General features: G+C 38.7%; 11 protein-coding genes across 23 annotated transcripts in view; 4 read left to right on the top strand and 7 right to left on the bottom strand.

The window, feature by feature from the left end:
- The window catches only part of morn3 (MORN repeat containing 3), a 6,214-nt gene extending 3,007 nt beyond the window's left edge, over positions 1-3,207 (top strand). For both annotated transcript variants that reach the window (XM_017488865.3, XM_047160619.2), the window contains exons 3-5: positions 1,047-1,206; positions 2,201-2,385; positions 2,709-3,207. In XM_017488865.3, coding sequence (XP_017344354.1) covers positions 1,047-1,206; positions 2,201-2,385; positions 2,709-2,780 — 417 coding nt within the window. In that variant the 3' untranslated portion in view covers positions 2,781-3,207. The remainder of the gene's footprint in view (positions 1-1,046; positions 1,207-2,200; positions 2,386-2,708) is intronic.
- Positions 3,208-3,628: 421 nt separating this feature from the next.
- Positions 3,629-10,189, bottom strand: orai1b (ORAI calcium release-activated calcium modulator 1b). Its single transcript, XM_017488866.3, has 3 exons — positions 9,849-10,189; positions 6,885-7,482; positions 3,629-6,516 (listed from the first exon to the last, which is right to left on the bottom strand). Exons 1-2 carry the CDS (start codon positions 9,969-9,971, stop codon positions 6,931-6,933), a joined length of 675 nt encoding a protein of 224 aa, XP_017344355.1. The 5' UTR covers positions 9,972-10,189; the 3' UTR covers positions 3,629-6,516; positions 6,885-6,930.
- Positions 10,190-11,254: 1,065 nt separating this feature from the next.
- On the bottom strand, positions 11,255-21,545 carry dgcr2 (DiGeorge syndrome critical region gene 2). Of its 3 annotated transcripts, none has more exons than XR_001814992.3 (12): positions 21,111-21,544; positions 19,773-19,805; positions 19,140-19,262; positions 18,546-18,632; positions 17,759-17,957; positions 17,257-17,333; positions 16,547-16,729; positions 15,940-16,143; positions 15,434-15,586; positions 14,313-14,549; positions 13,533-14,180; positions 11,255-13,440 (listed from the first exon to the last, which is right to left on the bottom strand). XR_001814992.3 is itself a non-coding variant. In XM_017488863.3 (12 exons), exons 1-12 carry the CDS (start codon positions 21,193-21,195, stop codon positions 13,822-13,824), a joined length of 1,581 nt encoding a protein of 526 aa, XP_017344352.1. In that variant the 5' UTR covers positions 21,196-21,545; the 3' UTR covers positions 11,255-13,821. The 3 variants fall into 3 exon arrangements, 2 of the variants coding, with proteins under 2 accessions (XP_017344352.1, XP_017344351.1); XM_017488863.3 differs by having other exon boundaries at positions 11,255-13,826; positions 13,986-14,180; positions 21,111-21,545; XM_017488862.3 differs by having other exon boundaries at positions 11,255-14,180.
- A 2,753-nt stretch (positions 21,546-24,298) lies between these two features.
- On the bottom strand, positions 24,299-32,129 carry ess2 (ess-2 splicing factor homolog). Its single transcript, XM_017488867.3, has 10 exons — positions 31,678-32,129; positions 28,843-29,011; positions 28,519-28,614; positions 27,208-27,377; positions 26,992-27,109; positions 26,640-26,770; positions 26,345-26,447; positions 26,150-26,259; positions 25,918-26,033; positions 24,299-25,396 (listed from the first exon to the last, which is right to left on the bottom strand). The coding sequence occupies exons 1-10, from the start codon at positions 31,789-31,791 to the stop codon at positions 25,117-25,119; spliced, it is 1,407 nt and encodes a 468-aa protein (XP_017344356.1). The 5' UTR covers positions 31,792-32,129; the 3' UTR covers positions 24,299-25,116.
- Positions 32,130-33,407: 1,278 nt separating this feature from the next.
- dusp11 (dual specificity phosphatase 11 (RNA/RNP complex 1-interacting)) lies at positions 33,408-41,427 on the bottom strand. The gene is made up of 9 exons (XM_017489993.3): positions 40,896-41,427; positions 40,737-40,812; positions 40,523-40,654; positions 39,652-39,775; positions 38,382-38,442; positions 37,534-37,580; positions 36,305-36,380; positions 36,051-36,164; positions 33,408-35,947 (listed from the first exon to the last, which is right to left on the bottom strand). The coding sequence occupies exons 1-9, from the start codon at positions 40,928-40,930 to the stop codon at positions 35,629-35,631; spliced, it is 984 nt and encodes a 327-aa protein (XP_017345482.1). The 5' UTR covers positions 40,931-41,427; the 3' UTR covers positions 33,408-35,628.
- A 2,645-nt stretch (positions 41,428-44,072) lies between these two features.
- Positions 44,073-47,895, top strand: LOC108276553 (caspase-3). The gene is made up of 4 exons (XM_017488315.3): positions 44,073-44,444; positions 45,644-45,807; positions 45,965-46,094; positions 46,334-47,895. Exons 1-4 carry the CDS (start codon positions 44,222-44,224, stop codon positions 46,618-46,620), a joined length of 804 nt encoding a protein of 267 aa, XP_017343804.2. The 5' UTR covers positions 44,073-44,221; the 3' UTR covers positions 46,621-47,895.
- Positions 47,896-55,407: 7,512 nt separating this feature from the next.
- Positions 55,408-70,946, top strand: carm1l (coactivator-associated arginine methyltransferase 1, like). 5 transcript variants are annotated; one of them, XR_001814921.3, is made up of 14 exons: positions 55,408-55,695; positions 58,804-58,929; positions 59,367-59,473; positions 60,569-60,652; positions 60,737-60,847; positions 61,798-61,975; positions 62,737-62,827; positions 65,848-65,929; positions 66,022-66,107; positions 66,182-66,271; positions 67,166-67,303; positions 67,402-67,491; positions 68,538-68,654; positions 70,725-70,946. XR_001814921.3 is itself a non-coding variant. In NM_001257113.1 (13 exons), exons 1-13 carry the CDS (start codon positions 55,533-55,535, stop codon positions 70,732-70,734), a joined length of 1,377 nt encoding a protein of 458 aa, NP_001244042.1. In that variant the 3' UTR covers positions 70,735-70,946. The 5 variants fall into 5 exon arrangements, 2 of the variants coding, with proteins under 2 accessions (XP_017343750.1, NP_001244042.1); XR_006983832.2 differs by having other exon boundaries at positions 60,548-60,652; positions 62,785-62,827; XR_001814920.3 differs by having other exon boundaries at positions 55,409-55,695; positions 60,548-60,652.
- A 1,638-nt stretch (positions 70,947-72,584) lies between these two features.
- On the top strand, positions 72,585-85,094 carry pum3 (pumilio RNA-binding family member 3). The gene is made up of 18 exons (XM_047160659.2): positions 72,585-72,713; positions 73,046-73,129; positions 73,395-73,577; positions 73,683-73,821; positions 76,059-76,134; positions 76,413-76,506; positions 76,610-76,676; positions 77,775-77,949; positions 78,060-78,163; positions 79,367-79,445; positions 79,567-79,665; positions 79,789-79,842; positions 80,190-80,270; positions 80,560-80,702; positions 81,280-81,505; positions 82,042-82,129; positions 82,315-82,405; positions 84,618-85,094. The coding sequence occupies exons 1-18, from the start codon at positions 72,710-72,712 to the stop codon at positions 84,742-84,744; spliced, it is 1,914 nt and encodes a 637-aa protein (XP_047016615.1). The 5' UTR covers positions 72,585-72,709; the 3' UTR covers positions 84,745-85,094.
- Positions 85,095-85,890: 796 nt separating this feature from the next.
- On the bottom strand, positions 85,891-88,865 carry kcnv2a (potassium channel, subfamily V, member 2a). The gene is made up of 2 exons (XM_017489564.3): positions 86,976-88,865; positions 85,891-86,588 (listed from the first exon to the last, which is right to left on the bottom strand). Exons 1-2 carry the CDS (start codon positions 88,296-88,298, stop codon positions 86,337-86,339), a joined length of 1,575 nt encoding a protein of 524 aa, XP_017345053.1. The 5' UTR covers positions 88,299-88,865; the 3' UTR covers positions 85,891-86,336.
- A 145-nt stretch (positions 88,866-89,010) lies between these two features.
- Positions 89,011-112,148, bottom strand: vldlr (very low density lipoprotein receptor). 3 transcript variants are annotated; one of them, XM_017489559.3, is made up of 20 exons: positions 111,804-112,147; positions 105,861-105,980; positions 103,838-103,960; positions 102,094-102,216; positions 101,048-101,419; positions 100,542-100,664; positions 100,065-100,187; positions 97,355-97,474; positions 97,045-97,170; positions 96,587-96,758; positions 96,245-96,466; positions 95,045-95,163; positions 94,805-94,944; positions 93,967-94,108; positions 93,686-93,835; positions 92,091-92,153; positions 91,560-91,601; positions 91,079-91,156; positions 90,811-90,980; positions 89,011-89,865 (listed from the first exon to the last, which is right to left on the bottom strand). In XM_017489559.3, the coding sequence occupies exons 1-20, from the start codon at positions 111,868-111,870 to the stop codon at positions 89,830-89,832; spliced, it is 2,631 nt and encodes an 876-aa protein (XP_017345048.1). In that variant the 5' UTR covers positions 111,871-112,147; the 3' UTR covers positions 89,011-89,829. The 3 variants fall into 3 exon arrangements, with proteins under 3 accessions (XP_017345048.1, XP_017345049.1, XP_017345052.1); XM_017489560.3 differs by lacking the exon at positions 91,560-91,601; XM_017489563.3 differs by lacking the exons at positions 89,011-89,865; positions 90,811-90,980; positions 91,079-91,156 and having other exon boundaries at positions 91,560-91,718; positions 111,804-112,148.
- Positions 112,149-115,781: 3,633 nt separating this feature from the next.
- sh3bp2 (SH3-domain binding protein 2) lies at positions 115,782-130,806 on the bottom strand. 4 transcript variants are annotated; one of them, XM_017489852.3, is made up of 13 exons: positions 130,732-130,806; positions 123,045-123,184; positions 122,704-122,806; positions 121,317-121,434; positions 121,086-121,153; positions 119,918-120,000; positions 119,755-119,817; positions 119,128-119,662; positions 118,641-118,752; positions 118,216-118,271; positions 117,897-117,972; positions 117,634-117,693; positions 115,782-116,753 (listed from the first exon to the last, which is right to left on the bottom strand). In XM_017489852.3, the coding sequence occupies exons 1-13, from the start codon at positions 130,764-130,766 to the stop codon at positions 116,616-116,618; spliced, it is 1,587 nt and encodes a 528-aa protein (XP_017345341.1). In that variant the 5' UTR covers positions 130,767-130,806; the 3' UTR covers positions 115,782-116,615. The 4 variants fall into 4 exon arrangements, with proteins under 4 accessions (XP_017345341.1, XP_017345340.1, XP_017345339.1 ...); XM_017489851.3 differs by lacking the exon at positions 130,732-130,806 and adding an exon at positions 128,407-128,671; XM_017489850.3 differs by lacking the exon at positions 130,732-130,806 and adding an exon at positions 123,675-124,332 and having other exon boundaries at positions 118,641-118,749.
- Between the last annotated feature and the right edge of the window lie 12,497 nt (positions 130,807-143,303).

Below are 143,303 nucleotides of genomic sequence, written 5' to 3'. Positions count from 1 at the left end.
GAAAATGACAACTGGTCAAAATAACACAAATTTGGTGGAATAACCCTGATTTTCAATCCTAGCTTTCATGCGTCTTGGCATGTTCTCCACCAGTCTTTCACACTGACGTTGGGTGATATTATGCCACGGTCGGCTTTGTTTGATGGCTTGTGACCATCCATATTCCTCCTGATCACGTTCCAGAGATTTTCAATGGGGTTCAGGTCTGGAGATTGGGCCGGCCATGACAGGGTCTTGATTTGGTGGTCTTACATCCATACCTTGATTGACCTGGCTGTGTAGAATGGCGCATTGTCCTAAGCCAGAACTGAACCCTTCTTTTCCTCACTCAAAACGTTCCTTTTCCACACTTTTGGAATGGTCAATAGATGTATTTTTATTCCAATTACTTTTGAGGTCTTTACCATCCAGCTGGTCCTATATTGCAAGAGGATAGTGATGACCACAGCAGTGGTTTTTATACTTCTCCTTGTTAAATAAGATTTGGTTCAGGTGATCACCTGATCAGTGCCTGTGTTGGATTCAACAGACACTGGAATGGAATGACTGCCATACATGTAGAGATGCTGATGTAAGAAAAATTTGCAGTGGTCTCTTAATTTTTTTTGAGCTATAAACAAACAAATATATATATTATTTATATATATGTATATTATATAAATAAAATATATATACACACACACACACACAGTATCTCACAAAAGTGAGTACACCCCTCACATTTTTGTAAATATTTGATTATATCTTTTCATGTGACAACATTGAAGAAATGACACTTTGTTACAATGTAAAGTAGTGAGTGTACAGCTTGTGTAACAGTGTAAATTTGCTGTCCCCTCAAAATAACTCAACACACAGCCATTCATGTCTAAACAGAATGGTGTGTATAAATAGAATAGAATATAATGTATAAATAGAATGGTGTTTAAGATGGACAAGGCGACTTAACCAAAGGGAAAAGCCTACAGTATTGGGATACAGGTCAGAGGAAGATAGAGGTAAAGTAAATTTTACCTTTATATGTATGTGTGTGTGTTTGTGTGCAGGGCTTTGGGACATATTTCTACAGCTCATCAGCACGATATGAGGGGGAATGGGTGGAGAATAAGAGGAGCGGATGGGGGAGGATGAATTATGAGAATGGAGAGGTGTATGAAGGAGAGTGGCTGAAGGATAAACGCCATGGTCAGGGTGTGCTGTGGCTTGGTATGATATTATTATTATTATTATTATTATTATTATTATTATTATTATTATTATTTATTTATTTATTTATTTATTTTTACAAAACACTGTTATTGATCAGGAAGTAAGTGATGTGCACAGGAAGCTTGAAAGGATTCAAGAAAAAAGAAAAAGCTTGTGTGTAATTATGATGAGTGTTCACTTCCACTCAGTAACAACAAAGCTACTGATTGGTCAGCTGCTGTAACGGCCACTATGACATCTTCAGCTGTTAGCTGTCAGGGATTTCCAGTGGAAAGCTTTCACACTTAAACTAAAATATTTTATAAAATGTCTATGAATTTCTATAAAATTTATAACGCCCACCCCACCCTCACCCCTCTTAAAATAAATAAATAAATAAACCAGAAAAGCACAGAGTGACATCAAGGACTAGTTGAATTTGGGGAAACCACTTGAAGCATTCGTTGTGTTGAAGTATTCCAATTGCTTTTGTTTGAGTTGTTCATTGCAAACAGCTGAAAGTCTGTAAATTTTGACAATAAACATGATTTGCAATGTGGGTCGAAAAATTTTGATTGCGACTGTATATATTTCAACCAGTCAGGTCACAAATAAAACAAGAAACAGAAACATGGAGGACAAAGTGCCAGGGAACAAAATACAACATGTTGAATTGAAACGTCATAAAAAAATAACAGTTTGTCTATTTTTGGGATATTCACCGTTAAGCAATGAGCCGTTCCACCTTAACTGCAGACAGTCAAGTCGCACGAGCAGCTAAAATTCTCTTGATTTTCTGCCTCCAGAGTTACAGTAGAGCTCTAAGGTCTGAAAGGTTGTCACATGGCCAATACACAACACACTGTATAATGCGTTAAATACATTCACTTAAAAAAACACAGCTTGCCTTCTGATTAATAATAATACTTTAATAGTATAAGTTGCCAAAATACACACCACGATGGTGAATCAGGGATAAATAAAGAGTAAACCTCCCCTGTATGTGTTTAAGTGAATGAAAACAGGTATGAGGGCAGCTGGAAGGAAGGGAAGAAACATGGACATGGATGCTTCTTCTACGCCAACAGGGGTCAGCTATATGAGGGCTTCTGGGTAGACGATGTCCCGAGGTGCGGGACAGTGTGTGATTATGACTGGAAGCATGCACACACACCACCGCTGTACCCGATCCCCCCGGTAATACAACACCTTTAACCTTGTGTGTGTGTGTGTGTGTGTGTGTGTGTGTGTGTGTGTGCGCGCGCGTGTGTGTGGGAAGGACTAGGTTTTAGAAACTTGACAGATTGCACACACACACAAATAGACTACAATATTCTGGTAAATAACACTTTCATTCACAATATAGATCATACTGAATTCATAACAAAGCATGTAAATGTACTTTTAATCAGATAGATAGTCAACCTTACTAACACCTTATTTTGAATAAATCTGTGTCAATTAATTCCGTCTGTCAGTAAGTTCTTCTGTCTCACTCACTGTCTCTATCTGCTCTGTAGGTGATGCTGCAGGATGTTCAGTCAGTACTGGTGGAGGGACGCGGCCGTTTCTGTGCCAGCAGAGAGGATTAAAAAAAAATCAACTGATGAATCCTGCTGTCTGTCTGTCTGTCTGTGCAAATTCCACACTATCAAATCTGATGTGTGCAGTTTGGCATGTGTTTCAGCCATGAGAACTGGACCATGCTTCTTTACATGTTCATATATTTGTCTGAGAGTTATTACACCAATAACGGACCGTTTGTGTGCCTCAAAATGTAGCTTCTGTAAATTTAGCAAATGTCACATTGGCAGATTTAATACCTAACATTTGCTAAATTTACAGTCGCTACATTTTCATGGACACAAATGGTCCGTTAGTAGGGTAGTGACTAAATTCATCAAACGTTTTAATACAAGACAAAGAAGGAACTGTAATTTTGCATGACACAAGAACAGGAAATCACGGATATGGTTTGTGCGCCTAATAAAGTGGACGGTGAGCGTGTATATATATTAATTTAAATATTCCTGGAGCTCTGATCTTTCTCATCAACAAGGTGTTTCAGCCTCTGCAGCCAGGATGTTTTACTGTATGTACTGTTCTGTGTAAACCCTAGAGACTGTTGTATGTGTGAAAAGATCAACAGTTGAACAGATCAACAGTTTCTGAAATCCTCAAACAGCCTTTCTGGTACCAATATCCATGCCACAGATAAAGCCGGAGAGATCATACTTTTTCCCCCATTCTGATGTTTGATGTGAACATTAACTAAAGCTCTTGACCTGTTTATCTGCATGATTTTATGCATTGTGCTGCTACCCCATGATTGGCTTATTAGATAACTGCAGGAATGTGTAGGTTTTCTTAATAAAGTGGACGGTGAGTGTAAACTCCAAATATATAATATACAGCAGTATAAAATGAGAGCTCAGTAATGTATGTTTTGGTAAATTTCATTTTATTTCATTCAGACTTTTAAAGATCTTCCAACCATACAAAACTCACTACAAACACTGTTTCTGTAAACCAATTAGACACTGGGTGTGCTTGGCAATAGTTATAAAAAAATCACAAAGCTTCAAGGCCACGCCACTTGGCTAATGGTTTCCCATCCAAAATGAGACCCACATGTGGTTAAAGCAGTCATTTTGAAGTTGTGTAAGATTCTCGTCACCAACAAAATGCACGTTCAACCTGTGCTAGATGTTCTGATATTGTTATATACCACATGACACCAGATGAGGAATGTTTGTAGCCTAAAATTTAAGACAGTTGATTCCTTCAGACTTTTAATTCATAAAATGTATGAAAATTTTTATTAAGGACAAGTCGACACTCTGCTCAGCAGCAATAAAAATGTACGTGGTCAATTTGCTAAATAGATCCTACTAAATAGCTGCCTTGGTGCCTTTAAGAATTAGGGGAAAAGAAGACAAGGGAAGTGTTTTAAGTAGTATTAAAATGCCCAGATAACTTCAGACAGAGATAATGTGAGTAATTACCGTTCAAACGAAATACATTACAAAACAAAAGCAAACTGAGTACATACAAAGTTTTTATTGTTTTTAATTTTTTTTATTGAAGCAAAGAAAGTTATCAAACACCTACCACCAATGTGAAAAACTAATTGCCCCCTTAACTTAAAATCTGGTCGAACATTCTCCCAAAAGGTTTGAGGATCATCAAGGTGTGTCTTGGCAAATTTCAGATGAGTCTTAATGTTCTTCTGGGTTAGCAGTGGTGTTCACCTCACCATTCTTCCATGGATGCCATTTTTGCCCAGTGTCTTTCTGATAGTGGAGTCATGAACAGTGACCTTTATTGATGTTAGAGAGGCCTGTAGGTCCTTTGATGTTGTCCTTGGCTCTTTTGTGACTTGTTGGATGAATCTGCTGTGCTCACGGAGGAATTTTGGAAAGTTGGCCACATCTGGGAAGGTTCACTACTGTGACAAGTTTTTCCATTTGGAGATAATGGCACTCACTGTGGTTCTTTGGAGTTCCAGAGTCTTTGAAATAGCTTTGTAACCCTTCCCAGACTGATGTATTTCAATCACCTTCTTCCTCATCATTTCTGGAATTTCTTTCAATTTTGGCATAGTGTGTTACTGGGTAAGACCTTTTAACCAACTTCATGCTGTTGAAAAAGTTCTATTTAATTGCTGATTTGATTGAACAGGGTTTGCAGTAATCAGGCCTGCTTGTGTCCAGTCCAGCTAAACCCCATTATGAATGCAGTTTCATAGATTTGGGGAATTGGTAACGATGGGGGCAAATACATTTTCACACTGGCCCAGCTGGTATTGGATAAACTTTTTTCCTTCAATAAATAACTATCATTTAAAAACTGTATTTTGTGTTTACTCAGGATGCCTTTGTTTTATCTTATATTGTGTTTAAATTTCTGAAACAATTTCATACGCGATGTACACAAGAACAGAAGAAATCAAGATGGGGCAAATACTTTTTCACAGCACTGTGTGTGTGTGTGTGTGTATATAAATAATATATATATACACACACACACACATGGCAGCACTTTTCTAACAACACCGGCTCCACTGTTCATTACATTTCATCTGAGTGTACTTTAAGATCTAATTGTATACAATTTCCTTTCTTCAACAATTTGGTTTTTTTATACTGCAACATTGTTGACACTTGATCAAAACTAAACACTCCTCATTACATAGTGAAAAAATGTCATGTACCATGATATATATTTTTCCGTACTAACCGCCAGTGATGATATGATATGGGAATTTAATATCAGCACATACCTAACAGTAGTCTTTTGGGTCTGACATTCATAATTACAGAATACTGAGGGCATCAGTAAAAAGAATTTCAACAAGAGAGCTATGGCATTAAAAATTACAGCAGTTAGTAAAATTAATTTATCATTGACCTCTAAAATGCTTTCAGTGATTAAATTCAAAGATGATGAGCAAAAATGATGTACATCCGTCAGCTTCGTACTCTGCTTGCCTTGCGTTCATGCTATGGCAGTTCACATACCATAAATAGTTATACGTTGCTTGATATACTTAGTCTGGTAGTCAGTAATGTTTTCACAGATAGATAGTTCACTGGACCATCATCAGTTGTGTGATAATTTTTGCACTTAGATGTTAGTTATATGTTTACACATCAGCACTCAACAATTGATTATTGATCCCTGTATGATTCATGGAATAATTAAATAAATTTGAATGACACTATTGTGAATTACAGGTGACTCAGTAGTGACACATGTACCAACAGTTTTTAGACACTCATTTAAACTAGCTAAACTTTACGTTGTTCCAGGCTGTTGATGTGCTAATCACAGTACGAGAACCTTCCAGTCCTAACAATGCTGCATCATCAAGGAGACCGAGATCAGTAAAACACGCATAAGGTTTCCCAGTGAGGAAAATAAAGTGTCTGGATTGTCCCAAGTCCAGCCCTCTCTCACATGCACTGGTTAGCATCAACTGCTCACTATGGGTTCCAACATACCCAAAAATATTGTTCCACTTTTGTGAATGCTACGGGATTCTTTTATAGCCTTTTGACAGCTTTCCAACAGTGTGAATGCAAGGTTATAGTATCGTTCTTAGAAATGTCATTATCAAACAAAGATCACAGACCAAAGAAAGCATGAGTTCATATATGTACGTCTTCAAGTAAGAAGAAAGGGGACTGACATTATATATGCTCGTGTAATTGAACATATTTTGCTGTTCTTCTAGTTACCATGCATGCTAGATATTTGAGGAACTGCAGTTCGATGAACACCAGATAACCTCCAAAGCCCTGGATTTACGTCAGGGCTGTAAAAAATCTGAAAAACAAATGTCAAGCTGATGGATTTCAGTATGTCACGGTACTTCCTAATAGTTTAATTATCTTGGTAAAGTATAATGTCGATGTCTTCATTGTGATATACTGTCACACTGATATATTGTCACACTCCTAATTCACATTCAATAACAGACACAGTATTAGAAACAGGATTAGTATTTTTCTGACTTTTGTCATAAAAGGTAGCCTCCACAATTTAAAAATGCAAAAACAAGCACATACGTGTATGTAAAAAATAAAAAATAAAAATTCACGCTCAGGATGGTGGCCCCTAAACGGAGGCTGGTGAAGCCAAAGTTTTAGATTTCATCAATACCTTTAAATCCACATGCAGAAACCATGACATACCGACACAGTAGTTTAAAAAGCAGGCTCAGGATGGTCAAGACGTCCTCTATTGGGAGGTTGGAGAGTGCAGAGCTGACGTTTCTCCTCTTTGGTCCAGCTCATTCTGAAGCCGTGTCAGATCCTCCAGCTCCTCTAGCTCCCGGAACTGACGGTCGGTTTTGTGACTGACAAGCGAGCGGTAAAAATGGACAGCGAAGACTATAAAGATGAGGCCAAATGGCACCATGATAGAGGTGGAGGTGATGGCGGCGGCCACCCCAGCTGAGATGGTGCCGTTTTTCTGATTCTTGGGCCTGATGGGTAAAAACTTCACCCAGCAGAGCAGGACGACCTCGGCAAGGAAGAGCAGTGTACCAATGACAGTCGAGAAGGCCCAGGCCAGCTCGACATGGCGATGCATACGTTCGTGTGGAGACTCACGCAACGAGTTCAGGTTGTGCACATTGCTGACGGCCTCGATGTTGGGCAGGATGCAGGTGCTGATCATCAGAGCAAAGAGATGAACCGCCACCAACACTGTGGTGCATGCACTGAATGCGATTAACAGACCAGGGGGGTAATCGTGACTTGTATCCAGCTGAACCTCCACCATTGCGACCTACACACACACACACACACTAGGGGTTAGGCTTTAGGACAGGGGCAAAAGAGTACTTGAAAAAGAACTGTAGAAGAGTCACTAAACAAATGTTTTTTTTTTTTTTTTTTTTTAAATGCTCATTTTTCAGTGACTCTCTAGTTTTATACACAATGAACCAATGAATTCTGTAGGAGATCCACTTTGGCAGTTTTTGGATATTTGGACTGAGAAGTATGTCCTCATTCCCCCGCATCAATTCAAAACAGACGTCCATCTGTTCATAGTTGATGGCACTAATCAAAAGTGGTAATGTGAAGCACCACTAAAAACCAAAACATAATACAACCATTAACTAAGCAATGCTTAAATATTAAAAGGTAATTGTCACCATTTGGTCATTAGCTGCTTATCTGGACATTTGTAAGCAAGGAATTTTATGCAACTGGACCTTTAAAAAATTTTAGTTGAAGACTCATAGTTTGGGGTAAAATTCTTGTTTTTTTTGTATGATTTGAATCACCCACCAACCAGTTTATTAGAAACACCATACCAATACTGGGTAGGATGCCTCTTGTGCTCTCAGAATATAATCAATTCTTCCTGACATGGATTTCAAGGTGTTGGAAACATTCCTTTGAGATTCTGGTCAATGTTGACATGATTTTATAACAGAATTGCTGTAAATTGCTGCATGAGCTGCATTTTCATGCTGTGAATCTTCTATTTTACAAAGTCACAATGGTGCTCTACTGGATTCGGATCCGGTGACCAGGGACACCAGTGACATAATCTGAACTCATTGCCATTTTCATGGAACCCGTTTGAGATGACTTGTGCTGCGTGAAATGGTGCATTATCCTGCTGGAATTAACCAATATAATGTTGGTAAATTGCGGCTATAAAGGGACGTGCATGGTCTGCCATAATACTCAGTCTGTAGTTTTCAAACGATGCACCCCAGTGTGTCCAAGAAAATATTCCCCACACCATTACACTACCATCACCAGCCTGAAGTGTTGACAAGGCAGACTTGGTCCATGCTTGACAGATTGGATTCATGCTGTTGATGCCAAATTCTGACCGTACTGTCTGCAAATTGCAGCAGAAGTTTATCAGATGGCGTCCTTGAGTAGTTCAAGGGAAAAGCATTTCGCCTATTGCCTGGAAATCGCGAGTTCGAATCTCGGTGTGATGGCACAGGATACATGGCCAAGTGAGTCCAAGAGAGCAAAAACTGGCCATACTCTCAGGGAGATAGGGGTGGCATACGCTCTTGAGCATACGTTTCCCTGTTAAATTACAGCAACACTAGCCAATCATAGGCGTCTGTGAGCTCAAGCATGCAGAAGTGAGCACTTTCCTCCAAGTGTGTTATTCCACCCTCTGACGTTGTATGAGCAGCAGTTCAAAAAATTGTGGTCGGCTGACTTCTTGTGCCTCACAGGAAGCATGTTTTAGCCTTTGACCCTACCTAGTCAGTAGCTGTTATGTGATAAGGGACACCTGACTGGAGGGTGGGAATTGGCCAAAACTAAATCAGGCAGAAAAAAAGAGAAACTTTTCAGACCAGGTGACATTTTCCCTGTCTTCAGCTGCCAAGTTTGGCCCACTGTAGCCTCAAATTATTATTCCTGGCTGACTGGCGAGGAACTAAATGTGGTCTCCTGCTGTTGTAGCCCACTCACTGGAGATGCTTTTCAGCTTAACATGCTTGTAAAGAGTGACCATTTGAGTTACCATCGCTTTCCTGTCAGATTGAACAAGTCATTTTCCTCTAAAATCTCTCAACAAGAAGGCGTTTCCGCCCACAGAACAGCAACTCACTGGATCTCCTTCGCACCGTCCTGTGTCACGGTGTGTGTGAAAACCCCAGGTGACCAGCTGTTTCTCAAATACTCAAACAGCCTGCCTGGCATCGACCACCATGATTAAAGTCACCGATAACAGATTATTTGATTTCAGTGTGCGTGATTAACGGAAACTCGACCTGCATTTGCATGATTTTTGCATTGCACTGCTGTCACATGATGACTGACTTGATAACAGGTGTTCCTAATAAAGTGGCCAGTGACTGTATGTTCTTGATCTGTTCGAGTTCTTTGAGTAAAATACGTTTTTAGAAGGTTTTGTCACTGCAGCACTGATCCGATCACGAACACATGATGTTTATGATTATTATTGGGATTGTGGGACAGTCATATGCAAATATTTGGCATAAACAGACGTGTCCAGCGTTTTAAAAGGAACATACGATGTTAAATATTATTTATGGCCGTCTGCCTGATGTGCGGTGTGCAGATGTTTATGTTTAACACAATACTGAGTTGAGAAAATGAAGTGCTGTGTAGTGGGATGCTGCTCTGGAAGGGAGCGGAGTTACTCACCATGGCGAAGCCGGACAGCAGAGCTGAAGTGCGGCTTGTGGCTTTGAGCTTTGCCCGGCTCAGATAGAGCTTCCGCCAGGACAGAGCCTGCAGAGACAGCTCACTTCCGCTCATCGCGCGCATAACCAAACAAAAACACCACGGAATGAATCCCTGCTCTGGTTTTAGAGGTAGATCATTCAAAACAACGCGTCTCAAATTCACCCGAGTCAAACCTCCACATTTCTTTGGCTCATCGCCTGCCTGCCTGTAGCATTACCCATAATCCTCCGCGCTCCTTTCGACTCTAACCTGTCACTGCCAGAGAGGGACTTGGAGAGTTCTCACTACAGATGAAAGAGTCTGTGGTAAAATAAATAAATATTTAAAAGTAATGCTATTCTTAATTACATTTTAAACATTTATTTTACCTTTCCGTTGACTTTATATAAGCTTTTTGTTATTTACATTTAAAATTCAGTCCCAACACGTTCATGTTTTTTCTTCTTCTCCATTTTGTATTTCTACAATGTTATGACTTAACGACATACTCCTACTACTATAAAATATCAAATATATTGTCAAAACCACTTCTCTGATTTAATACATTTATTATATTCACTTTTTCTTTTCTTTTTTATAGAAGCAGCTCGTGGCTTAATAAACTATGCGGTCGTGTATTGTACGGCGCATGCGCAAACTGTCACCCAGCATACATGAATAAATGTATACCTTCTCTAGAATATGATCCTTAATTTAGTTTAGGCTCTAATTGTAACGGAAGGTGTGAGATCTAAATATTTTGAGTTAAAATCCGTATGGTCTTATAGTCTAGAAGGAAGTTTAATTAATTGGTTCCATTTCTTAGTTTTTCCAGTTTTAATAATAATAATAATAATAATCCAGAAATGCTTAGGTTAAAACAATCTAACAAAGGCTGTAACATAATCCAATAATGGCTTTTTTGTTTCCAGATCTTACATAATTCTTGTAATAATGCCTTTTTGTGTGCGCGCATGTGGTCACCTACAAATTTAGAAGCATTTATTTGTCACATATATATTACAGCAAAATTCTTTTCTTTGCATATCCAAGCTTGTTAGGAAGCTGTGGTCAACCATGATAAAGCACCGGTGGAGCAGACAGTTAATGGCCTTAACCATTAAGCCACCACTTCCCCAATAAACTGCCTGCAGGTTCCTCCGAGTTTTGAACTCAGATCACAGGATTCAGGTCCCAGAGTGCTAACCATTGAACAAGCTATATATTTAATGAGTGACCTTTCCAGTTAAATGGAATGCAGCACAGCAGTTTAGTCCATACAAACTATAAAGGCAGCGTGTTGTTTCAGTTTTGGCATCTTGCTGTTCTTTTCCTTCAATCATTCACAAGTGTGTTCAGAATTAAAATTCACGGTACACATCTGCTCTTATCCTTCAGTGAAGTTTATTTGGTGCCTGATGATGATGATGAGCTATACATCGACATCAGAGTACAACACAAAACCCTGCAACTAAACCTAACACAGGAAATTACATTAAAAACCTGAAATTAAACATTAAAATGTAACAGTTGTAGCATTTTACACAAAATATCTGACTTTAGTGTTTTCTTGTTAAAACTCCTCACGCCACGAAGAAAAACATGCAGAGCGGCGACGACAAACGCAGAAATCAAATCGAGCTGTGACGAGACACTTGGTATCGTCAGAGTCCATCAGCACTACACACTCTGCTCATTACATTATCAAGACTAGGCAGTAAAATTGCCATTTGACTGAGGATTGTCTGTGCCAGTCAACCAGAGGGTCAAAGATTAAAAGGGGTTGGTTAAATAGTGTCTGAGAGTCGTCCAAGTCCATGAACAAAATTTTTTTTGTACAAAATGAGAGAATTTAAAACTGGAAATAAAAACAGTTGATTTTTTTTTATGAATAACCATTTCAGAGTTAATGTCAATCACTGATCATTCAACATATCACACCATAGTGTTATTGAGGAGCTTCAAATTGTGATCAAATGCTGCTAAATATTGGCACATACCTAACTAGACTACCAGGCTGAACTGTGATACCAGAGTGTGTCTGTCTCTGTCTCTCTCTCACACACACACACACACACACACACACACGGATGATACAGTAGTTAACGATTTGCTTCCATATGCATTGTGGGAAATCTGACCTATTTCAGACAGGAATGGAAAAAAACATGCTGCAGTTCAGCCCAGCTGAAGCATTTTCTTTCTGGCTTGCACTGTGTGTGTAGTTCCTTCACTTATTTGGCATTTAAAATACATCCATCCATTTTCTAAACCACTTATCCTACTGGGTCGAGCCTATCCCAGGGAGCATGGGACACAAGGCAGGGGTAGACCCTGGACAGGTGCCAATCCATCACAGGGCACAATCACAAATACATTCACACACCCATACACTTTGGACTGGGGAAAACCAGAGTATCCGGAGGAAATCGAACCCTTGACCCTGGGGGTGCAAGTTGATGGTGCTAACCATTAAGCCACCGTGCACCCATTTAAAATACAGTGATTGTTTTTGATCATTTGTTTGTTTGTGTTTTTTTTTGTATATCAGTTGTCTGAATATCCACATCGCAGCGTCTGGTTTAAATACGGTTCCATTCACCGTCCTGTCCGAAACGGGGCTGACACTCAGCAGCCTGTGTCTCTCACTCACACACACACACACACACACACACACACACACACACACACACACACACACACACACACACACACACACACACACACACACACACACACACACACACACACACACACACACACAGTATTACAGTCCAAAGACAGACTGGGTGACTCGGAGCTCCCCTTGTAAACGCTGTATCCTCTATAAAGCGGCGTGTTCCCTTATAAGAGCTTCCGTTCCCCACTGTGGCTGTCTCCTGTCAGGGCTCCCCCATGGAGGCTGAATCCCTCTATAAGGATTATGTGCGCTATAAGGGCTGTGTCCGATTAGAGAAAAACTGAGTTGGGAGCTGGTGAGAACAGCTGTTCAACTGTACATCCGAGGACAATTTCTCACAACCCCATTTAGAGAGTCATTTCCTGTATGTGCGTAAACAAAAACATCTGAAAGCAAAGGATCTGAACTTTACACTGTACCTAACCAGCCTGACCAGATTTTAAATGACTTAATTTTTAATTTGCTGGAAAAAAAAAATTGTGCAAACTTTTGTTACTTAAAAAAAAAAAAGAAAGAAAGAAAAAAAAATTACGATCAGGGTAGCTACCACGTACATTATTTAAAAGTTAACGACACAATTGTTACACGCACAATACCTTTACCCAAGAGCTGGTGTACACCTAGTTAAAGCCCTGTAAATGTCAATGCAGGTTAAAAAAATACATTTTCATTACTTCAGTACATGAATATTACATTTAGAAAATGGCATAGAATTGTTTATAGGAGATTTTCCCAATCAAATCGAGTTCAAACAAAACACTGTGCAGAGCTTCAGCTTAAAACAATGCAGAGAGAATGAAGTGTCGTATGATAGCTAGGACTAAAATACGGCATCCATGTTTTTTAGGAAGCATGGGAGTGGCCCAACGGCTTGCCGGTGCACCTGGTCATCTACAATGAAAATAAAAAGACTACTGGTTATGTGCTGTAGGTGCGAAACTAGACATCATTACCATGGCTGCATGCTGCCATCGGTCACGTACCGTAACTGTATACACCAATTCAGTGATGAGGCATACAGTAGAGCGCATAAACGCAGCATTACGGACACAGCCCCTGAAAGGGACAAGGCTCTTATAGTGGGATGAGGGAGGCAATGGGTTAGAAAGGTGAAAGGTCAGGGGTCATTCAGGATCTAACGACATGAAACCCATCCATGTGCAGGACTGAACTCTGAAGCTTCAGCTGTGCGGGTCATGAAGACGGGGGGTCGGGAGCGTCAACACGCGACAGAAGACGGAAAGACAGCTGAAGCTCTGCCCGTTGTCATTATCAGTCTGTGGAGAAGAAGGAGGTAAAACGGAGCAGCCATATTTACACTTAACAACTGCATTGAAGCTCAAAACACTCAGTCAGTTCATTGTAGAAACCCATCCTCTTTCTCCTGAGGCCCCGCCCATAACAATCGAAACACCCGTTTCCTCAAACCACCGTACTGAGTGAGGTGGTGTTAGTGGAATCAAGAGCGGAGCTAAGGTCGAGGTCGTCGGTCTCTGTGGGTGTGTCTGGGGTCACCAACATTGTGCTGCTGTCAATAGATTCTGCCCTCTCCTCAAGGGGAGGGGGTGGGGCCTGAAGAGGGGTTCGGCAGAGAGCTCCACCTCCTCCACTGTCCTGTGTACCATTCAGTCCTACACACACACACACACACACACACACACACACACACACACACACACACACACACACACAATAATCATGAAGATTACTGTTATATTCATCATCTGTGTCTCAATCTATGGTGCATATTTACATATATTTACCAAGTCCCATGTAGAGAAGAGAGTTGGGATTGATGGAAGCCTCATAAGGGGGTGGCGGCTCATCTGGTGGGCGGAGCTCAGGGTATTTATATGCTGCGTATGGGGGCGGTGGTTCCTGAAAGTGGAAAGCCCCGCCCTCTCCATCATCAGACAGGTGTAGCGGCGTGAGACCGGTCCCAAACACGTCAGAGCCATAATCGAAGGCGGGAACACGTCGGCCCAAGTTAAAGTGATGCACTGAGAGAGATTGAGAGAGAGAGACACACAACGACAAACAAGAGGAAAAACAAAATAAGCAACAACCCACTGATGTACTCCTTGTTACACTCTGACATACAGAGCGTTACTAATGTGGAACACCCAAAAGTTACCACTCCAAAAAAAACAACAACAAAAAACAACAACAAAAAACAACAACCATGAAGGTGCAATGATGGATCTAAACTACACGGCCAAAAGTTTGTGGACACCTGACCCTCACACCTATACATGATTCTTCCACCAAACTGTTGCCACAAAGTTGGAAGCACGCAACTGCATTGCATGTCCTTGTATGCTATAGCATTACAGTTTCCCTTCTCTGGAACAAAGAGGTCCCAACCCTGTTCCAGCATGACAACACCTTAGTGCATAAAACAAGCTCCATGAAGACATGGTTTACAATGGTGGGATTGGAAGATCCTGAGTGGCCTGCACAGAGCCCTGACCTCAACCCCACCGAACACTTGAACTAGAACTGGAACACATCAGTAGCCGACCTCACTAGCTGCTCTTGTGGCTGAATGAGCACAACTTCCCACAGCTGGCTCCTGATATCTAGTGGAAAGACTTCCAGGCACGTAATGCTCAGGTGTCCACACATTTTTGGCCATATAGTGTATTTAATGCTGTGACAACCAAAGTCGTCCGTTTAAAAAATAAATAAATAAATAAATAAATAAATAAAATGTTAGTTTTCTAATGAAATAAATGAATATGATGTCACAATTATGTTTTTGTCTACAACACCGATTTCAAAGTTTTAATCACACACCTTCAGATCAAAAGGTTTTTAACATCATGAGAAACGTTGAGTGTCTCCAAACTTTTGACCGGTAGTGTGTATACACGTATATACTCACAGTTCCCTCCAATTAGTGTGTCGATGCGCTCTCTGCGTCTCTGCCTTAAGCGATGTACCATAAAGAGCAGCAAAGACAACACCAGGAACGACGAGATACAGCTGATGATTAGACGCATACCGCTCGCCATGGAGTCGAACAGACTGCTACCGTCTGAGACGCATAGAATTATCATACAGATTAGTAGTATAATATTAATAGGATAATAAAAGTAAACAGAAATGTAAAACATGGTATAGAATCCCCATTTAAGAGCAAATTATTACATATAGTTATTACATGAATTTATAAAATGCATGCAGAATAGTGTACTGACAAAAACAACTGCAGCCAATAACCAATTTTACTACTCATTAACAGTGAAACCCCAATAAAAATTTTAACACACACACACACACACACACACACACACACACACACACACACACACACACACACAGTGAAATGCTTTTCAAGCCTGTTTGGTGACGTAACGATCAGTGATCGTAGGTGTGTGTTTTGGTTACCTGGATCGAGGCAGGTGAATTTGCAGCACTCTTTAGGGTCCTTTGTGAAGTGCGTACATCCCTGCGGCCTCTCGCACAGCGCTGCCACACACATCTCGGCCTCGCCGTCGTGACACGTGCAGCTCAGACATGGGTCATCCCCCTTGGGCGTGAAATACAGACCCTCGCTGACCACGTTATCCCGGATATCCACGCACGTCTGTCCTACACGCGCAAATAATATATACGCATTATCCCCTGCGCAGAACACTCAATCAGCCTCCACAAACAAATCGGGTATGGTGAGTTCTGATTGGTCGAGAGCAGTACAGTGCGTTCGGAATGGCTGAGAGCAATCAGGCAAATGCAGTACAGATAAACAGGTAGAGAGAGAGAGAGAGAGAGAGAGAGAGAGAGAGAGAGAGAGAGAGAGAGAGAGAGAGAGACCCATGATGACTTTGGACTAATACAGACCCAACAGAGCCCAGGAGCTGTATAATATTATAGACTTTTGAACCTGAATGCTTAGGGTTAGTGTGTGTGTGTGTGTGTGTGTGTGTGTGTGTGTGTGTGTGTGTGTGTGTATATGCGTTAGTGTGTTTGTGTGCGCACGCGTGTGCACACGTACGTCTTTTGCAGAGAAAAGGGAAGGGTTTGTAGCAGTTCTCAGTGTGCCAGCTGTGTAAGCCACGTTCGTTCATATTCCTGTTGTGAAAGCGCTGCAGCTGTGCGCAGTATACACTCTCCTGCTTCGCACTCGCCTCTGACACACTCGACAATCCCTCAGGGGGGAGAAACACCTGCACAGAGCCTACACACACACACACACACACACACACACACACACACACACACACACACACACACACACACACCATATTCACCAACATTAGAACACTGCTGAACCCACATGACACACGAGTGGGCAGAGAATATAGCGATATCCAACACACCCACACAATACTGCTACAGTGGATAGTAGTGCTGAGAAAAGTATTCAATTCGTCGATGCTTCACAATTCTCTCTTGAAGAACAACAATGTAATAAATTAAATATCAAATCGGACTTTTAAAATATCAATAATTCTTGATAAAATAATTTTAAAAAACCATGTCAAATTCTTTAAAATCACATTAAAATATATATCATTACTAAAAAGATAAACCTATATTAGCCTGTAAGCATATAATGTTATCCTACCTCAGCCAAACACCAAATTTTTATCATAATCGTGAACGTTTCAGATTTTATTTTTATTTATTTCACCACAGAATTAAATGATAAATTACATAACACATTACTTTGCCCAATAAGAGGAGATCATGTGTGTTACTGACCTTTATAGGACACCTCCCATCGGCCCTCAAACGATCGACTCTGATTGGTGATGACATACTGATAGCCAACCCAGAAACTGCAAAACACACACACAAAATGCAGTCATTTAACACATTGCGGATTATATAAAATATAAAAATGTGTGTCTGTAGTAATAATCTGGAACGACTTAAATAAGATTGTATTTATGAATGAACTCTAATGTAGATTTCATTTTTTAAAATGCATTTTTTTTTTAGTCGTTGCCAATCGACACTGTTCTCCTAGTCTCCCTTGGCACATGACGGCTACCAATTTGCGAGGGTCATGTCCAACTGCTTCCTGCCTGCATCTAGAAAATGATGCTTGTATAACTTCACGCACGGTGTTTAAATATGGTCGTGTTTATAAGAAGGGTCCTGAACGTCGATGGAAATAATAACAGCATTGTATTTGCAAGCCAGGTTAATATTGGTGATGGTTTTTTTTTGGCATGCGCACAAAATGCACTGAAACACTGACCTGCACTGGTCTCTGCGCTCACACACTCTCTGGTCGATTTTGAGGATGAACTGCAGCTCTTCGTTGGTGCTGAAGGTGGCGAGCGAGCCGTTCACTCTCTGACACGTCTCACCGGCCTGCCAGTAATTCTCCCCTTGCTCGTACACCTTGTAACAGCTTGACGTCTTCTCATAGTGGTGCCATCCAGTCGGACATTTTTCTACACACACACACACACACACACACACACACAGAGCTTTCAATAGTCTGCTGTTATACCTCACTGCATCACACAGGAACGTGTACCATCTGGGATGTGTTCGGACACTGTTTTATACAATTCCTCTTGCCTAATTTCCCTTGGTTGAGTCCCCTTGACTACCTTGTTATTAATTCAGTGCCATAAGATCTTTTTTTTCTTTAATAATACTGCTACTAGATGAATCCTACTGATGTCCTGGGGACTCTGACACGACATTCCAAGCATTGTTGCTGGCCCCACACTTACTGGTGTGTTCTCAATACACATTCCTCCACTTGGGTTGCGAGTGCACATTTGCACGTCTACGAATGCACATGTTGACCATAAACATCATACGATCGCCAGAATTATCACTATTGTAACTACTAATTAGTTAGTTACATTTATATAGTGCTTTTCTAGACACTCAAAGCACTTTACATAGTATAGGGGGGGACCTCAACCACCACTAGTGTGTAGCATCCACCTGGTGCTGTTTTTAAAGTATAGCATCCCTGTTAGGGAAAGAGGGCGAAGACACAAGATAAGTGACAACGAAAGGCTTACTGTTAAAGCGCACAGGCTGAGCCACGCCCATCACGTCCTCCATCTGATCAAAGCCGCTGCCATAGCGATAGCGCTCCTCCTTCATCGCTGTGGGAAATACAACACAGTTAGAACGAGACAGGAAGCATGGTTTTGTCCATGTACGTGTGTGTTACTTTTATCCAGGATTACGAATAGACTTGAGTTAATATTAAATATACACATCACAATAAACGGCACACCTTTTTAAAAAATCTCATAATTTCAAAATATAATCCCATTTCAGAAAGTATAGACAATTCAAAATAATCTTGACTTTTTTTTAAATGCCAAGAGATGATTATATCTTTACAGTCATTAAACATGCCAGAATCTACAAATATGCAAATCAGAAGCACTCCCCTATCCTCCTGCCCTCCCTAATAGCTAGCCTGCTAGTTAACACCATCCAGGTGTGTGAAACTATAATGTTACCGTAACAACCTAACTTCGTTCAACTTATTCAAGAACAAGTCCTACCTGAAGTGCTCGTGATGTGTCTAGACAGGATGCTAATATAGTTATAGTTATTTAAGAAAAAAGAAAACGACATTTTGTATTTGTGCTTGGACATACGTGGACAGTCCATCTCGTCACTCTTGTCCTCGCAGGCGGTCCAGCCATCACACCTCCAGTCCAGGGGGATACACTGCATCCTCCCACTGAGACATGCGAACTGGTCTTGAGCGCAACGTGGCTCTGCACACACCATGTTCCCATTTGCTTTACTGTAATCATTCTAGAAATGACACAACACTAGCCTGATGCTAGAATTTGAACACAGCTGGTCAGACACTAGGAGACCCTGAGCAGTTAAATGTAGATACTTGACTTTTTGTGCTTGGCTGTTGCAGACTCCTCTGCATATCGGGAAAAGCTGTTTAAGTTCGGATTGGAGACCAAAATAATAACAACAAAAAGTGCATTTTGAAATGAATCTGAATTAGTGCAGGCAGGATCTGAGATACCAAAGAGAATTTATAGCTTTAGTACCAATTACATCAGTTTTTCAAGACTTTATAAACCTGGAATCCACTATCTGAATGGTTGACTCATATCATGTGCTTCATCATCACTACAATGGCTGGGTTTGATTGACATGAACAATTAAACTCCTTTAACTGGTGTACAAATCTTTAACAGAGGGTCTGATTGGCTGTGTTCCAACATAAAGTGTTAGTAGCAAGTGGTAAATGCAGCAGATCTCACCTGACAGTGGCGTGGCCAGTGCTAACTGCGGCCCTGTAGAAAGAGAGAGAAAGAGCGAAAGAGACACACAGATTAGAGGTCAGAGCAGATTAATCAGTTCCTCTCGGTCGCTCACCCTACTTTCCCCAATATGCACTTTTCCACTTCCCCTAGTCACTCTGAAGTATTCATCACCTATTCATGGATGTGGAATTCACAGGTAATCAATAAAGCGCTAATTTAGACTCCATCTGTTCCTTAAAAGATAAAGTCTGTCCAGACATCAGTCCTCCTGTCTCTCCATTATAGGGTCAAAAGTCTGGTGGTCTCTCCTCCGTTCAGGATCAATAAAGATCTATAACTCTGTCTGCCACATCTGTGTAAAAGGGTTTGTGTATATTTATATAATATTTGAACCCCTTCTATATTTTATTATACAATCTCATGTTGTGCTTGTGTAATTTTTTTTAACAGTATGTCTGAATTATAAATCTGTGCTAGTGCTTGCTAGACATATTAAATTCGAAAGCACGTATACGAAGTTGATGTGGAGCGTCGCTGTGAATTGGTTGTTAATACAGAAATAAATCAGAACAAAGACTTTATTATAAACCTCTGGTTTGTCGCATTCAGCACAACTGCCCCAGATGCTATTATAGAAAATCAATCAATCAATCAACCATCATCATCTCCTGGCCAATCAGAATCGAGAATCCAAAGCACCGTTGTATACACGGCAAATAAAAGCACACTGAAACAAAAAGAAAGGAAAACTCCTTGCTCAAGGTTTATCAGGGACAAAACTGAAAATCTATATTTCTAAGTTGTTTTGAAACTTCACGCACGGGCTAAAATAATTAATAAAAACAACAGAAAGCTGAAAGCAAAACCGACACCTGATATCGATGATATCGGTTTTATACATAATTTACGGTTATCATACCGGAAAGTGCTTGTATCGCAGCTTCAGCACTATTGACAGCGCTCTAATATGGAACATCGGTGTGTCAGTAATTAATATATCTATCTATGTTAAATGTCTAGTCTGTATAATAATATCCCAATGCTTGCTTTAATTACAAATATAAATGTAGAGTAAAACGTCCTTAAAATACATCACACAGTAAGTAATGTTGCAGGCCGCTTTAGCAGTTAGCTTGCTAACTAAATTAGCTTTATAATACACAATGTATTTTAATTAGCACGATACGTGCGGTGTTGAAACAGTGCTGGCTATTTAGCACTGAGTGGTGAATGCTACACGTAACGTAAATACGGTAAATAAACAGCTAGCCCTGTGTAAAAGCTAGCCCGCGTCCCCAGCGGTTAGTGCTAATCAACAGAAACAGTGTTGTTTACCGGTCAGCAGCGGATCCGTTAGCGTCAGGACGGAGAGAAGCGCGAGGAGGAGCCGGGAAGAGCTGCGGGCAGATGTCGCCACCATTTATTATAATTAGTAATATTATTTATCCTCCAGTCATAACAGCGACCCCGTGGAGAAAATGTCCCGGACAAAAAAGGGACCTCCGTCAGCACTGAAACGCTGCCTGTGAAGCACGTTCACATCTACTCCCAGCACGAGTCTGCTCGCTCCTCCACAACTCACACACACACACGCATGGGTCCGACTCCTACTGTAATCACGGATATTATTTAAAATAAAGATCATCTGACATCACATAATGTCAGCATTTGTTTCTCTTCGCCTTATTAACAAATTTACAGCCGAACTAACTAACAAAATGGCCGCACTCTCTCTTCACAGACAAGGTAACACTCCATCAAAACAATCCCTGCGAGGTGCTCAGCCAATCAGAAATAAGAAGTGGAGCTCGCTCTTACCCGACAACCAATCATCTCAGAGAAGAGGAGGCAGGGTTCGGCTGTGTGGCACCGCCAATCAGCGTAGAGCTCTCTGTCAGCGGTTTAAATGAACGGACTCTATTTAAGGCTCAGGGTTAATTGAATAATAGTAATAATAATAATAATAACCAAGACAATTTTTTTTTAAAACTTCGAGCTAATGACGAATTATAACACCTATTAATCCAAGTACAATAAAATGTATACTACTAATCCTCACTATTATCATCATTACTATCAACTGTTAGCCCACGTGTGATACAATGTCAAGCAGCTTAAACTAAAAACCATTACTATCATAAGAGGATGTTCACCCAAAACCCAAGACTATCAAACTAAACAGAACACTTTAAAATATTAGTGATAAATAATTGGCATATGGAACACTTAACCCTAATCCTAACCATTAAAACTATAACATACCCGAGGGCCTATTAAACCTAACCTTCAGTATTTAGGTTGTTATGTACTTGGGGCAGCAGAAAACAGGAACTCAACAGTCACCATGTGCCTGTGGCTCCACCTGTGGGTTTTTTGTTTGTTTGTTTTTAGACTCTCTCTCTCTCTCTCTCTCTCTCTCTCTCTCTCTCTCTCTCTCTCTCTCTCTCTCTATATATATATATATATATATATATATATATATAACTTGCACTCAAAATAAAAATTAAAGCCTATTAATTAAAAAAAAATGTTTGGAATATTGCTCTCTCCCCACTGAATTGATAAGAATTAATAATTAGAATCAGACTATACATGTTTTTTGGTATTTAAGGGCCATATATGTACAGAATGTACACCATGTTTTATGATGAGAGCTGAATGCCAAAAATAAATATGTAAACAGATTATGTAATTAAAAATGACCTGGTATTTTACCTGGTAACAAAGAAATATAATACGCTGCACTGAATGGCACACTCCATGTGCATGTTACATATTACATTGTAAAAATGACAGAATCTTAATTGATGAAAAAGGCTTTTGTATGCAACTGCATTCAAACAGCAGTGAATTAGACTAAGTATTTTAGCTAAATCACCTATGATTAATTTTATCTGTTGAAAATCTAAAGATAATACATCTTACGATGGATCTTACGATGGATAATACAGCTTACGATGGTGGGTAAATTTATAAACATTTTTATAAGCTTATTCTGCACGCATCATCTGTCTGACTATTTTCTTTACTCTTGCATTGCCCATGTGACTTCATTGTGGTAAAAAGAACAAAAGCTAACACTTTACTATAAAGTCCCAAAATAATCATATATTAAATCATTCCTAATGCTTTGTAATGATAAATTAATCAATGATAATTATTTATTAATTAATCAATAGTATATAATGAAATTATGAAGCAAATTATGATTAATACCTAAATGATGAACATGAACAACCGAGTCATATATGAAAAACCATTAATAATAATTAAGTATGAACCTCACAGTACCTTATTCTGTTAATTAACAGTGATTTGCAGTATTAATAAATATTATTTAAATGATGTATTTTTTTTTAACACATTGTGCCCAGTGATGTGTCCTATTCAGTCACAAATGAGATCAAAATTGGTAGTGATCGAAAAGCATTTATTGAAATGTTCATTAAATTATAGGTTGTCTCTGTTTCCTCCCACCTTCCAAAAACATGTCAGGGATTAGTGTCACATCAAGGCTATATTTCTGCCTAGTGCTCCCAGGATAGACTGGATCCTCCTGGACCCTGACAAGGGTAAAGCCGGTACTGAAAGTGAGTGACTGAGGTTAGTACGTTTGCTTTGCATCTCTGGGGTTGAGCGCTCGAATCCCATCTCTGCTCTATGTGCATGTTCTCCCATCGCCTATGGGGTTTCCTCCCTCGGTCTAAAGACATGCGTTATAGGTTGATTTCCAAATTGTTCGTAGTGTGTGATCACACTAATCAGGCCCAACAAATAATATTAAAATCCATATTCTAAACTAAAATCATATTGTTGACTTTAAATTTAAAAAAAAAAGTTCAGTGCAGGGAAAAAAAAGTCTGTTGTTCCACTAGGGGGCATAATAGAGTATCGAACGTTTTAAACATTTTCTAAACATTGTATCTTATTAGCAAGCTGAAAAATTGATGCTGTAATCTGGTCTCTATGGAAGCCCTAAGCCGCAATGCATTATTCATTTTTCCTTTTTCCTTTGTTGTTTCCTCATGATTACAACTTAATTTTCTCGTGATCTCGACATAACAAAAGCTATTTTCTCACGACGAAATTTTATCCCGAGTAAATCTCAAAATAATATAAAAAATATAACTGCAGCAGCAATGCTTGTGAAATTGACAGTGAAGAATTTCCTGGCGTTGTCACTGAAGCGTCAGCGGGTCTTATCATGTATAGCACTATAGATTTACCTAAGCGATCGTCTTTATATTTGAATAGGATTGCACTGCCAAAATGAATATACACAGGGTTTAAACCCAGATCACTTTTTTAACTCAATTATGTTATCTGTCTGTTTCTAAAAGTGTTTGACTCTTAGTAAACAGAATGGAGAAGTTAAAACTGATAAAATTTCAGTATCACAGATCCCGTGTGATTGTAAAAAATAAAAAAATAAAAAAATAAAATACCTTTGAAGATGCTGCACATGCCATTCATCTGTGGCTCTCAATTATAATGCATGAAGAACCATGTCATAAAAACCCAAGAACAGTCCAATGATCAAATGTATGTGAATAATTAATAAAGAGGTTAATTACACAACTCACAATGATTCAAGTACAATCAACTTGAGTCAATAGAAATGCCACAGTTCCCCATAATTTAGCTCATATTACACTACAATTAAACTTGAAAAATTGTCATTTTGGTTCCAATCAATTCAACTGCAACTTTCTGTGACAACTTTGTTCTTCATATTAATCTTATTCCGATACTATTCCAATCTTTACTATCTAGTGGATAAACAAATCTCAGAAATTGCTTCCCCATCAATCAAAGCATGTTCATTCATTAGGAGAGAATTTAGTGCATCATTAGACGTCTAATTTCAACACGTTTCAAATCAAACAACCTTGAATTACTGCAATCACTAAAATGAAAAAAATTTCAATACAGTTGATTTAGTAGGATTTCTTATTATTAAAAAAAAAACCAAAACAAAACAACGCACTAATACACAGACGTGGTATACAGTCAACAAAATAATCTGTTTATGTTTGAAAAGAGCCAGGGAGAATTTACACCATCCGTAAAAGACTGCAGACCTTACACGAATATTGTTCTAACTCATTCCAAAAATCTATTCATATTTACACCCCTAGTTAACCACCACTTTAAAAACATCAAAAATAAAACTTGTACGGTTGATAAATTGTACAAAAAAATGTCATGATTATTACACCTTTAACTGATGAAGTAGTCAGGACGTTTTAAAGGCTATAAATCTTTGCAAACAAAGACCAGAAATCCAAAGCAGGAGAAAGTTTGTGTGTGTTTGATGTCCTTTGTGTCCTCAGTGGTGTCCTCAGAAGAAGTCGGACGCTGTTCTCCTCTTTGGAAGCTGCAGCAGATTGTCCGTGATGGAGGCGGGGTCATGTGAGGCGGGTGTGCGGGTTTTGCCTGGTGTGGGGGTGTGTAAGGAGTGTGAAGGGCTGAGAGGAGTTTTCGAGCCTGATGCTCTGTGAGAGGGTGACGGGGTATAGCTGGCACGTAGGGCTTTATCGGTGTACTTCCTGGATGAACGGTTCACAAGGCGCTGCAGAGCTGGAGACAGAGCAGCGGGACTCATACCTTTTGGGGTCAAACTGAGAAAAAAACAAAAAAAAATGAAAACACACACACATGGAGGAGTCACGATCTTTGAGCATTAGTTTTACTCATATTAGCAGAAGTGTTAGAACTTTGTAATCCAGCAGAGGGTACAGGTGGTGAGTTAGAAGCACACAATGCTACACCCTCAACAGTCAGTATATGATATATGGCATGAGGTCACAAAAAAGTTCATCACATTTTATAAAATGTGTTTTTCATGATTACATTGCTTTAGAAGAAATTCAAGTATTGCATCATCAGCTATAAGAGCCAATCACAATTCAATATGCAAATACACAAACACTGGTGAATAACTACAAGAGGCCAAGATATGTAAGACTGGTGGCATTTCTGATTTGGATATATATTTCTATCTTTGGGATCTTATAAAGTTGTTATAGAAATACCATTTTATTATGGAGGTGTAATTTCTTGGTCTGATGGATATGAGGAAATGTGTGTGTGTGTGTGTGTGTGTGTGTGTGTGTGTGTGTGTGTTGTATGCGTGTCATACCTGGCGAGATTTTCCGTGACTTTACGAAGAGCTTCCTGTTTCTTTGCTCGGTTCTTGGCTGCCAATTCGTTGGCCATTTTTAGCCCGAGCCTCTCTCTGCGTCCTGGCTCGGGAATCTAAACACATACCGCGACACGCAAAGAGTAAGTATGGCAATGTTTTAAACACAAATATTGCTTAGTGCTCTTACAGCTGCAAATCAACATAACATCATTTTGTGTTGCTCGAGCACCTTAAACGCTGGGCCGTGGCTCCTCTCTATGAGCGGAGTGTCTGAGCCGTCCAGTCTGAAGGGCGTGTCTTCAATCTCTCCCCATGTCATCAAGGGAGACTCACACACTCCTGCCACACCAAACAAAACACAATACATCAACAACATTTCCCATAACAGCATTAATTACCTGATGCAGGTGAGCGTGTTAGTTACCTGGTGCAGGCGACGGCGCTCCTTCAAAGCCATAGCCGTTGACTTTAGGAGACTCGTGTGGCAGCAGCTCTTTCCCATCCGGTCCCACCTTTCCTAATTTAAACTGAACACACCACATACACACAAATCTGCACACTTTGAGATTGCTCAGGAGTTTAACGTTGAGTGTGGGTGTAAGCGAGTGGGCAGAGTTACATTTAACAGTATGAGTATGGTGTGGTGTGTGTTTAGAGTTACTGATAAGCATGAGTATATGTAACAGTGGGCAGGGTTACTGATAGGTGGGTGGAGCTACCTGTGCATTGAGAGCAGCAGCCTGTTGGATCTGTGATTTATTGAGAGCTTTACAGAATGGGTCCACGTCAAAGCGTGTGTTTTGGTACAAAACCTCTCTCGGCTTCTTAAACATCGTGTCGTCTTTCACACCTGTTTGGGAATCGACAAGCAAAATGTACATCAAGTAAATATATACCCCATACAGAACTTGTGCGATGATGAAAAGATTCGCAAAATACACCTAATTCTTTAACTGAAGCTTGAGGGAATATTGTATAAGTGAGAGAGTGGACAGAGAAACTGATTAAAGTATGTGTGAGTCATATGAAGGATATGTTAGCACGTGTGTGTGTGTTGCATGCACTTCTTGCCTTCAGGATAGTACATGAGTGCGTTTTTGGCCGTGTACTCCCACGTCTCTACTCCGGCCTTCACACACTCCAGAGCCTGGGTCTCGGATGATGGCAGAGCCAGATTTTGCTCTCGCCGCTGCAACACACAATAATAACTTTATTTATAAAACACCATCTATCCAGATAACGCGCACACAAACACACATGAAGTAAATGAAGGCAGTGCTTGACTACCTCTTTGTACTCGCTCTCAGCCTCGTACAGCCAGGAGTTCTTCAGCTTCTCCTTATCCTGGGCCAAAGCCATGATCTGCTCAAATGACGCATTATCCTCACTCGTGTTCTTTGACAAGAAACGGTCCAGAGACGGCAGCTCCTTCTCCACTTTCCCGCCATCTTTACCTCCTGAGGAATAGAGCAGAATTGAGGGACACCGTCCTGCACCAACGAAACACGGCGCACCAATTTAAAAGCGCACTAATGTCTGGAAAATTGACTGAGTGAGTAGTGTCCTTTACATGCGGATCAGTCAGAACACGTATACTGTATAGTAGATGATATGTGGCTTGAAATAATAGCTTTCACATCATTTATAGTGCAGTACACAACTTTAAGATTAATCATATACACCGATCAGCCCGAACATTAAAACCAGCTGCGTAATATTGTGTAGGTCCCCCTTGTGCTGCCAAACCAGCTCCGACCAGTCGAGGCATGGACTCCACAAGACCTCCGAAGGTGTGCTGCGATATCTGACACCAAGACATTACCAGCAGATCCTTTAATTCCTGTTAGTTGCTGTAAGAGGTGGGGCCTCCATGCATCGGACTCGTTTGTCTGGCACATCCCACAGACGCTCGATCGGATTGGGATCTGGGGAATTTGGAGGCAACACAATGACATCCACATGAATGCCAGGACCCAAGGTTTCCCAGGAGAACTTTCCTCAGAGCATCACACTGCCTCTGCCAGCTGGCCTTCTTCCCATAGTTCATCCTGGTTCCATCTCTTCCCCAGGTAAACGACGCACATGCTCCACGCACATCCACTACAGTCCAGGCTATCTTCTTCCAATGCTCCAACATCCTTCCTTGTTCCACTTTTGTTAGGTACTAACCACTGCATACCGGGAACACCCCACAAGACCTGCCATTTTGGAGATGCTCCGACCCAGTCTTCTAGCCATCACAATTGGGGCCTTGTCAAAGTCGCGCAGATCCTTACGCTTGCCCACTTTTCCTGCTTTCAACACATCAACTTTAAGAACTGACTGTTCACCTGCTGCCTAATACTGTATATCCCACCCCTTCACTTTGTAAGCAGATAATCAATGTTATTCACGTCACCTGTCAGTGGTTTTAATGTTACGGCTGATCGGTGTACGTTTGTAGGGTTCAGTTTACGTCTGTTGCCCGGTGGCAGAGAAGACCAATTGATTTGGCCAAGTTTTTCCATATTGTCTAATGTAGCAGAGAAGCATGCGGCGGCATGGAGAAGCTACAAGTACACATGCAGCTTAAAGCGATTCTGGGGTGTCGAGTCATACCAAGCCCTGTGTCTCTGCCTGTAATGGATCTACTGCGTGAAGAAGATGGAGAAGTGGCGTGACCATCAGGAGTCTCAAATGATGATGGTGTCACATCTGAAAACACACAAAATAATCTTTTATAAGCTTTGAACATCAACCAACATATAATATTCACTTTCATTATTAAAACAACTGTCATTACTTCAACATACAGTTTGCCATAACTGAGCCAAGCTAACCGAATGTGTGTTTTTAAAAAAAATATATATATTTTGAATAATGAATGACTTAATTAATTGGCTCTTAAAATTCACGATGCAGTAATACTCTGATGTAACTCACAGGGGACGTAAGTGCGTGGGGTGTATTTGGCCATGGCTGAGCCGTATTTGATGGCGATCTCCCTCATTCTCTGCAGGTCTCCGTTCTCCTCAGCCTCCAGGTAATCCATCTGTGCTCGCAGCTTACTGACATCCGGGAAGAAGTCCCTCTGAACGATCTGCTCCAGACTCTGCACATGGGGATCACGCGTTTAACATGGTTTTGTACAGAAGCCGAATCACAGACCAAACAACAAAGACAAAGCAATCTTGATGACGGACTAACACAGGGGCGTCCAATCTTATCTGTAAAGGGCCGGTGTGGGTGCAGGTTTTCATTCCAACCAAGCAGGAGCCACACCTGATTCCACCTGTTTAATCAGTTGATCTTGGCTTTCAATAGATACTGTGGATTCTGCTTGTTTGGAATGAAAACCTGCACCCATACCGGCACTTTCCGGATAAGACTGGACACCCCTGGACTAACATATGACGTGCTGACACTTTTGGAGACAGCTGTTTTCAAACCTGCAAATGCGTCTGCGTTAACTTAAAATGATGCACAGCGGAACGACAACAGGAAAACAAACAAACAAACAGAAGAGCTGTCTGGAAAGTGGAGTGATTCAGAAATTAAGCAGCAACTGGTTCATTGTGCCGAGGTTGGAAATCTTTGTGAGATAAATGATACTCATCATAAACAAGCTCAAGGATTTAACATCGAAATTCAAACCACGTGACCTGGGGTCACAGGATTCGTCTGTGTGAATCCCAGGAAAGTACAATTTGGAGGCAGCATGTTGGAATGACACGAAACATAAACGTTACTTGCAAAAGGTTTCCCGATTAAGCCTGGGTTTGTGAAGTAACATCTTAATGAGGAGTAAGGAATACATTTCTGAGAAGACTGTGCTTCCTGTAATTAAACAGTGATGAGTTTCCACTGTTTCTCCAGAAACATTAGACTGGTGTAAATCCTGAATGTCAGCGTATATACATAAATATATACACATACACACACCTCAGGGATTCAGAAGCTGCTGATACTGAAATGCGGAAGCAGTGATTATTTTCACCACATAGACAGTAAAATGTGTCGCTACAGTGCAATTTTATTTCCTTTTACTCCAGTACTCACTCCCTACATTTTACTTCAGATATCTATCACCTCACAGCTCCAGAGTCCCTGGTACAATATTAAACTTGGGTTACTGTATGTGTGAGTTTTAATATCCGCTTGGGCTTTCATGCTTTACAAAAACACGCTGGTGGATGGGTTAGCTAACCTAAAATTGCCCCTAGGCGTCAGTGTGCGTGTGTGTGTACATGATGCTCTGCGATCATGCACTGGAGTAACATCCAGAGTGTGTTCTTCACCAAGTGTTCCCAGAATGCACCACAAATCTGACTAGGATAAAGCTGCTACTGAAAATGAATAAATATCTATTTATCTACAGGTGCATGTCAAAAAAAAATTGAAGATAGCGGTAAAATTATTATTTTTTCCATAATTTAATTAAAAAAGAGGAACTTTCATATATTGTACATTCATTACACATAAAATGAAATATTTCAGGCCTTTTTTTTTTATTTTATCTTGATGATTACAGCTTACAGCTCATGGAAATCAAAAATCCAGTATCCCAAAATATTCTAATAAAGAATCTATAATACAGAAATGTCGACCTTCTGAAAAGTATGTTAATTTATGTACTCGATACTGTCAGGGCTTTAATCCTCTTGCATGAATTACTGCATGAATGCGGCGTAGCATGGAGGCAATCAGCCTGAGGCACTGCTGAGGTGTTCTGGAAGCCCAGGTCGCTTTGATAGCGGCCTTCAGCTCGTCTGTATTGTCGGGTCTGGTCTCTCTTGAAGATTCTCTATGGGGTTCGGATCAGGCGAGTTGTCTGGCCAATCAAGCACAGTAATACCACGGCCAGCAAACCAGTTACTATTAGTTTTGACACTGTGGGCAGGTGTCAAGTCCTGCTGGAAAAGGAAATCAGCATCTCCATAAAGCTCCAGCAAATGGAAGCATGAAGTTCTCTAAAATCTCCTGGTAGACGCTGCATTGACTCTAGACTTGAGAAAACACAATGGACCAACACCAGCAGATGACCTGGCCCCCCAAATCATCACTGACTGGAAACTTCACACTGGACTTCAAGCAACTTGGATTCTGTTAGACCCTTAACCCTCTCTGCTCCAGGGGTGCCGTATCATGGCTGACCCTGTTCTCTGGCCCCAACTTCCTGGCTGTGATGTCTATGTGACAAAGGCTTCATCTTCTTCTGTAAGCTGTAATCCTCAAGATTAAAGCAAAAAAAATAAAAAATAAAAAAAAATAAAAAAATAAAAAATGCTTGAAATATTTCACTTTATGTGTAATGAATCTAGAATATATGAAAGCTCCACTTTTTGAATTAATTTACAGGAAAAAACCCGAACTTTTCCACAATATTCAAATTTTTTGAGATGCACCTGTGTATATATAATGTGTGTGTGTCCAGAATAATAGAAATAAGAACTAATAGTGCTAATTATTTCCGGTTCAGAAGTCCAACACTAGCTCTCTGGCGTTGCTCACAACCTTCTGGACACTAAAACATAATCATCGTTAGGTATGTGCCAAAGCTTCAACTTTCTATTATGTTCTACAAGATGAAACTAATACTTAAAATGATTTGAAGTGCCTTATCCAGTGCCCTGGATAAGTTAATGATGTCTTTGACTTCTCCTGTGTTAAAACGTCAATTTTGCCCATTACTTAATCACGAGTCGCTCTCCTATACCGTGTCATGTTTGCTGAACAGCTTTTCTAAACAGGAAGACCAGCGTGGACTGTAAAAATCACCTCAATATATTCATCTTCGTCCAAGATCTTTTTCTTCGGCTTGCTCGGCTCCTCCTGTGGTTTCCTCACAGCCACAGCGTTGTCGGCCTTCACACACACCTCAGTCTCCTCCATCCTCACACAACTTACACCAATATATAAACCTTCAAGCTGCTTATTAATTTATATATATGTGTGTGTGTGTGTGTGTATCCGAGTACCAATGCTAAAGCTAGTCGTGTAGCTATCCGTGAATCCTGATTAGGAAGCTCAAACGTTTAAATACTTATCTGTACTTACAGCTCAAACGTTTAAATACTTATCTGTTCTACAAGCTATATTTTAACACAGGGACCGATCCTGAACTCAAACCACAAAAGACTAAACAATAAAAACAAAATACTGGCCTCAACCGAGAGTAAACAAACTACTGTTACGCAAAACGTAACGACTTCCGATTCGACTCCCCGTTTTCCCGAGTACTTCCGGTGTTCCGCGGTTATACTGCCCTCTACTGGAAGCACCTCACATCACAACAATGGCAGCCAAGAATACATTCACTCGTGAAAACTGTTCTGTTGTAGACAAGATAGTACATCACACAATTGTAAAATGTGTACATATAATATATGGTACATTATATATCCCTTATAAAAACAAACAATAGAAAAAGCATTTGTAATGATTTGAATGGTTATAATGGGAATTGCATTGGTTTTAAAGGAAACTGTAATGGTCCCTGTGGGTCTCTATTGGTAATCTGTTGCCTTCTGTTGGTGGCATGTTATGTCTAGTGGATACCATTAAGGGCCAATAATGGTAAAGGTTTTAATGGTTAATAGCTGATGGGTTCTAGTGGTATTTGTAGTGGAAGCCATTAGAATTTCTGTGATGGTTTCTACTATTATTTTGAAGTTTTTTTTTCCAGCAGGGATGTGCACTATTAAGTCTATTATGTTCTGCCATGTTATGTATGGTTGTTGCATGAACACTATAAGGCCAAAGGTTTTTGGACACCCATATGTGGTTCTTTCTTAAACTGTTGCCTCATAGTTGGAAGCACACAATTGTATGCAATGTCTTTGTATGCTGTAGCATTAAAGTTTCCCTTCAGTGGAACTAAGAGGCCCAAGCCTGTTCCAGCATGACAGTGCACCTGTGCACAAAACAAATTCCATGAAGACATGGCTTGCCAAGGTTGGAATGGAAGACCTTGAGTGGTTTGCACAGAGTCCTGACCTCAACCCCACTGATCACCTTTGGGATGAACTGGAACACCGACTGCACCCCAGACCTCCTCACCACGCATCGGCGTCTGTCCTGTCGTAGCTAAATGAGCACAAATCTAGTGGAAAGCCTTCCCAGAAGAGTGGAGGTTATTATAGCAGCAAAGAAGGACTAAATCTGGAATGGGATGTTCAACAAATACATGCATGTGTGATAGAAATGCTATATGTGGACACCTGTCCATCTTGTGTTTTAATAATTGCACAGATATGGATCCTGAAAGCAAAATAATAATTTAAAAAATCCTGTAAGTATTACAAACTGTAAAGCTCTTTGTACATGATAAAACAGTAAATATTTAACTTTGGCCTAATAGAATATGGTCAAGAAAGAGAATATGACCAAACATCATAGGGGAACAGCCACATTATTTAGCTGTAATTGTATCATATCTCAATCTCTCTCTCTTTCACATACACACAATCTCTCTGAGTGCTGATGCCCAGCAAATATCTGAACAGATGTGCAAGAAGCTTCCAGCTTTTAATCAATATGGTCTCACAACAGAAGCAGAAACCCTCAGACACATTGTGACAGTTATAAATACATTCACTACAATAAGTGACTCAATGTGAACAAAAAATAGAAAAATAAGCTGAGTAAAATGCACATCTAACGATGTCCTTCAGATAAAAGTTTAGCAACAGTTAATAAAAGCATCTGAGGTACTGATTTGCCACATGACCAGTCACATGACACAGATAAAGGCAGTATCAGAAGGCAACTTATACCTATTGTTCTTCTCTAAGACAAGAGCTGTGTCTCAAATTACACACTATGCAAGATTATCTTGATTGTTTAGCACATGGACATGTAGCGCAGAAACATGTACTCTGTGTAAATAACAGCCACCTCATTAACTACCCAATTTATAGCCCAAAAATGGCTGCCTTAAAATTTTCTCTCAAAATGTTTTATATTTCTGTTAGTTTTCCATCCTTAAAATCATCCATTTATCATTATAATTGTTGTCTGGTTACTAAAGCTAGGTATATTATGTTAACCTGCCATTAAACAAACTAGCTTTCTAGTTATGTTTAGCTGACAAACTCTAATGGCAGCACATCATAACACTAGTTAGCTTATTTAAGGCAACTTATGACAAGCTAGCTGTAACCAGTTTGCTAGTAGCACTTTAAAATAATGTAGAGATGGTCATTTCAGTAGTTAAACATAAAGAGCTTAATAGTTTCTCTCTTTTAAACCACACATACACATTTTCTGACCATCTAGCCAGAGTGTGTTAACTTGCCACTAAGCAAACTAGCTAGCTTATTTATAGGCATGTTAACAAAAACTAGCTACTCAGTGATTAGGACGTTAAATATAGCTAGGTAGTTAGGAATACACTGATGGTTATCGGTGTCGTTAAACATAAATAGAGAAATTTCTAGCTAGTTTGTCATGTTTAACTACTCCAGTAACCATATCCCATTAACCAGCTAGAAATACACTTGAAAGTCACTTTAATATTAACACCTGGGTATACTTGCTCATTCATGCAGTTATCCAATCAGCCAATCATGTGTCAGCCGGACAATGCATAAAATCGTGGAAATGCAGGTCAGGAGCTTCAGTTAATGTACACCTTAAACATTAGAATGGGGGGAAAAGTGTCATCTCTGTCACTTTAACCGTGGTATGGTCATTGGTGCCAAATGGGCTGGATTGAGTATTTCAGTGTCTCCTTAGACAGTCTCTAGAGTTTGCACAGAATGGTGCGAAAAACAGAAAACATCCTGTGTGTGGAGGGTCTGCAGGCTGAAACGCCTTGTTGATAATTGAGATCAGTGGAGAATAACCAGACTGGTTTGACAGGAAGTCTATAGTAACTCAAATAATCACTCTATACAACCACGCTGAGCAGAAAAGCATCTCAACATGCACAAAACATGAAACCTTGAGGTGGATGAGCTATAGCAGCAGATGATCACATTACGTTCCACTCCTGAGAGCGAAAAATAGGTATATAAGGCCATCATGGGTACAGGCTCACCCAAACTGTACAGTTGAAGATTAGTTGGCCGATTAGAAAATGGCATGAATGTGCCGGTGTAAAGGTGTTCCTATTAAAGTGAACAGTGAGTATATTTAATACATTATTGTAAGGGGCTGCTAGCTTGTTACCTAGGCATTATCACAGTGCAGTATTGAATTTAAAAGTATTTAATAAGGTGAAATTGCATGAACAGACTCTCCTTACATTAGGTACACTTTACCTACATTACCTAAACTACACGAACCTGGGTGGAGTTCTCAAGTGTTCTTTTTATTTCTTTTTTAAGGGTAATATCAGGACGAAGCCCATGGCCACGCCCAACACAGCAGCCTCTAGCTCTCTGGCTTCATCCCTTCAATGTGTAAATAAGGTCGAGAGCAGCAAAAAAATATAACTCCACACCTCATTTCTTGGAGGTTCTAGCAGAGCATGGATAAGATTACTCAAGCAGACAGGCTAGTGCACTACAGAAAGATGATTTAAGAGATCTGTCCAAGAGTAACAGTCTGCTCCTCCATACTGAGTTTTAAAAATTTCAATAAAACAATTGTATAGTTTTCCTACCTGTTAAATAAATTTTAAAGCTAAAATGATAAAGATCAATAAAATGATACTAATCTGTAACCCCTCTGATAGTGTGAACACTGTTAACGCTGTAGAGAACGCAGTGTTAACAGTCAGTGCGATTATGGAGAATTCGTGCTGTATTTATGAGCACTTCTGCGTTTTTTTCGATGTGTGTGTTGAGGCTGTTCTCCAAAGGTGTAGCGAGGCATGAAGGCGGGGTCTGGAGGAGGTGCGGGATAACGGCCCTGTCTAAAAGCAGACCATGCATCCAGAGGAGGTGGTGTGGGCAGGAGAGGAGGTGGTGTGGGCAGGAGAGGAGGTGGGCCCCTGAAAGGAGGTGTAAATAGTAAAGGAGGAGGATCCCTGTGAGGGTGTGTGTGAAATAGAGGAGGTGGACAGGGTCTCTTTTGGTTGTTTCGCCAGCTCTGGTTGAAAGGTCTGGTGAGGAGAAATGCACTGTTTAAACAGTCAAAGTGAAGCCATCAAAAGGTCACATGACCTTTTTTTTGGATTTTTAATGAGTATGAAAGAGCACACATACTCAAAGTGATCCTGATGATCGTCTCTCCTCCAGAAAGAAGTCATCGAATCATGCTTTCTGTTTGTGGCTCCGCCCCGGACAGGTTCCTGCTCTGGTTCGTCCATTCCATCATTACTACAGAACCAAGTTTATTACAGTATAAATCAATATACCACAGTATTGTACTCTAGTGTGATTAAATAAATAAATAAAAAGTTTGTAAAATGTACATGTTCTAAATAAACCTGTATAAAATTTTTTAAATATCCCAATACCTGCGTTTTGGTCCCGATTTTAGATCCTTCAGGTAATTCTGTCTCTCGATAGAGTGACCACGTGACTTGTTGAACACTGAGAAAAAGTGGATAGAATTGAATAGGTTTTAAATAATAAAAGTTAAAAGCAAACAATAACAGTAGGCAAATTTTGGCAAAAAAAAAAAAAGATAAACATTAGTCATCAACTAACCCCTAAACAAACATATGCATTATCAATATAGCCTTATTAAATGGAATAATTAAATAAATAACTCGATAAGCACATAGTCGTATTTTGTCACAGCTAGCTTACAGAATTTTAAATAGATAACATGTTAAAGTAAAGTAAAGAGAGAAAAAAAGTAAAGTGCATAGTAGCGGTCGACCGATAGTGGATTTTACCGATAACTAAGTTGGGCAGCACCTGCCGATAACTGATTAATCAACTGATAGTTTTTAAAATTGATACTGAATGAAAACAAAACACTCAAAGTACTGACTGTACTATGAAAATGTACTGTACTTAAAAAAGAAAAATAAATTTATATATACATATACACACACATATATATATATATATGTGTGTGTGTGTGTGTGTGTGTGTGTGTGTGTGTGTGTGTGTATATATATATATATATTAAAGTTACTAAAAGATATACATTCAAGCAGAATCAAAAAGTAGCACTCCAAATAACAATAGACACCCAAAACACTTAAAACAAAAAACACTTCAAATAACAACTAAATTTGTCAGCAATTTAGTTATATTTCGCCTCTAGAGGCCACTCTCATACTGTATAATGACAGTGGACCCTTCTCAGCCACTCCCGCAACGGACGCAACCGGGAAAACTATCGGTGTGGATTTTTGCCGATAACCGATAGCAACCGGTTCTTGGTGGTGATTAAACGGTCGACCTCTTAATTGTAGTAAAGTTTTTCTTCTGCAGAATCTTTTTCTTCAAGAACCAAAGGAATGCTAAACTTGCCAAATGTGAAATGGAACTAAAAATAGTTTCAATGTAGCATTAACTTATCCAAGAAGCAATAACACTGACTAAATAACATTAAGTAAGCAAAGCCAACAAGATGCTTATACAGTACATGCTGAATGAAAATGTTTTATCTAGTATTTAAAAATGTTAGAATGGACTGTTAGGAGTTTGTGTTGCTGCTCTACCACTAGATCGCACTCGCTTATTTGTTAAAGTTAGCTGATAAAATTCTTTAAAGACAGTAATTACTTACAGTCGATGGCATCATGAGGTTCAACACCGTCTACATCGATCATGTATCTACAATCAGAAACACACACGCACACACACAGAAGTATTGAGCTCATACCTGTTCCTAATAAACAAACACGGCACTGTGTAAGCAAAGCATCTTTTTACATTTACGGCATTTGGCAGATCCAGAGTGACATTTATCTAATATTTATACAACTGAGCAGTTGAGGGTTAAGGGCCTTGCTTAAGGGCCCATTGGTGGCAGCTTGGTGATGCTGGGATTTGAATCAGATGTCCAATGTCTTAACCACTGAGCTACCACCACCACCTTTCCATATAAAACTACTTTTTAATCTGCAAATGTATAGTTTTGTCTGTTGCTTTTTGTTTTAAACCTGTCTGGTGAATGGTATGAGGTCTCCTTGGGAAAAGAAACACGATCCTTAACGTTCAACCAAAAGACAGCGGTCTTTCAGCAGTTGGAAAAAGATTCAGCAGCTGCAACATATCTGAGAAGCAGCACATGTCTGCCTTCACACTCAGTCTGGTGGCTATTGGGTACATTCTGGTCTTTCAGACAACTGGTAGATTCATTTTCATATCATTAAGTTATGGGTAAGCATGATATACAAACCCTCCATGTGCTCAACATGGGTAAGTAACATTGGTATAAGCGAGATAATGCCACTGAAACGTCTCAGTATTAAAATATAAACGTGGCCAAGGAGATTCTGCTCCTCGTTACGGTAACACTCAAGACACTTTGTCAGTTTTCTCTTATATACTGCAACTGATCATCGTCACATGACTACTGCGGGGTATAAACCTCGTCTGCATGCATAACGACACATAAATACACACACGTACCTGCACACGAGGTATCCGGATCGGTTTAGGCCGTGGGTGCAGTGCACACCAATCAGCTTATCTGTGAACACAATAACATCGCTAATAAGGACACATCATACATCATTTATAACCCTGTAATTTCCATAGTTTGGTTAAAATTGAAAATTAAAAACAACATGATTCAGTCACACTATAATCTATAAAAGATAGTTAAACCTTTTTTTGAATTAATATAAACATTTTTAACCTGCGGCCAAAAAATTGAGTTGCCACCTGTTTTGGGGGTGCCCGTGTTCAGCTTTATTTATTTGTGATGTCACACTCCAGAGCAGTGATTAACACAGCTCATATGAAAGTAGACACTCTGGGCTTTAAGAATTCAGTTTTTTCATTTCTTTTTTTTTTTTTTAACCTAGTCTACTAGGATTAAATATTATAATTTTATTGTGGCAGTTGTGCACAGTGTTTTGCCATTTAAAAATAAAACCTTCAGTAGTTGTGCTGTCTGTTTTATGTTTGTACCAATGTTATTATGGAGAGGTGTGAATTGTTTGCCCTGCAGCAGGCTCACACCCCTCTCCCTTTCCCATCGCCTTGCTCACCAGCAACTAAACACAGAGTCATGACACTCTACGCACAGAAACCCAACAGTGTCCTGACTAATCTCATAACAGACTTGCAGTGATAAAATAATTCATTTGTTTGTATTGATTGATAAGTCAATTTCCATTCGGAACGGAAAGCCAGTGTACTGCGAGAAATATATGTAACTGCTTCATTTTTAGCAGAAACACTACTAAAAAATTTTTTTATCACTGAGTGACTCATGTAAGGCCCAGAATTTTTCCATTTACCAGTTGGCGGAATTATTAACAAAATTTTATTTTTTGCGACAATTGGATTATAATGTATACGTAAGTGACATAGAGAAACGTCTCCGATAGCTCTTCTCTACTGAACACGACTCGCTACAGAAATGAATCTGAACCCAGGACTTTCTGTGTCCCGGATGAGTGTGTGTTTTTCTTTCTTTTCAGACACCACTTCCCGTGAAAGTAGGAGGAGTTTCAACAGGGAAGATGTAACTATTGGTAATGTTCAGAGGGAATTATCGGCATAAATGTGCTTGTGTGAATGATGCGAGTGACCAATCACAGTATTCTAAAGAATAGCTCTGTGCTAGTGACCGAAACGTTGTGGTTTGTATGTTTAAATCCCAGCCACTGATGAACCTTTTATTATTATTATTATTATTATTATTATTATTATTATTATTATTTGGATGTACCATTGTTCTGATTATCATGCAGAAATCTTCTCACTGCCTTTTTAAAACTCAGGATGGTGGAGTCACTTGGCACCTCGTGTCCTGCTGTAAATATCTTCAGGTAGTGCAGTGTGTCTGGTAAATCCTGCCACACACACACACACACACACACAAATTCAAAACAGCAGTGATGAGAATTCATGTGACTATACTGTGATATTTAGATTTACAGTTGTTTCACTTGTATTACTTTATAGAGCCTTATAAAGTTCGGTATTCTTAGGTGGCATCTGCTACAGGAATTTTAAAGCTGTGTAAATAAGAGAACATGGTGATACACCACTGAAAGCTCAGTGTTATCCTTTAACAAATCTTGTTTGCATTGTAATAATATAGTAGTATCTTGTCATCAAATATGCAACACTCATTAGCTCATTATCTTTCCTCCACTGTCTGAGTGGAACAATCCGATGTTTCATTCCAAGCATGCCAGGGAGAAGTGTATGAATGTGTAAAATGTTACCTGGCTAATGTTTTATATTAACTTAAATGGAGGCTTGTAGAGTTCATTTTAACGACAAACATTCTTATCAGATTGACCTGCGTCCTCAAACCGGTTTTTGTCACTCAGGCTTGCTTATGAGTTTTCTGACACTGTCCGACATACACATCTAACAAGATAGTCAAAAAGATTTAGCAGAATTAAAAACGGTAGTACCGCACACCTTGAAGATGAACCACTTTCTCGCTCAGCACATAGTACATAACAATTCTGGGATCGTATCCAATTACAAACTATCCCTAAATGACAAATTCAATAATCCTGATACAAAGAATGAACCCAGGAACAGTCCGCTTCTGCTCGTGCAGTTGTGGACGTGGTGTCGGTCACCTGGGGTTGGTAGTAGCGCGTGGTGAAGGTGAGATCAATGATGAGGCCAAGTTCTTCACCCTCCTTCTTCAACACATCCATCAGCTCAAAAGGTCCAAACACTTCTGATTCGCTCAGATGCCTTCTCAAAGCCTGGAAGAGAGAAATGAGGGGCACTAGGTCAGCACAAAACGAGTGTGAGATGAGTGCAGGTCTGTGTGAGCAGGTCTGTTACCTGTTTTAAGGGTACTTTAAATGCGACGAAGCGCGTGCCAGGGATCCGTTTGCCCACTGCCTTATAATCAGTCCATCTGTGGATATACACTGGTTTATACGACCAGGAATATTTAACAGTTCGTCACTGGAAGGTGCAATAGGTGACATGATAACGTACCTGTCAGGGATGCCATTTTTCTTTTTTGGACCCATATTCTTCCCTATATTTTACAAAATCGCATGTAAAATACTAGAGCTAATCAATGAGACGGTGAAACAAAAGCGAAACTATTAACGTTTAAGTTTCTTTTTCCAATAAACATATGAGATTAAAACGTTATAAAATCACCCCGGCTCGTTAATTCACCTAAAATAATGATCTACCTAAACTAGCTAGCAGAAAAGTACACTTAAAGTAAACAATCCAGCTGCCTGGAACATAACGCCATGATCCAGCCGGTGCACGCATGCGCCCAAATGGTACGCATGCGCAGAGCAAAACGCAAGTCGTAGCTAGCTAGATTTTAATATAACTATATAGCGTTACAGTTTTACCACAAACAAATAAGTATTACTAATATTTTTATTTTAGTTCCTAACCCAAAGACACAAAGCGTTCATGTAATACTCAAATTAAATCAATGTAATGTGATATAAACATACGGTGAAACACTGTATTAGCTAAAAAGCTAGCGTAACGTCGCAGCCGGAACCTACAGACATACGTAACACCGTGACGTCATTCGTTCAGTGCTCTGGCGCCGCCTGTCGGTTGGATCCTGACAATCAGTACAACAATATTCCGATATTAACCCGATTAAGACAATACTCTGATAACGAAACTACCACGTAAACTCCGGTTTCTGGTTACCTGAATCCGACTACAGTCATACTGGAAGTAAACACTAATCGAATTAAGACATGTGGAGTATTGTCTTAGAATATTGTGTGGAGTATTGTCAACTGTATGTTGATACGTGAAATTCTGGAGGGATCGTTCTGGACAGCGCGGCGTGGGGACGTAATGACGTGTGCCATTAATCGATCTATGTTCTATAACATGTAAAATGGGAACATGGAAGGAATATTCTGAAAGTAACTCATTTAAACACCTTAATCACAATACTGTCTTATTCAATAAGGTCAGTAATTAGATTATTGCTATCCATGTAAACGTAGTGTCGCTTTTCCGGATAAAGTGGTCATTTCTGAAATCCTGTGTTGATATGCGAAGGAAAATGTTTACATCATATTCGAAAGAAGCATGGCTTACTTTTTTTGTCCAATACAAAGGATTAACCACATAAATTTTGACTTTCACTTAACAGGCCAGGAAAAATGCTCCTAACCTAAACCTGTCTCAACAGACCCGATGTGCCAATTAGAGATGCACCGAAGAATCTGCCAATAATACACACACACACACACACACACACACACACACACACACACACACACACACACACACATATATATATATATATATATATATATATATATATATATATATATATATATATATATATTTACCCTTGGTAAATATCCATATCCATGAGAGCGGAGTATTTTTGTGATTTTTTTCAAACAAAAAAACAAAAGGTTAAACAATTAAAGACTTCTTTGCTGATATTTTCCAAGGGTGCTAATATTAGTGGAGGTCACTATAACTATCGTAAGAGTTACTGTTATAGAAAATTAATCAACACCTTCTGACCAATCAGATTTTAGAATTCAGCAGCACTGTGGAATAATTAAACATAAACAGCACTTGGACAAAATGAAACTCCATCCATTTTCCATACAGCTTATTCTACAAAGGGTCACCTGGAGCCTATCCCAGGGGACTCGGGGCACAAGGTGGGGGACACTGTAGACGGGGTGCCAACCCATTGCAGGGCACAATCATACAAACTTTCGCACACTACGGACAATTCGGAAATGCCAAGCCCCAAAGCACGGGGAGAACATGCCAGCTCTGTGCACATAGTGCGGAGGTGGGATTCGAACCCCCAACGCCATAGGTGCAGCACAGGCGTGCTAGCCTCTAACCCCCCCAAAAGGAAACAGCCCATTAATATTTAAGTAAAGAACGATTATTGTCAGGACACCAGGAGTTAAATTTCCTGGTGTCTTTGTGTCTGGCTGTGATAAGGTGATTAGGTAATATGATGATTAACACAGTTGACTCTGTGTGCAGTAAAAAAAAAAAGCATGTGTCAGTTTCTGATAAACGGTGTGACAGAGCATAAGCTAAAGCCGGACGTGGCTATAAAAGTTGGTGCAATGTTCTTTCACTTTGATTGAGGATGAGCACAAAGGTCACTTATAGTGTTATAGTGTGTCATATTAGTATTTGCTGTCTGCAATGTCTTGTCTTATGTCTGTAATTGTCTGCTGCTGTGACAAAACAATTCTAGTAGGGACCAATAAAGTACTCATCTATCTATCTGTCTATCTATCTGTCTGTCTATCTATCTATCTATACATGCATCCATCAATCAATCCATCCAGTGGAAAATATACACTATACATCAAGGGAAAATGCCAGAAAATAAGCTAAATGAATGAATGAGAAACTGGAAATGAAAGAAATGACTTGTGATAATTATTTGTGTAGGAACCACAAAACTTACAGTTTTAGTACTGCTCTAAGTTAAATTAAAAATTTTTTTTTACATTTACATTTATTCATTTAGCAGACGCTTTTATCCAAAGAGACTTATAAATGAGAGAATACAAGCAAAATGACACACTAAATCCTGCTGGTCAGTAATACTACAGGGTGTCCCAAAAGTCTCCATACATAGGGGAAATGAACTATTTTTAGCAAAATGTAACTTTATTTACAAAACTCCTCTACATGATTGCCATTTCTTTGGAAACACACATGGAGTCTATATATCTTTATTTTATGTATGTATATATCTATATATTCTACATATATCTGCATAAAGATGATCTAAGACATGATCAGATTTTCTAAACGTCCTTTTATGTTGGTACAATTCCTTTATGAATGAAAGGGAAAAATGTTTCATAGTGATAAATTTCTACTTGTAGCCTTAGTGTGGTACCTGAGGAGCAGAAATGGGGTTGTAAGAAAATCTACATTTGATTAAAGCCTATAGTATAGTATGGCTAAATAAGTTTAAAAGTATGAGAAAAAGATATAAAAATTCAGGTTTTAATCAAAGATCAAAGCAGAATTTCTTTATGACTTCAGACATAAAATGCATAAAGCTAATCATTACACAAAATGTACTTTTCTCACCTGGACAAAGGGCGGGGCAAATAGGATATGCAAATATGTCTCTTCCATTCCTCATTTATGAGATTCAGGTAATGTACAAATCTGAGAGCAGAACACACACACACACGCACGCACGCACACACACACACACACACACACCTGCTCTGTACAGACGTTGGTGTTCTTCAGCCTTAATTAATTTGAGTTTATTTAGGCTGCATTTGCCGATTTAAACCCTAGCTCTTTAGAGAGAAATGTCGGTTCCCATTCTCAGTAAGAGCAGTAAGAGCACCGCTCGTCACAACCGGGCGCTCATCGTGTCGGTGGAGAAGTTCAGCGCACGTGCAGAACTCGAAAAGCGACCCGGGACAAAAAGGGACACGAAGCGCCTGCACGCGGCTCTGAGCCGCAGGGGCTTCCTCGTGAAAATCCTGATGGACCCGGACGCGGATGAGATCATCGAGGCATTTAAAGCAGGTACACATTTGAGCATTTATTATTAATTTAAAGAGTTCATAAAACATTCAACAAAATAAAAGAGAGAGAGAGAGAGAGAGAGAGAGAGAGAGATCAAGGTGTTCGGATGGCCCAGTCAATCACCTGACTTGAATCCAATTGAACAAGATTTAAAGACAATATGTTTAGAAGAATGGACCAAAATCACACCTGAATACTGCGGCCGATTAATGTTTTCATATGGAAGTGTCTTGAAGCTGTCATTACAAACAAAGGCTTCTCCACTAAGTATTAAATACATTTCAGTTAGCGTGTTCAATACTTTTTTCCTGTGTCATTCCGCTTTATTACACATAACTTCATTTATGGACCTTAATGTTTGGATTTCTTTATATGTCCGGATTTGCTGAGTTAAAACCAAAGTCTGGTGAAAACCTCATGTGAATAGCTTCATCGGAAATATATTTACTGAAAAAAATGTTGACGCTCATAAGTTGAACACTTATGTTCCCCCACTGTGTGTGTGTGTGTGTATATATATATATATATATATATATATATATATATATATATATATATATATATATATATATATATATATATATATACTGTAAAACCGGATAAGTTCATTTAATTAAAAAAAAATTGAGGAAACTAATTACCTCAAAATTTTTTAAGCTGATAAATCAATTTCTTTAAGTCAAATACACTTAAGTATAACAAAAATTTAACTCAAACTGTTGTAATTTAAAATGAATTTTTGTTATATTTAAGTGTATTTGGCTTAAATAAATTGATTTATATATACTGTTTAATATCTTGTATAGTAATTTGCAATAAAACGTTCATTGATAAAATATAATTATCTCTAATGATTTCATCAGTAAAAGAAGGACGTGCTGAGTATAAAGCCATCACATGATCCCTGTTTTAAGTCTCTTGTTTTTATAAAGTCTTGTGGTTTCCCTTTGTCTGTTACGTAATGTGTAGGGTGTGTTTAATAGTGTGTGTTCAGTTATGTGTAATTGATTTATAGGAGCTGAAGTGTCTGTTTGTGCAAGGAGCAGCGTAACCTGATTTACTAACTTTGAACTTTAAGGCAGTTCAGATATTCATATGAAACAACAACAACAACAACAATAATAACAATAACAATGACAATAATAATAATAATAATAATAATAATAATAATAATAATAATAATAATAATAATGTTGCAGAGAGTGAGCAGTCAGTGCACAGCTGTTTTGTGGGTGTGTTATCGAGTCATGGAGACAACGGAGTGATATTTGGATCAGATGGACGCCCTGTAAAACTTGCACAAATATACTCACAATTTGGAGGACCAAACATGGCTGCCAAAAACAAACTGTTCCTGGTCCAGGTCAGACTCAACACACTCCATGTTTACTTGTGTATGCATGTATGTGTGTGTTTATATTATACAAATGACATGCATTATTATTAGCATTATCATGGCGTGTGTCATCATTGCTCCAGTGTACTGTGTGTCTATTTCATCTGTGTACGTGTGTGTGCAGGCTTGTCGGGGCAGCGAGCTGGATGATGGTGTTGAGACAGACACATCAGAAGACTGTGGACAGTGTGAATATCAGTGTGAATATCAGTCAATCCCATGTGACACAGTTGTTGCTTATGCTACAGTTCCAGGTATTTTATTATTTGTTGGGTTTTCCATTAATTTAAAAAATAAAATTAATTTATTACTAGCATCACAATGTTAATCAATTTGTAGCTATTTCATAAGTAGCTGACTTAATCGGAGAAAGAAGATCAAATGGGTTTGATTTATTTAATGTGAGACTGACAGCCATGCTTGCCAAAAGAAAATCTTAACCAGTAAAATAATGACATGTTGAAATTCTGTGTTTTGATGCGTGTGTGTGCAGGTTACAGTGCCTTCATGCACCCGAGCGGCTCGGTGTTTATACAGACGTTCTGTGATCTGGTGGAGGAGTGTGAGGGGTGGGAGATCACACAATTTCTGACTCGGCTGAATCGGCGTGTAGCCTTTAAGTTTGAGGCGAGAGGAAATGAGCTCAAGGGCAAAAAGGAGATGCCGTGTTTCATCAGCCGCCTTACTTCTGACTGTTATCCATTCACCAACACGCTCACAGTTTCAGCCACAGAGCTGCTCCAAGGCACACACACTACTCGCAAAAACTCTATCAGCTGAACTTATACTTGAGCTAAACATTTTGTTCAGTAGATCTTTATGAGGAAATTAAATTTCATGTTGGTGCTGAACAATGATGAAAAATGTAATTTTATGTTGGTTACTGTGACTACAGGAACACCAGTATGGTGAATTATAGGGTTATAGATGCAATATTAGAGGGCATATAGATTTGTGGCTTATTGCCTGCATGAGCATAGCATTGGTCAGACAGTGTGTTTGCACATATTTAAGAAATGCTGTACATTTTACAGAAAATGTTATACATATGATACTTGAATGAACTTAGTACAGTTCAGTCCAAACCTTCCTTAAGAAAATTGTTGTTATGCATTGTTATGGATGTGAAGTCATATTTTGTTAATAGAAAAAATTGTCACTGTTAATCTGAGTAGCTCATTCATATCTACATTACAAAAGACATTGGTTTACCTCATCTTACCTTCCCATTCATAGACATGTTCATTTTAAATTGTCAACTGCTGGTACAGGCAATGAGTGCTGACATTAGCTAGCTAGCTAAGTGGTTCAATCTTGTACCCTAAAACGCCTACTGTTATCAGAGCTAAAAACGTAGAGTCTTTACAATGATTTGAATAATTTGAGTCCATTCACCGATTGAGTCCTTCACTGATTCGTTCAGTTGAATAGTCTGCCCAAATGTGAAGACTGATCCTGCTGCCATCTGACATATACAACCACCGATTTAAACAATGTTAAAATAGCTAATTATTGTTGTTGTTTTGTAATGTACGTGTACATCCATGTTTAGAATTTCTTTTTCACACTCAGCTTAGCATTGCTATGGCATTCACAGAAAATGTCCATCTTAGGTTGAATGAATTTGAGTTCCATACTCATTGAACTTGCTCAACTGGCTATAAGACAAGTGAATTTTGTTCATGAGCAAAAGAGAAGCAAATCCTACTCATGACTGAAAGGATTTACTGACTCAAGGGGCATGGATCAGGTTCAGGACACATGCAATTGCAAATAAGATTTTAAAATTCATATATGTTAACAAACACACACATTAATGACTTATTAAAAAGGTAATTACCAAGTTATTCACAAACTAAGTATATCTAAGTGTTGCTAGTTGTTCTTGTTACAGTGTGAGCTGGAGCTTGCATTAGGTTAATGAAATCACTCCAAAGATTTTTTTTTTATTTTTATGTCAGATCAATTGAAGTTTTGTTAAGTGGGCATGCAAAAAGATAGAAATTGTAGAACAAGTTTGTCATTATTACAAAAATAAAACAATGTTACTTCAAATGACTCTTTCTGGTTTTATTTTTTTACAGCTATCATGTTGTATTAATTTTTTATGGACATTCAATATATTTTTTGTCTGGAATCCAGGCATACCTGTTTTCCAAATTTCTCACAACTTGGTGCCGTGACCTGGATGACACACGAACACCTGCTGGTCATTAAAACTACATGGTGTCCCAAAAGTCTACATACATAGGGGAAATTAATTATTTTTTAGCAAAAAGCAATTTTATTTACAAAAATCCTCTACATGATTGCCATTTTTTTGTAAACATACATGGCGTCTATACATCTATATTTTAAATATGTATATATCTATATATTATATATATATCTGCATAAATATGGTCTAAGACATCATCAGCGTTTCAGATTTTTTTTTTTGGAAAATTTTTTATGGATGGATAAGACCAAAATAGAACATTTTGGTTTAAATGAGAAGTGTTATTCTTGGAAAAAGAGAAACACTGTATTCCAGCATAAGAACCTTATCCCATCTGTGAAACATGGTGGTGGCAGTATGATGGTTTGGGCCTCTTTTACTGCAGCTTAGCATCATTGATGGAACAATGAATTTTGAATTATACCAGCGAATTCTAAAGGAAAATATCAGGACATCTGTCTGTGAACTGAACCTTAAGAGAAAATGAGTCATGCAGCAGCATGATAATGGCCCAAAGTACACATGTTGTTCTACCAAAGAATGCTTAAAGAAGAATAAAGTTAATGTTTTGGAAAGTCCAAGTCCTGACCTTAATCCAATAGCAATGCTGTGGAAGGACCTGAAGCAAGCAGTTCATGTGAGGAAACCCACCAACATCACAGAACAGGCTAAAATTCCTCCAAGCCGATGTGCAGGACTGATCAACAGTTACTGGAAACGTTTAGTTGCAGTTATTGCTGCACAAGTGTGTCACACCAGATACTGAAAGCAAAGATTCACATACTTTTGCCACTCACAGATATGTAATATTGGAACATTTTCCCCAATAAATAAATTACCAAGTATAATATTTTTCTCTCATTTGTTTAAATGCATTCTCTTTATCTACTTTTAGGACTTGTGTGAAAATCTGATGACATTTTAATTCTTATTTACGCAGAAGTATAGAAAATTCTAAAGGGGTCACAAACAATATTAAAAGTAATATTGCAATCTTAAACCTACATGGCTTTTTATGATTTGGAAAATCTAAATGTAAAAAACTGAAGGTAAAGTCAGTGTAAGTGTGACAACTGTATAAGATATCATTTCATCCCTGGATGGGACACTAGTTCATCACAGGGCATCATAGGTGCAGTTTAACAAAACAGACAATCCAATTACTGGTATGCTTTTAAGAGGTGGTAGGAAACCAGAAAACACAGAAGAAGCCCACACAGACACTAACCACAGCTCAGGATTGAATTGCGGGCTCTTGGACTGTGAGGTCATTGTTTTTTTCAGTCGTTGTGTCACCTTGCCCCCTTATTTTAATTGTTATTCTTATTTAATTGTATTTATTTAATTATTCTCTTGTTCCCACCTACTAACTAGTTTCTCTGTTGTATGCAAATGAGGGAAATGGCTTATGTGTTTACTCAAGACATGTAAATCTAAATATCAATCTGTTGACATAGAACAGCTGAACAAGCGTTGAGGAAATTTGAAGAACTTCCCTAATCCACCCAAGTTCACGGATACACCTAATTGGCTTGGCAAAACAGGAAGTTATGTACTGTACATATTTGTTATGCAGAACAATTGCATGGTCTGTCTGAATTCTATCTAGATTCAGATAGAATGAGATAAAGTCAGAACTTTTTTGGGGATTAGTACAACAGCCAGATACCAACCATGTCAAGACTAATGGATTGGTTAATTAATTAATAAATGACCTCCCTAATGCATGGGCAACAATATTATCTTTACATTAAATAACAATCCTACAAAAAGGGGCTTTATGTTGCCTGTTGTTCAGTCAAGTATCGATATGTTCAATTAGACAGCTGGGCAACAACTAGGATTTAAAATCTTAAGCTTTTTAATAATGATACTATTTTACTGGCCAAACAGTGGAGATAACTGATAATTGCATTTTCATATTCTGCATATTATTTCATAGGCTACGTAGAATATTTCATATTCTACACTTCTACATGTTGTTGAACTGACAGATGAACACAGAAAATAAAATTTAGTAGTAGTAGTATTTATCTCCACTATTCAGCCTGTAAAATAGTTTAACAAAATAATTAATGTTTATTGGAAGGAAAACCAAATCCGCAACGCTAAAGTGCATATAAAAAGTCTACACACCCCAGTTAAAATTGCAAGTTTATGATATAAAAAAAATGAAACCAAAATAAATGATGTTAGATAAATTTCCACATTAAACGTGATACAGCAACCAATAAAATTCAGTTGAAAAACAAATAGAAACTTTGTAGGGGAAAAAAGAAAGTATGTGCACCCTTTTATAATGGGGCATGTGACAGAATGAATCAGTCACATTAAAATTCCTGTTCAAATGTAATTATCATACACCTGTCACCAACGAAGTGATTCTGATAAACCCTGAAGCTTCATTCAACAAAAATGACAAAAATGAGATGCCATGGAACATGTGGAGAAAATGGGGCATCACAGTGACATTAGCAAGAACATGACATATCTCTAAAACTGATGAAAGGACAAAAGACTTACCAGGCAGGCTGCCAATTGTAACATTAAAGGAGCTGTTACAGTACAGCTATTAAAGTACTGGTTACTCCCTGCATGTCACCACGATCTCTCGTATTTTTCACATGTCTGGGCTATTATGGGTGTCTAGATGGAAGCCCTTTCTCACAATAAATAAATAAATAAATAAATAAATAAATAAATAAATACCCTAACCAAGCCCACATAAATCACCTCAATCCATGTGGCAAAACATGTTATAGTCTGATGAGACCTAGACCAAACCTTTTGGCCAAAATTCTAAAGGATATGCTTAGTACAAAACCAAGACAGCTTATAACCCAAAGAACAACATAACCACATGAAGCATGGTGGTGTCAGCATCATGCTAAGGACGCTGATTCTCTCCAGCTGGGGCTGGGGTTCTAATCAAGATGAATCATGGTGAGCTCCCAATAGATGACAAACCAGAGCAAAAATACAAGTCAGATACAAAAATACAAAACAAACAAACAAAAGGAGTCATTTGAAAATCCCATTCACCCTGTACTAAATTGAAAACACATCATTAACATATTATTTGATGTTTTACTTTGTGAATTTAATTTATTTTTGAAAATCTACACTCATTTCAAATCTGATGACTCACCTGTTTTATATCACTATCTTATTTCAACATGTCACATTGCTATTAGTCCTAAATTTCCCCGTCCCAACTTTTTTTTTGGAACTTATTGCATGCATCAATTTCAAAATAAACGTTTATCTTCAAAAGTATACAGTCGATTACGTAAAACCTCAAATACCTTGTCCGTATGCATTTTTTGCTTAAATATAAGTCAAAGTATGTTTCCATACTGTCCCAACTTTTTCGGAATTGGGGTCATACAAAGTTCTTGATTTATGAAGGGTTTGAGGATATCAAACTGCTGTGCTTTATCTAATTTATTTATTTTTTTTAAAAAACTTATTTATGAATGAATACAATTTGAAAAGATATTATTAAATGTAGAGGAAAAGTTTATATTTCATTGAATTACTTATTGAATTATTTAACTATTTATATAATAAGAAAATAGGATCTCACTTGAGGAAATAGCACAAAAAACAGTGCGACTAAAACCTCCCCAAACTTTCCCTTTGTTTATCGCCCTACAGGACTGAATGTTCTTGATGACTGAATGTTCTCCCAAATCTCACGTACATGTATTACATATACACCTTATCACACACATATGCACACCCACACACAACTGTATATCACTCACATCAGCATTTCCTCCATATCAGACAGACATCAGCCATCAATGTGCAGCTACTACATTTGGTCCATTCATAAGTTTATTTGAATATCAGGCAAAGCTCTTAATTATAACAGACAAAACATATGTAAAGTGTAAAACATTACTGGTATAATACTACCATGATGATAGATTGACTGGGTGTAAGGCAGTTTTCCACCACTTTGTGCTCAGTTTCGTTTTTCATGGTCAGACACGAACGTGACTCATCTGACGTGCATGAAGCTGAGTACACATTACGCATTAACCCTGACTGCATTTCTGAAGCAGGTATTAAGTTGTATAATATATAAGATTCAGTTCCATTTTAACCTGTGTGCTCCCATTGTAACCATTTATGTGAAACTTGCACATAAAAATTCCATAAAAATATATGCATAATGTAAAAAGTAAAGACATACAAAGAGAGGGACTGAGTTACAGAAGGTTTATAGGGTTAGTAGAAAGTAATATATTCATTCAAACAACCAATTTATTATTATTTTTTTTACAATTGCATTTTATTTTATTTTTACCATGTCAATACCTGTAAATACAGATAATATAGCAGGTTTTATATAATACACAGTCATGTGAAAAAATAAGCACACAATGGAAATTGTTGGCTTTTTTGACATATTTGGACAAACAAATATTTGATCATCTTTGAAACACTGCCTATAAATGAAGTTGATATACTTGAACAAAGCTACAAGGAAAAATATCCTTTTCAACCATTTATTAAACAGAAATATCAATAGATGTGATATTCTTCTGTGGGAAAAAGTAAGTACACCCTTGACCTCAGAAGTTAGTATTGCCTTCTTTAGCAGAAATAACTTCTTGTAGGCGTTTTGCATAATTGTACACCTGGCTTGCTGGAATTTTTGACCACTCTTCCATGCAACATTCTTTCAATTGGAAGATCTTTGAGGGTTTTCTTGCATGTGCTGCTCATTTAAAATCTCCCCACAACATTTCAATGGGATTCAAATCCAGGCTTTGACTAGGCCATTCCATAACCCTCCATTTTCTTCTTTCTGAGCCATTCCTTGGTGGATTTGCTAGTGTGCTTAGGATCATTATCCTGTTGAAAGGTCCACTTTTGGTTCAATTCAACTTTTGGATAGATGACCTCACATTATCTTCAACCATTCTTCGATATGATGAAGAATTCATAGTTGAATCAATGAATGCAAGCTGTCCTTTCCCTGAGGTAGTGAAGCAACCCCAAACCATAACATTTCCACCACCGTGCTTCACAGTTGGTATGAGGTGCTTCTCCTGAAAAGCTGTCTTTGGTCAGAGCCAAACATGTCCACTGTTACTGTGGCCAAACACTCTATCTTTGATTTGTCTGTCCAGAGCACATTATGCCAAAAGGCCTGGTCTTTGCCTATATGCTCATTGGCAAACTGTAGTCTTGCAAAGGCTTTTTCCTGTCACGCCACAAATTTGTGCAATCTCTTTCTGATTGTAGAAGCATGCACTTTGACACCAGCAGCTGCAAGACTTACTAGCAGATCCTATGATGAAATTTTGGGGCTCTTGGGGACTTCTTTTTGCATCAGATGGTCTGCTCTTGTGCTGAGTTTGCTGGGACAGCCAGTTCTGGACAAATTGGCAGTCAATTGAAATCTGTGCTATTTGTAGATGATTTTCCTTACAGTGGAATGATGTATTTCAAATAATTTGGAGATCTTTTCAAATCTCTTGCCAGACTCACAGGCATCCACAACCTTTTATTCTGAAGGCCTTACAGAACTCTTTAGATCTTGGCATGATGACACCACACACCTCAATAACAAAGGGAACACCAGTCACTAGATATTAGTAGGGTATAAATAAGACAGGTTCCACCTGCACTCCATAAGCACATTCTGATCACTGTACTTACTTTTTCACATGACTATATAAGGAATATAGAATATTTTATGAAATAAATAAATAAATATTTATTCGCATCTCAAAAAAGTTGGGACGGGGGCTATAAAATGCTGGAAATGTAAGTGAGATGTGTTACAGCCATAAATTTCAAAATTACCTCATTATACACTCACCAGCCACTTTATTTGGAACACTCACCCGAAACTGCTCTTTGCTCTCAGAACAGCCTCAATTTTCCATGGCATGGATTCCACAATGTGTTATAAACAATCCCTTTAAATTATGATCCATTTTGAGATGGATCCATCATGTACAGTAATTGCTGCAGATTTGTCATTTGCACATTCATGCTGGGAATCCCCCATTCTACCACATCCCAAATGTGCTCTATTGGATTCAGATGTGCTGACTGAAGAGACCACCGAAGCACAGTGAACTCATTGTCATATTCATGGACCAAACTTGTGTGATATAGTAAGCAGGTTATGTCTTCCCATCAGATTTGCAGCACTCTTTTGCAGCATTTGAGGTAATTTGAGGTAATGAGGTAATTTTCCATTTTCCATGCCGCTTATCCTACGTGGGGGTCGTGGGGAGCCTAGAGCCCATCCCAGGGAATTCAAGGCAGGGGACACCCTGCACAATCGCACACACATTCAAACACCCACTCACACACTATGGACAATATGGAAATGACAATCAGCCTACAGTGCATGTCTTTTGGACTGGAGGAGTAAACCAGAGTACCCAGAGGAAACCCCTGAAGCTAGGGAAGAACATGCAATCTCTGCGGTGGTGGGATTCGAGCCCCAAACCCTGGAGGTGTGAGGCAATCATGCTAACCACTAAGCCCCATACCCCCCATTTGCTGAATATATTCATATTTAATATAGTTAGAATACTTATGGCTTTGTAAAACATTGCACTCTGGCGACATCTATTGGTCAAATATTTGTTACTGCACTTTCATCTATATTAATACAACGGCAGCCAGTAATCCCACGAACTAATGTTTCTGGCTTTCATGCATAAGCAGTTCTTTAAATGGCTATATATTAATCATTTTACTGTAATGTAATTTGTGTATAAATAAAGTATGTGTTCACTTGAACAGGCTAAGCAAAATGGTATATATCAGATATTTTCTCTAACAGTGAGTCAGCAGACCAGAGTATAGGACTGAAAACTTTTAGGACCAAAACTTTTTACTGAAGCCTCAGTTTACAGAATTAAACCAAGTTGGGCAAGAGTTTATGTATTTTTTAGAGAAATAATTGTCCAACTTTCACTTTATTTGGAGTATTAGTACAGTAATACGAGTCTGAAACATTGGCATTGGCAATCAGTATTAATGATTAATGCATTATTCATTTTTTTTTATTAATACAGTGTTATAGTGAATTATTTTCTAAAATGGCAAATATTGTGGCAACAAGTGGTGAAAAAAGTGACTATTTGGTTTTCTGCCGAGTCCTCAAGAAATCAATTTTTGTGAATGCTGTGATCATATAAAATTTGCATTAATATATTTGGCCAAATAATAAAAGGATATTATGCATCTAGTGCTATTTAATTTATGTATATAGCTTGATCCAGAGTCTTAGGGAGTTTACAGTCACACCCATTGCTGTTGGACTGACTTCTCTCTCCGCCCTCTATTTTGACTCTGAACTTCCTCTGAACTTCAAGACGTCCATTTCATTTCAGCTTGTCCCAGTCAACATCACAGCAGTGCAGTTTTTCAGCACAAGATTATGTAGGTGCGTGACTGCATTAGTATGCTAGTGAGTGTGTGTAGGTTATAAGAGATGGGCAGCAGTGAGGAGCAAAGCTGCTTCTGTGTCGCTCTGAGCTTTCTGAAGGACGCAGAGGAAGACACTGAGCTGCAAGTGTCCAAACAGATACAGCATCAGGATCTCACACTGAAGGTCAACAGAGAGACAGAGGATGTCACCCTTACAGTAGAGGACGGTAAACATGGAACCCAGACTTTTTTGATATTCAGAAATTGTACCATGAAATGATTTGTTCATAGTCTATTAGTGATTCAAAATGTAAAACAGATTACTTCAGGAATTTCCACTTCCATTACTGCTTAATTTGTGTTACACAAAACTCTACATGTGTGTATTTAAGGATTAACATCCTATTAGTATTGCAATATCGAGTTAAAAATTAGTAAAACTTTGATTGTGCAGCTTTTATTGTTAATGACTGAAAAGGAACAGGATGTAATTTTTTTCAGCTACAATCACGTCCTATTTGCCATGTGATATGTTTAATAATAACGATTTTTAATGTTTTAAAGTAATTTTCTATAGAATTCAGTTTAGTTTTGCTCATTATTATTGTATATCATTATTATTAGGGAGAACTTTTATATTAATTTATTTATTACTGTGATTATTATTATTATTATTATTATTATTATTATTATTGTTATTATTATTATAATAAACATTTAGCATACACCATCTCTTAGCCTATTTGTATGAAGCTGAGCATTTTTTCCTCACCAGCACAAACTATCACTTCCAGACCTAATGCTTATAATTACCATTCCTAACTTAAGTATAACTAAAGTCTATTAAATTCTGTATATATTATAATATTTATATATAATATAAATTCAAAATTACACTTTGCTGTTACACTACACACTTATTATAGAGACAAATGTGAGCAAAGATCTGGTTTTATTGGGCATCGGAGCATTATGGCAAAGCAACAAAATGAAATAAAACAAAAAAACAACATTATTTACTCATTCTTTATTCTTTTTTTGTTATTGTTTTGTGATATCCCATGTGAGATCATGTGATGATGCGAGGCGATGAGAAAGTGAGAATGCTCCACTGAGCTACGATGCCCATGTTGGTAACAAAAAAATCTTTCCTCTGAAAAAAAAAGAGAAAAAAAAAGTCTCATATCTGAAGAGATAAACAAGATGTTTAGAACTTAAGGACTTTAGAACTTGGAAGAAAAGTGGATGTAAGTGAAGCGGTGCTTTTAAATTGGATCAGTGTAACCTGACTATGACTGAAATCAGGTAGTTCCACAGGCTTGCTGGAAGCTTGTGAGATTTATGGAATAATTTTATTATCATTTATTTTCAAAAAAGTAGAAACAGACTCATTTAATGATGCTTATATCAAATGTGGAGTTTCATCTCTCAGCTGTTTTTACATGCTCTGATTTACTAACATACACTCTTAGGAACGAGGGTAATAACTTTTCCTTGTCACTGGGGCAGCACCCTCTAAAGTACCTTTTGTACCTTTAAAGAATCTTTTTCCTGGGACAGTGCATGTAATGTACTTTAAAGTATTAGTCTGAAAGCTAATTAAAGGTACAAGACTGGACGTTTCGATTATGTACATAAAATCTGCTGCATTCACATTACCATGTAACAGATACACAATTAAGTACAAAATATTTGCCCTTGAAGTACCACATCAGTGACAAGGAAAGCTACCGTTTAGTACTGTTTACTGAGAATGTTCCTTTGAAGAAATAGGCTTAACTGTTTTGCATAAATTGTCTTCTTTCCTTTGTAATTGCGCATAAAATACAGATACAGTGGATAGAGACTGAGTAGAAAAATGCTGGTATATTTTCTTAATGTTATCTTTTTTTTACTATAGTAATTGTGTTAGCCTAGGCACATGGGGATAAACAGGGACATGGACAGGTAGAGATGTGTCTGCTTCATTCACTGCTCTCTTTACTCAGCTGGCCTGCACAACCCTGTGTGTGTGGGCATGTTTTTATGGGAGTATCTAACAGTTTTGACCTCGTGGGGATATTTAGTTGATCCCCACAAGGAAAACTTCAGATTTTACTAAAAGAGCCAAAAGGTTAGATTTGGGTGTCGGCATAATATTAATTAGCTGTGTGTGGTCCAGCTGTTGTGTGCGCTGACAGCTCTAGCAGGATTTACGACACTGTTGTGGAAGCTCAGAGGCCGCATGCGGGTTCTGCTCGGTGAGCTCCAGTCTCGCGTGCACTACTAGACTGTTTTCCTTTGCTACGGTACACTGCTCTGCTCCTGGCGCACAGGATCAGATAGTGTGGCCATGTTCAGCACACAACAAATCCCATACTGAGGCCTAGTGTGTAAGTGATTGTGCACATCAGGTGTTCAGCTGGTGACCCCCCGCCATCTCCCCTGCACTGTTTCTCAGCTAAACCCAGCTTATTAAGTTAAGCAGTGAGCTGGTGTGAACGACGTACATCCCCGATTCCAAAAAAGTTGGGACGCTGTATGAAATGTAAATAGAAACAGAATGCAATGATTTGCAAATCTCATAAACCCATATGTTATTCACAATAGAATATAGAAAACATATCAAATGTTTAAAGTGAGTAAATGTACAATTTTATGAAACATTTTGAATTTGATGGCCGCAACACGTCTCAGAAAAGTTGGGACGGGAGCATCAAAATGCTGGAAAAGTAAGTGACAGCTAGAGGAACATTCTGCAACCAGCTAGGTTAATTGGCAACAGGTCAGTAACATGACTGGGTATAAAAAGAGTATCTTAGAGAGGCAGAGTCTTTCAGAAGTAAATGGGATGGAATCTGGATGGAAGCATATGTTACTCTAAAACCTGTATATATACTAACAGAAAGTATATTAGTAGGTGTATTTCATAATTACTCACAGCTCCAGGGTCCCTGGTTTGATCCCGAACTCAGAATGCTGACTGTCTGGAGTTTCACACTTTCTCATTGTGTATGCGTGGGTTTCTTGCATGTGCATGGTGCCATCCAGGGTGTAGTCCTGCCTCTTCCAGGATAGACTACAGGTCCACCGCTACTTTGACCAGGATATGAGCGAATCTCACACTGAACACGTCATCACAGCACAGAAATCATCTTTGATAGACTCCAGTCAAACACGCCATGAGTTGGGCTTCACTACACTCACAATATAGATATTATAGTTATAACTGATCACTGGTTTAGTCTCTACTAGGATAAGAAGTCCAAGCTAAGATGTTAAAAATTTCTAGATTTTAAGCTAAGGCGTAACCGATAACTGATGATTTTGTGATCTTTCCCTTTGATTTGTTTCAGGTGATGGAGTGTGTGTTTTTAAGTTCTCCATTATGAGGGAGACAGAGTGCTGTCGAGTGGGGACTCAGTGCTTCCTTGTAACTGCGGGTTGTGTGAGCATCCTGTTGAGGTTCAAGACGCGGACAGGTGAAAGTTCAGTTTATTTCTAATTGCAATATTTTAATATATCCTTCTACATTGCGCAGTGTTAACAGTGCAAGATCAAAATGGGTCAGTTTGTCAGTTTCGTACCTTGCTGGTGTACTTGAGTTAAAATGATATTAGCCCATGAGCATTTGTGCTTGACTTAGGCTGAATCAACTGTATAATCACTAGAACAACGTCCTATTTTCATTCAAAAAGAATTAACTAGCTGTAAGTCCCTGTTTAAAAGTTCTGTACCTCAGTATTCTTCATTCACAGTAGTTTCTCTTTGAACCTGATGGATGAACTGTGCTTTAACATGCCTGAGAAATCTTACACCATCCGGGTGTTTGGCGTGTATTCTGAATACAACATTACTCATGCTGTAGAAGTGTGATATTTCATGCTGTTCAAAGCATCAATTATTCCCCCAAATCTAGAATTTCAGACCTTCCACAGAACAATAAGGGCATGCACTGACAGCAGGAGAGAGCTGTCAGCATTCGACCAGAGGACAGAGAGCTCGTCTGCCCTCCAATACTTCCAGGTAATATCCAGCTTACAGATACAACAGTGTTTAAGAAATCACTACGCAGCAAATGAGGGTCCAAAGACCTAATTTTAACCCCAAAAAATAAATAAATAAAAATTTTACACAATTTCCTCTTTACCCTGAATGTAGCTGATCAACCAAGATGTGAGATGTAGTTCACTTTTCGACTGGCGCTACAAGGCTAAAGTAGCTATTAAATAAAGATTGTAGCTACCAGTTTAGCATTGCTTCATGCCTAAAATCACCACACAGAAAATATAGCAATCACACGTTTATTAATAAATATACAATAATAAAATCTAAACTATATTAGCATAGCTATATTAAGATATATATAGAAACTAATGTATATAAATATTTTTTTTACCCAAATCACTTCTAGCACAATTTTGCCTGCAAAGTTTTGGAAATCAAAGTGCCTCATGGAGTTATACCATAGATGGTATGGAGCAAACTTTTAATTAACTTTACATTTTTTATTCAAGTTTTAAAGTACAAAGAGACACATTTTTTTCTCAATGGAAGAAAGTAATAGTAGAAGAAAGAATCAAAAGGAGAAAGAAACCTACAGTATACACAATTTTGGTTACTGGCAGTAACTTAGTGTGTCTTCGGCCCAAGAATGTAGGCAAACATTAGCTATAGCTAACTAATGACAGGTATAACAAGTGCTATACAAGGTATAACTGTATAATGCTAATCTCTCAAACATTAGCTAGTTTGACGAGGATGGAGTAAAGTAGTATGGGCATGTTATAGTAAAATGACCAATGACAGGGTGGAGTGATGTGATGTGAAGCAGACTTACTGTTACCACCCTAAAGGTAATTATTTTCCTCTTATATCACAGCAATTTGTCAAGATTTAAGTTATTAAAGAATGACACATCATACCATTAATCATTTATACTATTTGGTGTTAGTATATGAAAATGGGGAAAATTGCGTAAATTCAATTTTTGTCTAAATTCAAGGTCTTTCTGTAATTTAAAATGGATTACATCTCAAACTCGAATATAACATACACAATATATAATCTAATTGTTCTATTTCTATATACCTTTCACAGTTTTATGGCTGTCTTTCGCAGCAGCAGAACATGCTTCAGGATTACCTGAGAACAGCCACATACCAAAAAGCCATTTTACTGAATGACGTTGACTTCAGAGATAAAGTTAGTTGGTTAGCAAAGCCCTTCTGATCATTGTGACATTTTATAGATTGTTTAGATATTTATTCACCGTCTCTGTTTGTGCAGGTGGTGCTCGATGTTGGATGTGGAACAGGGATTTTGTCCTTTTTTGCCATCCAGGCTGGAGCTAGGAAAGTGTACGCAGTGGAGGCCAGTTCCGTGGCCACATATGCAGAAGTACTTACACTGCGTTCGCAGTATTTGTCTCCCTGATTTCACTCCACCTCCAATGGAAAGCTCATAAACTAAATGTGTTCATTAATGATGTGTCATTCCTCATCTAAACCATCAATATCTCTGAAAAACAAAATGATGCCAAAACCTTTCATCATGTAGTGAGATCATGAGTGTTCTGGGCAAATTGGGTCATGTTCGCACATAATAAATCACTCAGCACTGTGAAAATAACTTGTCATACATAGTTCCCGTTTGAGGTCAAGGTGATCGATTTGAGGGAAAGCATCTAATGAGGCTCACGTGTACAGGGCTCACAGGGCTACTTTGCACATGACGTGAATGCATGACTTTCTGAGTACTTAATAGCTTATGGACAGATCTGGCATTTGGTTATGGAGCTGTGTTTGAGTGTGTGTGTGTGTGTGTGTGTGTGTGTGTGTGTGTGTGTGTGTGTTTATGTGTGAGTGTGATGGAGGGGTAGTAGGAGGAAATGAAAGGAAGAATATTTTCATGGATGGGAGGATGCTTTACAGCTCTACATTCAAGCCTAGTTTAAAGTCAGTTTTTGCTAAATTTTCATTGGTAACAGTTTTAAAATACAACCAGATGTGTTTCGTGTCATTTCCAGCGCACTGCTAGAAAACCTGCCAAGTACAGCATCTAAGCTTAAGCATAATTTTCATCTTTGTTTAGAAATTGCATTAAAGGTACGCAGCGCTATCTTGGGTTCTTGGGTGATCATTATCAGCATGGCTTACATTTTTTCCCGTGTTGCTGCACGCACCCTAAATGATCTGTGACTGTATGTGTGTGTGTGTGTGTGTGTGTGTGTGTGTGTGTTTTGATGGAGGGAAGATTGTAAAAAAAAATACTTGGTTAAACAGAAACTAATGCCAGTAAATAATAATGTAAACGACAGTAATTGACTGAGATATCTCTCTGACTATCAGGTGCTGGTGAGGAGTAACGGCTTGGCGGACAGGATCGTTGTGCTTGCTGGGAAGATCGAGGAGGTGTCCTGCCCTGAGAAAGTGGACATCATCATCTCAGAACCCATTGGCTACATGCTTCTTAATGAGAGGATGCTGGAGAGCTATTTACACTCCAAAAAATGGTTGAAGCCTAAAGGTTTGTGGTGGTGTAGAATAACCGACACCAAATGAGTAACTGCTGCCGAATGGATTTCAGCTGCACTCCACTACTATTTAATTCACTGTACTTTTTGCTTCTACTATTATACACTCACTGACCACTTTTATACATTCATGCAATTATCCAATCAGCCAAGCATGTGGCAGCAGTTCAGTGCATAAAATCAGGCAGATGCAATCCAAGAGCTTTAGGTAATGTTCAGATCAAATATCAGAATGATGTAAAATGGGATCTCAGTGACTTTGACAGTGGCATGGTGCCAGACACGCTGGTTTGGGTATTTCAGAAAGTGTGAGGTGCGGAAAACAAAAAACATTCAGTGAGTGTCGTTTGTGCGGGCTGAAAAGCTTTGTTGTTGAGAGAGATTCAAGGAGAATGGCTAGAATGGCTCAACTAACATTTCTTTACAACCATGGTGAGCAGAAAAGCATCTCAGAATGCACAACATTTCAAACCTCGAAGCAGATGGGCTACAACAGGAGAAGATCAAACACTCCTGTCAGCCCAGAACAGGCATCTGAGACTACAGTGTGTGCAGGCTCTTTAAAACTGGACAGTCCCTGATTATAAAAAAGCATGATCTGAAGTGCGTGACTTGTATCTGCATGTTTTTATGCATTGTGCTGCGGCCACATGATTGGCTAATTGGATAGTTACATGAATGAGCAGGTTTATAGTGAGTGTGCTATATCACTGCCACTGGTTGAACCAAATATATATATATTTTTTTTGGTAAGGCATGATGTTCCCCACCTTCAGTGACATCCATCTGGCCCCATTTACAGATGAGCAGCTTTACTTGGAGCACCATGCACGCTCCAACTTCTGGTAACTAATCTCATCACTTTAGTCTTTATAGGCTTTATAGTCTTCAGAAGATAAAAAGAGGTGGGAAAATATAAAAAGTGTGCAGCGCAAGGGACAATTTTATACAAGCCATACTATATGTGTTGGCTTTTGTTAGCAGTGATGGGTGGTATTTCTAACACATTTACATGAAGTTGTATAAAATGGTATCTGTAACAAAATACATTCTTGTTTATTTCTGTGAAGAGAAAATACTTTACTGGGAAAGTCCAGATAATCTTAATTTATAGATGTGTTTTTATGTATTTTTGCACAAAAGCCTGCTCTTGGAAACCATGAAGATAACCTGGATGAGCTCATACTCCTACTCATATGTTCCTCTCCTCCATGGATGATGGGTCGAGGAGAAATACCAGCATCTTAATAGACCATACCTGACCCCTCCTTGCCCTCACAGTCGCTCTTACCATGGCTCCAGCACAGATTCATGCTTTACTCTGAATGTTTATAGTCTCGTCCATGGTTTATTTGATGTCTCCCAAGGGCTTGGAGTTGGCCGTCACAGAGAAACGGCAGTCAGCCCACCACCCACAGCTCACGTTCTGCTCGCATGGTGCTGTGACCCATACCACGCGGGCTTCCTGCTGCTGTATGCTCCAGTGGAGTCCAATCCTGACTCATAGAAAAGAGACAGGATATCCACCGCATCTCTATTTCTATCACCTCTGCTCCAACGATGGAGTTAAACCATCCAAGTGCCAGGAGGGTGGTTCTGGTTGCCCAATCAGAAATAGTCTTCAAAAAACATATTTTTGAAACCTGGCTTCTTAAAGTGATGATCTGAATGCAGCCATAAACTAGTTTTATCATGTTTTTTTTCTTCAAATTATTCAGCTGATATCAATGACACCCAGCATTTTATCTTGTTTAATGGATGACATATTATTATGGATGACATATCAGCGCTTCCCTCAGTATGCACATGCTGGCAGCTTGTTTTGACCTGTAATCAGATATTAGAGAAGGCTGCCCAAGCAAGCCACCACCTCAACACTGTGGAAAAATTATATCTTACAAGTAAAACTGCTTTGAATAAAACAAATTTGTGTAATTAAAAAATTATTATATGATGATGATAAAACATATATAACTGTGCTTATTTTTAGACCTTTTGTATTCATTTCAAGCTTGAAATTTGTAATTTTGTTCTATTGGCAGAAGATTCTTTTTGTTTATTTCAAGAATTTATTGCTAGAACAAAAGAAAATATTTGATAGAACAAGACAATTTCAACTGAGAAAAATGTCCTAAAATAGACATAATAGTCATACATGTCTTTTGTCATAATATCATGACTAGTTGGGCAAATTGGGCAACTATTATATAAAGTGGACTAAATTGGGCAAGAAATTATATGAAGTCGAATAATTTGGGCAAATATTATATAAACTTGACTATGTTTAAGATATTTTTACTTGATATTATAACTTACTGGTCTTGAACATTTTAAAACAACAAACAAATGTATTATGAGTTAGTGTGTGTGCAGTGGTATGAGTGTTACTGGGTTAGTGTGTGCAGTGGTATGAGTCTTACTGGGTTAGTGTGTGTGCAGTGGTATGAGTGTTACTGGGTTAGTGTGTGTGCAGTGGTATGAGTGTTACTGGGTTAGTGTGTGTGCAGTGGTATGAGTGTTACTGGGTTAGTGTGTGTGCAGTGGTATGAGTGTTACTGGGTTAGTGTGTGTGCAGTGGTATGAGTGTTACTGGGTTAGTGTGTGTGCAGTGGTATGAGTGTTACTGGGTTAGTGTGTGTGCAGTGGTATGAGTGTTACTGGGTTAGTGTGTGTGCAGTGGTATGAGTGTTACTGGGTTAGTGTGTGTAGTGGTATGAGTGTTACTGGGTTAGTGTGTGTAGTGGTATGAGTGTTACTGGGTTAGTGTGTGCAGTGGTATGAGTCTTACTGGGTTAGTGTGTGCAGTGGTATGAGTCTTACTGGGTTGAGGGGGGTTGTCCGCAATACCGGTGGCTTTGTGGATGCAGCGGTTGTTGAAGGAGGTGTCGATGGTGTGAAGAGAGGTGAGGATGGGTGGGGGATGTTTGACTCTCTTCAGCCTTTGCAGGAGACTTTAGCACAGACTGTGATTGAGACCGTTGTCCAGTTTTTGTGAATTTGCTTCATGAAGATAATATAGTAATGAAGGCAAAAAGTGATATTATGTCAACAACCAGTTTGACAAGTTTAATAAATATGACTGAGTCTGTTTCTCATCAGAGGTTTCCTTTGCTTCACTGATTCTTTGACTTGTTATAAATGTGACCAGATCTGAATGTGGAACAAGGGGTGAAAGACAAGTCATCAGATCGTTTTATTATTTTTTCCATTGCTTCCAGGTCTGGGGTTTTGGGCTGCTTTAACTAAGTTGTATGTCTTTCAGTCCTGTTATTTCAGCCCTGCTATTTCAGCCCTGCTATTTCCTGTCAATTTCCAGCTTCACAATGAGCAGCTTTTGCCATTGGGCTACAGAGATACTGGATTTAATTTATGAATATTTTGAGAACATACTTTTGTGATGTTTACAACCATCAGGCTGTCTGTCTGTTTTGATGAGTTATACCTTGTGACTGCAGTTTCTCTTTGTAGTCTCTTTTTCTAGAATGTCATACAATTTTAGACTGTTCCCTTTTAGTGAAATAATGTATTATTAAACCACTATATTAATTATTCACTGCATAATTCAGCAGTTTTTAAATGATTTTGAGACCAAATCACCTTAAATTCAGGTCTTGGTTTTGTGCCTCAGTTGACCTGTCTTTATTTTCAGACCTCAATTGATCTAATGTGTAGCTGCATTATAATAATAATAATAATAATAATAATAATAATAATAATAATAATAATAATAATAATAATAATAATTATTATTATTATTATTATTATTATTATTATTATTATTATTATTGTTTTCATTTACACTTACCTCTATATGGACATTATGTATTCATTATTATCATAAACACTGAAATAAATGTGTCTGCAGGCTCCAGACCTCTTTCTACGGGGTAAACCTGAGTGGACTCCATCCTGCAGCCATGGACGAGTTCTTCAGACAGCCGATTGTGGTTTGTCTCCACATTCCACATACTTACTTCACTTTTTTCCATTTAAAAAGTTTGTCCATAAAAATTATTTTGATGTTCTTATCCTTTTCCAGGATACGTTTGAAGCTCAGATTCTAATGGCCAGGTCTGTAAAACACAGCATTAACTTTATGGGAGCAAAAGAAGAGGACTTGCACAGGTACAGAATTATAGAATAATTGCTACAGCATGCTTACTAATAAAATGTTAACGTGTGGCGCCCTGGTTCTGCAGGATGGAAATTCCCTTTGTCTTCAAACTCATGCAGTCAGGACTGATTCATGGACTTGCGTTCTGGTTTGATGTGGCATTTGTAGGATCAAGGTGAGAATTAAGACACTCAACTGACTATGTCCTGAGGTATACAGTGTTATTTACATTTGTTTACATTTATTCATTTAGCACACGCTTTTATCCTAAGCGACTTACAAATGAGGAAATACAAGCAAAGCGATATATCAAGTGGAGATCAATACAAGTAGTGCTACCATGCAAGATCTTTTAATTGAGTTCTAGAAAAGCAAAGTGCGCAACGTAGAGGTGGAAGTGCCAGAGTAAGTTTTTATTTTTTGTTTTAATTTTTAAAAAGGATAATATGGGGTTGGCATTTTAGGGGTTAGTTAGGTGTTCACGGTTGAGATGGGTCTTTAGCTGTTTTTTGAAGCTACTGACGGATTTTGCGGTCCGGATTGAGGTTGGAATTTCATTCCAGGGGCAGTGTTGGCTTGGAGGTTAAGGCTCTGGGTTACTGATGGGAAGGTTAGGGGTTCAAGCCCCAGCACTGCCAAGCTGCCACTGTTGGGCCTTTGAGCAACCCTTAACCCTCTCTGCTCCAGGGGCACTCTGTGCTCTGACCCCAGTTTCCTGAAATTGTATGCGAAGAAAACAATTTCACTGTGCTCTACTGTATATGTGTCCAATAAAGACTCATTATTCCAGCATTGAGAGACGGTCATTGTGAAGGTTCTGGAAAGGGACCTTGAGCCACGCTGAGTAGGCTACTACGAAAGCGTCGGTCATTAACCGATCACAGATTGCATGAGGGAACGTAAGCCTTCAGGAAAGTGTTGAGGTAGGGGGGTGCAGTTCCAGACAAAGTCTTGTACGTGAGCATCAACGCCATGAATTTGGTACGGACGGCTCCAGTGGAGGTCCATAGGTCCTTTTGGGTGTTATACGTGTTATCTAATGAACTGGTCATTATGCTTTACTCTAAAGGACAACAGTGTGGCTATCCACTGCACCGCATGAGCCACTGTCTCACTGGTACCAGGTCCGATGTCTCCTACAGACGCCTCTGTTTGCAAAAATAGGCCAGACCCTATCTGGACAGGTTCTACTGATTGCCAACAAGAGGTATTATATACTAAATATACACTGGTGTAGTAACAAGATGTGATGTTTTTCTCTGCTCATTCTGAACTGTACAATTTACCATGTTTTTTATTTGACAGACAGAGCTATGATATTCATATCACAGCCGTAATTGATGAGTCTGGCTTTAAATCTGGCAACACATTGGACCTTAAAAACCCTTTCTTCCGGTAGGCATCACACTAACTCTTCATTAGGAGCTATCATTGGCACAAGCTCTGTTTGGCTCAAAATGACTAATTTCCAATTTCATACTAGAAGCAGACCAGTACTAAAAAGCATTAACCATGATTTTCTTCTTCTTTTTTTAATTTATTTTTATTTATTTTATTTTATTTTTACATGAGGGGAACATGATGAAACAGAAACTGAGCTGGTAAATTAGGAAACAAAAAGATTTTCAGTGATATGATGTGTCTTCCGTTTTTTATTTACACACATATAATCAGAAGGATCTCCAAGCATAGTTTTGTGTCCGTAAATATTCTTAGTATTGATAATAATAGACATGACATATTAGATATATTGGATATTTTTCAAATTCATTTTATAATTGTCTTGCTATGAAATGGAAAGATGATCTAAGTCAGTGGTGTAACCATTGCTAATTTAGGCAAAGGAACCATTAGGAAGTTAAAGGAAGTTTTAAAAGCAATTGTTGCAGTTATTATTATTATTATTATTATTATTATTATTATTATTATTATTATTATTAGTTTTTTAAATAAACACATATTTTCTGACTTTTGGGAAATAATGACCTAAAGATGATAAATAGTTCCAGCAAAATAGTTCCAAACTGCATTAATGGTATATTAAACTTCTAAGTCTAAATTGATCTTATCTTTATAAATTTATTTAGAAAGTGTATATTTACCAAGCATGAAAACCATAGCACTGTTAAACAAACAGAAAATATACTTATACAGAAAATAATAGCCATCTAAAATGTCCTACTTGTGTGTAGGTATGCTGCCTAGCAGATACAGTACCTTTACTGCCATCTAGTGGTGGTGTCTTGAAGTTTGTCGTGAGAAGCCTCATACAGATTTTTTTCTTCTTCTGATAAACACATTGTCTTTCTTTGATTAGGAATAATAGTGACTTAAGACTAATGTATTACGTACTTTTCAAAATAATAAATCAATTTCTTAGTATTATACAACAGCAAACAATCCTGTTTATTACCTACGTGTGTATGTGTCTGCCTGTTTAGGATGCCACGGTGGCTGCAGATGTAAAGAGCCCACAGCAGTAAAGAGCATTAAGTGAGGATTGGCAGAGTAGTCAGTGCCACAGTGGCTGGAAAAGCGGCATCCGTGGAGTAGGCTGGGTAAAGTAAAGTCATATGAAGCTGCAGTGGTAGTGAAAATAAAGCCTATAATAATTTAAATGGTTGAGCTGACAGCTTTTTTTAATTAAAATGAATTTTATAATAATATAATTAAACTGCTGAAGAACATACAGTACATGTCGGCCTGGGAAAACCCTTTCTGTAGTCATTTTATTTTATTTTTTTACATTTTCTACAATATATACAGGGTGTCCCAAAAGTCTCTATATATAGGGGACTACGCATGACCAGCAACACCTCGTTTGTGCCTTTGTCATTGGATGTTCGTGGACGTCCACTTCTCAGTCGGTCTGCAACACTTCCAGTCTTTTTGAATGTGTCAATAAGTTTGGCAACAGTGTCGTGTGTGATGTGCTCGTCATGTTTCCTGTTAAAGTCCATCGCAACTTTGCGACAGCTTCCCGATCCAGCCATGAGAATGATTTCAGTACGTTATTCTTTTGGAAGACATTTTGCTAAGTGTTAATTTCCCCTATGTATGGAGACTTTTTGAACAACCTGTAGTTCTAAAAACTGCAGACTTTAATGAACTGAATATGTTTCAGATATTGTACAGTTGTGCCAAAAAGTTTGCATACCCCTTACAGAATCTGCTAAATATTAATACTGTTAACAAAATTAGAGGGATCATAAAAATCCCATGTTGTTTTTCAGTTTTACATCCCCCTGGCTCTTAATATATGGTGTTACCTTCTTGAGCATCAGTGAATGTTTTCACCTTTTGTAATAGTTGTGTACGAGTCCCTCAGTTGTCCTCAGTGTGAAAAGATAGATCTCATCATCAATAGCCGCTGTTGGAAAGGGGTCGAATATGCAGAATATGATGGAAAAGCAAAGAATGTGCAGGACCTGGAGGATTTTTCTGAAGAATAGTGGACAGTTTAACTCCTCAGGACAAACAAGGGACTCATGAACAACTATCACAAAACAAAAAAAACAGTCATGGATCATCCAGGTAACAAACCACAGTATTAATAATCAAGGGTATGTAAACTTTTGAACAGGATTTTTTTTTTTTCTTAAAATAAATTCAGCTATTATCTTGTCTTGTGGACTATATGTAAAGCTCTGTTATGTGAAATAGCTTATTCAGGACAGTACTCAATAAAAAACAACATGGGATTTTTTTTATTATTCCTCTTATTTTGTTAACTGTATTAAGATTTAGCAGATTCTGTAAGGGGTATGCAAACTTTTGGGCACAACTGTTTGTTGTAACGTTAAAGTATTTAAAATCTGTTTACTTACCAACAGTAAAAAATGAAAGGCGAAAATCATATTGACTTCAGTGCCACTGAAATGGCTTTCCGATAGCACTGAAAGACAGCCCACCTACTGGACTTCCACATTTCTAACCAAATCTACTTACGGAAAAACAACATTAGAATCAAATTGTTAACAATTCTAGTTTTACCACAGGAAATGAGTTGATTATCAGCATCATCCATATTAGTTTCTGTCACATCACCTGAGATAAAAGTCACTTGTGGCATTTAAACGTGAGCCTCATTGTCATCTATTTACTCAAATCCAGAATTCAGTCACAGTTCCATCTAATGGGTTTTCACAAGTGGCCACACATACATGCTTGACCTTATATAGAGTTTCTTACCCAAGCTACAGGATATCTTTGAAACGTAATCACTGAAACAATTCAAATGACAAAAGTGCAGAAGCATACACGATATAGTCTATTCTCTCATAGAGGCAACTGAAATTATAGACCTCTTTTATACATATTTTGAATTGAAGCTTAGCTAAATAGCTCCTATTATGTATATACTATTTGCTCCTTAAAGATGTTTATTTATTTTGGCAGATTATTTTAGCAACAACAACAACAACAACAACAATAAGCTTAAAAATAGACTCAAATCAAAAGCCTGAGTAGGTTGAGAGTTGAGGGTCGTGCTTTAAGACTCTCTGACAGTTTGAAGTCGTCATGTTCATGAAAATTTTAGATCAGTTATTGCAATGATGGTCTGGGATCTTGTTAAAAGTCCCCCCCCACTCTCTCTCTCTCTCTCTCTCTCTCTCTCTCTCTCTCAGGTATGCTTGACCGACCATTTGTTGCTGGGATCGTCAATCTGCTTTGAAATCCTGATTCAGATACAAGAAATACCCCATACAAGCTCAGATAATCAGTTATAAATCACATGCTTTATTTCTATAAGAGCTGTGTTGCATACGTGTGTGTTGTGAAGTCTGTATCCTGCAACATTGTTTTGGTGCAACTTGAAGACAAATAAAATACAATTATTTGCAATACAGGACTAGTGAGTGGCATTGTTTTTTATGACTCTGATATTACTCTTTGTTGTATTATTAGATAGCAAACAGATAGTTTGGAGTACACACCTCTGAAGACCTGACCTGGAATCATCAAATCCAATCTCAGGTGAACAAAGCCAGATTATGCTTGTACCATCTGAGACTGCTGAGGAAATTCAGGGTCTCCCCAGCAAGCCTGAAAATGTTCTATACTGGGGCTATAGAAAGTTTACTGACTCAGTGCATCTCAGCATGGTACGGAAACCGTGGTAGTCTGATAGCTAACACTGAGAGGCTCAGGAGGAGCTTCTTCCCTCAGGCCATCAGACATCTCAACACCGATATGTCCACTATACAGATCCCTTAGGACTCATTAAAAACTCTCTTATCACTTTTGTATCGTTCCTACACGTAACATACCTGCGTATTTCGTACATTCCTTTTTTTTGGCACATTCCTGTAGATATGCCTTGCACACTGTTTAGTTTTAGCTTCAGTTCTACTGTACACAGTCTTATTTTCTACTTATTATTTTTACTTATTTCCTATTCATTTCTTATTTTCTGGCCAGGTTTTCATTTCAGTACAAGTTATATACTGTATACTGTATAACTGTGTATGTGACAAATCTTGAATCATGCAAGTATCACTTTTATTTTATTATTAAACCTCAAACAAATACCGTAAGTACAAAATTTCTATTCACGTGAAAGTAATTTTATATAACTGTAACATTTGTAAAAACTTATATAACACTAATGAATACCTACGTGTATTGTCCTTGCCATGCTATTTCTGATTAAGGATGGGCAAATGTATATTTTTATCGCTCTCTTCTATGTATCACTATCTAATTAAGACTCATTTTTCAAATAAAACTCCAAAAAGTATAAAATCTTTCTGTATCATCCAAAATATAGGTAACATAATTCATGTTGTACGATTGTCACAACTGATTACACAAAATAAAAGATTATAAATAAGACAAAATAAGACTGGAACATATATTTGTTCTTTACAGTTGAAGAAAATGACGGTCTTCCTCAAAATTACAAAAATTATGGAAGAATTAATTACTTTAAAGGGGAGTCATCATCAAAGTCACAAGTTTTTTTTGGCAGTAAATGTGGGGAGATACCTTTTAATAATAATGATAATCATAGTAACAACAACAACAACAACAACAACAACAACAACAATAATAATAATAATAATAATAACGATTGAACTATTCTATTATCCATAGAGTTTTATTAATTTCTATTTCTATAAGTCTGGATGAACATCCTTTGTGGACATTGAAAATGGCTTGATTACCACGCAATGAATGTATATGACTCTTATCTCATTAAAACTGTACTTTATTACAGGAAATATATTATACCTAATAACATATTTAAAGGTTTTAAACACTTTAATAAATCTTCTGACCTATTAGGAAAAATGACCCTGTTTAAGAATACGCAAAGCATGCTGGGACTTCGAATCAGTACAGATGACTAGCAGAAATTTCCACAGCCCTATGCTATAGTTTTCTGATAGTTATAATTTTACAGTACAACTGTATGTTTTATGAATTTCTCCAAGAGTAACATGCAAATCTAGTGTAGAATTTAATACATAGTTTAAATACAATAAATCATTAAATGGCAGTCAGAAACGGAAATTATTATCGCAAAGCGATTGTTGTGTCGCGAAAAGAACGTCTTGCTTTTTCACGACAACCGGAGCAGAGAGTGCCGTAAAGCGTTTCTCCTCAACACATGGGTAAGTTGTTAAACGTGTCTGTTAGAATTGAGTGAAAATAACAATTATCTTTACATGGACATGGTTCAGACTGTTATATCGCATTTGTTGTATTTTCAACCAGTGTTTTTTTTTTCATCTGCTGAAGTGAAAGTATAAAACAGTTATCCAGCGGTTATTAATAAAGTTTACATGTAGCATGGTGTGAGCTTTCAGCTAACGATAGCTGGTCTGCTGAAACAATTATGTGGATATTTACAAATCAGCGCTTTTGACAAATATTACTCAATGTTTATAAGAAACATTACTCAGCGAGACTTCTTGATGTTTATTATTATTATTATTTTTTATAGTTTGGTTGGACAGCATGGAGTCCAAACCAAGAAAGAAGTCTTTCAACCCCAAAGATGGAAAGAAACCTGGATTTAAAGGGAAGGGTAAGAACAGTTTAAACTCCCAGTCTGTGTTTTGAGAGACACATTATTATTTGGCCGAGGTAGCATCTAGCGTTTTTGTTTATTATTCTATCTAGTATATCATTTTTGAATAAGACTAATGGCTACTTATATCTGATGGAAATGGCTATACAGATTCCCTATTGTGATTTGTTAAAGCTGTTGATGCACAACAGGTTAAAAAAATGATCAATAAAAGACTTCTCTTAATGTTTTATTGTACATGTTGTTATGCGAAAACCTTTAGGCAAACCTGAGGGAAAACCTGCTGGTAAACGTCCGTTTAAACCTCACAACTCGGACAAAAAGAAAACTTTTACAAAACCAGGAGGGAAAGGAGGACCAAAGAAATTCTTTAAGCAAAAGCCAATAGAAGGAAAGACGACAAAGAAGAGAAAATTATCAGAAGACAATAAAAACTCAGACGACGGTATGTAATGTTATTTTATTTTTAAAAAATTTGAAACAGTGCAGTTCAGACGGTTAAGCTGTATGGTCATTGTGGATGTGTATATGGTTATTTTGAACTGTGCAGGTTCAGAGGAAAAGAAACCCAAATGGAGTGAGTTTAAACAACAGAAGAAAGAGTTAAAACAGACCCGACAACAGAACAATAAGAAGGAGACCTACCACATAGTGAGCAGAGCCAAACAAGTGTGGGAGATTGTCAGAAGGTGAGCAGTTCTCCATTATATTGTCATTAGTGTGTATGTCTAGTGTGTGTTAGTGCTGATCTGTTCCCATTTTTTACATTTTCAGTACGTTAATGATACTGGGTCTTTTAGAACCACTGATACCTGACGCTGATCTGACACTAACGTCCTCAAAGTAACCGTGACTTATGTTCTGTCAGATAAAGCCGATATGTCATGACTTCTCAGATTATTGAACATTTTTAACATTACTGAAAAAGTGAAAATGAAACATTTAGTACATATATAAAAATAAATCAATAATATATTTTGGGCAAGTCAGCTGCTTGTGAAGCCAGTTAAGTTCATATAGGTACTGATGGTGCCCATAGTATTCTGGGCATAATGCGTATTGTTCTGTAATTTATTATATACCACAATGCTGTTCAGTTCTCAAATGTGATTGGTCAGAAGGTGTTGATGAATATTCTGTAGTCTCATTCACAAGTGCTCAACATTAAAGCCTTAAAATAATGTTTAAACAATAAATGTTTTTAAGTGTTTAATGGAAAATAAAGTGCATATGTAATATATATGCTGGTGAAGCTTCCCGTAAGGACATTTATGTAACATGTGAAAAGAAGAGCTCCACAAAGTTTCTCAGATACATGACAAACTGCATTTTTTATTTCTTATTAATTTCCATTTCAGAGAGGTAACACCCCTCCAAACAATTAATTGTTTTGTTCCTTACTTACTGTATTGCTCAGTCATAGTTGTGATGGTGGTGGGCTTTAGGACAAGGTGTTTTGTGTGCTCCCGAGCATGATCTGTGTTGAAGCAGTCAATATTGCATGTGTTTATTGCATAAATAATTGGATTAGAAAATGTTATCCTGCTGAAATTTGGAAATATCATGATTATTGATGGATAAGTTATTTGGTGTAGAAACTTCCTTAATACATTAATACTGCAGATTGAGTCAGGTAGACAGGTGATTATGTTGGAACTAACTAATAATGTCCCGTGGGAAGACAGGATGGAGGAGGAATATGAGAGGAAGAGGGCTAAATATCAGGCCCTTGTCGATGATCGACTGCCACAGAGCAGGGTGGGAGGCAGACTGTTTGCCCATCGAGGTAGACAGCAGGTTATTCGCTGGTCAGGCTCTCTGCAGAGCTTTCAGCCGTTTAGGCATCACAGGAGCCCACCATAGAAGAGCCGTCAAGACAACATCGGAGGCAGCTCAACGGGCCTCACTGTGGCTCTGGATTAAGAGGAATGACCTGTGGCATGCTACTCAGACACAAGCTGAGTTCTGATCAGCCTCAGCTGGGTCACCTGGGTGAGAGGGTCTGATGTTGAAAGACCCAAAACACCCTGTGACCCTTGGAACATCACTGATGATGTGTCTGAGCGCGTCAAAAGATTTGTCTAACAATGCTTAAAAGTTGTTGCAAATCTTGTTGCAGAGACCTGTGGTGTGAAAATCAGTTGTACTATAAACAACAGGACTGGAGCTGGCAAATCATCAATTTAGTCTCTTCACATGTCAGAAATCTGGACATCTAATCTAAACACTTGCCGCTCATGGGTGCACGGAGGCTTGGTGGTCAGCACGTTCGCCTCACACTGCCAGGGTTGGGGGTTCGATTCCCGCAGCTGCCCTGTGTGCATAGTTTGCATGTACTCCCTGTACTCCCTGCAGGGGTTTCTCCGGGTACTCTGGTTTCCACCACCAGTCCAAAGACAGGCTGATTGGCATGTCCAAAGTGTGAATGGGTGTATGAATGTGTATCTGATTGTGCCCTGCAATGGATTGGCAAACTGTCCAGGGTGTACCATGCCTTGTGCCTGATGCTCCCTGGGATAGGCTTCAGGTTTCCCGTGACCCTGTAATGTAGATGGATGCATGTATGTCTGGATAAATGGATGGATGTCAATCATGTATCCCAAAAATAGACATTGCAGGTTAAAATCTGATTCAGTTACAGATCTGCAATACAGATATTGCTGCCACTATTTCTGCTACACTACTTTTGTACTGCTATGTGTTGCACCATGGTCCTGGAGAAATGACATTTCGGTTTGACAATTAAAACCCACTTGATTTGACACGTGATCCTGTGTTTTAGGTCTCCATTGGCCTGTATTGGGTTGACGCATCCCTACTGTGTCTAAATACGCACATCTGAGCTGCTAAATACCTCTAATTTGAGGTTTTGAGTAGCTCCCAATTCCCCGCAAATCTACATTGTTTGTCGTATTTTTGGTTGCAGGAAAGACTGTGACGCAAACAAGAGAGCAAAGTTGATGAAAGAACTGCAGGAGCTCGTGCGGGGCAAGATAAAGACGGTAAGTACTTGTTTTAGTTCTTAAAGACTCTGCACATGTCGGACAGAACAGCATTAAGTATTTGTGCACTACCAAACGCTTTGAGACTTTGCTTTCGTTCATGATAGACATTTGGAACAAGACCATAATTCGTAGAATAAGACTGTGTTTCTGTCTCAGAGCTGAATGAAGGGCAATACAGCACATGCAATGATTTATTTATTTATTTATTGGAATTTAATTTTTGTATATAATTTGAGTTGCAGTAATTATTATCGTCTTATGTCATGTTCTTCTAGATTGCATTTGCCCATGACTCGACTCGAGTGCTTCAGTGTTTCATACAGTTTGGGGATGACAAGCAGCGAGAAGCGATCTTTGATGAACTCAAAGGTTGGTGTTCACCAGAACAAGATTTTAGCACTCTGGTCTAAAGTTGTTCTTGTAAATTACGTTTTAAAATATATCTTTTTCTCATTTGTCACTCTTTGTCCAGATCACATGGTGGAGTTGAGTAAATCCAAATATGCAAGGAACATTGTAAAGAAATTTTTAATGTATGGGTAAGTAACCATGTTTTCAATGACTGAACCCCTGTAATTAGGCTCAAGCACACTATCTGCCACACATGCTCTTATGTTAAAATACTATCTATGCTCGAGGATGCCCAGCTTTTGAACAGTATCTGTCATGACGTACTATAAATAAAGCGTGCTTAAATTTATATCCTTTATGCACATGATCTTTCTTTGTCAGAGCACATCATGATTTGCAGCAGTGCACTACCTTATCCAGCTTTCCATCTATCAAATTTCCTCATGGGCTTTATGGAACTTCATTAATCACTAAAATGTTTGTCAGACAGTGATTAAGTCTTCTTGAGAATTTATTATTCATAAGCCACAGCTTCAGCTGTATCCAGTAATGTTTTATACACCCACTGAAAGCAAAAGATTAGGCTCCGTTCACACTGCATGACCACACGCTTAATTTGATCTATGTTTTAAATCCAGCTGTTAGATTGCTCATGTAATCTGGTGTGTATCCGACTGCATTGCACTGGTTACATGACATGAACCTCCTTCAAGCATTTCAACTATTGCAAAATTGACGAATATTCGAGTAAAAGTAGCATGAATACCAATCGGATTAGATATCGGATTTCAGTAGCACATGAAAGTAGAGGTCGAAAGATTGATCGGGTTCTGCCGATAATTTGGCACCGAATACTGATTGCTGGAACTATCGGTTATCGGCAAAAATTCACATCGATAGTTTTTCCCACTTTTGTCCTTTGCTGGAGCGGCTGAGTAGGATCTGCTCTCATTATACAGAACGAGAGCGGCCTCTAGAGGTGAAATATAAACGATCACTGGCTAATTTTGTTGTTATTTGAAGTGTTTTTTATTCGTTTGGATGTCTCCATTTTTATCTGTTATTTGGAGTGTTCCTTTTTGGTTCAGTTTGGATGTATATTTTTTATTTACTTCAATATTTATAATAGTTAATATATTATGTAAATATGTATTTAATTTTTTGTCCTGCAACATTTTACTTTGAGTGTTTTAATTCAGTATCAATTTTAATCGGTCGACCAATCGGTTATCAGCAGGTATGGCCCAAGAGATTTATTAAACTCAGCTTTTGTCGTGCTCCATCAGGAACAAGAAACAGGTTGCAGAGGTGATGGTGGCCTTTAAGGGGAAGGTCAGACAGATGCTCAGGCACTCGGAGGCTTCGTCTGTGGTTGAGTACGCTTACAACGACAAGGCCATCCTCTCCCAGAGACTCATGCTTACAGAAGAGCTTTATGGAAACACGTTCCAAGTCTGCAAGGTAGCAATATTTTCCTTCTGGATTTGCTTCATGTTCCAGTGACTGATTGCTCTTGGTTTAGAGTTAAGTGACTCCTTGGTAGATAGTAACATCAGGATTTTTTTTCCCAGTCCTCAGTGTGTCCTACGATAGAAAAGGTCCTGGAGAACAATCCAGAAAAAGTCAATAGCATCATGGAAGAAATGAAACAGATCCTCACACCTATGGCTCAAAAGTAAGCTCGAATAATCAGCGACTGTCCGATGTGTTCATGTCCTGTGCCGTGTGTACAAGTGGGCAGGGTTCATTTAGAGTGAGGATTGCATGCATCAGGCTGGGAGTCTTGAAGTGAGGGCTGTCAATCAACTGTGTACATTACAATATTAGGCCACGCCCACCACAACCGTTTTTAGATCAGCGAATTCAACCGATGATTGTGTTAAAAAATGAGTTCTGTTTTTCCTAAAATATAATTTTTTTGTTTCACTAGTATGTATGATTTTATTTATTTTTATTTATTTATTTTTTTCAGTCAAGTGTGGACTTTAGAATAATAGGCCACACCCACCACAACAGTTTTTAAAATTATCAGATTCACCCATTTTTATGTGTTTTACATTTTTAGTTTTTTTCCCCCCTTAGTTTCAAAACTGGTATATGATTATTATTATTATTATTATTATTATTATTATTATTTTTTGGCTAAAATAAAGTCAGTGCTGTGTCAGGGGAGTCAGGTCGGATTTGGCGGGAACTTTGTACTCTTGGGTCATGCACCAGCTCAGATGCATCAAATTTCAGCATGCCCCAACTTCAGGCATCAAACAAGCCCAGATATATGGTGGATGGCAGGAGCCACAGCCAGTCAGGAGGGAGAGAAAGAGTGCAAGCACCCAAAATTATGCTATAAGAGTGAAAGAGTTTTTTTCTTGCTGAATAGGTAAAACAGTGACAGAGTATAGTTAGTTGATTTAGTGTTGCACAGTTACACTCGCTGTCACAGTAAGAGCCATGCAGCTGATGTTGGCTAAAGGACAAGATGTTGTTGGGAGATTTTACTCTATTATCTGGTAACTGTGGTAACTGTGACAGTCACACTGATGTACAAATGCTGAGTAATCGTGAGTCATAAATCCAGCTCCGTCAGTATGGTGTGCATTGTGCTTTTTGGGGCACAGCCTTGAATTCTGTCTGAATGTGTCTTTCACTCACACTTGCAAATGAATGTGCACAGTCGAGGAAAAGCATCGCAGAACAAAATGTTCATCCGCACGTAGCACTTTTCAACCATAGCGGAGGAAATTCCAAAATGCTGTCTTTTTAAATCCAACACTTTTTATTTTAGTATCATTTTTAATAGTTGAATTATTGTTTGTTTTCTGGTTTGTTAACGTAATGTAATTATGTCTAATCCGTTTTTTTTTTCTTTCCTTAACAGAGAAGCTGTCATTAAACATTCACTTGTCCACAAAGTGTTCCTCGACTTCTTCCTCCATGCTCCAGACAAACAGAGGACAGTAAGTGATCAGTCCAGTGAAAAATATGAATATTAAAAGAAGTTGAATTTAAGTTTGTTCAATCTGTATATAATTCACAATTCAGATTTTTACCGACTATCGTGTTAAATCTGCATTACAGGAAATGATCGAGTCTATAAGGGAGTCAGTGGTGTACATGGCGCACACACACGATGGCGCGCGTGTAGCTATGCACTGCCTGTGGCACGGCACAGCCAAGGTGAGCGCTCACTGCCTCTGAAATCCCATACTAGGTAGAAGTGAGGGATTTACCTCATTTCCTGTGATACTGCATTCTTCTGAGTGTGTGTGTGTGTGTGTGTGTGTGTGACCTGTATTTCAGGACAGGAAGGTTATCGTGAAAACCATGAAGACCTACATGGCGAAGTTTGCAACGGTAAACCGTTTTTCTACAGCAGTGTTGCGCATTAGGGTTGTTCAGTGCTGGCCAGAATAATAATCAGCTTTATATTTTCACTATTGAAATAACTATCATGACCATTATTTAGCTAGTTTTTGATTGACATGACTTTTTTTCTTTTTCTAATAAGTAAGCGCATATTTTATGTTACCTTATTTTTTTTATTTTATTTGAAATAAGACCTTTAGTCTCATTAATTTTCAATATTAAACATAAAATTGTGATTGTGTCCAGTACTATATGGAAACACTACATATACATACAGTATACACGCGTCGTTATTTGCATTTAGCGGCTTATGAATCTGATGCTCTGTTACACAGGGAGAATACGGACACTTGGTGCTACTCGCAGCCTTCGACTGTATCGACGACACCAAACTGGTCAAGCAAGCAATTATATCAGTGAGTGCTTCCATTTTTCATGTGCACAATGTTATTCTGGTCTGAATTATTTCACATAATATACATATATATATATATATATATATATATATATATATATATATATATATATATATATAATAGCTTTATTAGAGCTTGCACATGTATTAGATTGTGAAGACTTTCAGGTCTCCTGTTCTTTAGATCAAATAAAAACAAATAAAATTTCTACAATTTTGTGACGGATATCAATGGATTGCATGATTTAAAAAAAACAAAACAAAACATGTTGGAATATTGTAATTCACAGGAGCTGGTGAGTTCCCTGGCAGAGGTCATCAGTAATAAACACGGCAAGAAGGTGCTGCTGTATTTGCTCAGCCCTCGAGATCCGGCTCACCTGTTACCTGAAATTGTGCAGCTGCTGGAGAAGGGGGACGGCAATGCCCATAGGTCTCTCAATCTCTCTCTCTCTCACTCACACACAATTTATCAGCTTCTGCCTACATGATGGTCCAGTAATATTTTTATTTCGGGTACAATAATGTACAATTTTGACAAGAAGATTAGATATTTTTTCACTAATAAATGAAAAAACAATTATTGTACATTGAAAGCAGTACTAAAAACACTACACACCACTACGCACACTCTAACAGGACATGCTGTACAACCAAATGTCCAGGAGGTGGAGCTAGACATGATCCAACATCTCATATAACCCTAAACCCAAAGCCATGAGAAAATGTCCAATAAGGAACATCATATTTAACACCACAGCCTGAACTGCACCTAGTTGTCTCCACACCATGAAGTTTTGGGGTGATTTTGCCCAGGTAGGAGAAGCTGGATCAGGTCTGACTCCACCCCCAGGACTTTTGGTTCTGCAGCGAGTAGTCCTTGATTTATAGAGGTATGCTAAGACTGTTAAGTGTGCTGGTTAAACATACTAGAATAAGAACTACATACTTGTAGGCAAGCGTGTAAGTTAAACCAGGTTTTAATTTATTATGGTTTGTTTGTTCTGTAGTAAAAAGGATGTGGCTGTGAGGAGGCGAGAGCTCTTGGAGGCAGTGTCTCCTCCTCTGCTACAGTACCTGTGTGAGAACACTCGCTCCATGGTGATGGATAAAGCCTGCAGCGTAGTAGTCCGTGACATCCTGGGGGCTGCCGTCGGTGACCTTCGACCTGCCATGGAAGCCATAGCACAAATGGCGGCAGCTGAAGACCTTGTGGCTGGCGGTGTGGAAGGACAGGTGTGTTATGGATGCCTAATTAAGTCTATGGAATATTCACATCCAGTATTTGGATGTTCTTTTCAACAAGATTAAAGCGATGATGATGTATTTAGATGTAGGATTTCATTAAGTGCATCCGTCTTGATATTTACAATACAGCTGAACAGTTGGGGAAAGTTGTGAGGCTTTCATGAGTGAATATGGGCGGCTTTGTATCTTGTGAGGTGTGCAAAAATAAAAGCCACAAATATAAGGAGGCGGTGTGGATTCCTACTCTTCAAAGCTAACACTTTCTGATTAAAGTCTTTGCATAATTCTGAATCACCTTGTATCGGGTCGAAACAATTGCAGATTGTATTTAATCGTAGGCCTCTTTAAATGTGTCTTTTAAAAAACAGACTGTTTGGATAAAGAAGCACATTGTATCATCAAGAACAGAGTACACATCTGTGTAATAAAACAAAAAAAGGACGTATTTTTTAAGTACAAGTATGTTATATTAACCAGATTTGAAGCTTTATGGACAAAGTAAAAAAAATCTTTCTTTGTTCTAGCTGCACATGGCCGAACACCCTGCTGGTCATCTTGTGCTGAAATGGCTGATTGAGCAGGACTCTAAGTTGAAAGCATCCGAGCGAAAGGGTAAGGGTGTAGCGTCTCTAAATTTTTGTTGCGACCGTTTTAGCCTTGGAAATTCAGATGAATTGGGGAAAAAAACAATAAAGACCTCACATTCAAGTTTTGACATTAGAATGGGGGCTTACATTTTGATTGTGACACTGCTGTGTATTGGTTTTGTGTGTGTGTGTGTGTTTGTGTGCGCACAGAGCGTTTCTCCCAGATCCTCCTGGAGACGGTGGGGTTAGAGAAGCTGAAATCATGGGCTTCAGTCAACCGTGGAGCCATTGTGCTGTCCTGGTGAGTGAGCTTGCTTGAAGTGCTTTATTTTGCTTAAAAACAAAACGTCCTCTCACACTTTTTGCTAAACCATATTCAGTGTGAAGGATGGCAACACTACAGACATTTAGCGGTATAAAATGTAAACGGGTGAAATGTATCCGAGGGAATTTTAGACTCCTGGCCAAATGACTGCAGTTGAATTCCTGTAATTCGTGTTTAAAAGAAAAAAAGAGCATCTCTCAAACTTTCGTAACAGATTTCTTGCTTTCCCATCAGGCATGCTGTTTCACAAAGCCGCCTTTTATTGTATAGCCATATTCCACTGCGCTTGGCCCTAACATGTATACCACAGTACCCCCCCCCCCCCCCCCCCCCGTGTTAGTGTGCTAATAAAGGCCTACACAGTGGCTCACTCGTTCCATTCAGCCTTCTAGTAGGATTATTTCACTCCTCCATAACTCTCGTCGCCCTCCCTGGTCTTTGTGCCTGACCTCCTATAATCTCCCTAAGACTTTAAGCAGTGACAGATTTGTCTGTTTCCCCTCCATACACCATGCATGCACAATGGGGTTTTGTTTTCAGAGGTCAAGGCTTTTCATTAACATGTGGGAATGTACTGTTTAATTTTATACCACAGTGCTGTTGCAATCTCACGTCTGATTGGTCAGAAGGTGTTTTTTTTTCTTTTCTTCTATTCTATATTTTCTATAACAGCAGCTCTGACAGTAGCTCTAACTACAAGGTTTATATGAATGCACTTGTTCTAATGTATTATCGTTTCTATTTTAACAACTTAAACGGATTAAAAACATTGTCTTATTTTAATAAATAAAAATCATTGGTATAATCATTGATAAGGCGAATCTTTCTGTAAAGAGACTGTTTATTTAACATTTATGAAAGCAGTCTCTATTGTCAGTGCTTCGTAACAGTCAGCGAGTTTACTGCTACCAGATAGTAGGGAACTTATTTGTATTGACTTCAAGAGAGGGGAAAAACATAGAGGTTGGTAGTCAGATGACTGTTTATAGTTGATATAAAATAAGTGATAACAGGAACTAGCATGTTTCTTGGACATTCCACATCATTAATTTGTACCTATAAACAGATAAAGTATGCCATGGTGTTCTTTAATTAATAAAATAATTGTTAGGGGTTAGCAATTACTGTGGTATACCCAGCATTGCACCACCCCTCCACTGATTATTTTCCAATAATTGCACACCTTGAAGTGCTGATTTCGTTACATAGCAAGTGATATTTTATGAGAACAGAAAGTTGATTGATTATTGACTGTTAATTCCTTTAAAATCAATGAACATTGCTGTATGCATAATTCCATTAGTTTTTTGTATACAGGCCTGCCCCAAGGAACTTTTGAACTTTTAATAGTCTTTCTCATTGCCATTATGCCAATCCTATAATATAATCGACACAAGCACATAATTATGGCCTTGTACCTTGTAAGTGCGAACACTATATGGCCAAAAGTATTCGGACACCTGACCGTCACACCTATTCATGCTTCAGATTCCGAAACCATCTGCATCAATATGACTTTTTGGTCCGCCCCCTTTGCTAAAGTTAAAAGCCTCCACACTTCTGGGAAGACTTTCCACTTTATTTTGGAAGCATGGCTGTGGGGGATTTGTGCTCATTCAGCCACGAGCATTAGTGAGGTCAGGCACTGATGTCCGGTGAGGAGGCGTGGCATGCAGACAGCCTTCCAGTTCATCCCAAAGGTGTTCAGTGTCGGCGAAGGCCTACATATAGGTGTGACGATCAGGTGACCACATACTTTTGGCCATATATAGTGTAGGTAAATTACCAGTGGATTTAACTTGCAAATGGAAGACATGACAAATACAGTAACTCCTATTATTAAAACTGAATGATTTTCCATAGAAGTAAATGGCATAAATGAATAAAATCAGAAGTCAAATTCCTAGTCATCTATAGGATTTAGAGATGGTTATAACTTATCTAAATATTACTGTAATAGATTGAATTATAACGATGGTGAACTTCCTCTGTAATTAAGAGTGATCTCTACGTGTGACAGTTTTATTTCTCCTGGTTTTTCTGCCTGCCATTTAAGCTGTGTAGTGATCATAAAGGTTATGAATAGATTAGATAAATACCATATGTAGTAAATCCACTTAATATGTAATGGTCTACATTAACATGGCTTCTGAATTAACATTAAATTCTATGTTTCTGCCCTCTCCAGTCTCCTCCAGAGTGCAGACGATGGTGTTGTGCAGGAAGTAAAGGCTGCTTTACAGTCCATTATTACTGACCTACAAAAAGTACAAAACTCGAAAGGAGTAGAAGTTCTGCTGGAGAAACTGGCCTAAGTAAAAACCTTGGTACTGATGCACACTGCCTTTATACACTGCATCCTGCTGGTGCTAGACATTGAGACGGTGAATTCTCCGATGAAGTTCTGTTTCCTTTCCCCTCCCCTCAGTAGGACTTGACGTAACTAGGTCCAGTTTGTAACTAAGCAAGAGGACCTCAATTGTGTAGTGTAATGGGTTTTGTAATATTTTATTTTGATTTGTTTTTTTCTTTTAATCATTCCCCCCCTGGATTATATGTATTTAAGTACAATGATCACAAACAGATTGTTGAATTTGTCAATGTCAAACTTGTTTAATCTTTAATATTACATTGAAACATGAATATTAAATATATTTCACCTAAAGTAGAATGTGGTTGCTCTATTGTGAAGCATGAAGCCTTTAACTGAGTCAAAGGATTGCTTTTAGAAGTGTAGAATTATTTTGAACTTGACAGAACACAATGCTTTATGTTGAAGCATAAAACTACTTTTCATACAAAAAAAACAAAACTATTGTAACTATTTATCCCCAGGTCCTGCTAAATGTACAGTCTTAAGCCTTGTGAGGATTTCTCATACAGAGGAAAAAGCATGCAAAAATAGGTTCTGTTGTCCTGTCTCACACCCATCTGTCTTCATGGAATCTGCAACACTTGTGTCCTTATGTTAAGGGCCAAGGGTTGATCTTTTGCTTGTATGAGCATTAGTTTTAAGTTAATTGCTTTCATTGGTATGACTCGATACTTTATTCAATGGAAAGGTTTATAATCTTTAGTTTACTTTTTTAAAAAACAAAACAAAACAAAAACCCTACATAAAACAGCTAGGTGATTTAGGCATGGCAACCTTGTTGCTTGAGAAAATCTGTTTAAGCATAAATCGGCTTTTGCTGATTAAATCTTGTGCAGATGTGCATAAAGGTAAACCGAATCCAACAAATCATGGCCAGATGTTGGCCCTTGAATTCATTAATTATAAATATATATGAGGCATCTGCACAGGATTATTTCCATTTAGTCTGTTTTGTTTTTAAAAAACAAAGCCAACATGTGCATCCTTATGTTGAAATGATTGTATCGGGCTTGTTCAAATTCCTATTGTGACCTCACCTGTGGTGTTGGACAACGAATGCTTAGACACTCAATTTTACTTCAACACGTGTGGAGGGTTTTTTTTTTTGCACCATCACTAATAAAACTGTAATAGAAAACAGATGTGTAACATCATGCAAACAGTTAAAATAAAGAAAAAAAATTCTGCTGCATGCAAAAATAGACTTTATTGAGAAATTGATGTCAGTACAGCAAGATTAATGAATTTAGTTTAGTGTATATATACACTGAGAGAAATCTAAAAAAAATGCTGATGCTTAGCAGCAATTGCAATAATAAGCGTGCCTCTCAATGTTTATTCCAAAAATTAGTGTTCCATTTGTGATGGGTTTTTATTCGACATGGCCATAGTTGAAATACAATTGAAATTAGCCATACTCCTTGTTTCTTTTGTACTGAAATCACTTGATTCTTTTTCTTTTCATTGTTTTGTTCCCCTCCATGTGTAACACTTGGCAGGACTTCTCTTGCTAGAATGTCTTGTGGGTTAGTGTCAGGATTTGTCACAGCACTCTACAAACGTCCTGACAGCTCTTTTGGCAAACCTCACCTTGCCACGTGCCTTCACAGTGGAGGTGTATTCATGGGATTTCAGCTTGGAGTAATAGTCTGAGAACTTGTTGTATAAGATGGAAATAGGCATGCCGTTCAGAATGATCCCAAATGAGATGCAGGCAAACGCAAAAATCCTACCCAGGGCCGTCTCTGGGAACATGTCACCGTAGCCCACTGTGGAAATACTCACCTGCAGAACAAAAACATTAAACCAGTTAAACACACTTGTGCATGTATGTATGGGGGAAAACACCTGACCTGAGCCAAGGGTTACTAATAGAAATTTGTTGCATAGGTCGCAAGGGCTGTATTCACACTAAGCCTTAATGCCCTCGAGAGGCAATGTTTAATAGCATTACATTATAACTGCACTGCTCGGCATTGATCAAGTGTAAGTTGCCAAGTTTTCAAGTAATACAGGGAAAGCCCTATGCCCATGATTCCAGCTACAAATTAAACTATTAGGAATTTCATTTAAATAAAATAGCTGCCTCCTGAAAAGGTTGATCGGAACAATCAGATATCCTAGTACACTTAAACTACTTTTGATGGTGTACTTATAATAAAGTGTACTTACAGCTGCCCACCACCATGCATGAGGTATACTAGTAAAGTTTGTCTGATGAACATCATGCTCCACAGTGTAAACCATGGCAGAGAAGGTGAAAATTCCCATTGCAATGAAAAGGAAAAGGCAGCCAACTTGCTGATAACACTGACGGAGCGTGAAGCCGAAGGCTCGCAATCCGGTGGAATGTCGGGCCAACTTCAGAATGCGGAAGATCCTCATGAGACGCATGATACGCAGCACCTGTCCCACTTTCCCAACCCGCCCTACTGTCTCAATGTCGCTGCCATGTTTCTTAAGGTCCTCGTTTTCAAAGCACTCCAGGATCATCTGGAGATACAGCGGGAGGATGGCTATCAGGTCCACGGCATTCAACATACTCCTCACAAAGCGTTTGAGATCTGGTGTGGACACAAGCCGGAGCAGGTACTCCACTGTAAAGAATGTAAGGCAGAAGGTTTCCACGTACTCTGCATAGGTTTTCCCACTAAGCTGGCCAGTTGGCATTGTGTACTGCATCTCCTCTACTGTGTTAAGGGTCATGGCCACCAATGACACCAACACAAACAAGCTGGAAGCCACAGCCATAAGTTTGGCTGTGACTGAAGAGAAAGGTTTCTCCATGAGGTTCCAAATTTTGTGACGTGTATGCCCGAAAGCCATTCCTCTGAACAGCGCTTCGTTTTCCTCCACCTCAATTTCAGCTTGCAGCTCACGCTGCACTTTCAGCTGCTCGTTCAGCTCGTCTTGTCGTTCTTCAAATGAGATTCGGCAACAGCGGTGAGTATTCTTGATTCGGACACCCCAGTAGTTGATTTCCTCCAAGTAGTTGCGAGGACACAACTCATCTTTTATCCAAAGAACCCCAGTCCGGTAAAAATTGAAGATGGTGTGAAAGATATCCGGATCTCGGTCAAAGAAAAATTCATTATTCTGGACAACGTAGTCATCGCAGAGGTCAAGCTTTCTGTTATGGTCTGTGTATGTCGCAAGACGACCAATTCTGGTCTTAGGATATCTGGCTGCCACCCTGTAAGATATCTGGTAAACCTTACCACCTACATTGATGTTCAGCATGTAGTTTTTAGCTGGAGAGGATATCTGTACAGGGGGTGGTAAAACCTTGTCATAGTCTTCATCATACTCTTCTTCAAGGTTATAGATATTTCGGCTGAGTTCCTGCATTGAATTCCATGGCTTCAGCCAGTTTTGCTGGGCAAATGGAAGCTCAACCTCCTCCACTGGATCACAGGGAGAAGGGGTTGCGGCCCCAAGCTTGCAATTGGGGAAAAGGCTTCGCCTCCTTCCCTTAAGCTTGAACGTGGTTGTCATGTCCTCTCAACCAGTCTCACTGGGTATTGAGCATGCAAGAGCAGTGCATATCTCTAATACACCCACCAGTGGGGGTGGGGGAAGCAGCAGTGACTGTCTAATGTTGCTGACTGAGAGGCTCTGTATGCTTAACGGTTTAAATACTATTATCCTCTCCCTAGATTCCCCACCCTGATGTCTTTCATTTGCCTTACATTCACAAATCTCTTCCACAACAGACTTTAGGCATTATCCCATACGCCAGGCACAAACCCTAATAGGGTTTTCTTTCCATGCTCTCATACTCAATCTGGACTCTAATCAGAGGTGCTCCTTCATGTTTAGCTTTCTTGGAAATAGTAATGCCAGCATCTCCAAAAAAGGAAGGAAGAAAAAAACAAAACAAAACAAAAAAAAAAAAAACACCCCATCAGAATTAGTTTTGCTACTAATGTACACAAGCCAGGCAAAGATGATCAACACCCTGTTATGTAGACAAGCCCTTGAATGTCAAGTGCATTACTCTAACCTGTAATACTAATTAGCCTGAGCAATATAACCTTTTCATAGAGTTACATCCACCTTAATGTAAGCTTTTAATGTAGATTATGCATTTATAAATTTCTTGATTTTTGGTATATCCCCTGCAATGCCAAATCCCTTCATTTCTCAACACTTCCTCCATTTTCCATAAACAGCAAAATAACTTGAAGGAATTACTTTTGCAATCGTATTCAACTGACACTTTCCTTTTATTTTAAGTATTTGCAAATTTTTTCAATACAGAGCATTTATTCCTTCCTGTACAATGCTATAAAAAAGAGGTTATAGGAACAGCACAAACATACAAAATAGTTTAACAAACCTTTTCTCTCTTTTTTTTAATTTTATACATTTTAATCTACCCTGGTACTATAACCCACCATAGCAAAAATTGTTTGTCAATTGTATACAATCTTATTTACATATGACCATTTGACCAAAGTGCTTGGAGGATCCTGATTACTCGAAGTTGGGATATTTACAGCATTTTACAAATTTTCCAAAAGCACTCCTCTTATAGAGCTTACAGTTTTCCCCAGCATGGACACAAGAATCATTAGAAGAGTGTAGTTCTGGAGGTAAATGTTCCTCAGGGGGGAAAAAAGAAAAGAAAAAAGAAAAACACCACACATTTTCAAGATGGTTACCTAAAAATTTGGATTGCATCTAAACATTAATTTGCACAGAATGATCAACCGAACTAGCCATGTCTAGATTCTTTCTTCAATTTCTCATCTCATAAAGAGTGAGAGCTGTCGAGTCGGTCAATCATTTTGCATGTGGCAGAATCAGGAAAAGGCCACGTTCTCGGTTATATTATGCTTTGGGCATGTTTATTGTAAGAAGGAAGCATGTCAATGTATTTCACACAAAAAGACACACACCACCCCTAAGAAACAATGGAGAAATGCACTTCGGAAGGCATCTGACTGTCAGCCTGCTGGAACAGCAGTGTTTGGCGGGTGTCCCAAGTGGACAGTTCATAAATAGAAGCAGTGTAGAAACCTGGTTATGGCATGTCATCTTCTGTGTTTACTATAGAAATCTGAAAAAGAACAGACATTTAACAAACCAATTAAAAGGTGATCCATAAGAATGACCACGTCACAATAGCTATGTTAATATGACTAATAATGAAGAAACACTTTTTGACTTTGATTCATTTGTACGTTGAGATTCATTGTAAGGGAATTAACTATACAATTCAGCCAGGATAGTCTGTGTACTGTGCCCAAATGATGACTGATAGACATCATAGCCTGACGGATGTGTTGCTCAGTAACTCCAGGTCTATGCGTGGCAATGCCGATCATCAGTTTGTCATTCATCATCACAAGGTCGTTTTGAACAAGATTACTAATACTAGGGGTATTTTGTGAAATACATAAGGTAATTCTCAGGAATTGTTACTTTTCAGGCTTGTGAAACCTACAGACTGCTGATAAAACTAATCCAGCTTGAATAAGGCTTAACAGAAGAATATCCATTACATCCATCCATAAACATGGAGTCATCCATGCCCAAGAGTCCAAGATAGCAAAATTGGTAGTGCACTGTGGGTGGGAGAAATGGCATTACTTTCTCCACCATCAACAAGCATGTCACTAGCCAATCGTGGGTGTCCGTGAGCTCACGTATGCGTAAGAGGCCAGATAGCACTTTCCACCTATTATCTATTGGGCAGAGCTAGCTATTGGGTGGGAATAGGAAATGGACTAAACGGGAGTAAATGGGCTAAAATTTCTGTGAGCTAGAATTATTTCTGATGTACTATAAGTTGAGAAAATATTAAACCCAACCTGGTATACCCTAAAGTATATGCTCAACTAGAAAACCAATCATATAAACCAGTTCATATCCCTGTTATATGAAGCTACTTAAAATTTTAAATTTAAAATGTGTTCACGACATTAAGTGATGGATTTTTTTTTTTTTTTTTTTTTTTAAATTAACATTTCCATTTTTACACTGAATAAAAATAGTCACTCACAGCAGGATACGTGTGACCAACCGAGGCAGTCTGTCGGTTTATGTCAATGTTCAGGTCTTCTTCTGTAGTCTTCAGATACACCGGATTATCAAAATTCATGCTTTTTTTATTCTTCATCTGCCAATTCCGCCACATTATGTAACCCCCAACTGCAGTCATGGCCAGCAGCACTGCAAAAGAGAGAGAGAGTGCGAGAGAGAGAGATTTAAACTTTATACCAAGAAATGCTACATGTTTCCAATAGTAAGGGAAAAGTAGGATGACTTACACACTGGCAAAGCTGCCCAAGCTGCAGCTGATCCTTTGGCTGATTTCACCTCATGTATGGAGGTGCTGATATTTCTTTCTATATGGATTGATGAGAAGGAGTTATAAACTGATCAGTGGGGCACTAAAGAACACAAACATGCTAGTTCATTCGAATTAGGGACAGAGCTAGATTGCTAGGGGAAAATGAAGCAAATAAAAACTCAACCTAAAAATGAACCCTAAAGGGTGATCACATGCAAGGTATGAGAATACAAGTGGATGAATGGACCTATGCTTAAAATGAAAAGTACAACAGCACTAGCTTTCAACAGAGAGACGGCACCCCTTTCAGCAAACCAGGAATTTCACAGCTGCCGTTTAGTTAACCTGAGCACAGGTGTTTGCGGAGGCTATTTGAGTCTAACGCAACACAGGATCTACTCTCAAACTTCTGTTAGTAGTATTCAGAGCGAGCACTCGGCTAAAATGGCAGAGCTTACCAGTGGGCATTGACTGCATTGCGACCTTGGGTTTCGGAGTGTCTGAATGTTGGGGAAGGCGTTTCAGTAGCAGAAAAAGAAACATTGTTATTTCTTAAACCAATATGTACTGTAGGTGAGTCATCAACCAATCTGACAGATGGACCACAGGGCTATGGGCTGCAAAGAAGTTGGCCAAAGTTGGTGAGTGTTTACAGGCAGAGTTAAACATTGTATCTGAAATTAGGTCATAGTGCTGTGCTAGATATCTATTATTTGCAAAGTGACCTCTGCTGTAAGTCTTCCCATATTAATCATGAGATTAACAGATGGCCATAATGAGGGGGTATTGCATCACTTAACTTAAATTAACATTGCTGACCCACAAGGTCATTTAAAATAAACAGTAAACACATGGCTTTAGGTTCCAGCTTGACTGAAAGATGTTCCCACCGTACGCTACAGGACTACATTTAAAGCCATGAAGCCAGTTTGGCTGGATGGTTTTCATGCACATGCAGTCTAAAGACTTGCAGTGGGAGACTGAATTACCTGGACGATGTGTGGGGTGTATGAGCACCCGCCCTTCATCTTGTGGAACGGCTGTAGATGCCACTGTTACAAAAGAGCACAGCGATATAAAGCCACCTATACTACTTATTTAAGAATCAAAAGGCAAAAAAAAAAAAAAAAAAAAAAAAAAAAATTCAGCAATGGAGCTTTAGTAAGCAAGCAGGGGGCTGAAATGAAAATATGTACCCACTAGCCAACTCTATCACATGACAGCTACCAAACAGATGGGTGAAGCCTAACATGTGCTTCCTTTGAGACATGTAAAGCCAACCTCTGCATCTTTTCCAAAGGCTACTCATGTTGCATTGCAAGGCAGTGTAAAGTTTCCTACCCTCTTCAACATCTATAAGCTCACACACACCTATGACTGGTTAGTGTTGCTGTGATTGACAGGGGAGACACGGTAATGCCCCCTTCCCCCATTCCTGCCCAGAGAGTACAGCCAATTTTGGGTCATGGATGGCTGTAACATCTGTGATTCAAACTCATGATAGAGTGAAATTGGTAGAAAAAAAAAATTGCCACTGAATTGGCTAATATGGCAAATGGCTGGGAAATTAAAATTAAAAGGCAAAGTTGGTGCACACAAAAAGAAAAATAATGGATTTGCTGCTGAAATCTATCCAAACGAACACGGAAGCTTGGCTTAAGATACTGTAGAAAAGTATTCCTATTTTAATGACCCAAATATTTTTGTTTAAACCGGTCTCCTAAAGCTTGACAAAGTACCAAAACGCACCTCTAAAACTATATTCAGATACAGATTTTCTTGATCTAGTACTGTTCGTAGGAAAGCCTAGAAAACCATGTCTCTAAGCACTTGCTGTGATTTTGACTGCTCTTATGTGACCCTTTAGCTCAATCCCAGACACTCAGGTGTCACACTTGTTGTATAAGTAAAACATTCTCACCATCTGGAGCCATTACTCTGGGTAAACCAAACTCAAATTAAATGTAAATCTGAGGCGGTTTTGACCGTGCCCATGGAATACAAGTTCTTTACTGGAGGAGAAAACTACCGTTTTCATTTTGTTGATCTAGCCGTAACTCTGAAGGGAGGGCCCATGAAAGCTTGGCCCATTCAGACACAATGGAGTTAGAGTTCTTTATCTTCATCTACTGAAAGCAATCGAGTCAGAGAGAACAGTTTAATGCTCTTGCATTCTTCATGGAGGCAATTAGAGGGCTCTCCTGCTACCTCTAATGTGTTGCATAGTAAAGAAAAGCCTCTTATTTTGTTTAGGCTTAAGAGCCAAAGAAGTATTCATGCAGTGATGTTTGTCCTTAAAACCTTCCTTAGTTCCTATGGATTCCCCCTTAGTGTTGTGCGGTTAGGTTTCAATGCCAAGTCCCATCTGTATATTACTCAGCATGGCATATTCTGAAAAGAGTATTCAAAGGAAGACAGCCCAAGCCTAGCTTCAAGAGGAGAGAAAGAGAGGCACAGAGGGGGTGAGGTGGTGGACACAGAGCAAATAAATGCAAAGGAAACTGCTGCAGAATGGAGGGTGAACACAACAAGGGTGCAGACGAATAGAGAAACTTCATTAACCCCTACGGTGCCAGATACTTGCCTGGTCTGCACTGCAAGCCGTCTGAGGCCAGCTCCTGACCTTCGGGACACACACACGTATACTTGGGGGAGTGTTTGTTGATTTGAGGTGCTGGCAGGCACATGTAGGAACAGCCTCCATTTTCTACTTTTTCATTGCACCAGTTGATGCCTACAGAGAAATAGAAAAAAACCTTCAGCTTGATCAAAAGGTCTTCTGTCCCATTACAAGCATCTCAGAATGACTTCACACCATGTTTCTCTCTGGTTCATGGCTGCCATCCTTAATGCTAATGCACTCACCGGACAGCTGTACGAGTTCGTGATAGACAATAATGTCCTGCGGTTCGTTCAGGTTGTTGACCAGCAAAATCACATCTGATCCTGTAAACTTGTTTGCCCCATAAATAGCCTCACTCTCACCATCTGTCCAAAAAACTCGATCCTGTCAAAACAAGTAAGGTGAGGGTGTTGAGAGGTACCTACCAACTAAAAATCGCTCAATCAAAAGACTGAGGTGTAGATTTTGACGTTTTTTCAGAAATAAAAATAGTACGCAAAAGTTAAATACAAATAAAATTAGTATTTATATTTTACCTGGAACCATTAAAAAAGATACATAAAGGAACCTTATTGATCACTATTGTAAAAAAATAATTTAAAAAAAAAAAAAAAAAAAAAAAAAAAAAAAAAAAAAAAAAGGTACCACAGATGCACTTTCCTAGTTAAAAGACATCAGTACCAGATGTGCAACCACTGATAGTACCAGCCAGCAACAAGGAAAAGTACAGCTTGGTACCTTTATTTCTGAGATGTGGTTTATTTGCATGTATCTGAACCAGGGTTAAAACCTACTGCCATTTTATTTATTTATTTATTTACTTACTTAATTACAACTCTGGTACAAGTTGTTTTGATCACTTACAGCCAAAGCTGTAACATCTTGGACAACATAGAGTATAAGGAGGAATGCTTTTTATCACACAAACATGACTTGGGTCCATACAGAATTTCAGACTATTTGCTCTAGTAAAACACATTATAAATTGGATATATAATCAGATTTGGCTGTTCATTTATGAGGCACTAAGGCAACATAGAGACAGAACAGGTTATGAGAAGAGGATTGAGATAATCATACCTCAAACACTGTGAGGGCAAAGGGGTGAGCCAGGTAGTCTTGGGACTGTAGGACTTTTTTCCGGTTATCTCCATTCAGATCCACGCTACACAGTGTATGCAGCTTAGAATCCACCCAGTAAAGTCTGCTTTTGATCAGATCTGTAGAGGCAGGACTAGTCAACATTATTTCCACAACAGGTAGTTATAAAATGTAACATCCTGCTCATCATCACTCAAACTTCATTTAACCAGTACTTACCAAGGGTAATACCATTGGGCCACTGAATGTCAGTTTCAACCAGGATCTGTCTGTCTACCCCATTCATTCCAGACTTCTCAATCCTAGCTGGCTCACCCCAGTCTGACCAGTAAAGGAACCTACAACAACCAGCAACAAAAATATTATTATTTCCCCCCTTTTTTCTTAAATTATCAAGCAATGAAGAACAAATTCAAACTAAAAAAAAAAAAAACCTACCACTCAGTAGATAAGCATTGAGACAAGATTTATACAACAGTTTAAATATCCTATATACACAAACTGGGTCAAGGTTGTGGTTTGTGGGCTAATTCTGTAACAAGGTTGCAGGTGGGGGAAGAAAAAACAATTCCAAGGGTGGCATTTTTTGGAGCTTGTTCTGTCTGCAGCTGCACAGATTTTGTTTTAAGCAAATAAGCATAATTAAGTATAATCAATTTCCTTAGACATAGGCTATTAATGGACATGTAAGTGCAGATACTTTATCTGTTCTTTTTTAAGATGTATTGCAAAGACTTTCAAAGGGAAATTGAGTGGATAATACAGTCTATACAGGATTTCGCAGAGTTTTTTGGGGGGATTGTTACAGCCAAAAATGTTGGATTTTGTTGTGCCGCCCCCCCCATCTCCAAAATTTGTGATGAAATTTCCAAGTTTTTTGTGCTTTTTTTTTTTCTCTTCAGAAAATGACTCGAATTTGCAGTAATGTTCGCTGGTAACTTTTAGTTGCACTCAGGTACGAAGCACGCAAATCAAAGAAAGCTTTGGCTCACTGAGTGTTGTGATGACATCATACGAGAGGTCTTAGCCCAAATCCACTGAAAATCTGGTAATTTCGAAAAACTGTAAACATATATTACTGAGTTTTGCTTGATTTGCGTTAATCTCTGCAATGCAAAAACCTAAAGGGACTGAATAAATGTTAATATGATAAAAAGGTGTGTTGCATATTAGAAATGTGTGCACACCATAGTGAAGTTATTTTCAAAGCAAAGACTGGGGGGGGGGGGATCCATCTCCATTTTCCAATGCCCAATCTTTTCGGGCTAGAGTCAGGTGTCTGGGCTAAAAATTTTGACGAGACCCCACAACCCTGAATGTCAGGACAAGGCATACCAAACAAAGATAGTCATATTTATATATTATCCACAAAGGAGATCAACAGAAGGTATACAATTTGTTTTCTCAGTACAAAATTACCCAGAGAGAGGATCCACTGCAATCGAAGCTGGCTCCTTTAAGTCCCTGTCAAACAATACTTTCTGCTTCGTACCATTGTAATTGGTCACGGCTATCGTCTTACTGCCCAGGTCTGACCAGTAAATGTTCTTATAGATCCAGTCCACTGCTATCCCTACAGGCATTTGGACATCAATTACTTTGGTGTGTCTGCTCACATCATCACGCTTGTCTAGTACTGTACTGTGAATACAAAAACAGTTGATTAAAAATTAGTCATAGCGAAATTTAATTTCATTTAATCATGTCAATGTATTTCCAACATTTACTATCCACCCACCCACTATAGGGTGGTGCAGATACCTGAAGATGGCTTTCTGTCCCAGGTCAGCCCAGAAGATCTTCTGATGGCTGAAGTCTGCATCCAGGGCCACAGTGTTGCGCAGCTGCTCTACTATCTGTGTGTACTCGCGCCTTTCCAGCCCCAGCTTCCGGATGTCTCTCCGGTTTGTGAAGATCAGACAAGGCTCTTTGCCTACAATGCAGGAGATAGAGCTGAAGGTCTGGCCCGAAGCTACCAGCAATCATGTGGCTTATGAATGTTCAAGTCCAACCAAGGTTTGCGTAGCTAGCCTGTTAGCACTACGAATGTGTACATGCACACCCACTTGACCTAGCAAAACAATCAGCACTGATGATGATCCAGGCAAAATCAACCTTCAGTGTGTGATATCAAGGAACCTCCCACAGTGAATTCCAAGAGCCTTGGGAGCTCAGGTGATCAATGATTTATCTCCAGCACTCAACACAATCTCACCTACCTACTGCTTTACACACTCCTGTGCTGGAGTCCATCTGATAACCCTCATGACACTCGCATTTGTAGCCTCCTTTCAGATTGATGCAAATCTGACTACAGATCCCAGGATTCAGACACTCGTTGATATCTGCAAGGGAGGAAGAGAATGCTGAAGCGTTTACAAAAACAAAGCAGCTACTGACCACTATGGTAATTGCATGAAATGGCATTTTGGGAAAGAAAATTCCTCCAAATCCTCTTATAGCTCCACTGAAGAACAGACCCAGACCTGTTTTCAATCATTTATCTGAACAGTGTAGAGTTGCACGCACCCCCACAGGTTTTATGATCAAGGAGCTGCAACCCAGGCGTGCAGTAACATTCGTAGCCGACCACCAAGTCGCGGCACAGGTGTGAGCATCCACCGTTGTTAAGAAGGCACTCGTTTACATCTGAAATGAAAAGCCAGGCCAGAAAAAAAAAAGAAAGAATTACACAATGTTCAATATTTTACAGGCAATGTGTGAGGAATGGTGGAAAGAGAGACAAGTCCTTGGGATGCTCAATAAACACTGTCCTTTCATAACCACAATGCCATGCAGAATAAGAAATGTGAAATCAACCAAAGCTGCATAGGGCAGGATTTAAACAAAGAGAAAAGTGGGTTCAAGAGAGAATACAACCTCTGGCAAAAATAATGGAAATCACCACACTTAAGAGGATGTTCACCCAGCTTGTTTGCGTCATAATAAATAAATTATGTTATTTATAACAAATAAGTTACAGATATGACAAAAGTTTTGTTTAATAGCTGAGTATTCTGGCTGGGAGAAACATGCCTCATTCGGGTAAAATGAAATTATTTTAATTAATGGCATATCCCCCCCCCCAGATCAAATAGAGGGAAGAAATGAATTATGGAATCACCCAATGTTGAGGAAAAAATTATGTATCACCTTATAATTTGAATTTCTAAAACAAAATACCAGCACAAGTCTAAAAATGCTAATTAGTTTGCAGTTAAAAGAGAGAGTGCTTACAGACCTTAACCTTGGACTTTTTGAAAGGAAACATGGCTCCAACAAGTGAGTTGTCAGCTGAAACAATGGAAAGGATTTAAAAACTCCTTCAAGAAGGAAATCAACACGGAGTGTGGTAAAAGATGTCGACTGTTCCCAGGCAGCTGTGTCTAAACCTTGGTGCAAGTATAAACAAAATGGGAAGGTTATAAAAGGAAAACATACGGGTAGACTGAGGGCGTCAAAACATCATCAGGATAGAAAAGTCAAAGCAATATGCCTTGAAAATAGAAAATGCGCAACAAAACAAATGGGTGGAAACAGGAGTCAATGTTTGAGACAGAACTGTAAGATATCAGCTGAATGAAATGGGATTTACGCATAGAAAAGCCAAACGAATACCAGCACTAACATTTAAACAGAAGAAACCAAGTTTACAGTAGGCTAAAGAGAAGCAATCATTTATGATATGGGATTGTAGGTCAGGTAAACGACCTGGGGGAGATCTCCACAGTCAATGCAAACATATACACTGAAATTTTGGACACTTCTCATTCCACTGATAGACAATATATTTGGTGAAGTCATTTTTCAGGATGATAATGCATCTTACCACAGACCAAAAAGTGTTGAGGTTTTTCTTCAGGAAAAGCAGATAAACTCCATGACATGGACTGCAAACAGTCTGGATCTCAATTCGACTGAAAATTGATGGTGGAAATTCAACAAAAAATTGGTCCATGACAAAGCTCCATCCTGCAAAGCTGATCGGTCAACCGCTATTAGAGAAAGTTGGAACCAGCTTGATGGAGAATATTATTTTTCATTAGTGAAGTCCATGCCTCAAAGAATTCAGACTGTCATAAAAGCCAGAGGAGGAGCAACGAAGTACCAATTGATATTTTTATTTATTTATTTTTGTTGATTCCATATTTTTCCCCCCCACTCAACATTGAGTGATTCCATAGTTTTTCCTCTCTACTTGATCTGGAAAACAATATGCCATTAATTAAAAACAATTTAATTTAACTTGTTTGAGCTAGGTTTCACAAAGCCAGAATGTTCAGCTATTAAACAAAAATTGTTGTGCGTCATATCTGATTTGTTCATTTACTACAAAGTAAAAAAGGCGAGTGAACATCCACCAAGTGTAGCGATTCCATCATTTTGTCCAGGGGTTGTACAACAGACCATATACTATATCCCACATGTATACAAATTATTCACAACACTACTAATGATTTTCAGTGACAATTCTCTCCAAGGGGTCAAATGGAGCAAAACCATGCTTAAATTCCCCACGAAGCCTACCAGATCTCCTCACTGTAGGGGTCCAAGCAACAAGGCCTGTAGTTTTCTCTTAGTGTATACCACTCATGCACTTGCCCACTTGTTGAGAATATAGTGATCTGATATCACATTCTCCCACATCTCTGTAGACCAGTGCTTATGGTTTCCCACCAGTGAACCAGTAAACTGCACATCCGTCTTTGTACTGAGGGGTTTCTATATAGATGCTTATCTTGCTGAAGATCTAAATCGGATCCAGTTGCCACTCTTAATCACCTGAATAACAGTTGCTTGTCAGTTTTTCCTGACATCACACTAATTTACAGTTACCGAATATGCACCACCAATTTCAAGCCTATTTACAGTATCTACCATAGGTCTAAATGCAAATGTCACTTTAGCAACTGCTCGTATTAAAACATGAACCAGATGAGCACTCACGTAGGCACCACCATCATAAAAACACCAATTAAGGGAATCTTTTGGACGAAGAGTTCATCCTGCCTGTACAGTTCCAGAGACTTGTAGAGTCTATGCCAACATACACTGTGCTTTTGCCAGCTTATGGTGGCCCAAAACCTTTAATGTGCCACAATCTGTTTATTTATTCTTTATATACAGTCTACATGTTTATATAGCACCTCTATAATCAACTCTCCATGTGTCGTGCAAAACGTATTTCTACAAAGCAAAACTGTTCCAGAAACAGAAACTCTGCATGATGTTCACTTACTGCATTCTTTTATCGGTTCATCGCTCCAGTCAGTGCAGTCACGGACCTTGTTACAGACTTTGCTCATTTCAATACACTCTCCACTCCGACACTTGTACTTGTCTGGGCCGCTACACTGAGTCACTATAGTAGTGAGGGAACGGAAGAAGAAAAGAAAGTTACTGTGAAAACCACATTATATACACAAACGATACTAAAGCCATAGGAAATATCAAATCATGCACACTCTTTCTGCATGCCAAGTCAGTATGCAGTGTGTCAGAGACTGAAACCTGAAACCCTAAGGTAATATAATTAATTACAACATTCCTACAATAACCAGGAGGAACTGTATATTGACTCTGGATTTGACCCAATTTCTCACTACTACACATCTTGTGCACATTTGACCTAATTTGATGCAACAGTGTGTCTATAAAAAGGGTTCATGTAGGACATCGAGAGATTGGAAATGACTAGTGTTTTAGTGGGCCTCACGGTTTTTGCAGTTGTCTTCATCCGTGCCATCAGCACAGTCTCGGAAACCGTTGCACTGCCGGCTGCCATGGATACAGCTGCCATCGTCACACTTAAATTGGTCCGGGCGACAGGAGCGAGGCGCTGCAGGGGGAATGGAAAAACAGAGTCGCAAGTCACCTTACAGGCTAAACCATGCAGGAGAGCTGACCTCTAACAGACTGCCACACACACACACACACACACACACCACCTCCTTATCTGTTTGGCATTTAGCCAAGGCAGTGGTGGATTTTTAACCTTGCCTTTAGTAGGAGTAAGCTCATGCCCATGGAATCCCGGCAAACAGCTGGGTAGTTTGATAACAGGATAATATTACTGTCACCCAGTATCGCATTACTGTCACCTAGCATGAGGACGCAGTCCTGGACTGCTTCACACTGCTAGCTCTTAGTAAATACTGAATACAAAAAATAAATAAATAAAAAATCTATTAAAAATTGCCATCCTAAAACTAAGCCACTCACGGCAGTTTCTCTCATCACTGCCATCTTTGCAGTCAGCGTCTCCATCACAGCGCCACTTGCGGTGAATGCACTCTCCTGAGCTGCACTGAGTCTCACTAGCTGAGCATTTAGCCGGCAGCGTAGGGTTCCTCCCACAGCGCACAGGCGATTCATCCGATTGGTCCTGACAGTCTACATCATTGTCACACACCCAACCAATAGGAATACACGTTGCGTTGCCACACTGAAACTGGTTAGGACCGCAGGAGGAGGGAGTGCAGTCCAGTTCATCAGTACCATCACTGCAGTCATCCTCACCATTACACACAAAGTTCTGGGAGACACAACGACCACTGGCACAGGTGAATTCCAGAGGAGAACAGGTGATGTTACCTAAAGGGAGGAGAAAGAAAGAAAGAAAGAAAAAAAAAATGGACACAAGCAGGTCAAATTCAACAAAGATCAGAATCACCTTTTTTGCCAAGTACCGTGGGTTTACATGTGCAGTGAATTTGTCTTGGTGCACTGGTGCTTAACAATAACAGTAAAATACAAGAAGTGAAATAATATTAAAAAGATAAACATTTGCAAGGTAAGATGAGAAAGTAAAAATGTAAATGATTACGTTTCCTCTCTTTACAGCACCAGTTCCCAATCTTGGCCCTGGAGTACCCTTGTACTGAAGTGTTTTCCATACTCCCAACATACCAGATTCTCATCAGCTAATTACCATCCCTTCCTGAGTTGAAGTGGGTGTGTCAGAGCAGGAAAACACTGAAATGTGCAGCACAGGGGGTTCTTCAGGACCAGTTTCGGAAACCGGTGCTTTATAGGAACTTGTTAGGTCTTTCTTGCATTGCATCAGCTCCGTAAACTATCCAGGAACACTTCTTAAATACTGAAACGGTTTCCTAAGCCATGGCTGACTCACCCTTTGCCACATGCAATAAATGGCTACACTTGCATCATATGACCCCTGAGGCTATGTCCTCTAAGCAGCTTCCTCTGAAAGTGTCACAGACAGATCATTCGTCACAAAATCTTTGCTAAGACAGGTGCTGACTCACTGCAGCTCGTCTCGTCTTCTCCGTTGTCACAGTCTCTCTCGCCGTCACATTTCCAAGAGACAGGAATGCACAATGTGGAGCCTGTGCCACAGCTAAACTCATTCGTACGGCAAGTTCTGGTGTCTGAATAAAAGAGCAGCAAGTTAGGACAAGACTTTTTATTTTATTTATTTATTTATTTTTAAAACATGCTATTGTAAAAAGGTTACAAAAAACCCTGCACTTAATCCTAGGAGAATTATTCAGTAACATTTGCATACTCCTCCAAATATTGGACAAACACTCCAAGGAACCAGTAGAACTTGATGAATTGGTTTGCCTTGAAAAGGCATAAAACCTTGAAAGAAAGTCATTCTGTAGTCTATTCTTTGTTAAGGTTAAAGTACATGCGCTTAATATCAGCTTTAACAAGCTCAACCTGAAGAAAATCGGTTCCATAGCATGTGTAGGAAATACATGTAAACCATTACTTAAAGAATTTATCCTTTGGCAACAATAGGTTCCAGTATTTCACTATTTATACCCACAACCTCATGTTTGTCAAAAGGTCACTTACTCGGTGTAAGATCACGGTCACAACAAGCAAGGATCAATCTTTAACATAACCTACGCAAGCAGTCCCAGTGCTCAGGACACGCCTTCTAAAGGCATGATCTCAAACACGTACACTGAGCCACATGCACAGGCACACACACCATCATTCCACGTATTACTGACTTTCAACAGCTGGTCAAACTAGAAATGTTCTGGATGCCTGCCACGTGGAACAACATGTCCAACACATAAAAATACCATGGTGGATTGCACAACAATCCAAAACACAAAATACAATGGATCAGTACTTATCACATATGAAATCAGACATTTAAGAGGATGGCTCTAATGTTTTTTTTTTGTTTGTTATACCCAGAGGCCGATTATCTGCCCACCATAAAGGTCACCATAGAACCAAATCATGTATAAGAACAGAGAGATTAATATAAACCTCTAATTGGCCTGCTGTTATAGCAAATTAATCAACACATTCTGACCATTCTGATCAGATTCAACAGCATGGACATGTATGAATGCTTAATACATGCAGTGGTGTTTAAATCATTATTAAAATATCATCAATATTCCAAAAAAGGATGGAAAAAGTGGGATGATTGTCCTTTTATGAATGAGGATAGCATTTCCCCCTCAACCTCAGCTCATCTCACCAACAGGCAGAGTTTTTCGCTATGCCCGATTAAAACAGCTGCTCGTATTTGTGTGAAGATTGATTAACTGCTCTATAGCCAGAAGTAAAGGACAACACACTGGAGTTACCCAGAGCAGTGGGATGTAACCTGACCGACACACTGACTGATCTGCTGCCATTACCATAAATGACACAGCTGCTGAATTCGGATGAAGTGACATCTGCAGCGTGACACATTTGGAAGTGCAACAAATGAGTGACTCAAGGGAGATGAAGCTATGCAAAAAAAACAAACAAACAAAAAAAAAAACAAGTATAATTTCCGGTCACATTTTTTCCTGATTCATTCTCTCCCAAGCCCACCCACACACTCACTGATGTAAAGCATGCTGTTGAACAACTCCTTCTATTGGAATTTGGGCTACAGACTTTAACGCACTCCGATTTGGTGGCTTTGACAGAATCTCTACCCCTCTCTTTTTACCAACTGCTCAAAACCATTTCTGTGAACATAACGGTCAGAGAGAACAATGGAAACCACACAAAGCCTATTTGACTTACGACACACGTCAATGCTCTCGTCCGAGCCGTCTTCGCAGTCAGGTTCTCCATCGCAGTGCCACCTCTTGGGGACACACTGGCCGTTGCGGCAGACAAAGTCCTGTTCCTCGCATGTCTTCCTCACTGCAACGGAGACAGGATTAAAATAAAAGTCTCAAGGGCTTTTAACAGTTCAGCCTGGTTAAAAAGTAAAATATGTGAGGAAAATGGAAAAACGACAAGCTCAGCAAAAGATTTTACATCGTACGCGAAAGCCATGTCCCAGAATATGTCCTCTGTGCTTCTTTACTGCACAAAAACTCTGATAAGTGGATAACCAATTTGTGTTTTCTTTTGCAATTTCAAAAGCAATGGTCAAGCTATGGATAGATCACATTTTTATTACAGGTGCAGTTTGTACAGTGTATAGATATTTCTAGACATTTGATAATCATAATTTCAAAACATTTCTTAGAAATACTATACATGGCAGTGTTGCATAGTGATGTAACTGACTAATTTGTTCTGCTGAATATTTTCAGGCATCCATTTTTCTGGCCCAGAAAAATCTGCTTCACAGCCAGCCATAACTGAACTGCTCAGACCTGCTGCTTCAATTCAATTCGGTTTTATTTGTATAGCGCTTTTAACAGTGGACATTGTCCCAAAGCAGCTTTACAGAAATATATACATTCAAGATATAGATTTTAAATGTATGAATTTATCCCCTATGAGCAAGCTAGAGGTGACTGTGCCAAGGAAATACTCCAGAAGCGATATGAGGAAGAAACCTTCAGAGGAACCAGACTCAAAAGGAAACCCATCCACATCTGGCTGAAACCAGATAGTGCGATTACAAATAAATCCCTTCTATAAATATACTTATACTACATGATCAAAAATAGTGCTGTTGTGTAACTAGGAAATTCATTACAGTTTTTTTTTTCTTTTTTAAACCATGAAGTCTATTTTGTTTAACTTCTCTACTGTTCACTGATGAAGACTTGAGTGCAAAACTGTTTGTGGCAATTGCAGTCCCAGCCATCATAGCATAACTGTTCATATGAATTGAGGTCCAAAGCCATCTTTATGGTTTTTAAGTGGTACCATCCTCAGTAATCTCAATGATCTTTAGACTGCACCACGTGGGGCCATCCTCAGCAGCAGCATGTAATTTCCAACTGATGAGAACTCCAACCAGAAGTAGGGCATCAGGATGGATCGGGCAGGTGCAGAGAGCAGAAGGGGTCGTGTGTAGCAGGACACAGTGTGTTGCTTTATACACACTGTTCCAACCAAGAGGGAACAGATTGTGGAAAAGGTGAAAGCAATAAAATGACAATTTGCCTTGCCAACTTGCTATACGCCTCAGTGACGACAAGTAAATGTATATTTTCTTCATGTCAACAGTCATGCCCTAGAACTTTACAAGGAACCCCGTCTCCCATTGGGCACTAAGCCCAGCCCTATTATCAGTCACTTCATGTCCACTCAGCAACAAGTGTGCACTCCAATGAAATAGGCTCCGGTGGCTAGAATGGCCAGAAGTGCCTGGAGAGCTCCAGACACATAAATTAGCATGCTCACCGCAGGACTAGAAAATTTACACTCACTGGGCTAGACTGCGTAGGAGAGCACGCTTGGGGACCATCATACAGGAAAGGATTGGAACCTTGAGGACTTCACTGTAAGTGCTAGCTGTAATTTATTAGTGTATCTCACTCATATCTGTGCCAAACCCTCCCTCACACACTGTTTTCCCACCCCCAAACTCTATGACCCAGTTACCATAGATACAAGGAGAGCTGGATCATCCAGAAGGGGACCTTATGGCTCCCATTGTGTAATAATGCAGAGCTGTAGTTCGCAAGCCTGTTTTTTGTCAATAATTTAAGGTACTGTGGCACTGCACTGTTTCTCAACTTAGCTTAGAAATTACATCAGTGTTCTAAACTAGTGTGAGACTCAAACTGCAGAGTTCAAAGTCCACATCCTGTAGTTTCACACCAGTGGAATACATACAGGTTCACACACAATGACTCACCACACGTGTTCTCATCGCTTCCATCAGTGCAGTCCACATCACCGTCACATTGCCACACGGATGGGATGCAGCGTCCGTTCCCACATTGGAATTGTGATGGCTCACATTCTATTCGCGAGCCTGAGGTGGCGAGAATAAAAGGTCAAGTGAAAGCGACAGACTATTACTCTATATCGATTACCAAGAAAGGTAAAACTGATGTGTACTAATGATATAACCAAATATGAATGCATTATTCAAAAACAGATAATTTAAGTTCTAAACATACAGATACAAATAGGAGGCACTATTCATGTTCATCAGGAAAGCTTTCCAGAAAGATCCACGTGGCATGTGGTTGAGTCTCGAGCTGTGTATCAAGCTGCTCAAACACGTGGTTTTTACTTTCATTTCCCCTAACCCTAAGTGGTCAGATATGAAGCTCGTGGTTCAGAAAAAAAACAACATTTCGTAACATTATTCATTTAAAATGATTTATTTGTTAGAACTGTTGCAGGCCAGATACAAAAAAAAAACAAAACAAAAAAACCCTGGAAGATGAACAAACATGCACTCTTGAAAATCTCTACTTAAAATAAATACATGAATAAAATAACAATAAATAAATATTCAATCAACCACAACCTCACTGTACAGCTCGGCTCACTCACACTCATGCGAACTAGGACGGCCAGGAACCTTGGGGTGATTCTTGATGACAGCTTGACCTTTACAGACCATATCTCAGCAACTGCAAGGTCCTGTAGGTTCATCCTTTACAACATCAAGAAAATCCGACCCTACATCACCGAACAGGCTACACAGATACTAGTCCAGGCTCTTGTTATCTCTAAACTGGACTACTGCAACTCACTGCTTTCAGGCCTCCCAGCCAGCTCCATCAAACCCCTTCAGATGATTCAGAATGCTGCAGCGCGCCTCGTCTTCAACCAGCCCAAGAGAACCCATGTCACACCCCTCTTCATCTCCCTCCACTGGCTTCCTGTAGCCGCCCGCATCAAGTTCAAGGCTTTGATGCTCGCCTACAAGACCTTGTCAGGAACAGCACCCTCCTACCTCAACTCTCTCCTGAAGGCCTACATTCCCTCTCACAATCGATTAGCGACCGACGTTTAGCAGTTCCAACTCAGCGTGGCGCAAGGTCCCTTTCCAGAACCTTCACACTAACTGTTCCTCAGTGGTGGAATGCACTTCCAATCTCAATCCGGACCGCAGAATCTCTCACCATCTTCAAAAAACAGCTAGACACCCACCTCTTCCATGAACACCTAAGCAACTCATTAAAAAAAAAAAAAAAAAATTTTTTTGCACTTACACCTCTACTCTGCATTTTGCTTCTTCTGGAATTCAATTAATGGATCTTGCATAGTAGCACTACTTATATTGTTCTCTGCTTGATATATCGCTTTGCTTGTATCTTTCTCATTTGTAATAAAAGTGTCTGCTAAGTGAATAAATTGGTTTAGATTATGACCACTTCGGGGTTAAAGCCGAACACAGAGATTTTATATATATATATATATATATATATATTCGGCGCACTAGTCAGATGCAGTCATCCCCTATCCTGTAAACAGCACTAAAAGCTATGAGTCAAAGGGCTTTCATTATTTTTTTAAAATCTCCAAAACACCTTCATTTGCATAATGCTTCAGGATCACAGGGTTATTATCCGACAAGTATCTTATACTGTATACGAGGATGTACCAATTAGCCACATTAAACTTAAAGCAGAAGTGATGTGATTTACACAAGGAGTGCCCTGCTCATCCGTGCAGACTAAACTGGATTAAGTGGATGAAAATTAGACACGTATTTTAACTGCTACACAAAAGCACACAGCTCTGTGTGCTTAGCAGCATAGAACGCATTTATGAAGCTGTGACTGGCTCCCTGTAATCATAGCAAGGCTTTAATGAGCAGCCTTGCTATGATTACAGGGAGCCAGTAGTGTGCTTCTAGGTAGGAAGGAAGAACCCACAACTAGGGTATCTGAGCAAGTCCATGATCAGACAGAAGTCAAATCCTGATTCATGGGGGAATCCGATTCGCTCACTGATTCATCCATAGATCATTACACCTCCATTCTGAATCTCGTTCAAGCGCTCAAGGAAACAAGAAGCTTTCAGGAACCATGTGCACCTGGCAGGGTTATATTTCTCAAACCTACAGATGCACACGTTCAAGATAATGTCTAACGGAGGGCAATCCTGAGGTGCCACAACACTGGAGAGTTTAGAATTCTGGCTCATTTCACACCCCCAGATTCAACTAAACGGTTAATTACAAAACCCCTTCATGTGATGCATTCAAGGAGGTAGAAAAGGGAAGAGTGTACTCTCTTCAGGCAGATGTCCCTTCAGGAGAGTTCGCTCTAATGGCAGACCATGCTAAATCAGGTGAATACTAGAGCAATAGAGCGACGCAAACAGCCGGCAGCCAAAGATACGTGAAAGTAGTGCACTGGCAACAGCAGCTGTCCACAGCTGACCAGCCTGCATTCACTGACCCTACATCGGCTGCATGGAAACAATGCAACACTCATTAATGAGTGACATTTTGTCTGGACCAATCCAGCCACGCAAAAGCCCCGGATCAGTTCGGGTCACAGAGCAGGTGGCTGGCACTGCCAGTCAGAGTAAAACCTCAACTGAACCCCAGTAAGAGAGGAAACGGATGGATATAATAAGCATACTGACATTTCAGGGTTTTCTTTAGTAAGGAAGGGAAATCACTTTCATTTTGTGGCAGGAAAAAAACCCCTGAAAATTAATGTAGATAGATATGTACACATAATGCTCTACTGAAAATCAGGACTCCAGAGATAGAAACTTAGTTACTTTATAGACAATTCATAAAAAAATAGCAAGTCACCACAATGGCCACTTCTGTCCTCTCCTTAATTCATTCAAGCATGTTCAATAATCACTTCATCCCGGTCAGGGTCGTGGTGGACCTGGAGCCTATCCCAGAAACAGCAGGTGCAGGGCGTGAACACTACACCCCAGGTTGTGATGCCAGTTCATTGCAGGGCACTTGCACACTTATTGACACCTAGGGGCAATTTAGAGTCACCAATCCATATACTGAAACTGGGGAATCAGACGGAAACCCACAAGAAAATGCAAAACTCCACACAGACAATAACCTGAGCTCAGGATCGAACCGGGAATCCTGGAGCTGTGAGAGGGATGCCTGTGCCTTCTCCTAAATGACGAGTAAAAATATTAAGTGGAGGACTGGAGTAACTGGATTCAACTCAAAGTGCTTAATAATTTCCCAAAGGCTAGGAACCATGTCATCTGAAAGGCAAAAACACTAAACTATATTGCACTGGTAATGCACCGTAGGGGAACAAAATCTGCATCCCAAGTTTTTTCCTACTGCCTATACAAATGCATGACGTAGAGTATGAAGTAAGCTTTTAACCCACTATATAGGGAAGGTTATGTTTAACCACAGTCATATGATGCACAGCAGATATAGGTTTCATGTGTTTTACAATATCTGATAAATTGGTATCTTCGGAGCCCCAGAATGGACATACATTACCTACAAATTGGGTCAGATGCACTGCAACCAACTTGCATAGTTCACTTTCCTTCACTGTATTAAACTTTAACTTTATGAGTTTACAAAAGCAAATAAATATAGATGTGTCCAAGTCTTGTATTTTATTATGTAGTATACCTTCTATTTTAATTATCCAAGGTCAGAATCTGTCTGATTAAAACAAGCAAGATGTTAATTCTTTCTTTAAAAACTGCGCCCCCACCCCACCCCAGGTTAACCCTGTACAAATGTCAGTCCACGTCAAGTGGAGACATCGTGTTCCTTTTAGAAGGCAATGACCATGTGGACACGACATAACACAGCCTTGGAGTCAAAAACACAAGGTCCAAGATATAACTTAACAGAAATGGCATAACAACAAGTATAATGGCTCACTAGTCTTTGGAGGAAAAGCTGTCTGTAGAGGCCTTGGGAAAACAGCTGACTAGATGAACAGGTGTGTTTAATGAGGCAGAATGCTAAATTCAGCAGTTTGCTGTGCTTTTCCCTACCTCCTGAAGTCTAACACCTCGGATCAAAGTGAACACACCTCTTTCTCTGGATGAACAGAGCAAAGATCCGTTCCTCCACTTAAAGTAAACCAAGCAACACTCTCTAATGGGATCATGGGTAAGGGGAAAGGTGAAGAATTAGAAATGCCAACAAAGCAGCCCAAGATTGGGGAGTGGGGTCCAACTGACATCATTTTTCCATGTCAAATCACAGCAAACGTCAATTATCCATGATAACTGTGCTATTTAGTGTTAATTTTGCACTGACTGTACTGTACCTATATACAAGTAGTCAATATGGAATGCATGACTACCAGTCTTGCAAGACCATTACTAAAATTAAAGTGCTTAAATACCATCAATTCATGAACAGTCAGAAAACAGAACAAGTACCCAAGTTATTTCAAATTCTAAAAGTATAAATTAGAACATGTACTAAACTGTACAATTCCTTAGCGCTGTAGTCGCACCCTTATCTGTTGAACCTTTAATAAGCATCTTGCGCCTGAAATTCCAGATAGTGTGTAAAAGATTTATGATGCATAAATGGACTGTGATTAGATTTTTAGCGGAAAGTTTTAAAGGAACTTCCAGGTAAAAGATATATATACATAAGGTGGCTGTTTAAGAGTACCGCCCCAGTGACAAGGAATGGTACAGTTTAGTATAGTATTATATACGTTAATAATTAGACAAAACAGATTTATTAACAGCAGGACGTCTGCTCTATTGTTCTTTAAGATGAAATCAGTTCAATTCTGACAAGTAAAGAAAATGCTCTGTAAGAAATAGTGATCTATCTTCAGTTGTGAGGCCATTAAACCTCATTAAAAAGTTTCACTAACTAAACAACTCATAATACTATGCGCTTGTTTAATATTAAGAAACATCCATGAACCTTCAGGTTAAAAAAAAGGACACCCAACAACCTTTAAGATAGTTAGAAAATGACTATTTTTGGAGGCTGAATTCAGCAGGTAACTTGGGCTGTCCTGATTGAACTTTTATTTTTTCCTAACTGGAGTCAGAGCAGTTGATGAAAGAATGGAAAGACTGCACAAGAAAATTTGAAAACAGGCAATTAATGTAGTACAAATTTAACAGTGTGGACCTCACTAAATGGTTTAAACCTGGTTAAGGCTTATATATGACTGCGAAATCCTCAGTGCAAAACAAAAGAAGCATTTTTTAAATTTAAATATATCAACACAGACATATGATGGCCTTTTGAGAACATTTGAGGCAAAGGGTGAAATTTGTCAAATTTATTGTTTAACTCGAACTAGCTATTGTTTTATTATTTGCCTGGTACACGAGACTGATTTAGGTGAACGACAGCCTCAAAGTGAAGTCACCTGTTTAAATGGCAATTACGCAATGTGAGGGTAATCTGCGCACACACGGCCCTCATCTACACTGTTGCATAGCACACACACAGTTCCCAAAGCACACCACCGGCTCGAGCCCATGTCCAAGAATTAATCCATAAATTAGCTCCTCCAATAAATAAATTAAGGGCAAGCGTGTCATTACAATGCAGGAGTGGAAATGAAATTAGCAGCTGAAATCCGTGGGGTAAAGTCCTTCACGGTGCATGAGAATAAAAACGTGCCAAGCTGCACGTTGCTACTAAACACTTGAAGGAGGCCCAAGCGCTCAATGAAGCAGTCAATTACACAATGAAGGATCGGTTACAGCCGGTATCCGGGCTATGTTAGACAGTAACATTGTTGCATCATACTGCACTTACATTATGAATGAACCAGTATGATTTGCTCGGGGGCATCTTAAACGTGCAGTATTCGCGTGCTTTTTTTCTGCAGCTTCGTTGCGCAAGCTACAAACGGATTCTCTCTCTCTCGCGCGCGCTAATACTCACCGTGTGTAAACCCGACCAGCTGGAGACATAGTGGCAGGAGAAGAAACCCCAGAACGCACAGGACCATTTCGTGGCTGAGTGTCTCGCGCGCGCACTCGGTCTAGCTCGCTCTCTCTCTTTGGTCCTTGATACCGCAGCGCGAGCGCTCAGCCGGTGCGCGAGAACAAAACAGAAGCAGAGCGAAGCCGCGCGCTTTTATCTCATCACGCAGCAGCAGCGTTCAGTAGCGCCGTGCTCGCGAGCGGCTCGTGCGAGCGCGACTCATCACGTCCCCTTAATTTCACCGACAGCGCGAGCGAGCCTACAGCGAAGAAACCGCGGAGTAGAACACAGGGCGTGTGGACGTTTTTTTTTTTTTTCCCCCCTTCTCCTTTAGTGTGTCATTTTCACGCAGTTAACCCTTTCTCCACCAGAACCGACATCATGAACAGCCTATATGTGTGCATCCTTTTATATGATAACGTATTAATAAAAACAGCTCAGACATTCTTTATAAAAAAGATAAATAAATAAATGCATGGTCTATTTTTTTTTTAAATTCAGCATTTTGATAATTCATATAGTCTGAATTAAGAAAACTGTTCTATAGCGACAGCATCTAAAGTGCCACCCGTGTCTTGTGGCTCCACCTATCAGCGAGAGCTTTAAACTCAGTACTGGCCTGATTAATGAGATACAATTCAACAGAACTGAGACAGATATAACAGAATTAAAACAGAATATAGGACACGATGATTAAATGTGAATTTAATCCAATCCAATCCAAAATGTGATTATCTTTTTCCCTGTGCTATAGTCAAACTGGTAGAAGTGATGGACCATGGGCTTAGAAGGTCTTGGTGAACTGAGATGTTAGTGCTGTTCTCACTATTCACATCAAAAACATTCAGGTTTGTTGACAGTGAAAAAGAAATGTATGTAATAGAATGTTAGGAACCTTTCATAAATTTTTCATTTAAGACTGCCTTAGTTAGCACTAATATCAATAATGTTACCCCTTAGATCAGATTATTTTAAAGAAGCATACATTGCTTTGCTATCTTAAACTTTTAAACATTTTTTGCTTCTCCATTTCTTAAAATTCTCAGTATTTCCCAGTGATGGTGTAGCTATCAGTAGCCGGTTCTGGTCTCGTGCTCCGTCTTCATACGCTGAAGACTGACTTTGATCAACATACAGTATTTTCATGGCCTGCAATTTACTGATCTACTTAATCCCCTAATATGTTGGTTTTCTACACTAGTCATTAACTTCTATTCCATATAAACTCTTAGCATAGACTAGATGAATAATTCATTGAGTGAACAATTTAATGAATAGACATATTGAGATGCATGTTTTAGTCATTCATTCATTCATTCATTCATTCATTCATTCATCTGCTTTATCCTGGTCAGAGCCTATCCCAGTAGGGATTCAACCCAGATCACACGGCACCATGCGTGCACACTTTCCCACAATCGTTCACACCTAGAGGCTATTTCGAATCACCAGTCCACCTATCAGAATGTTTTTGGGAGGTGGGAGGAATCCGGAGAACCTGGAGGAAACCCAAGCGGAGAAAACCTGCCAGTAGGTGTTCTAGGCACCCTACACCATCACACATACAGATACTCAGCATGCTGTAAATAAATTCACAAGGCTGATGTCTCCTCACAGATTCCCATCTGCAATACGTCTATATTTGTCTCCTTAGATTTGATTAAGACTGTGAGCTTGGCAACTAATATCCTGTGCACCTGTGTATATCATTATAGCATTAGGCACTAATTAGACACACTATGATGAAAAACTAGATGGTAAGGAGTTATAAATCTCTGCCTGATTCTGTCACTTAACAAGATGTCAAATCTATGAATATTTATAAACCTTCATTATACCAACATATTTATTAGCCAAACCTTATTATAGAGGGTGTGACAGAGCACTCCAGTGGTGTGATGCTATTTTATGCCAAAATAGTGATAAGAAATGACAAGTTGTTGTATGCTATGTCGTCTTTTAAAAAGAAGGCTTCTCACATTTGTAAAATGCTAAGACAAAAAGCCGTATTTTCCTTTAAAGGTGGACGTGGTAAGTGGAAAAAAAAAATCTAGACCGTGGCAAGGTGGTATAATGGGTAATGTTGCTGCCTCACAGATCCAGGGGCCCTGGTTTGAGCCAGAGCTTGGGTTACTGTCTGTGTGGCGTTCTACATGTTCTCCCCATGTCCATGTGGGTTTCTTCTGTGTTCTCCAGTTTCCCCCAATCTCCCAAAACATGCCTGTTTTTGGGACCTGCTCCCTAAAAGACAACTCACAGGTTCATGTAATTTATCCAAGGTGATGGGGTCAGTTAGGAAGAATAGGAAGGTCTGACATTGTTTTCATTGCAATTGCAGTTCACCTTGTAGACAGCAGAGGGCTCTAGAACTGCTTATTTACTGTATACAGTATGTGGAACACCAAATTAAGCTCTTGTTCTTCATATGTTACTTTACATTTCAAGAAAGGATGAGGTATAGACAGACTTATAAATATAGAGTCATTTCGAACAATTTGGTTATTCAAATACACCCCAGAACATGATTAGTACAGCCAGATTTTACGGTCTAAGATAACTGTTCTGGCATGTTGATAACACAGGGCAGATATCAAGAATTGAAACTATGATCAGCAAGACAACAGTTGCCAAATGAGTATAGTATGGACCGTGGAGAGGCCGGTAAATGTTTTTGTTTTTCATGTGTACAATGTGACATGCCTACTGTTTAGTGCAGAATAGCAAAGAGACACCAAATCGAAGTTATTAACTTGTAAGCCAGACAATTTACAATAGCCCCAATTTGAGACCCAGTGTACAATTTGCTATGACATGCATGCTATGAGTGCGTAATAATAAACTAAATAATAATATAATTTACAGATTCATAGTTTTTAGCCAGTCCTGGGTACTCACTATTCTACACAATTTCATATTTTTCCCCATACTCTTATATCTTATCTAGCTTGACAACGAACTGGGTTGGATCAGGATGGTTTAAAACAGAACATTTTTAAATTGTTCTCAATATTTGAGACCCTTTAGTTCAGACTTTTACTTATTTAACATTTTTGTTTAATAGCAAGAAACTTACCAGTGAGCAAGAATTCAATCCTCATAGTTCTCTGGCTCTCTGGCCTTTGCAGGATTTTAAAAAACTGCATGATTTGCACAGAATTTTAACCCCTGACCTAAAACTACACCACTAAACACCTCTATTCATTGTACTTTTATTTTTCTGGAATTAGTATATGATTTTAAATCCTACTGATAGTTATGACCCAGTACACATGTCTGTTCCTCAGGTCATGATGTTCTGTCCTTGCTCATGTTTTTGTCCTATCTTAGCCTTGGGCATTATCTATAACGTCCTCTTTCAGGCGTACATCAGTAATAAAGCCTGCTGTGTTAAAGTTTAGTTTGAACTGTAGAAGCCCCAGGTTGTTTTTGTGCACACAATAAAACACCACTTTTATTATACCCTGGCTCTTGGTCTCATGATTCTTCAGTCATCTTACTTCTGATGAGGTTGCCATTGTTTTTGATGGTCATTCAGAAAGATTACACATTATTTACACAATACATTACACATTAAAATCAAATGAACACTGAGGAAACTTTGTTACTGCTGATTTTCATTAGAAGAAAAACTTTTCCTGGAACAATACATGTGAACTGTGTTTCTGTAATGTGTTCTGCTCCCCCCCCCCCCAGCATGTGACTGTTCTTTAAAAGAACAGTTCAGGACTTAGAGTTCAGAAGTAGCTTCAGCAGTCATTTGCCTGACTTTGCTGATTGTGAATAGTGAAAGCACTGACAGTGGATTTCATTTAAATGTATGTAAAATAATATATTTGCATTAGTATTATGCCAAGATAAACAGATATTTGATCATTGCATTTGTGTTCAAACAGTATAACAATCTTTCTTTTTTTTCTAACAGCACTCATACACTCATCAGGTAGAAAATATAATTTAATAATGGTAAAAAATAGTTGTTTAATTTACATATGTGCAGTTTCGACTAGTAATAAAAGTACATGTGTAAAAATATCAAATTGTACAGAAATGATCATGCTTACAGTATTTACACAGAAATATAGGCACACTGTGTATTACGCAATACTACTCGGTTGCGCACTGCTGCAATTTTATATTGCTGACATATAAAAACCTCATTTATATACTTACAGTACATCCTTACATCAAGAAATGTAGTCGTTTTAACCTGAAAAATATGCCCCAAATCAGTGGTTACACCATCCACACAATGTGGACAATTTTCCTTCACTGATCTCTATACTCAGATGAAAGCTTTCAAAACCAAAACTAGAGGCAGGAGAACTACTGCATTTTGCACTACATGACATCTCACCACACTGATATCTGTAGAACAATCATTTGGTTTCATGAGCTCTTTATTTTAGGCTCACGTATGAGTAGATTGTGCACATGTGCATTGTTTCTGTGCAAAGATATGAATAGTTCCATAACCACCAGCATTTCTGAAACAAGTACATCTGAGTATGATTGGTATCAATTTCAGCTGAGATAAAGCTCCACGACTGCTAAATCCGTTTAGTCCGATGGGAGTTCAGATGCACCCATGTTCATGTGTCCACATTTGCGATCTCACTGGCAAGCCTCACTTGTCCTTATGGCTGATGTACATGATCAGCTGTAGTGAGCTGCTATAGCCAGCCAGGGAAACAGAGCTGGAGCCACGAGGCTATAGGTACGAGGATATGAGGATATGAAGATAACAGTCCATGATGGCAATGGAGGAGGGTGTCACCTCGGTGGTGTGTAGCCAAAGGGCTGCTGTAAGCACAGAGAGCCGTGGTTGGGCAAGGGGTGGCTGTAGTAGAACTCCACCAGAGCTGCTATAGAAGGGAAGGTCAAGCTTGCCTCCAGGTACACGATTTCATCCTACAGGAGGACAGAGAGAGAGAGAGAGAGAGAGAGAGAGAGAGAGAGAGAGAGAGAGAGAGAGAGAGAGAGAGAGAGAGAGCATAAAGCGTAAGTGTGCATACTGATGTTTTGGCTGTGCACAATAAGAATGATGTAGGGCAAAGTATCTCTCTCTCTCTCTCTCTCTCTCTCTCTCTCTCTCTCACACACACACACACACTTAAAGGCAACTCATTCAATATTTATATTCTTTAAAAGCAAAAATAATAACAATGGCCAACAATTTTCCAAGATATCTTTGAAATTATATTATTGTTATTTGACTAGAAACATTTTAAAAATTACAAACTGCACCTTTCACAGTAACTCTGTCCTCTCTGACCAGATTCTTTCAACTCCCATATAGTATGGGTATAAAATCCACTTTTTGCTGTCGTTTCTTTTTTCCACCACCATGGCTGGTTTATGGTTATTTTTTAAGATATGCTTGTTTTTCCTCTTGGAGCTAAAATTTGTAATATTTTATTGGCTCATTACTTTTATGCTATTTGATTATTATTATAATTTTATTCTATTTTACATACTTTGAATATTGTGGTTTTTTTTAAACCACTTTGAGCTGCATTTTAAATATATTTAAGGTGTTATATAAGTAGAGTTGTGTTATTATTATTATTATTATTATTATTATTATTATTATTGTTATTATTATTATTATAACATGTTACATTTAAGTTTAATTCAAGAAATTGTTTCGGACACAATTTTTGTGCACTTCAACTCAGATCTTCAGTACTTTTATAACATCCTCTGTAGAGGATAGTATATAAATACATTATTGTTATCTTATTGTAATTAATTTTGCACACAGACGGGCTCATGCAAGTGTAACACCAACCTCCTCAAAGAGCCGGTAGTTTCTCGCCTTGTTCAGACTCACATCCCACACAACAAGCACCTACAGATCCAAAGAATGAAATGAGTAGGTTTAAACAAACACACATGCTCAGTCATGCATGCTCTCTCTCTCTCTCTCTCTCTCTCTCTCTCTCTCTCTCTCTCTCTCTCTCTCTCACACACACACACAGAAAAAACAAGCACACACTCATTTCACAACTGTATCTGATTACCATCCTGCATATGCATCATGCTGTGTTGTACCTTTGAGGTCTTTGTTCCTGAGTTTCGGATGCAGTAAAGGCCATCCGGTGGAGTTCCACTTGTCTCTTTAAATAATCTGAAGAGAGAAGAAGGAAAAGTGAATGAAGAGGGTATCTGAAACGTGGCTCTGATGAAGGACAAAGTCCAAAGTGCATACGAGAGAGTAGAAAAATCCACATTAGGACTTGTGGCCACTAGAGGGGGTTAGAAAATAGCCGTAGTGTTTGTGCGCTATTTCCCATGTTTTTTTCTTAAGCAGAGTATAATAGCTATGTCTGTCCTAAGTCTAACCCTTAATGTTAAAGGAAACATTTCTTACTTTTCAACAGCACTGGTCTCAGTTGTGTCAACAAAGACAGAGTCAGGCAACTGTACCTAATAAACAAACAACAAACATACATGAGTTATACAGGCTCATGTCTCTTTTAGTTCCTTTTTTTTTAGTTTCTCACCCACTTCTCTGAGTTACTTCATGGTTATAGTATTTCATAGGTGTCCAATGCGTCATGGTTAAATACTAAATAATCCATTACTAACACTATCCTCATTTACAATAAATGAGCAACAAAGCAAGAAGTGTTAAACACGCTTTAGGGTTTGTTAAATGCCCTGACAGCAAAAGAAAAACACAACATTTATTAAAGGAACACAGTGTAAGTGCAAACATAATGTAATGCAAACGTAACATAACGTAATGGAATGTCTCCTGAGGAACCGACTCATGACCTAATGAGGTTCACTCACATTTTCATAGTCATTATCGTCAGAGTCTTCATCGTAGTTTGATATGACACTGTTTTTCAAGGGCTTCTCTTCAACGGAAGACCGAAAACTTTGGCCATCAGGTGACGATCTTCTGAGAGGAAAGAATTGTGAATGGTTTTGTAAAGGACAGAGCAATGTCTACAGTTTTCATTCGCATGCTAATACTGCCATCAACACCATCATGCTCATCATCTCATCGTTCTCCGCCATAACTAAACGAATGAAAATTCAGCACCAACCGACAAACTGCTAATCACATCACAAATCTTTCAGTACAGACATATTTAATGTGTTTCATGGTTGAGTTTTCCTTTACGCCCAGCAAGACATTGTAGGAATTAATTCAACAGTGCAGCTGTTCATTTAACACTCGCATATTTAATCAATTGTCTACAATGCTAGGGACTTAAGTCACAATCACAATAGTGTAAAAGAACATCTAAAAGAAGTGAAAGCAGACACCTACTGTAAAGATATCAGACTGACTTTGGGCTTCATCAGTGGTGGTGGACACTTGGATGGAGGTTTGCAGACCAGTGGTGTAGGTTTTCTCTCACCAGGTGAATTTTTCTGGTTGTGTGAACCAGATCTGTTAGGAGAGTTCAGAAACAGTTTGTTTTCCAGGTCGTCACAGATATGGAGCGTGGATGGGTTTTTAATAACCATGGCAGGAGCAAGCTTCTGGTCATATCCTGGGAGAGTGGCTAAGGGCACACACCCCCCTACAGACTTTTTCTGGCACGCGGGAGGAGGAGCCGGCACAACTGTCATTCTATTAATGACTGGTTTCTGTAGTGGAGGAGGGGCTGAGTGCAAAGGAGGAGGGCCTTTATTTACACTGTCAGAGGGTTTGGGTGGGAGTGGAACAGGAATGGTTGGTTTCTTCTGGATGGGGTATGGTGGTGTTTTAATGGCTGGATGGGGTAGTGGTGGTGGAGGACCTTTGGGATGGTAGGGCACAGGTGGAGGAGGGTAAGATGGAGGCGGTACCTTGGGCTGACCTGGAAAAGCCATATGAGGTTCTAGTTACACCACTTAATTTTATAGAAAATCTCAAAAATTTACAGTAGTATCTACGTATATAAAAAGCTACCTGGAGGCCCATCAGGCAAAAGATAGTCGTCATCATCACTTTCGTCATTTTGTTCCACATAGTCTATTAAAAAGTGCAAAATACAGATGTTAACTGAAAGCTCAGAGAGGCACAAACACTTACTCAGTATTCTTTAACTGTTCTTGTCAGTCACACACCCTACCTCCTTCATGGTCATCTGGGGTATTGGTGATCTCCAAAGGGCTCTCAATAGGGCCATAGAAACTTTCGTCAGAATCAGAGTCACTAGAATAATGAAAGGAAATGAATTAATTTACTTCCACCATTCACAATATAATATTATATATTACTACAATGTATAATACTACCGTGGGACCTATACAGACAAACACAGAATGCTGTAGAGCAAAAATGCCTTCAAAAATAATGAAATTAAAAGTTTCTACATTAAAAATAAATACTATAAAGAGCAGTAAACAGTAATAAATGAAACAAAGTCAATATCTGGTGTGATATTCCCTTGCTTTAAAAAAGAAAGTAGTCTCAGGAACAATTTGTGCAGTTTTATAAGGAAATTAGCTAGTAAGTTTTACTGCACATGTGGCAGAACCAGCCACCGTCCTTCTGGAGACTTTGCCTGTCGCACTTGCTTCTTATTTTTGCAGCAAAACCCAGCAACCTTCATTGTTATATTTTGGCTGAAAAGTGTCTCTTACGTAATATTCTGCTTTCTTTACTGACATACAAACATTTTTCTGTAACATTTCATTTTGTGCTGGAAAACTAATGTTTGGGAATCGAAAATGTTTTGTACTGACTCGATAATGTAACTATAACAAAGTTTGTACTTCAAACATAGCTAAGACTTTTGCACAGTATTGTATATCCAGTACTAATTTATCAGAAAAAGGAAGTGATTCCAATTACACTTGGGGAGTTAACAGTGTGGTCAGCAATTTATTTTTTACATTTCCTCATATAACCCAAAACGTCCCTATCAGAGAACACTGAAACTTCGAGGCTATAGTAAGATAGCACGCGAATACAGTGTCAAGATTGGCACGAACATGAATTAAACACTCACCAAGTTATTATTAAAGCCAGATTGTAAAACAATAGAATGTCTATAATGTACATGTGAATTTCCAAGAAACATCCTTTAAATGCAATATTCAGCCATGTATAGGCATTTCATCCAGAGTCAGCTAGCACATATCATGCAATGGATTTCACATTTATGTGAAGATTTTTTTTTACCCATTTTCTTCCCAATTTGGTCATGTGAGACCAGCGAACTCTATTTTTTAATTTTTTTTCAAATTGAAGTTCATGGTGTGTAAAATAAAAAATAAAATAAATAAAATTTTTACCTTGGGTCAAGCGAATCTTTCCTGTCATTATAATGGCCGATCTCTTTCCTCAAATAACGCATCCATTTCTGTTGGAGATGAGAAACATTGTTTAAAAAAAAAAGTTTTGTAAAGTTGTTTTTGAATAACATCATTGAGTTCACTTTCAACACAAACATAAGCCAAGCAATCAATAATCTACACTACGCTGATGAAGCACGAAGCACATGGAGTGTTGAATAAACATCTCACCCTTCTCTCATCCTCACTGGCTGCTGAAAAATACCACGTGCGGTGCCTTTTACTGAAGTGCACGATCTTAAAGGGGAAAACGTTGCTGGACGTGGTCTCCTCCGCTGCTCGCATGACCCTGATGACCAAACACAAATTATTTGAGAAACAGTGTGGTTTTTGACAAAAAAGGAGATTTATTTCACATCCCCTCTATGAGGATCAAAATCTATGAGGTTCAATTCAATTCATTCAGTTCAATGAAATTATATTTGCTTATTCTTTTAATAACAGTCAAACCAGCTTTAAGGAAATACGGATGTAGATTTATATTTAGATCCTTAACGAGAAAGCTAGAGGTGACGGTGGCAAGGGAAAACTCTCTGAGCTGAAACACAGAAAAAACTTCAAGAGGAAACAGACTCAAAGGAAACCCATCCTCTTCTGGGTGTCAGATAGTGCTATAATGAATCATTACGCAGCAAACAGTTGTATACTATAAAGTCAAACAGGACTAAGTATGCTGAAAGGATGTTCAGTAGGAGCAGATTATAAATAAACGTCCTGGGATGTGCTCAGGACAGACATTATGATTACAACAGCAGTTCTTAGGTTTACATTAATGGTGCGACTTGGGCATAAACTGGAAAATGCAGTCTTTTGGGTATCTATATGTGATCATCCCCAACAACATTAAGTGTTCTTTTCATACTCATATTTTAGCATTGATGAGTTTTATCTGGTATTAAAATCCCATTGCTTTTGTAATAGCCTCACATTACACTTTATGTAATGCTGGTGACCAGTATAGATCATACACATACACAGCTGGCTCTGAGAAGTTCTCAAACTACTTGCAGATTTACTAAAAAACTATTTTTTCCAGACCACATCTGCAACTGGACGCTAGACACAATAATTAAGCACACACTGACTGTACATCAGACCTACCCGGGGAGGAACTGAGAGGACTACTGCTAACCTCTGAGTGATAAATCAGACAGTGACACATGTTCCATGTCATCTGTACTTACCTAATATGCATGAAAACTAGTTTTCATGAAACTAGTTTTGAGTGGACAAAACTGACACCGTTCTACCTTTAGACCTTACATTGGGCTCAGGCTGAGGCAGGATGTGGCTAAACAAGCACACCAAGGTGAACATATGTAAACTATGAGTCCATTTTTAGTTCAGTGTGGCTCAGGGTTTAGCTCTGTTTTTAGAGGATTGCAAGTTTCATATCTCAAATTCTAACTAAACTCTAATTAAAACATCACCCTAGAAGCAAAGGTAGAGCACGTTTAGAGCTGTAGAGGTGACAATTTTTTTTTTTTTTTTAAAGTACGCACAGCATTTTAGCTCTTCACAAATGATAAATTAAATGGTTCGTTCTGTATGTACTTGCCTGTTGTAGCCGTTGAGGGAGAACGCTCCCTGTGGTGTGGCAGATGTGCTGGTCTTGAAATAGTAGACGCAGCCTTTGTGAATTACAATGTAGCGAAGAGGCCCTGTGAGATTGGCAAGAAAAAAATATTCTATATAAAAAATTTCAAAGCCCAGTGCTTTCATACTAGTCACTCACAAACCAGAGTCTGATTTTTTTTTTTTTTCTTTTCAGACCAGGAGAACGCTTTTTGAAAGAGCCTGGAAGATATTCCTAAAGAAGGACTGATTAGTGTTTTTTTTAAATTTTATTTTATTTTTTATTTTAGTTAGTAAATTCTTCATGGGCAATATGACACTCACATTTCATCAGGCTGAACTGGCTTCCCCCCTTTTTGTGTAGATACCCAGAAATGGCAACACCTCCTGGCATGGTCAGAAGATTCTGAGCTCCAATAGCCCTCATTGGTACGGGCCAGGAAATCGGCACAGCACTCATATTTCTATAGGAGAGATGAAAGATTAGTTTTTAACACACCTCATTCATTGAGATCCCTAACTTTATCTTGATTTAATGTTGTACCTCCAGTATACAGTTAGATGTGAATGTTAGTTTGAAGATAGACATGAAACAAAAAATAAAGACGAGTTTGGCAGACAGGAAACTGCTATGCAAGAAAGAAAGCCATGGAACAGTATCAATAAATAAGAGCACAACTCTGCAGGTCTTGTATGCATCAGATGTACACTTGTTTAAATTATGCTTCTGAGTCGCATTAAAATATAAAAATACATTTTGGTATTTTAACATCACACTTTTTAAGCTTGATCAAGCAGGGAAAGATGTCTATTATTTTAAAACCAAAACTTGGATGGAGTCAAAACTCCATTAAGTCTCCAGCACATGGCACCATAGTACACACACTCAATGCTTTTTCATGAATTCTAACTCTCAAACTCTCTCCATTCTTCCAGTCCACAGTCTGAACTTACCTCCGACTCATCTGCCTCCTAATTCCCCTCACTGACATGCTCTCACTGGACATGCTTGTAATGGAGGTTACATCCAGAAGGAGATCCATATAATACTGAGGAGGTGCAACACACACCTCACAGCTAATAAGTCTGTCCGATTAGTGCAAACCCTCCAGTTAAAACCTTGACCCTGGACCAGACATAGCCAGGACAGGAAAGGAAGGAAACAACACGTTTCCTGTGGAATGAACAATCCCCTACTGTGCTCTTGATCATGCTGAGGGTCACAGATTTCCAGCAGAGTTTGCTGTTCCAAGCCTACCATGTGACACCCAAAGGCTGGTCTGCAGAAGGACATATGAAGCAGCAAAGTAAGGAAAAAAACTCCCTCAGATCTCTGAATCTGATTTATCCCAAATTGCTCTGGACGCTCGTTAGTGGGTGGAGCTGGGCGATTACCTACCTCCAGAGAACATGTGGAACTGAAAGTTCAACACAAAGAACGGAGCTTGGAAATGTACCGTGACAGATCCAGAATAAAACCGTAGGACAGGATGTAATTTCACAAATGGGCTAAAAGAGGGAACATCTACACAAATGCTGACTTAGTTGTGAATACAGGACCAAAATATTTTGGCAAACTTCAGTATGTTTGAATATGCACAGCACTGCAGATGCTAAATTTAGCCAATAAAGCAGCCATGGGTATGTGTAAATTAACTGCAACGTAATTAGAAACATCATCTTGTCTAGTTCATGACCTTAACTTCAAACCACATGAAGGCAAACAACAAACAGGCATTATCTCTTTTTCCTCTTTTGAACTTGAATTAGTTTCCACCAGGGAGTGATAAACATGAAAAAAAAAACACTCTTACCCTCATAATTTGCATCAGAGGCTGCCTTCATTTCCCCATGAATGTTGTGTGGGTGCAATAAAGTTAAAAAAAGACACACACCACCCACAGAGTAGCAGTTTTTTTTATTTGTTTTTTTTAAAAAAGCATTATGTGTACGGTATTATGGCTGACAATTACAGCAATCAAATCAGCTTAATTCATTGTCCCAGTCTTTAGGGCTAGAATGGATTTATTGAGAGAATGTGACTGAATATCAAATTAAGTAATCAATATTACTGGATCGAACCAATCACGTGACAGTAAACCTGAACCAGCTTCTGTTTTAGTTTATCCAAATGGTATCACTCACTATAGTATATTATAGAAGTATCTGTATCTGTTTAGTGCTCCGATTATTTGCATCTGTTTTAGGATTTAAACCTTATGTGGGCGTGAAAGCTGTAAATTCATTCCAAATCAACCCATGTTCAGGATAGTAGTCCTGATTCACTAGTCTTAACCAGATGCCCTGAGAAAGTATTTGGCAACCTTTCTAAATAAATAAATAAAAATAACAAATACCACACATTATATTATAATATATTATATATATTATATCTGTATTTGTATTCATTTAGAACATGTTATCTTTTTAACCCAAATACCGTAATTGTATTCAGTTAAACCGCTCGTACATCGTTTATGTGTGACTGGAATGACATTAGCCTACACCCAAAACTACATTACCCTGAGCAATACGTCTAGAGTCGATACGTTTCAATGCTAAAACATACCCATATGCTGAGTCTGAAATACATCCAGCAATTATGGATACATGAATGACAAAAACTAAAAAAGATACTAATAAAGATAATAAAGATATGTTTATTTTTGTATGTTTCTTCTCTGTAATCTGCAGCACACTATTAACCTGTAAAATACAAAATTAAGCTTGTTACAATATTATCTGAGCCTCAGATTTCTTCTGTGCAAGCGAGATGGTAAACAACGGAAAAAAGGTTTATAGAAATTGCATAAAACCTGGAGCCTGAGAAATGCTAGCTTTATTCAACTCACTTCCTGAATTGACTTCCTGAAAGATAACCCAATGGTCGGGCTAAGGCCCTGAGTTTCTGAGTTTCTCAGGGATGCAAACTAGAAGCCACATGAAGCAAACTGCACAGAGGGTTAATGCTAATATTAACTATGAGTTAACATTTAGGACCAGTTCATTGTTTAAATGTATACCCAGCTTTTTTCTTTCATTTCACCTGACACTAAAGATTACATCTTGCTGCTTGATCATGGTAAATAAAAAAGGAAGGACTTTGATGCAACGAAAAGCACAAAAGCAGTGCCTCGGGTTCAAATCATTCTTAAGAGAAAAAAATAAAACATTATAAGAAAATGCATTTATTCACTGACAAACTTGCTTCTTGAGGTGTCAAAACATTTGAAGCAACTACTGGAAGCATTTTTGAATAAACAGCTATGCTTTCTGTGCATATTTAAAATGCTATGACCCAGTAAACATCATGACAAAATCCACAAAATAGTGGTAGACCAACAGACTAGTAGGGAACTTCATCATTCAAACCACTGCCAGTGTTCTAGTGAAATTACAGTACGTGGTATGGCATCAGCTGTATGATTTGAGTGACATCAGTGTATGATGTTATCACTCAGGGGTCTCATGCTTTAAGTAATTGACAAATAATTTCCCAATGAACTAATATGTTGTAAATTTGGATTTACACAAGAGTCTTTCTTTTACTTTCTTTTCAATACTGTCAGATGTAAGATACTCTGTGGCCAGTGGAACAACAGCAGACATCAGACAGGATTGGACTTATGAGGCGTAGCTTTCTGAAGCTCTCTGTATTATCGTCACTTAATGAATGATGTGTATTATTCGGACACATCTGTGTATTTTTAATGTGATAATATAGCATAAACATGGGGCTTGCAGTACTAATACAATCTAGACTTGAGTTTGGAAGTTTCCCTTACTCACTGTTTCCAAGGATCATATATTTTCAAAGAAAGAGGTAATTTGACTGGAATGACATATTATTTGTATCGTAGTTCTAATTTACATTTGAAATTCTTCAATTTAAATTTACATGCATTTCCTAAGTAAGCAATACTAACTAGGTAAGGAATAATAAACTATGGGGAATGTTTTTATAAGGAAAATAATATATGACAATGTGGTGTGCTGCAGTTCAACATGATGCTGGGTTACTCTTAGCCCAGCCCCATGTGTTTTATTTATTTGCCAAATTTTCATTTATTGAAGAACATTTTGTACAAATGGTCACTGAGTGATGTATAATTCCTTAATAGTTACACAAAACAAGTTCCGGTTATCACTTAATTACTTATAAACAGTAATTCCCTCACTAACCTCTAATTGTTTATCTCTCTTGAAGTTAATAAGACAAAAAAGCACCTTCTTGTGTCACACGAAAGCGCAAAGTCCTCTGACCTGAAGACTTTCCTGCAGTGGAAATCATACTGACTGCTGCAAAAATACTGATACTAAAGACTCCACTTCATGTATATTAATGTACTCCTTATAGTATCTGCATATATTCTAAAGAAAGAAAGAAAGGAAAAAACCTATGACCAGCCAACAAAAACAAAGTGTAAACAAAGATAATGCTTATACATATAATGTAACCAGAAGACTGCATGGAGTAATTCTGCTTTGGTGGTTTCCATGGTATTTCCCTGCATCATTTCCTCTTTTTTTCTCTAAATATGGGCATGCCCTTCATGGCAGGAAACAAGACACATGGTCTAAATAAAACAGAGTTAGAGTATGTCTGGGTATAGCATGAGAAATGGTTTCAGTTCACCTGCTGCGGGAAGCTCGCCCACTCAAACTATGGTCACACAACACACACTGACCTTCTGCAGGGAGGTTTTCACAGCTTTTCTAAATGAGTGTTCATAACTCCGACTATATATATATATATATATATATATATATATATATATATATATATATATATATATATATATATATATATATATAATGCCACAGTTGAGTTAAATCATAATGATTCACCATTAGTAATGTCAGACGTCTTGGTATTTACCATACATAAATTCTCATCTAACTGTCCATTTGCCATGTACGGTTTTAGCTCCTTGGACAAAAGATGACCGCCAATAGCTTCTTTTACATTGTCAAACCTGGCATAAAACCTGTCAGTTTTTGGTTAGACTCTGAGGTTCCCTTATGGGCTGCATGTTCAATCAGAACACAATACTGGCACTCTGACGTTCAAGGATGACAATTGCAGGGTGTATGTCCAAATTTTTAGTGCCTTGTTTGACAAGCAAAGGGATACTTTGAATGGCGTGCAAAATCCCCAGACCTCAATCGCATAGAAAACACCCATAGAGAATAGCATGTGAAACATCAAAAGTGTACATCCTAAAGTGGCCTGAAGTTGACATTTAGATACTGGTGGCATCCTAACCTGATAAGATTAAGGCTATTATTAATTTGAGGGTAGGCATAACCAAGCATAAAGAAAGAAATGACACATAAGACTGTTTTTTTGTTCATCCAGAGTGCTCAAGAAGTAATATTTTAGAGACTCTGTGTAGCTTGTCTAGCTTGATCATTCATAAAACACAGTTTGTGAATGCATATGTGACCACAGAAGAGTACTGGTGCTATTTTCGATTCCATGTAGCGACTTACAAAATCTATTTCACAGAAAAGCCTCACAGCTTTCTGCTCTACAAGTAACTGAAGCTCTCAACATACTCGCCAAGACATTTTAACGACTCAAACGTTCACTCAAACACAATATTACTATATTGCAATATATACTATGCAGTAATGCACTCTATCTGATCAAGATCACTTTTGCAGAAAAGCAAAACACACTTACATAATATTCCGACACATTTTCATACGAGTTTCTGGAAGTGGATGTAACAAACGCTTTTGCTTCACCGAGAGCGCCATGGATATTCACCAGAGTCCATTACCATGGTATCAGGCTGAAGCTGAACATAAGATTGTAGGCAGAAAGATACCACAGAAGCCAATCTTCAGGAACTGACAGAGCTGAGGAACAAGAGACCAGCTGCCTGTGATCCGAGACTCTCACACATTGTCAAGTCACTTCCTCCTCCGAGCCACAACATGAACACACAGCAACTGTGTCAGAGACACACTTCCTGTTGCCTGATGGCTCGGACAAGCTGATTGGCCATTTCTCTCTGTCAGGGCCTGAGCTTGAGGGACTTTCCACTCCAACAACCATAGATCTCTAAAGTAGCTTCAGTGACTCGTCACAGGTGTCCAGACATGTTTCTCTGGAAAAACTCATTTCTTTCAGAAGATTTCCCCATTTCTCTAGATCACAGTCGTCATAAATATAGATTTTGAAATGTCTTTCTAAGTTGAGGTTTTAGGCTTTTCAGTAAGTGCTCACAAGTTGCTAGCTAAACATAAATATAACAGTGTTTTATTAAAACCTATATAAGGCATTACAACATAGCTTCCAAACACACACGCCTTAAAGCTAGATACCGCTTATATTCATACAAGATGGCTTAATACCATGGTTAAATATTTCAAGTGAATTTGATTTTATTGCTTCCATTGTCCAATTATGGTCCATTTCCAGTTCATAAATCTACTACCTCAAATGCAGAATGAACTATTCATCTCACTTCCTATTCCACAGGTTGAATACAAATGCAGATGACCACATGGTAAGGTTCAAACTGAATGAACACTATGCAAAGAGCAAAAGGCCAGACACAGGCCATGATGCCTCCACAGATACATGAGCAAATGGAGAATGTTGTCATATTTGGTGTTTCTAAAATGTGGAACTAGTTATTAACACTGATAACTCCTACAGTGGCTATCATGACTTTTTTATCATAGCTCCTTATTCTAATCAGCAGACACAGATGGTGGACATCGGTTTTACATCAAGATGGCAAGAGGAAAAGAAAGAAATGACCTCAAAGGTGGGTTCATTATTGGATGCAGGAGCTTCAGGCACATAGAGTGCTCAGCTGGTTGTGTTTTAATTAACATTTTAATAAGAACAGTGACTAAACTGATGTCTGCAATCAATTCTACAGGAAAGACAATAAATAGGTTTGGAAATTGTGATTGAATGTGTATAATAAATAGCTGTGATGTTTATATATTAGTGTTGTGTGTAAGGGAAAAACAGAAGAGCAACTGTTGTTTACATGACAGAGATTGCTAATAGCAGACATAATTATACTGTCAGCAAGAACAGTACATCTACAATTACGTGCTGGTTTTCCCATATGCAGGCTGTCTCATTTCCTACTTCAGAAGAACTGGAATTCAAGACGTTCTGACTGAATTACGAGATGAATTGCCTTCTCAAAGAGCAAGGACAAGGTAAAGCCAATTCATAATTCAAACAAAACTGTAACATTGAAACAATAGTGAAGATATCTCAAATAAAGGAAAAGTTCTCTAATATTTGTCATTATGGAGTTCTATGTAACAAATATAAGACCATTAAGCCTATTTCTACACATATTTACTAATTTCATGCTTAAAATTGTCTTATTTTATTAGCAGATAATTTTGGCTTATTCTAGAAATCAACTCTTTTAAAACATTTCACTGAGTAAATGTATCAAGAAATATTCTTAATAATCCTATATTTGCTTAAAACTATCTAATAAGTAAAAATAATAGGTGAATACTTTCATATTTAAGATATTTTTTACTTCCTAAGATTTTTTAATTTTTTAATTTTTTAAATTAATTTATTTTTTTTGCAATGAAGCTCAACTTGGTAGATGATAAAGACATGGCATGGATACAGATATACAGACAACTGGCAGGCATATTCCTTTTTTTTTTTTTTGAGGAGAGGCAATGTCTACTTTGCATCCTTTTGATGCAAAGGAGTTTCAAGGCCATACAGGTTCTATTAGACAAATACCACAAAGCTTAAATGCACATTACAGAGAACAACAGTCAGCCTTCTTCCACTGCTTAGGTTATGGCACTGCCCTCTTTCTCATATTTCTGCTGGGCACAAAACTGAATTCTAGTCCGTGTCTTTTCAAATTCTCAACTGCACATACTGTACTCTCTGTTTTTGACACAAAAGGAACAACATTGCGCCACTATATCATCTAAATATAACCACTAGCAAAAAGGTGTCCTTAAAAAGAAACAAAAAAACAAAACAAAGGGGCCTTACCCATTGAGAACATCTGATGGAGTGTGAGCGTGCATTCTTAGTCTCAGCGGTTTGCAGTGAACAATTCACTTCCTCTCTGGCCCTCTTAGAAGTGCTATTTATAAGATCCTCCCACTTACACTACACCCTCTGCTCTGTTATGTAGAAAACGGTCAAAGGTGAGTTTTCTAACATCTACAATCTATGATTTACAGCAACGTGATCTGATATCTTGTTCATTCCTGTTTGCGATGCACTTTGTTTTAAATACTAAATCCTATTTTTAAAAAAATCCTATTTAAACACTTGTACATCAACATGTAAATGTGTAAAAAGCATTTTTACAGCAAAGTCCTTCTTACCATTCCAAGTACTAAATGTATCTTCAAGAGCTTTGTACTTTACTATGGTTGAAATTTAATGCTAAACAGTGTAGTCAGATCTTTTAGGTTACGCAGCAAAAACAGTTAATTGAATTCATGCTGTGTTTAACGTTACCCAGAAAAGTCCTCATAAAAACTTGTTGTCAGATTTACCACTGATGATGATCCGAGCGTATTACATGGTAAACACTTTCGGCTCAGAAAAGAGAGAAGATGGATATGTGGTTTTTATGGTTTACACTTCCAGAAACACCACAGGGTGGAGAGATGAGATATGCTGACTGGTACTAGGGTCTTCACATATACATCCTTCCCACACCACCCACTTTGGAACACTTTTAAGATTCACTTTGAATTCTAGGCTACATTATAAACACTGAAAATGAGAAAGGAATCGAAACCGATGCATAGGAAATGTTACAAAAACAGCACACAAGTTTGGGCTTTTTCCATGTCAGCAGTAATGCACTTTCTATTTAATCATTTTATAAAAGCAGTTTACAACGTGGGTTGGTGGCTTCTGCTTTATTACAAGTGGAAGTAAATGAGACAGATGCATATCTAGCAAAGTATTTTATTAGACCAAACCTAAAATACTGGGGCGGAGTGTTCAGTTGGATGGAGTTCAGAACCTCCAGCTTTCTAAACATGAACCAGCTCAGCTTCTGTAATAAAACCTCTGTGAATGATCCAATAACAATCCAAACACAATCCACAATCACACAGTTATGTAAATTATTTAGCCGAAAGCAGCTCATTGGACTAGAGCTGGGCTCGAAAGATTCAGAGGGTCAGAGGGGAGCATTTTCATGGCTTTTCATTGATTTTCTTTACTTAATTTTCCCTTTGTGGTCTGGTTAGTGAAGTGTAAAAACGGAAGAAAAAGCACATAAAGGTAACTGACAAAAATACAATGTTTAAATACAAATGGACAGATAGATAGATAGACAGAATTTATTGATGCCACAAGAGAAATTGCTATGTTACAGCACTATAAAGAATAATAATACAATTAAAAGCAGTGTTCTACACTGATCTTCAAAAACACACTGATTATTAATTAAAGATATGAACAACATCAAAAAGAGTAAAAGCTATAATGAAAAGAAAAAAGGAGCGATAAAAACAGGTGGGCGAAAATGGCGAATAAACAGTATGTACAAATGGTTGTGCAGCAGTGTGTTCACCTTTCACACAGAAATCAGCTGTTATAGAGTGTTATGGTGAAAGAAAATGAGCTCTACTGTCTTTGCAGGGTATCATGAAGGGAGGGAGATGGATTGTCCATGATGGAGAGCAGTTTGTTCAATGACCTCCTACTCCTGACTGACTCAAACGTCTCCAGGTTTTGTCTAATGATAGTTTTAGCCTTGCGAATGGGTTTATTGATTCTGCTGGCATCTCTGATACATGCCGCTCCCCCAGCAGACACCAGTATAGTAGATGGCACTCGTGACCACAGACTAGTAGAAGATCCCCAGCATCTTGGTGCATACATTGAAAGATCTGTGCTTCCTTGGAAAATAGAGTCCGCTTATCCCTTTCTTGTACACAGCGTCGGTCTCCTTAGTATGAGTCAAAACTGGTAACATGAACCACTTTGAACTGATTTAAATTATTATATAAATGAATCATTAATGGTTAAGTATTAAATTGTTATTCTGGCTCCACAGCGAGTGGCAGCATGGCACGGCAGCTCTCTCTCCCTTTCCTACTTTGTCTCTCCCGTTTCTTACTTTTTTTAACTTGTAATATTATATTTTATTACTTGAGCACCGCTACAATAGATTGCAGCTTGTCATATTTATTGTGTTAGTAGGATTACAAGTTTAGTTTAGTAACAGCGTGCAAGACAAAGGACACTGCGACAAAGATAAAGAACACTGTGCCCACTAAACAACAATGCACCATAGTCTACTTATATGAGGAGCTTTTCCAGTTCGCACGTCTGAAGGAGATCCCGGGGGAGTTATACGGAGAGGATACAGAGGCAAGGAACTCGAGTTGGGGCGATGGTGAGGAACAAGACGATGGAGAGGAGATGGAGTTACAAGGCTTTTCTTCCCTCTGTTATCATGGGGAATGTATGCACACTGATTAACAAGATCATGAGTGGACAGCATGAGTACTAGGAGTGCAGTTATGTCTGACGGAGGCATGGCTGAACAGGAAAATAAATGACTGTCAGTGGAACTACCTGGTTCCTCGCTAATTTGGGTGAACAGGGAAAAAGAAAGCGGTAGGAAGTCGGCTGGAGGACTTGCTGTCTTTGGTAACTCCAAATGGTATAACAAAGGACATGTTACTACAAAGGCAACAATCTGCAAGCCTTGAGCTGTTGTCCGTAGGGGTTGAGGCCATCTGCCTCAGGAGTTTTCAGTAGTTTTCAGTAAGTGCTTGTGACGTCATTCATTTCTGCAGATATGGCATCCCAATGTACTCCTCATAATATATGGCGCTTTTAATCATGTTATAAATGGATATTTTAATTATGTTAGCTCACCATGTCCCTCACCAGGACAAAGCAGTTACTGAAGATGAATGAATGATTGACCATAGATCTTACTGGATATTTTGCAGGACTGTATACAATGGCAAACCAACTGCAATTCCTAGTTGGAAACTAGCATTGATAATAATTAATGATAGGCTTGCAATTTTTTTTCCCAGCATACTCCATAAATCTGTTAGAAATCTGTTTTTTCTACTGATGGAATTTTTCCCAGATTATCTTTAGTTCTTTCATGAGTCAATTGCGAGGCAACACTGGCAGCATTTGGATATTTTTTGGCCCATATTCCAAATGTCACAGAACATTTTTAATTTTACATTTGGGCCACCGTTGACCCATTTCCTGCAATACACTTTCATTTTGCAGATAACTGGTACTTATGGAGCTTAAACAACCAAATCGTGCCTGAAATCCTTTGCTATCTGGGGTTGAATTAAACCAACTTAAAAAAACAACAACCTCAAATTCAAATGTTTAAGGAATCCTTTAGTGAAGATCAAATCAGCACCCACAACAAAGACAATTATGTATCTACCTCTTGATTTATGTTTTAAATTTAACATAAAACATTAATCTTATTTCAGCACCCACCCATAATGCTGTCACAAGTTCAGCTGTATGGGTGGAAAAATTAAGAGACCTTACTCATCATGCCAGGAATATTAAATTAACACATACTCCCATCTTTCACGTAAGTTTTGCATGTCCATTCATGTCATAAAGAAAAAAGGTGTGAAATGTATTTTAAATCACAATGAGTCAACTTGTGTACATTAATATCAATTAATATACATTTTAGAGCTAGTGGGGTGAATTTTGCTTCTGCATTCAGATGTGCATGCTCAAGCACTGCTTAACATATGCTTTTTTATCAATAGAAAATGAAAAAATGATAAGCCATGTGACAGGAAGTGAGCAGTCGCTGCATGCTATAAACCCAAACTCACCGACGCATTTATGAGCTGTTTTTACTAGTCATGTTTCCATCAAAATACGCCTGCTGAGGTAAATTTGAATAAACGTTACAAGGTTTTCTCCCACCTCACAAAAAGCATGCCGGTAGGTGGACTGTCTATTCTAAATTGATCCTAGGTGCCAATGTGTGTGAGTTTGCATGGTGGCCTGTGATGGACTGGCATCCAATCCAGGGTGTATTCCCACCTCACATCCAGAGTTCTTGTGATAGGCTAGTAGCTGATTACTCCAGGACCAGGTTTGGGAATCTGTACCCTAGAACATACTGTACATCATTTTTGTGGATACACATTCGATATGTATATATGAAGCCGGGTGACATGGTGGCACAGCAGGTAGCATTGCCACCTCATAGCTCCAGGATCCAGTGGAGCTTGGGGTACTGTCAGTGTGGAGTTTCTGTGCATGTTCTCCCCATGTTCACGTTGGTTTCCTGCAAGTTCTCCAGTTTCCTCGCACTTCCAAAAACATGGCGGTACGTGGATTGGCTACGTCACATTCCCCCTAGCTATGAATGAGTGTGTGAATGTGTTTGTACATCATGTCCTATGATGGACTGGTGTCCCATCCAGGGTGTATTCCCACGTAACACCCAGTGTCTCCAGGACAGACTCTGGATCCCCCAAAACCCTGACCAGGATAAAGCAGTTACTGAAGATGAATGAATGATATCTAAAGCTGTATTTTAGTACCCTACTTAACTGTTTTGGTTAATGAGTTTGACTATTTTATAAGTTATGTCTGTTAGTGTAGAATATCCAGTGTACTCATGAAATTCCACAATGCTGTGCAGTAACATGGTACCCACGTGTCATTTCAGAATTACACTAATTGCTGCAATTCTTGTGCATTTGCCAATATATTGGCTAAATTTAATATACGAAATATACCCTCACCAGTGATTCTCACTTTTTAAGAACATTCTTACACCTGCTTATTCATGCAGTTATGCAATCAGCTTATCATGTGGCAGCAGCACAGTGCATAAAATCATGCAGATACAGGTCAAGAACTTCAGGTAATTCATATTCAGGAAGGTAACAATTCTTTACAACAATGGTGAGCATTGCTTGCTCGTTTTCCGATGTTCAGCTGTCCAGTTTTTCTGTGTCTGTGCCCACTGTAGCCTCAGATTCCTCCTTTTGGCAGACATTTTGTCTGGACATCCTTTTGTCTGGACATTCTCTTCTGACCTCTCTCATCAACAATGCAGAACTGATGCTTTTCTTGAGTATTGTGTGTGAAAATCCCAGGATTTTCTGAAATACTCAAACCAGCTCATCTGGCACCAACAACCATGCCACATTAACTGAAGCTCTTGACCTGCATCTGCATGATTTTATGCTTTGTGCTGCTGCCACATGATTGTCTGACTGGATCATTGCATGAATTCAATTCAATTCAATTCAGTTTTATTTGTATAGCACTTTTTTACAATGGACATTGTCCCAAAGCAACTTTACAGCAATATATACATTTCAGATCTAAATTTTAAATGGCTGAATTTGTCCCTAATGAGCAAGCCAGAGGCGACGGTGGCAAGGAAAAAGTCCCTGAGATGATATGAGGAAGAAACCTTGAGAGGAACCAGACTCAAAAAGGGAACCCGTCCTCATCTGGGTGACACCGGATAGTGTAATTGAAATAAATCTCTTCCATAACTGTACGCTATACGATAAAACAGAGTGCATCTGTGAAATCAGGAGCTTAACCACCGATGGAGACCTGGGCGCAAAGTCTGTTTGTGCAAATGTAGTCTAAAACTGCAACCGTAGTCTCAAGACATCGCACCAAAACTGCCCGCATCAATTGCAGTCCAGTGGCATCTCCAAGGCTTCCAACTGTCCCCAGGCTGTCCATGAGGATGGGGTCATCGTCAGCAACAGTGACTTGCCTCAAAGCAACGAGAACTCCAGAAGCAGGGCACCAGGGCAGTCCTAGCTGGCCCGGAGAGCAGAATGGGTCAGGCCCACTGCTACCCCCGGAGAAACACGTATAGAGCTTATAAGTGTGATGATTAGATATTGGTATCATCCAGTCTTCGCAGGTGATGGCATCATCTGGAATCTTTGTAGAGGCTGGTTCTGAGCTGGAACTGGCACATTCACTGATCGGAAACAAATGGAGGAAGGGAAACAAATGGAGAAGGAGTAGCGTAGCTGCAGTTCATTGAATATCAGGCAGAGATGACCATGTGCTTTTGTTATCGTTTTATCATAGATGAGTGGAGTACCATTTTATGAGGTGCGTTATGTGAATTCTTGGTTAAAGAAATGTGTATGTAATCTGGATTTAAAGTGTGAGTCTGAACCCCGGACATGATCAGGAAGGCTATTCCAGAGTTTAGGAGCTAAACGTGAAAAAGCTCTACCTCCTTTAGTAGACTTTGATATCCTCTGTATTATCAAAACTCCAGAGTTTTTCGACCTTAGAGAGTGTGAAGGATTGTAGCGTGATAGAAGATTGGTTAAATACAAAGGAGCTTGGCCGTTTACAGGTGAATAGCAGTATTTTATAATCAATACGGAACTTAACAGGTAACCAGTGTAGAGATGATGAAATTGGGGTAATATGTTCATATTTTGGTGATCTGGTAATCACTCCATCAGCTGCATTTTGGACTAACCGTAGCTTATTTACTGAGGATGCAGGACAACCACCTAACAGTGCATTACAAGAATCTAGTCTTGAGGTCATGAATGCATGAACTAGTTTTTTTGCATCAGAAACAGATAACATGTTACATAGCTTGGCAATATTTCTAAGGTGAAAGAAGGCTGTTTTTGTTACCTGGGAAATACGATTTTCAACTGACAGGTTGCTCTCTAATATAACACCCAGGTCTTTAACTGTAGTGGTTGGTGTAACAGTACATCCTTCTAAATGCGCTTGTACTCTAAGAGCTTTTATGTACAAATTTTTGGTATAGTTAGCAGTATCTCTGTTTTATCAGAATTTAGTTAAAATAAATAAATAAATAAATAAAAAAGATCAGTCATCCAGTTTTTAATGTCTTCTGCCTACACATTCTGTTAACGTGGATGAATGAGTAGGTGCAGGTGTTCTAATAAAGTGGCCAGTGAGTGTATACAGCCATAAAAAACAACTGATTAAATTAGGTTAATATTGGACAAACACCTTTCCATTGCAAATTCCATCCACTTATTATAGACCTAAATTTGTTTCTATTTCGATGCAAATAATTGAAATGCAAATGCATTTTGTCATTATTGGAAACAAAAGCTTTAATTTTATTTATATGTATCCATCCAATATTCATTTAAGATGAGTCATTTTTCACACTCTGGGTGGAAATGTGCTGACATCGTATCTCCTCCGTGGAAATCAATATTCATCAGCTCTGCTGCCCTATGAGCTCTTTAAAAAAATACAACAGTTTTTTTTTTCTCAGCAGATGTGCGTGAAAGTGACGGGTAATTTCAGACATGCTTGTGGTGCGTCTGAAAACAGTAAACCTGTGGAGAGATGTCCTTTCACTAAGTCTGATGTGTGCGTAGGCTGCGGCGTGTACAGAGATCTATCTAAAAAGCTTGATCTAAATGACTAAAATAGTCAGTACCATATGAATGTGTCCGTCCTTTCAGTTTCTGTCTCACCTTTTCAATCAGAGTTCTCCATCTTCTCTCCTCCACCTGGTGTAACATATCATGTGGGCTATCATCAGGAATAAAAGCACCTCAGAAATGTTATACAGTATATTCCGCCTCTGCTCAAAAACCTCTTGGGAACGATAGAGACATCAGTTTAAAGACCAAGACTTCCATCTGCTGGCACAAACAGGATATTAAACATTTTCAAAGCAGTGTCGATTTCCACCAAGTAAAAAAAAAAATGATATGAAATGATATGAAACGCATGTTTTGCGTTCAGAGGCTTGTAAAATATTAGCCTATAATATTATATAAAATATTAAGTCTGTACTTATTATTTTTCTGTTTTTTAAAAATCATTTTTTTAGACATAATAATGTGGCCAAATATAGCCATGCACATTTGTTTTCAATGAATAAAACTTCATATCTTAATCTTCATATCTTAATCTAGGCTATGTTAAGCTGATGGAAAATATTGAATATTGACTCTCACTCATTTTCAGTAACCACTTCATCCTCGTCATGGTTGGAACCTATCCTGGGAATACAAGGTGCAAAGTGAGAATACACCCTGGATGGAACATCACTCCACTGCAGAGCATCATGCACACACACATTCACACAACTTGTTCACACCTAGAAGCAATTTATCTTAGCCAATCCACCTAATCGCATAGCATAACTACCTACTTGCATGTTTTGGGAGGCAGGAGGAAATCGGAGAACCCGGGGGAAACTCCACACAGACAGTAACCCTGGTGCTGTGAGGTTCAGCGATACCTGTGAAGGAGCGGATTGGCTCAGGTGGTAGAGCGGGTTGTCCACTGATTGTAGGGTTGGTGGTTTGATTCACATGACTCCACATACCAAAGTGCCCTTGGGCAAGACATTGAACCCCAAGTTGCTCCCGATGTCAAGTTAGCACCTTGCATGGCAGCTCTGCTACCATTGGTGTGTGAATGAGTGAATGAGACACAGTGTAAAGCGCTTTGGATAAAAGTGCTATATAAGTGCAGACCGTTTACCATTTACATACAAATGCAAATTAATTCTCAGATAAATTGGTGCAGTCATTTGCATTGATTACATCTGGATTGCAAGCTAATTTAGGTGTTGGCCTGTTCACCTTGAATGTAAGGAAATTCCAGTTGCTGTATGTTTGTAACTGTGGTTTTATGAACACTAGCTGAAGGGTCAAACCCAGAGATGCAGATAATCTGACTACGGGTGCCCAAACTTTCCATCCATTTGGTATAAGTGATTCAAAGGGGAAGTTGGCAAGCCGCCACTGGTGAGAGCAGCAATGGAACGCACGGCTGTGTAGACTTCTTTGACCCGAATTTGCACTCTATGGCCTGACTGCTGAATTCTGTGCACTGCGGGCTGAATCAGTGGTAGAGGCAGAAAGCGTACGGTAGATAGTCAGGCAATCTGTGAACAGTTATCTATTTGGGTTTGGGCACTCTGCCAGTGAAGCTTGGCAAGATGATATTAACTTTGTCATCTTTTCTGGTTTACATCTTCATGGAATTTTATCATACAAATAAAAACAATATAAGCTTTTTAAAATGTTGCAATGAGACAGCTTGCCTCTTACTGATAAACCATTCAGTGGCGAGTCCTCCAATCCTTCAGATGCATCAAATGATGTAAAACACCACTTTTTTGTAGTGTATCCACTTCTAACTTAATTACTCCTGTTTAATTGGAGTTCAAGTGAATGTGTGAAGTGGAGGGGCCACTGGGATGTTCAATCACATCATAAGTGATTATAAGCTCACCCATTAAAAGTGTTCCTGCTTATACATCAGTCCTGTATGCTGAGTTTTTCACTATTCTATTGTTATTAGCCTAGAAACATAAAATGTTTTTTTAAGTTGCCATTTTTTTTGCTGATGATCACATTACTTCATTAACAGCAAACTACAAAACTGAAGAGATTAAAAAGAAGTCCTAGCCAGCATGTATAAACAATATTTTGGAACGCAAAAATCTGCAGGACTGCCACAGAGCTACAAACTAATGTAACTAACGTGTAATAAAGACTGGGCATGTATAAGTACCGAATATGCTACAATAGAAGTAAAAAGACAGTGTAGTAGGTTCGCATCAAACAGTATGCTTTTCCAAGCTCTTGTAAAGTCTCTGAAACAGACGTTTTATGGGCTTCGCTATTCTCACAGGAAATGGAAAAAAAGCATGTTAGAAAGCCCTTCCATGACTGCCTCTTAAAATAGTCAGTACTTGAAACAAGTATAGCATCAAATAAAAGATACAATCCTATTAAAAAGCCAAAGAAGGCCGGAAGATTCCTATATTTAAACCTTTAATAGCTTAAGTTTTGTTTTACAACAGAGAGACCACAGCAAAAAGCATTGAAGGATTTCCTCTATAGTCAGTGTATGTAAATGATTGTCTCTCATATACATGCAAGCATAATTTTAAGAGTTCTCCTACACATGTAACAATCATTTAAATAGTTTGTGTTTAAAGAATAGGAATGTCTGTTAAACATGTTGCTGAAATGTAAGCAGAGTGTAATGTCTGGGAAACCGAGCAAAATGTATACAATTAAACAAAAATACAAATTATAATGCAAAAACAAATGATATTAAAATGTGAGACTCCAGATAAAGTGACACCGTTCACACATGTTATTTGTCCTGAATCATTATCAAAACCCCAAGCCTACAATATTTAACCATAATATAATCCCACATACATACTTCTGCATTTGTGACTCTCTGCTGCTGTAGATGGTCTCACATGGACACAATTAGGTTTTGAACTTCCCAAAAATGATTAATGTCCCGGACTCACCTTTGCTTCTATGGATAAAAACACCTGGATGCTGTAGACTATGTAGAACTGGAGAACTGCTGCTATAATCATAAAGACTATACAGCTCATCTTGCACATCCTTTAGTACATTTAGTACATAGTTAGTGTAGAAGAGTAATGCTGAATCTCATGTGCAAAAGTAACTTAACATGGTGTATGGCAGTTCACAGGTTGAACATTTTTAATATTTACGAGTGGCCTGTGAATAGATCAAGGGGTTAAGATTAGATTTTACACACCACACAACACAGGATAAGCTGTGAAGATATTTATTTAAATTCAACGTAAATTTGTTCAACCCAGGTTGAAGAGAGTGTCCCTCCTGCAGAGCGGAGTTTGGTTTCACTCATAAGCTTTAGTCCTAATCAAATTCTGCATCTGTGAAAATGACAGTTTTAAGGAAGAAGTCTATAGAGAATTTAATACTGGGAGTTTCCCCATCATGGAAAATTTCCATATTTAGAACATAACATGTTTTCCTCGTTGCCTATTTGCCAATTTCTATGGAAACAAAAATCTGAGAACAAGGAAAATAATAAAATGTGCGTTTTAAGGGGAATCCTGCTTTGTAAAACACTATGTTGGAGAGCGAAAGAAACAAAATAGCAAACTGTGGGTTTCAGGGCCCAGTACTTTCAGAACACTGAATTCGAGAACACTGCCTTAGCACCAGGGTTTTATAATGACTATTTAATGTGGTTTCGATAATTGAAAAGGGCGTTTGGATAGACTCAACTTTAGAGCGTCAACAGTTCTTGAATGAAATGACTTTATTACATAATTAGATGGTCTGTCTGAAAAACAAGTTCTTGGTGTTATGATTCCTGTAAACATTATGCCTGTCCAATGTTTACAAAATGTTGGCTTGGCATTTGAAATGTTGGTCAACTGGAACCAAAAAGAGCTCTTGAACACCATATTTAAGTGCTCAACAGCTCTTCAATTTAGGAGTGGTTGTAAAGAACATGGGAAAATGCTGCCTGTTTTTCCAGCCCATTGAGAACATGGATTATGTAAGTGAAAGTGCGTTGCATATTTCCAAATAGGCGTTAGTGAATAAATAATGATTGACATTCAAAAGCCTTGACAGAATGAGGGAGTCCTTGGACTTGATAGTGATAGTCCTTCCTACCCAGGTCTGGACAGGTCATGCACTGTGGGCATCAACCTGATCATGACCATGTAAGACTACTTCCTTCTTCCTGTTGTGCCTTCCTTCTCAGAGGGAAGGCACAACAGCTGTCAGTCATTCTGCTTTTTCCACTGCACTGTAATTATCTCTGCGGGGGCAGAGTCGCAAAACCAGCACTAGCGGTAACAAACCAACATCGAATCTAGGTCTGAGGAACTTCCTGTGACAGTTTAACCCACTCTAAGTGTAGTTAGACATGTGCGTGGTCCACCATTTGTGGATAGTATATGACTCAGGAAACTGGGAAGACACTGTCATGTTTGTGAACCTATAGAAAGTATTTATCCTGCCCACATTTTGGTTTTCGTATGACTTTCAGTCCGTGAATGCATACTCCAGTCTGACTAGCTGCATGTCTAAAACCGGTAAGGATAGTGGAATATGCAACATTCTCCTGTTATCCCATAATGCTCTACAAAAGGTTAGTATCCAAATGACGCAGACTAGGGGATGCAGAACATCCATAATGCACTCTATATTTTGTAGGAAATAGGCAAATCGGTTAGGACCCCATATGAGTCATATTCATATTTAGGTCATTTGTTCTTTGCACAATTCAAGGTATCACAGACATTCCTGGTACATCATGTAGACATAATATGAACAAAACACTGCAGTACAACAACAATTAAAAAAAAAGAAAGACCACATCCTGTTCTATGATTTAACAAACCTCCAACCATAATTTTTGCATTTCCGTGGTCAAGTGCTGTCTGGAGGAAAAATGTAATTTAATCAATACAAGGCCAAAAATAACTTTTTTGTGTTACCCAAAGTTTTCTTTTACATTACTATTACCAGCTTTAAATAACTGAATTATTTGTTACCAGAATTATTGCATGTGGTTATTCTTTATATGTTCCTTTGTAAAAAATAAATAAATAAATAAATAAATAAATAAATAAATAAAATTCTGGGCTAATTTAATAAACTGCAAATTTGACAAGCTGAAGGAGTAAAAAATGAATAAAATTAGATGATGAATGTTATCATCTATTGGACTTTAACAACAAAATACTAGGTATCTAATTTTACCTATGATCAACGAAGGGACAGAAATGATCTTATCTCATACAA

This window comes from Ictalurus punctatus, chromosome 16 (assembly GCF_001660625.3).
Source record: "Ictalurus punctatus breed USDA103 chromosome 16, Coco_2.0, whole genome shotgun sequence".
Taxonomy (NCBI): Eukaryota; Metazoa; Chordata; class Actinopteri; order Siluriformes; family Ictaluridae; genus Ictalurus; species Ictalurus punctatus.
This window is presented reverse-complemented; position numbering and strand designations above follow the sequence as displayed.

Coding starts and splice junctions, on each gene's coding strand:
- orai1b (XM_017488866.3), bottom strand. CDS start 9,971: ATGCGCGCGATGAGCGGAAGTGAGCTGTCTCTGCAGGCTCTGTCCTGG. Junction 7,483..9,848: donor TGCTGTCCGGCTTCGCCATG/GTGAGTAACTCC, acceptor GTGTGTGTGTAG/GTCGCAATGGTGGAGGTTCA.
- dgcr2 (XM_017488862.3), bottom strand. CDS start 21,195: ATGGTGGCGACATCTGCCCGCAGCTCTTCCCGGCTCCTCCTCGCGCTT. Junction 19,806..21,110: donor AACGGATCCGCTGCTGACCG/GTAAACAACACT, acceptor CTCTTTCTACAG/GGCCGCAGTTAGCACTGGCC. Junction 18,633..19,139: donor TGACGAGATGGACTGTCCAC/GTATGTCCAAGC, acceptor TATTTCCCACAG/CGATGAAGGAGGAGCGCTAT.
- ess2 (XM_017488867.3), bottom strand. CDS start 31,791: ATGGAGGAGACTGAGGTGTGTGTGAAGGCCGACAACGCTGTGGCTGTG. Junction 29,012..31,677: donor ACGAAGATGAATATATTGAG/GTGATTTTTACA, acceptor CCCCATGTGCAG/AGTCTGGAGCAGATCGTTCA. Junction 26,034..26,149: donor GCCACGGCCCAGCGTTTAAG/GTGCTCGAGCAA, acceptor GTATGTGTTTAG/ATTCCCGAGCCAGGACGCAG.
- dusp11 (XM_017489993.3), bottom strand. CDS start 40,930: ATGGGTCCAAAAAAGAAAAATGGCATCCCTGACAG. Junction 40,655..40,736: donor TTAAAGTACCCTTAAAACAG/GTAACAGACCTG, acceptor TCTCTCTTCCAG/GCTTTGAGAAGGCATCTGAG. Junction 35,948..36,050: donor GATCATCAGGATCACTTTGA/GTATGTGTGCTC, acceptor TCTCCTCACCAG/ACCTTTCAACCAGAGCTGGC.
- LOC108276553 (XM_017488315.3), top strand. CDS start 44,222: ATGTCGGTTCCCATTCTCAGTAAGAGCAGTAAGAGCACCGCTCGTCAC. Junction 45,808..45,964: donor ACAAACTGTTCCTGGTCCAG/GTCAGACTCAAC, acceptor GTGTGTGTGCAG/GCTTGTCGGGGCAGCGAGCT. Junction 46,095..46,333: donor TGCTTATGCTACAGTTCCAG/GTATTTTATTAT, acceptor GTGTGTGTGCAG/GTTACAGTGCCTTCATGCAC.
- carm1l (NM_001257113.1), top strand. CDS start 55,533: ATGGGCAGCAGTGAGGAGCAAAGCTGCTTCTGTGTCGCTCTGAGCTTT. Junction 58,930..59,366: donor GAGGTTCAAGACGCGGACAG/GTGAAAGTTCAG, acceptor CCCCAAATCTAG/AATTTCAGACCTTCCACAGA. Junction 60,848..61,797: donor CCGTGGCCACATATGCAGAA/GTACTTACACTG, acceptor TCTGACTATCAG/GTGCTGGTGAGGAGTAACGG.
- pum3 (XM_047160659.2), top strand. Junction 76,507..76,609: donor GATCTTTGATGAACTCAAAG/GTTGGTGTTCAC, acceptor CTCTTTGTCCAG/ATCACATGGTGGAGTTGAGT. Junction 82,130..82,314: donor GAAAGCATCCGAGCGAAAGG/GTAAGGGTGTAG, acceptor GTGTGCGCACAG/AGCGTTTCTCCCAGATCCTC.
- kcnv2a (XM_017489564.3), bottom strand. CDS start 88,298: ATGACAACCACGTTCAAGCTTAAGGGAAGGAGGCGAAGCCTTTTCCCC. Junction 86,589..86,975: donor ATGCATGGTGGTGGGCAGCT/GTAAGTACACTT, acceptor TTTGTTCTGCAG/GTGAGTATTTCCACAGTGGG.
- vldlr (XM_017489559.3), bottom strand. CDS start 111,870: ATGGTCCTGTGCGTTCTGGGGTTTCTTCTCCTGCCACTATGTCTCCAG. Junction 102,217..103,837: donor CGAGAGCATTGACGTGTGTC/GTAAGTCAAATA, acceptor TCTTTTATTCAG/ACACCAGAACTTGCCGTACG. Junction 100,188..100,541: donor TGAAGACAACTGCAAAAACC/GTGAGGCCCACT, acceptor TCACTACTATAG/TGACTCAGTGTAGCGGCCCA.
- sh3bp2 (XM_017489849.3), bottom strand. CDS start 123,763: ATGGATCTCCTTCTGGATGTAACCTCCATTACAAGCATGTCCAGTGAG. Junction 121,435..122,703: donor TCCCTCAACGGCTACAACAG/GCAAGTACATAC, acceptor TTTGGTCATCAG/GGTCATGCGAGCAGCGGAGG. Junction 118,753..119,127: donor GTCAGTCTGATATCTTTACA/GTAGGTGTCTGC, acceptor CTTTCCTCTCAG/AAGATCGTCACCTGATGGCC.